Below are 144,179 nucleotides of genomic sequence, written 5' to 3' on the forward strand. Positions count from 1 at the left end.
TACAATCAAAATAATCCCAAAATGACGATACATGAGAGAAATCTCTTTTGGCATATACATCAAAATGACACGATTAAAATGGTGCTTGTTCTAGACCTGACTTGCCTTCCTTCCAGAGCTACGAATACATTGTACAGGAATAACCTAAAATGGATGCAAGCAAGTATATGAATACTGACTCAAACAATTGCTGAACTTGAACTAAAACTAAAGCCTCATAGAATAACATGCCCTATTTTTAGACATTCTTAGTATTCATTGTATAATGCTTTTCTATGTTGTTAGGGGATTGGGAAAAATTGATAATATTCATATTTTGTGACTGCAATCTAAAGACATGATTTTATCTATTATATTATAATGGCTAGTTTAACGTCTGTTGCAATCCATTTGTGCATACTGTGGTGGCTGATAGCAAGCTTTTTATGCCCTTTTTAGGTATATGTAGAATCAGTTTTGAGAACCACAAGTGTGTTTATAAGCATTTTATAAAGACTGTTTGTAATTGGCTTTTATTGTGTATATGTTTTAGGAGGCAATATATTGCAGTTTCAGATAATTTAAGCTATAATGAGGGAAAATGTGTGTTGGTATTATTGCAGCTGCTCTCACTCCCTTCCTCCTTCTCTCTGCAATTGGTAAGCATCTCTTTCATTAACTTTAGTTCACATAAACTGTTTATTTCATTGCACTGTTTTATCTTTTCAGAGGATTTAATTCTAGCTTTACCCTGACTGTAAAACCCAATAATCTATAAATGGGAACGCGGCCAGATTTCTTCATCAGTGTCAGCCAATTGCCATGCATAGGTCTGGGCTACAATGTTTTTTGTTTTTTAATCATAGTGATATCTGAATAACTCAGGACCCAGTCTTGTCCTATTCAGTCAGGGGGAGTTCTATTTTTTTCTTCAGTGGAAGCCATATAGGGCTTTCATAGAAGCAGACTATTTTCCCAGTTCTGAAACTTTTGCAGAATGATATTATCCTTCAGTTCAGCTAAGCCCTGGTATAAGCAGGTCATGTCAGGATATTTTCATGCTTGGAACCAGATGGGAAATGTCTTTTACAATCACTAAAGGGATTGCATTGTTGACATTTCAAAATATTTTTCTACAACTGTAACTAATTTGCTTTCTACAAACTTTAACGGTGCCCAAAAATGATTACAGATATTTTGCAATGTGATTGGTTTCATGGTTCACAGAATATGCAATGTCACAAAAATCCACTTTATACTAGCATGCTGAAAATCAACTTGAACTGAATCCTGGGAGTAGGGTAGCTTAGTTGATATATCATTTAGCTTCAATCTGGGAGTAATGTTATGGTTGGTTGCTATACTAATGAACTCATCTGCAAATCATAATCATTTAGTGATAGCTGGATTGCTTTCACTGAGTCTTCTCTTCTTCAGATGTACTTACCAGAGTTTAATCTGTGCATTTGAATGTGCATGGGGGTGTTGTGGAAATTTCACAATGTTTTGATCTCTAAAGTAACTCCTGTATTCTAGAGACACAACTACATCCGAGTTAAAATTCAACACATTTGCTACACATTCATTAATTTGTTGTAGTTACTGAGCATTTAGTTTAGTACTTCCTTAATGAAGTACTAACTGAATGTGCAGTAACTACATTTACTGCACAGTAGCACTGGTGCAGTTTTTTGTGATGGTTACCATGCGCTAGCCTAATAATACTGTGCAGTAGCTTATTAGCATAGTTTCAACTGGCACGCTACTGTGCAATGTTATTAAGCTACTGCACAATAAGCATCTCGTGTAGACGTGCCCACTGGGGAGTCTGAGTGATCTAGTGACTAGGACACTCAACTGGAAGTCAAGAAGTTTGGATTCTTTAGCCTTCCTGGAGAGCGACTTCCTCTGTGACACTGGCAAGTCACTGCACTTGTCTATGCCTTGGAAATTCTCTGCATCTTAATCTTTCTTGCCTGTTTAGATTGTAAAACCTCCAGAGAAGGGATTATTTTATCATTCGCCATCTTGAATGAAAATCTCTGCTTAGTATGAATAAAAGTACCTTCCAGAGGAAGCTTGAAGACTTTTGGCAAGATCTAGGAACACAACAGTTTGGATGTAGTGTATACAGTTCCTCCAGTATCAGTTAGATCAGTGGCCAGAAACTTTTACAAGCCATGGGCCAGAACAACCTGGCTGCACCTTGATATGGGATGGAGGACTTTGGCTGTATGCCAGTGGCAAGGGGTTTTTCCTGCACCTACACTGAGGCCAGGCAGCTGGGAGCTGTGTCTGCACCACCACTTCTTTCAGTCCCCCACACCAAATGTCTTGTCTGTGCAGCTCCCAGCCAGTGGGGAACTGAGCCAGGACCGGGCAGCTGGAAGTTGTGCTCCTGGTGAGGTGATGCTGCACCTCTGCCTGTACCTGGGAGGCTGCGGTGCAGGCAGAGCTGGACACTGCACTCTCCACTAGCTGGAAGCCAGGAAGAAGAGAGGAGGGGTTAAGAGAGGTGATGGTGGAGAAAGCACAGATGGAAGCTGCCCAGCCCTGGTGCAGGCAAAGCTCCACAGGATGGGTTGAGGCAAAGCTCCACAGGATGGGTTGACTGGCTCTGTAGGTTGGATGTTGCCAACCCCTGAATAAGATAAACAGATGTAGTCCTCTAAATGATCAGAAGGCAAGATCAATGTTGAATCATATAAATCTAATGAGATTTCTGGTGGAGAGCCCATCACCTTGGACTGGTAGAGACCAGGAAGAGGAAAAAAAAGAACCCACTCTATGTAATTTAGAAGATATCGTACACACTAATCCAAGGTTTGTGCACTTAATTCAAAGCAATTCAATGTAATATGCTGTTACTGAAGGTCGTGGGGTTGGGGTGGCATGGGTGCTAAGGCACATGGTTGACAGTCCAGAGGTCACCGGCTTGAGGCCGCAGCAGAAGCGCTTATAGCCTGGCCCTGTCATATTCCAAAAAATGTGTAAATTCTGCTAAATACCTTGTCACAAGGACATAGGAAAGGAAAGGCTAAAGACGATAACAATATCATACTCAAGTTGATTACTACTGATTTATTTTCCAGACACTGTGGAAGACAACACTGATGAGTTGTTTTCATTGGTTTTCATGATTTTTGTTCCTCAAGTAAAATTTTAACATAAATTAACAGTGGCTTCTCAAAACAGCTCAGTTTTATTGTAAAGGAAATATTCTTTGGAGCCTTACGTAGGAGGTCTTACAAAACTTTCCACCACCAGTGGTCTACATCAACATCATTCTTTTCACTATGCAACCTTTAATTTATGGCCTTAATATAAATTTTCAAATGACTAATCACATTTTTGTAGTTGGGTAATCAAGATTATCCATGTCATCTTCCTTTGTAAGCAGCTGCCCACTTAATAAAATATGAAGAATGCATGCTCTCAAGCACGTATTCAACATCTGGGTCATTACCAACATTTTTGCATTTTCAATTGGGGTTCTTCTTGATCAGCTATTTGTCCATGCTTGTGCCCTTGTTCTTTAACATTTGACTATGCAGACTATAGGAGTTTTTAACAAGCAATAAAAGAAAAAAAGGTAAATTCATGTTTAAGAAAAACATATATAACATTACTTCCTGCCTACATCCTAAGTCATAACCCAAACCCTGCTATCATAGTGAGGTTAAAACTGCTAGCCCACATTACAAGAGGGAATTGTATATTAACAGTATTTATTATGGCAAAGGATCATTATATATCAATTCCTTTTAACATTATGTAGTAATCACTAACAGCAGGTTCTAAAATCAAGGAATTCATGAAAGATTGTTCCCTAGTCTAAATCAACTCAGTGATAATACCAGTATTGATTGCTATCTTGGTTAGAAATCAATCATTGTAAGTCCTTTTTTAATTACTGCTACTCCTTTTGACAGCAGTATTTGTCACAAACAATAAATGGCCATAACAAGATAGCATACACAGCAGACAAATATTTTAGCTCATTGTTCCATTTCTATTAAACTTGAGGTATCTAAAATTGTTTGAGTAAATAAGACACCACATGAAGTTTTAAGATCTTGAACCCAGCCCATTATGAAAAATAAAAAAGTCCACTTGAGTTTTTTAAATTGTATATGCATGGAATACATATTCGACATACTCATACATAATAAGTGTGTTACTCTAACCATTTATTCTGCACACACACACACAAACTGTTCCTCTAAACAGTCTTCATTCTGCTTACAATGCAAATTGGGTATTTGCTTTATTTATTATATGGGTTAGATTGTGCACAATATCCTGAGCAAAGGAATAATAGCTAGTGACACCTTCCCAAATTCAGATGTTTCATGGACACTGGAGTAGCTGCAAGCTTGTGTGGCTGGTATTCACCATAAAGGACTGTTTTCTATACCTTATTGACATTTGAGCTTGTGCTATCTTACAGTCTCCAACAATTCTACATGTATGTGCTGATACTGCTGATTCCAAAGCTTGGTAAATAACACATTTGAATCAGGATTTCAAAGTCCCTAATTATAGAGTATTACTTTGAGGCTCTAATTTGTGTCCATTTCTACTCTAACGATGGAATTGTTCTGAAAAGGAGAATTATCAATATATCTTTTGTATTTGCTAATTACTACTAATATGAAATAGACTTCTTATTGGGTCTGGGCAATATTTTCACACTTATTTTACTTTTTATTTTTTTTCTTAAAAACACATAACACTAAATGTATAAAACACAAAAATACTAAAAATAATACTGCTATACATATAAGACTATATTTATACCACAATATTTATTTAAATTATACTAAAATAATACTTCATAAATATTAAATATTTAATACTAACATATATTAAAGAAATTCACATATATTAAAGAAAATTATTTGAAATGAATAACACCGTATTATTGCATTGTAAGACAGTTCTGAACTGTCTAGTCTCTACACAAGAGGGTATTAAATTGTGCATACCAACCATGCTTTTCATAATACAAACAAACACCCATGTGTTTAATCATTTGCTCTATGCATGTGGATTTAGGTTCATGTGTTGGACAAGACTGTTACTCATCTGTTGCACTTGTATGGGATGGCCCGGGGCACAACACACTTGCTGACTACCCTGAGTAGTCTATTTGGATTTAAAGTAATAGCACAGAGCAAAATCACCACTCTCCATCTCACATGGAGGGAAGGTGAGCACACAAGGGTTAGCAATAGGCAGAATGTTGCGTCCAATATATTCTTTCAAAATATGTTCAATGCTTCAATTGAACCATTGTAAAATAGTGTAATCTATACTTGGTAAAGGGCTGGCATAATTTTCTTTACCGTGGAAAAAAGGAGAGCCATGAAACAAGCTGTGATTTAATTTTTACTAGGTCTCTTTTGGGGAATCCACTCTATATCCTCCCTCAGGACAGACTAGGATGCTAGTATCTACTCTTTTAATAACTTGGCCCCAAATGCTGTTGTTAATTCTTATCTCAGGATAATATTAGCTCCAAAGTACCATATTTTTTCACATACAACATGCACCTTCTGTTTTTGAAAGATAATGAAGAAAAAAATAAATTTTTCTTCATAGTAAGTAACCGGGTGCATTTACATTTGCGCTTTACTGTGGAGGGGTGTGGTCATACAGTATATTGCACCATAAACATGTATGCAGCACCACCCAGTGGATATCCAGGGGTCAAAAAAACCCATAGGGAAAAAAAAGGGAGCTGGGGCCTCACTATTGTTCTCAGCCAGGCTACGTGTGGCAGGATCAGGGTGGCTGCAGCCCTCGAAGGCCCCCAGGATCTCAGGAAAGGCTGCTGGGGCCAGCATAGTGGGGCCAGCTTCCCCTACTGGCTCTGCGGTAACTTGCCATGTGCCAGAGAGCACTTGGCACAGGCATTCCTTGAGGACAAGCAGCTGCGGCACAAGGTGCGCCACTGCTACTTGTCCCTGGGGAACCAAAGGTCTGCACTCATCTGGATGCACCCGAGTTGAGCAATTTGCTCTGCAGTAAAGTGTCACTGGTTACACAAGTGCTGGTATTAGGGCTCAGTAAATTGCCTAACTATGCGATAAGTTAGTACTGTCAAGGATAGTATAATCTCATGGTAGAGTTATTAACTGCTGTGAAATGCACATGTAAACAGTGACCCAGGCATAAATTGTCAGCCAAGGCAATGGGGCCAGACCCCAGCCTCCTGCCTTGCCCTGCAGATCCACACTTTGGGTGCTCTCATGTCACAGCCAGCCCCTCTGCTACCTGGAGCCTGAGGCTGACCCCCAAGCCTGATGCCAGACTGGACCAGCTCCACCCCAACTTAGAGTGCTGCTGTCCTGGGTGCAAATATAGATGCTGAGCCCAGGAGCAGTTCACTCCAGTGTTAACTGCATTTTAGAAGAAAAGTACATGTTGTTTGAGAGAAAATATGGTATTATTTACTGAGTAGATATTTATTCTTTTAATTTCTTATGAAGCCTACACACATTTTAGCATTGCTCTTTGGATCTAATGGTTATTGTATTTTACTTACATTTACATGAAGGGATGTGGTGAAGGGAGGTTTCTTTTGAAAGATACCTTTATGAATTATTGGTATTTAATCGTGTTAATTTCCTACTTCTGAGATAAAAGGAACTGTGGAAATGGAAGATTATTTTCAGAGGTTAGTGAGATGATTAGTCTAAATCACTGTGTTATGTGTCAGCAGCATTGCAGTTTGCTTCCATCCTTGCTAGATATTTTGGAGTATTATGGACCAGAGGGAGCTGTTCCTTCTGTGAAAAGTGTCTGGATGGGCTTGGGAGTTAGTTGCACCAATGGAAACACAGCAATGAATGATTTATATTCTTTTTTTCCCCTTTAAACTCTGTTTATGCCCAAGGATGTTAATTCAGACTCCCCCACACATAGGACTCTATATAGCCCTGAAAAAAGACTATCTCCTATTTGAAATGTAATGGCATTATACAGCCTGTAAACAGGAGACTCATCTGAAGGAGAATGCCTCAAGTTATAAGGGATGGGTGGGCTTTTAGCTCTTTAATCAAGAGGAAAAACACCTCAGCTGTCCTCATAAATTTATTCTAAGAGAAAAAATGAACATATTTGTTTGCTGCAAAGACTACTAGATGGCTCCCTAGATAGCCTGTGAAATATTTATATATCAGGATGTTACTTTTTTGTGGTGATAAACTTTCTCCCTCTGTGTTAGCTAGTCTACCTGTAAATAAAACAGCTGATCTACAATATCTGAGGCAGCACTGTTTTCTCAACAAACTGTATCAGAAGAATGGATTGATTTGTTCAATGTTTCTTTCTTGTGACAGCCTTTATTAGGACTGAACAAATAATGGATTTTACTATTCACTGCCTAGATCAAAATATTGGAGAAAATGTTATTGTGGGTCAAACTGAATACAACCTATTTTACTGATGAAAAGAAAACAAAGATAATTCATTTTTATAACAAATAAAACACTTCATTGAACTCCAAGCAATGTTTTATCAAGAAGTTCCCTGACTATGGGTCATAATGCTTATTCTTAGATTAATAGATTCATAGATTGTAAGGCTGGAAGGGACCTTGGAAGATTATCAGGTCCAGTCCCCTGCACCAAGCTCAGGTGACCCCAGCAAGGTGACTACCTAATCTCTAGTCATAAAACTAGTCTCTAGTCTTATGAGTGGGTTGTGAGTCCCACAGACATTCAGTAATCCCAAAAGGCTTGGACTCTGAGTGGTATCATGTACTGCTGCAAACTGACCAGAAGTTCAGGGGAAAACCTATGTGGTTTGTTAATTAAATGAATCTAAATTTGGAAAGTAAACACAAATTTTAAAAACAAAAAGGTTTTAATATTTGTGTAAGTGTTGAAGTACTGAGATCTACATACCCATATCTTTTTTTTCCATTTAAAACTCCTTGCTAAATGAAACCTGTCTTTGTGATTATTTTTGGTCACCCTGAACTTTTCACCTGAAAAAAATTCTTCTAGCTCTAAACTATCATAAGTAAACTTCTAACAAGAGTTTTAGCAGGAAAAAAATACACATATTTTTTTAAAGAATCAATTTAGAACAATTTGAAAAAGAGGATTTAGTGAACTGAAAATAAATATTGAACAAACTCAGCTATCAGGGATTATTGACTTAGTATAAATACATTTTATACACCGTAGTGAAAAAGTATGGTCCTTGGTGATGTCACCTAAAGAAGGTACAGATATATTATTTTACTTTTATTTGCATTTACCTAAAAGGCAAGTATAGGGGGCATCTCATAGTTTAACTGGTTAATTAATTAGTTAATTAACTAAGCAGTCAGTCTATAAGGTACCTTCTGCTTGACCTTAGACTGACACGGCTAACTACTTCTCTCTGAATTTACCTAAACAAACTTGTATCACAGGTTAATGGAAAATGTATATGTGTTTTTGTGAAATACAATGCTATTTAATTTACTTATTTAAAAGCAAAGGATATGTTTATATAAAACTGTTCAGTTATTTTGTTCACAGAAAACTTTTTGGATCAGAAAACTGAACTCAGGTAATAGAAACTCAGGTTCAGCCTTTTACCCTATTCTGGCTTTTTGATGAAGGTTCATTTTTTAATATCAAGACTTTCACCTATAATAACTTAAGAAAATACAGGTGAGTCCGGAAAGGTTAACACTATCTATGATGGAAAAATATTGAAAAAAAAGTTAAACAACTTGTTTTCACCGATGAACTCCGGGTCTAACTACCTACTTGGTTTATGATTTTTAGATATGCTGGACAGACCTTGAAGTATCATGGCCTTCAAGTAAACTGCTTGAGGGAAGAAGAAGTGTAGGGAAAAAGAGATGAACTAAAATTGCTCTGCAGTCTGCCTCCATGTACTGGTGTCGCCTTCAAATAATGCTGGACCTTTTCCAAAAACAAAACAGTACAACAGCTGGTCCCAATTATCCTAACTACAGTGTGACTACATGCACAAATGGCCAGCTTTTCTATTTGGCTTTGTGGTTTAACGAATTAGTTATTTAATAATTTGACAGGAGTGCTTTTGTTGTGTTTAGCCATTTGCTTCTGTTTAATCTTTGGAATTGTATTCATACACTCTTGCAATGATCATTGAGTACTACTATAGTTTATTTACATGAGCAGAAAAAACACATTGAGGAAACAAAATTGCCTGCTATGCTTTGCCAAAGAGAAATAGAAACCTATATTTGGATAGATGGATTTTTTTCCCTAGCAACTTCATATTCACTGTACAATACTGTCAGTCAACAGGACAGTTTGACAATTTTTTTTACATACCAGAGATTAGATTCAAAAGGTTATTTTCTGAAAGACGTGCTTAACCCACTATGTACTCTTGAATACCTATTAACTTAAAGGGACACTTTTTCAGAGGAAAGGCCTGTGTTTGGCTGCATTAAAACTACCTCCACATGTTCAGAGAGGCACGTAATTATTGAAAGGAAGAGGGAGGTACAGTCAACACACTGGCACAAATATTTGTGTGTGTACAAACTGGTGTGAGTGCAAACATTGTACATTTGTAACCTGATGAATATTAGCCCCAATATCCTATAAAAGGAATCAGAATATTCACTACTTTCCCATCAGCACTTGGTGCCTAATAAATTACCAAGAGGATTTTGTTACCAAGCAACGAAGACCTGCTAATTTATTTTGCAAGGTTGTGAATTCCAGCTGACTGTTAAGGGTGAATAGCAGTCAAATGTCGCAGTTCTGAAAAATGGAAGGAATTGTGTTGCCATTAGATTTGTATGATTTGGACCCATATTATCCTGTAAAACAAAATTGTTTTATTTTAGTGTTCCAATCATTCTGAGCTACAAAGGCACTGCTATCGAACTGGAAAATGACTCTAACAAAAGGAGGTCTATATGTACTCCATGCAAACCACAAAACCAATACTGACATCCCTAACATTATACTTGCAAAAGATATTCTTATGTGTTGCCAAATACATTCAGGAAGCTGGCCAAACCTAGTTAAAGCATTTCTGGGCTAGTTCTAGGACACCTAAAGTGCTGTAACTAGCCTGAAAATCCAACATAGAGATGAAGAAGTTGCCTTCAATTAAATTATACTCTGTGGCCACATCCACACAAGTAGGGGCATGCATTTATAGCAGCACAAATAATAGTGGCACAAATAGTAGTGCTACTTTGTGCCCCACTGCCTATCCCTGCCCATGCACGATGCAGTGGGATGATTTGTCCTGCTGCTTCATGTGCTGCAGAGGGGACTGGCTGGGGCACAGGGTACCTCAGCACAAGACTAGCTGGCAAGCAGCCAGCTGGGGAGCAGCACGTGGCAACGGCAGAGGAGGTAACCCCGGTTTGGCTGTTCCTCTGTCTCCACATGCTTCAGTGCAGGGACTCTGCTTCAGAGCCCCCGTGCTGAGGCACCCTGTGCCTCAGCCACTGCTCCATGGCTGGCTGGGGCACGCTGTGCCTCAGTGCAGGGCTCCAAAGTGGATACCCTGTGCTGAGGCATGCAGAGACAGGGGAGCAGCCATCTGAGGGCTGCATGCTCCCCTGTCTTGAGGCACACAGTGCCCCAGCCAGTCAGGAAGCAGCTGGCTGGGGTGCAGGATGCATTAGCATGAGGGTTCCACAACTCATCCAGATGGGGGAGCAGGTAGCTCTGGGCTGTCTGCTCCCCCATCTCTGTGTTTGTCCTGGCTCACACCACTTTGGCATGCTTTAGGCTGCTTTTTACTTCAGGTTTATTTTTTGGTTTTTTGCTACCAGGAAATCCTGATAGCAAATTTTGTCCTGGTGCTGCAAATTAGCAGTGTCACACATGGTTTAATGTGCAACATGTGTGGTTTGTGGTGCCACAAAGAGGTTCGTGGCACCACAAACCACATTTGCCTGCACATCTGGATGTAGCCTGTGTCTAAAGAAATCCAGCTCTTCTGGTTTCACTGTAAATATGTTGTGTGGGCTTGGACCCATCTGAGTACAGTGTTGGGGGGAGGGGGAAGATTTAAAGGGAAATCAGGAATTCACTAAATGAACATTATATTTAATTATGTTACAGTACTGTGTAAACAGATTATTGTTTGAAGTCTATCTCCATAATTTAGTTGACCAGAATATAACATTTGACCAAACATCTTTGTTATTTCAGTATTGCATTCATTAGTACATTGTTTTCCATATATAGTATAATCAAGCATTCAGGTCAAAGAAGAACTAATCCAAATGGTAACAGTGGGAGGCCAGCATACTACTCAGAATACCGTTACAAGGCTCTAAAATCATTTGACAGCTTGGAGGAGGCACTTGCTATAAGAAGAAGCCTGGCCACTCAACAGGACAGCCAGGGAGGGACATGGGAACTGTTCCAGGTAGTTAAGTCTGGTGTGGTAGAAGATACTGGGTGCGTCTACATGTTCATTAATGTGGAGTAGTTACTGTGCATTTAATTTAGTACTTGTATAATCGAGGACTAAATAAATGCTCAGTAACCAGAGTTACTGCACAGTAGTGCCGGTGAACACCTTATTAGTGATGCTACTTTGCAGTAGCCTAATAATACTGTGCAATAACATTTTAGCACCGTCTGTGCAGTGATGTGCTACTAAACAGTGTTTATTAGGCTACTACACAGTTAGTGTCTTGTGTAGAAACACCCACCGAGAGGTAGAATCCTTAAAGCTGGGCTCGAGGGGTAGGGAGTGCAGGTAGTCTTTTCCTCTGTGCTCCCAGTTGCAAGCCAAGGACCTAGGAGGGAAGGATACATTGAAGAAGTGAACTGATGACTCAGGTTCAGCTGATGAGAGGGCTTTGGTTTCTTCGACCACAGTGCACACTTCAGGGAAACAGAACTCCTGGGAAGGGATGGTATTTACCTCACGCGGAGGGGTAAGTCCCTGTTCTCAGCCAGGATGGCTGATCTTCTAGATAGGTCTTTAAACTAAGATCACTGGAGGATGGGGAAACACTGAATGGAGCATGCCTAGGGACCGGCACACAAGTAAGCTCTGAAGTTGGAGACACTAAGAGAGTCACTCTTGTAAGATCTGAGGGAATAGTTCTCCCTCAGCATGACAGGAAATTGAGGGTCTCAATTGGGGGACTCAGGAGCATGTACACTAGTACACTAATGCCAGGAGCATAGGGTACAAGTAGGAGGAGATAGCCCTCCTACTCTCCAGTGGGCATTATGATCTAGTAGGGAATTACAGAGACATGGTGGTACTCCTCCCATGATTGGAATGTAGCCAAAGACGGCTACACCCTGAATAGAAGGGAGTGAGTAGGGAAGAAAGATGGAGGTGTAGCTCTCTATGTGAGGGAGCAGTATAGTTTCATGGTTTCTAGGGTTGGAAGGGACCTGAACAGATCATCAAGTCTGACTCCCTGCCCTGGACAGGAATGAGTGCTGTGATACCCCAGCCAGATATCTATCCAACCTCCTCTTGAAGACCCCCAAGGTAGGGGAGAGCACCACTTCTCTTGGGAGCCTATTCCAGAGCCTGGCAGCCCTAACTGTAAAGTAATTACTCCTAATATCAAGCCTGAACCTGCTCTCAATCAATTTGTGGTTGTTATTCCTTGTTATCCCAGGTGGTGCCTGGGGAAACAGTGCCTCACTTATTTTACACTGGTTCCCCCTAGTGAGTTTATAGACAGCCACCAGATCCCCTCTCAGTCTTCTCTTGTGGAGGCTGAATAGATTCAGGCCCTTTAGTCTAGCTTCATAGGGCCTGGCCTGCTGCCCCTGACCATGCTAGTGGCCCTCCTCTTAACCCACTCAAGGTTAGCCACATCCCTCTTGAAGTGCGATGCCCAGAACTGGATGCAGTACTCCAACTGCAGCCTGACCAGCGCCGCATATAGGGGAAGGATCACCTCTCTGGACCTGCTTGTGATGCATCTGTAGATGCATGACAAGGTGCAGTTAACCTTACTGACCACTTCCTCACATTGGCAACTCATGTCCATCAGCAATGACTCCAAGATCCCTTTCAGCCACTGTGTTGTTGAGAAGGGTGTTCCCCAGCCTATAGGTATGTTGCAGGTTCCTTCTCCCTAGAGACAGAACCTTGCACTTGTCTGCATTGAATTCCATTCTATTCTCATCCACCCACCTCTGTAACCTTTCTAGATCTAGTTGGATTCTGTCCCTCCCCTCCAGTGTGCCCACTTCTCCCCACATCTTTGTATCATCAGCAAATTTGGACAGTGTGCTCTCCATGCCCGCCTCCAAGTTGCTGATAAAGATGTTGAATAGCACAGGCCTGAGGACCAAGCCCTGGGGAACTCCAGTGCCCGCATCCCTCCAGGTCAAAAATGACCCATCCACCACCACTTTCTGGGTGCGATCATCGAGTCTATTTGCCACCCATCTGACTGTGTAGGCATCAATGCCTCAGTCACCTAGTTTTTTATGAGAATGGGGTGAGGAAGAATGTCAAAGGGGGGGCACAGTGAAAGAGACCTAACTGTAGGTGTATACTACAGACCACTAAACCGGGAGAGGAGCTCGATCTGGAGTTCTCTCGAGAACTGGCAGAAGCTGCACATGCACGGGACATGGTTGTCATTTATGAATTCAATTACCCAGACATTTCTTGGGTGGAACAGTGAGCTAAGTCAGATTGGTTGCATTGCTTCCTGACCTATATTGAAGAGTTGTAACTGACCCAGGAAGTTCATGGGCCAACCAGAGGTAATGCTCTCCTAGACTTGGTCTTGGCCAAAGGAGATGATCTGGTGAGCGACTTGAATATAGAGGGTAGCCTGGACGACAGCAACCATGAAACCATAACGTTCACGGTCCATTGCAAGGCAGGAAAATCAGCTAGCAGAGTTGAAGTTTTGGACTTCAAAAAAGTGAATTTCAATAGGCTCAAGGCAATAGTAGGGAAAGCACTGTGGGACCAGGGACCAAAGGTGAAAGGAGTTTATGAAGAGTGGTCATCTCTCAAGGACATGAACTTTGAAGCACAAAAGTCCATTCTGATGCAGAGGAAGGGTAGCAGAAGGGCTGGGAAGCCCTCTTGGCTTAATAGGAATATCATGGTCCTCTTGAAAAAAAAGAATAAAGAGGCATACAAACAATGGAAGTTTGGGACAATCCCCAAGGAGGACTATACAACAATGACCCACACATGTAGGGAGCAGATTAGAAAGGCTAAGGGGGCAACTAAATTTAAACTAGCAACAGAAATCAAGGACAATAAGAAGTCCATCTTCAGGTATATAGGGAACAGAAGGAAAACAAATGGAACTGTGGGGCCATTGCTTAACAACTCAGGACAGCTGGTTACCAACACTCAGGACACAACTGAACTCCTGAATGACTACTTTGCTTCAATATTGCACCAGACTATGGAAAAAATCATACTAGATATGGTTCAGAATGGGCTTGGTGGGAATGACTGTCTTTCTACTGTTGACACTCCCAGTTCAATTTCCCAGTTCCCGGTTTGATCCCCCAGCTTCCTGATCATTCCCCCCAGCTTCCTGCACCTTCTCCCAGGGAGAGGGAGCAGCCAGAGAAGCAGTTGGACAAGCCATGGCTTCTCCTGGGGCTGCTGGGTTAAGCCTGGGCTCATCCAGCTGCTCCCCCAGCTGATTCCATTGGCACTGCCCGCCAGTATAGCCTATGGCCGAATAAGATTCAGTGCCAAATATCTTCGGATTTGGATTTGAATCAGGACAGTGAATCAAATCACCGAATTGAATCACTGTCCCTCCAAATCGTTAAATCCAAATCCAAAGCAAATACCTTCCACTTTGCACAGGCCTAGTGCCTATGTAGTTCTTGGGCCAAATTTGGGTGAAATTACATATATGGCTGAGTTACAAATGAAAGTGTGAATCTAGCTTCTATTTCTACCAGAAGCAAATATGGCAAAATATTTGCCATATTTGCTTCTGGTAGAAATAGAATATAGTACAACATAGGAGTCTGACTGTACAGTAAGGAGAGGTAAACTATAAAGAAGAAGCATGGAAATCTCTGGAAAAGATGTAGTTACAGAGCTTACAACATAGCATTTCATTACAAAATAACTGAAAGTGTTTTTGGTGATGAGAAAACAAATGTTTTAATCAGGAAAAAAGCTTCTATTTCTCTAAAACTAAAGAAAATAATTCAGCACATTTCTCCTATCTATGCCAATAGTATATTCAAAGCTGTTTAGTCAGCTATAAAAAATGAGTAAGTGTTCTGATAACAAACTTTAGACAGGTTTTTGTATATTTCCAGCTTTAGCAATAAATGACATCTGTAAGCCAAATGTGCTTAATGTAAAAGTCACTTCACTTCCTTTATTGCTTGGCACAAAATATATACTGATCTTTTTGACCTGAGAACAAGTATAGCTCCAGTGTCTGGAAATTACATTCTTTTTCAGAATATTTATATATAAAGCAAAGTGAGTTTCTTTTTTCCTTCTGTGTTCCCAAGTAACTTTTGTTTGAAACTTCATGGCAGGATTGGCAATTGTCAACACTAGTTACACGAAGCACAAGAAATGCCAAGGGAAAACTACATTACTTTACTGATGACCTGTCAAAGATACCTAGTGTTACCATAGAAGCAGGGATCCTGGCAGGGTTAAAAAGGAATTACGGGTTGTAATGCAATCTCTTGAGCAACAAAAATAACTGCATTCTGCACATCAAGTTCCTCTTTACAGGTTGAAATGGATAATTTTTAAAATCAGAACTAAAGTTCTGCTTTAAGGAGGAAAAATGGTCAAATATTGCCCATATTGATTGTAGCAATTAATAGGTAACAGCAACTGAAAAGCATGTGGCAGTCACATAAATAGAGAGTTCCTGAGTTTATTTTTTATTACATAGAAAACTTATCAGGTATCCTTTTTGATTTCTTTATGAAATTACATCACTAGGAATACATGTAAACACTTTCTTTTTCACCATATCCACCATAATATTAATCTTCAAAGTTACCTTTGTGTGTAAAATTAATCTGATTTATATTTTATATATTTATTCATTTATATATTTTACATATACATATAATTTATCAAAATACTGCAAATAATATTAGGTCCAATTCTGTACACACTTTGTGTGTGATTATATAAACCACAGAGAAACTCAGAGAAAATGGGGATAGAGTTATACCAAATCAAAATAGTTGGCCTTAAATATGTGAAAAAAGCTGCAAAATAATAATAAACTCAGCTGTGTGCTTCTCACTGGGCAACACAGCAATGAATGCAATATCCTTCATGCAAGACTGCATGTAAAGCTCACTGAAGTCATTAGGAGTACTGCTGGTCAGAAATATTCTGAAAGAATATTTATTCTCTTTTGAAAAAGGACAAATTTATCCAAAGCTGAAGAGTTTCTTAAAATACATCACTTAGGTGAAAGTTTTCATTGGGGAGAAAAAGGGAATTATGGTTTAAACATTGTGTCAAAACATGATGTTTCAGAGAACTCATTTGAAATTTTTCCATTACAAAATATTTGAACCTTTTGTAAATGAATGGAATGAGATCTCTGAAAAATGTTTTTATTTGAAATATGATTTCATAGAAAAATGCAGAAAATTTGTTTTTGTCTTAGAGCTGAATAAGGGGAGAAAACGAACAGGTCATTTTCTCACAGAAATAGAAAATGTAGTTCCTGGTTTTGTTTTTTTTTTAAGTCAATGAAAAAAAGGTTTTGCTTTGTGAAGAATCTTGTTCACTATATATGCAAGGAAATTAATTGCTCATTTTTGTTAAATATTTTTTGTGTAAATCTATAATAACTATGAAGATTACTTTAGGTACAGCCATTCCTTACAAGTTTTCCTAACACTTGCTCCACCCCTTATGCATTTCCAATTTTATATTTTTAAGCAGATCAAAATTTAAAATAAGGCAATGGGCCCTAAGAAGGTGATTCAAAGGAATGAGGTTAGGCAGCTGGACTCATCAGAATAGGGAGCCATCTAAAGCTAGGCAACATGAACAACTAAGCCTATGAGTGTCTCTGAACTCCTGCCCCTCTCCAGAACTTGGCCACCTAACAGAAGTGGCACATTAGGCAGCTTCATTCAGTCAACATCCAGATCCTGAGAGCCTCGTCTGAGGGTAGATGCCTAAAGATGGAAGAGGTAGTGCTCATACTTCTGCCGATCTGTATCTTAGTGGTCGGGGTACTTGACCAGGAAATTGAAGAATTGTTTTTTAGGCCTTCTTAGCAAAAAGGGATTCAAAGCATACCTCTCATTTGCCAGGAGAGTTCCCTAGTCCCCAAACTATAGACTGCTCTGGGTGGATGTATCCTGCACCACTTCTGCTGAAGACAAACTACCACAGGCAATAGTAAAATAGCCCTAGGGGCAAAAGGGGAACAAGCAGGAGGAAGCCAGACTTAGTAAGTTACTGGACAGACCAGTAAGATATGCAAGCGGGTAGGAATGGCTTCTACTTAGTGTTGGTTCTTCTCTTCTATTGCTGTTCCTTTCTTTATGTGTATAAGACATAATATGTACAGACAATGCTGAAAGTCTTCTAAAGATCAGAAGTCAAAATAGGATGAATAACCTATTTTAGTCTTGGGCATTCAGGTATTTCTCTATTTGGTATTATCTCTTCAAATTATTTTGTTACATTGATGCTTTGGAAGCAAAAAACTGACTTGTTTAAGATCCTGAACTCCTATTTTGCTTTTCTATTATTTCTAATTTTTTTCTCTCTACCCATACTGGAGCTTCCCTGGAACAATGTGTCTGTTACTCAATAAAGAAAAGCACTTTATTACTTCCCTAAAGTAAACAAAAGTACTGAAAAGGTAAAGGGCCGGTAATATATTATATATACTCAGGACAGCTTATCTGAGATGCAACATCTTATTACAGTGACTTGTACCTTTCCTTCCAATTTTACAGATACTAACTGATGACTCAAACATCAGGGGAGTAACAGAATTGACCCAGGTCACTCAATGAAGCAATGTTTTCTGCTAGGATTGCAGTATTGGATAAAAAGTTCTAGGCACTTGCAAGTTTTGAATCAATTGTATTTTACAGGCAGAATTACTTTTTCTAAAACAAACTGTGTCACAGAAAATGTAAATGTTTGCTGCCCCTTCTCCTGACACCAGTGTCCTGTTCTGACATCAGCACTTCTCCACTGCTCATGGCTTTGCAGATTGACTTCCCAGCAATTCTATAGGGTGTGGGTAAATTTCAAGTGCTACTTGTTTTGTTTACTAATATACCAGGAGTCCAGGGAAGCATTAGTAAAAAAAAAAAAAAAAACAGCAGCCAATACCCTTCTTTTAGGAATTTCTGTCCAATACCAATATTTGGTTCCCAGGAAACAACTCTACCTTAAGAGCTACAGATACCAAGGCTGAGAAGACACTTTTCTGGGGCTCCCCAAAAACCCACTCCTAAATATCATGGCTTCTATGCAGAACCTTGCATAATATAATTGCACATATTCTGACTTGTCCCCATCATAAGCTATTTCTTGAAATCTGTGCTACAGTATTATCTGATGCTGCTTGACACAGGGGCATAAACTAAGCATTCATAGCAGTTACTGAAAGACAAAAAATGAGACATCTGTAAATATTCAATATTAGAATTATATTCATTTAAAAATCTCTGCATGTGAAAAGAAAAACTTTCAAGAACTCAGTCAAGGGTATAATTTGACCATTTCTCTAGCAAGCACTGTGTCTGTGGGGGAACGGCGATGCTGCATTCTGAAACAGATATTTGTTCTATGATACAGATAAGTGTTGGAATTTGTTTATTGGAATTTAAGGGTGGAAACACTTGGGAAGAAGTTTTCAACTTGTATCACATACTTTTTTTTTATGGAAGTATATCATGTCAAGTAAAACTACACAAGGAGAGACAACTTCTTAGTCTAGTTCAATTTTCAGGAATAGGTGACACATTAATTAGCTTTCTCCCTCCCATGAAGGATACCATCTTAATTTATAAGTAATTTATGATATGTTAGTACTTAGTAGTATATAGTACTTGAGAACCCCACAGTCTTCCTTCCTTCTTTGTACTTTGTCACTGTCTGGTGACTTGCATGATCTTGTATACTGGTGATCTTCCTCTAGGATTTACCCCACCTAATCCTCCTGGTGTCACTTGCAGTAGGCTTCCAGGGGAAGCAGTCTTCAGAAATGTTCCCCTTACCTTCCTTGCTGCTCAAATTCCCAGCAAAGAGGCAGATGATGACCTGTCAGTATGACTAAAGTGATTCTTCTGGACATATACAATATCTTCTCTCTATTTGTTGCTGCCATTGGTTTTACTTACTATATTCTTTGTCTGCCCCTAGTTTATAAAATATTCACTCTTTTTTTTCCTGTGAACTTCTAAAACACACATCCTACAACCCTATTCTGTTTACGAGATAGCTAAGCCAATGCAGCAGCTTGCCCATAAATTTGCATCTCAACTCAGGACAGTCTCTAGGTTTCACCTTGAGCTCTATGGGAACCTTAGGTCACTTCAAGTAACCAATAAGGTGCCCACAGGAAGCCCACAATAGAAAATGCTAGACACAGAAATATGTGTCAACTCCTGCCCCTCAGGAATCTGATCTGAGGCTGCACATTACAGGCCTCTATTATTTTGTGATCCAAATCTCCCAGAAGCAAGGCACTTAGGAGGGAAAGGAGGACCTTCTTATCTTATAAACAATACCCTATCTTTTGCTTAGGGCAATGGTGCTCAACCTTTTTGCCCTACAGACTGGATAGCTGGTGCCTAGTCCATCTGTGAGCCATATCCGGCTGGTGGGCCCTACCTGGCTGTGCAGGGGCAAGGAGGCATGGGTGGGGGGGCCATAATCCTACCCCAGTCTTATATATAGAGAGAAAGGATGTGGCCCAGCATTGATCCAACTGTGAGGAGCTGGGGGATTTGGCAGCAGCGGAAGGGTGGCAGTAATAATTGCCACCACTTCCCAACTGTCAAATTTCCCAACCTGTGGGGAGCTCTGTGGACCAGATGCTATGTCTCCTTGGGCTGGATTTGGATGAGCACCCCTGGTTTAGGGCATCTGTACAGTAACTTGGATATTTGGGTTCTCAGCCCTGCCTAGCAGAGGTTATATATATCTTATTTCCCAAGACAGTGAATTAAAAATACCCACTTATGGGCCAGTCAGGGCTACAGATATCTTCCATCCTTCTTTCCATTAGCTGACTGAAAATGAATGCAAAGTCAATGAGGCCAAATGGAAGTCAGTCAAGAAAGGCCAACCTCTATAGTCAACTTCTCTGTGAGAGGAGGAACATCTGGGTTTCTGTTCCCTATTAACAATGCTATTTATGTATCATGAATTAAATAGTTATTGGTTAAAATTTAAGTGCCCTAGTCATTAGACTATAAGTCAAAAGGTAGCTTCACTTCAATCCCATTCCTGCATTTGGTTTCTAAGGCCATGTGTATACAATAAACATAGTATCCTTGGAGTGGTGCTCTTAAGCTCACTGTGCTGTCTTAGGCTGCCTACTAAACCAGAAGTAATGTGACCTGGCCTGCATGGGTTTTTGGGCAGGATGTTTAGCACATCTGAGTTTCAATAAGCCAGGATACAGCTAAACTATTTCTTGTACAGGAGGCAGTTTATCTAGAGCAGCATGGAATACTTGAAGATGCTGCTCCTGGACTCAGTCAATTTATAATGCAAATATGCCTTAGGCACTTAAGACTAAGATAAAAGTATTTTAATAACTTTTCAATAGATCAAATAGGATCATATTCAGATACCTACATACCTTAACGATTCCTGTGTGACATAGAAATGCCCAAATTTGTATTGTTCTATTTTGACTTATACAATAAAGCTATCTAAGGTGATTAAAAATCCCCTTACTGTAGCATCCCAAGTATGTCACAATCTTGTAAAATGTATTCTTCCCACAATATACTGGTGAGGTAGTGCTTTTCCATTAAGCCCGTTCTACAGATAGGGAGCTAAGGCACAGGAAACTAAGGCTGGAGGGCTAGATCCATATTGTCTTTATATAGACATTTATGTAGATTCATAGATTCATAGATGTTAGGGTCGGAAGGGACCTCAATAGATCATCAAGTCCGACCCCCTGCATAAGCAGGAAAGAGTGCTGGGTCTAAATGACCCCAGCTAGATACTCGTCTAACCTCCTCTTGAAGACCCCCAGGGTAGGGGAGAGCACCACCTCCCTTGGGAGCCCGTTCCAGACCTTGGCCACTCGAACTGTGAAGAAGTTCTTCCTAATGTCCAGTCTAAATCTGCTCTCTGCTAGCTTGTGGCCATTGTTTCTTGTAACCCCCGGGGGCGCCTTGGTGAATAAATCCTCACCAATTCCCTTCTGTGCCCCCGTGATGAACTTATAGGCAGCCACAAGGTCGCCTCTCAACCTTCTCTTGCGGAGGCTGAAAAGGTCCAGTTTCTCTAGTCTCTCCTCGTAGGGCTTGGTCTGCAGGCCCTTGACCATACGAGTTGCCCTTCGCTGTACCCTCTCCAGGTTATCCGCATCCTTCTTGAAGTGTGGCGCCCAGAATTGCACGCAGTACTCCAACTGTGGTCTGACCAATGCCCTATAGAGGGGAAGTATCACCTCCCTGGACCGATTTGTCATGCATCTGCTGATGCACGATAAAGTGCCATTGGCTTTTCTGATGGCTTCGTCATGCTGCCGGCTCATGTTCAACTTGGAGTCCACTAGGACTCCAAGATCCCTTTCCACCTCTGTGCCACCCAGCAGGTCATTCCCTAGGCTGTAGGTGTGCTGGACATTTTTCCTCCCTAGGTGCAGCACTTTGCATTTCTCCTTGTTGAACTGCATCCTGTTGTTTTCTGCCCACTTGTCCAGCCTATCCAGGTCTGCCTGCAGCTGTTCCCTGCCCTCCGGCGTGTCCACTTCTCCCCATAGCTTTGTGTCATCTGCAAACTTGGACAGAGTACATTTCACTCCCACGTCCAAGTCGCTGATGAAGACATTAAAGAGTATCGGTCCAAGGACCGAACCCTGCGGGACCCCACTGCCCACACCCTTCCAGGTCGAGACCGACCCATCTACCACGACTCTTTGGGTGCGACCCTCTAGCCAATTCGCCACCCACCGGACTGTGCAGTCATCCACATCACAGCCTCTTAATTTGTTCACCAGTATGGGGTGGGATACCGTATCGAAGGCCTTCCTGAAGTCCAGGTATACGACATCCACCCCTCCTCCTGTGTCCAGGCGTTTCGTAACCTGGTCATAGAAAGAGACTAGGTTGGTCAGGCACGATCTGCCCGCCACAAACCCATGCTGGTTTCCCCTCAGCATAATTTGTCCTGCCGGGCTCTCACAAATGTGAGCCTTGACAATTTTTTCAAATACTTTACCAAGGATGGAGGTGAGACTGACCGGCCTATAGTTGCCCTAGTAGGACCTAGGTAGGATTTAGACACTTAGGGTGCCTATAAACATGCTCCTTCACATCCTAATTAGAATGTATTTTGCAGACTTGATTAATCGAGCCTGCTCCGTGTTCTAATTCGAATGCTCCAGTGTTGCTGCAGCGTCATGTATATTAAGCCCCTGCACATTTTGAAATGGCCGCGGGGCGCTTTATCTAAACTTTATCAAATGAGGTTAGATAAAGTGTCCTGTGGCCATTTTTATATGTGGGGGCTTAATACATGCAACACTGTGGCATTTTAATTAAAGTAGTTGCCTGGGAACCACTCTGATTAAAAGTGCCTCACCTCCAAGCACATGTATAGGCAGCCCTAAGTTCCAAAAAGAGACTGAGACTGGCCCACCACACAACCAACAAAAGTCAGTGAGTGCCAAAGTTCAGGTGACAACTCTATTTTGAACTGTAAAATTGTCTTGGTGCCTAGACTTTGGCTTTCGTACATGCTCAGAACTGATCCTGTTTGGCACCTAACTCCTACTGAGATCCAGACTGATATCCAGGAGACACCTAAATCCCTAGAAGGAACCAATTTTTTGGGCACACATTGAGAATTCCTAAATCACACCCACAGCACTGAGTTTAGCTTAAGGAATAGCAGTGATACTATGCAATTTTTTATAATAGCTTAGTCGGTGGTGGTGATCCCTCATGGTTGAGGTTGATCACTCCCATGGGTCCAGTAAAGGGTTGTAAATGAGCCTGTTGATGGCTAAGAAGCCAATCCTGCAGCTGTAGACTGTCTGGCAAAAGCCACAGGTGGTAATTAAAGGGAGAGTTGGTAGCTAAGTAGTGAAAGTGTGTATGCAGGCAGTGGGAGCACAATGGGTATTCAAACCTACATCTCCCATGCCCCCAGAATTTATCCTAACTATCAGGCTATAGAATAACCTGGATGGACCCAGTCCACTGATACTGAGCCACTGTGCAGGCATGAATAAAAGCCATGTGCCAGAGGAAGAACAAACAGGAAGAAACAGAGCTTATTAGCCTAGTGATGAGAGTACTTTTTTGGGAGGGGATGATCCTGGACCCTCATTCCCAGGACCTTTTATGTATTTTATGTTAGTTATTAATTAAAAAACAGAAATAATACTGGAAGCAGAATGAGCTCTCAAGTCTCTGCCCTCCAGAGGAGTATCCTAACCACTAGTTGCCTAGGCACATTCTTGCTTGCTCTCTTTCTGAAACACTCACTCCGCTGCACAATGGCTCAGCTTGTCTCTGATGAAGAAGGTAACTAAAGCCTGTTCTTTCACATCTCAAGCAAACACACTGATATTTCCTATGTGTGGTTTTTAGCACTGCAGGTCCCTGTCTTCACTGGCACTTAGATTTTGTGATATGATCATTTCATTCCAAAACAACAAAAACAGTAAGACTTAAGGAGGAAAATAATCTTCAGTTTGAATTCAAAGAACATATGCCTGAAGCCATTTTGATTTGTCCTAATTCATGTTCATAGAAATCTCATTTGAGGAACAAGGATGAGTACTCTAATTTAAGTTTACTACAAAGCTTAGTAGCCCTAAGCTCTGTACCAGACTCATCCTGAAATTTGAACAGTATGTGTTGTGAGCTTCTGGCTTGAGCGTAGCTATGATAACAGAGATTAAAAAAACAAACAAACAAAAAAACAGCTGGCAATGGGTCATCATTAATTTTTAAAATGTCTCATCTCCACCACCTACTTCTTACTGTTTACCTCATCAGCCTCCCAGATGCAGCACTGGCACCACATCTGTCTTTTTCTGCTGACATTTTCCCATTATATGCTATTCATACTCACCATTTAGTGGAAACCAGAGTGTGGTACCCTGTATGCAATATGTTGAAACAAGATGCAGATTTAATCATGTCCTTTGCGGAGCAACTGTATTGAAGAAAAGATGGTGGCAGAAATGAGAAGAGGTAATGATTCCTAAGGTGACAATATATTTTATCAGTTGCCTTCTTGTAGGTTTCTTCAAAGAGTGAAATAAAATGTATCTGTTCTATGTAGATCTATCATCAATTCCAGCTGAGTGTTCCTACATGGTAGAAAAGCATTTGCCTCTCAAAATAATTTCCAGGTAGAATTCTATTCTTCTGTGTGTGGAAAAATAAATTAGGTTCCGTCAGTATTCTAGCAGCATCCTGGGTTTTATGAAGATGATTAGTGTACTAGATTTAAAAAAATGCCACATGCACATTGCTGGGTTATTAGTGATAGTTGTGTCAGCAGCAGCATTGCTGCAGTCAACAGTGCTTCATTTCTCTCCACAAAATTGGACAAAAAAGATTGCACAGCATTTTCCTCTGTAATTCTTCTAAATGTGCAGGTGTGAGCATTGCCTGTTATTCTGCAAAATGTGCTCGACTCAAAACACAGCTTCATCTACTGAACAGTATGGGGCAGAAACTCAGCTGGTAAGAACTGTCATGTCTCCACTGACTTCAATGAAGCTATGCCAATTTACACCTGCTGGGCACCTGCCATCTCCCCTCTGTTTTTTTTTTTTTTTTTTTTTTTGCTTTCCTCTCTCTATATTTTTGCTTTACACAGCAACTCTGACAAGTATCAAGGCACTGAAATGGCCTGCCACATAGCCTGTTTTTTCCATTCACTAATATAAAATGTCAAGTCCTACTACTTTTAAAACTTCTTTTTCTCCATAATGTCTCGTGTACCACCTGGAACATATTAATGACATTTCTGAAATGTCTCCCTGTCTAGTTGTAGTGGGAATCATTCAAGAGTCTGACACTGCATAACCTTCCCATGCAGTACTTCTAGTTAAATATACACTATGTCAAGAACAATTGGAATTCTCTAGGCTCAAGCAACGAGTTCCTGTGATTTGGAGGAACAAAACTATCAAAGTGAATCTCAGGTTCTTTTTCAATGTTATTCTTTTTTATTTTTTTGCTTGCAAAGAATGCCTGGAAATCCAGATTAATATAAACTAGTAATTGATAGGAACAAGCTCTTTGACTCTTCTGTAACAGATATTTGAAGGAAAGAGATCTAAAAACCTACTACTGCCCAATTTGGAAGCAATTCTTAGATAAACAAGTCAAAATCATTTTTACAAGCCTTCTCTTCCTTCTTCCCTCCCCCTTAAAAATATTCTGTCTTCCTCTGTGCATATGTGTCTGATAAGTGTCAAAGGAACTGAGGCAGACAAGGTTCCTTGGGTGAATTTGATATCTTTTATTAGACCAACCCAAAGGAACTGAGTACATTTTAGTGGATGAGAGAATGGCAAAACATTGTTTCACCTAAAAATGCTAATACTTGTTGTGCATGATCTGAAGCTGGTAAGCTGTGTATTTGCAATAATTAGGAATAAACCTACATTTCTTTTTCATTGCCTGGACTAAGTTTGGGCATGCCTTGCTTATATATGCTTTCTATTTCAGGGCCAACTAAGTATATAGCCAAAAGATAGGGACTTGTGAGAGTTCTGCTTTACTTTAACTCTACTGTCAGAAGAATTTCAGTGTTCCTTCCCCTGGATGCATATGACAATCTTGTTCTTGGAAATTACATTGAAGAATTCATTGACTGTATCTATAAGGATCAATGGGCTTCTCTTTGGCTGACCGATCATCACTCAGTCAAAGAACTGTGTTAAAGGGACTGGCACCTAAATTTATTAAGCTGTTTCAGATAACCTGATACAGGAATTTTAGGAGCTATTGGGTGTGTTTACACAAGATGCTTTACTGTGCAGTGGATTAGTCTACTGCACAATAAAGCATCACCATCTACATGTGCTCACATTTACTGCACAGTAAATTAGTCTACTGCACAATTAGTTACTACCTATAGATACAGATAGTAAAGTAACTGTGCAGTAGATACTGTACAGTAAAACATGTATAATCACTGGCTGGGAGCAAATTTGCTCCTGATCAGCCTAGCCATCATGGGGCCACAAGGGACAGGGAGCTCTGGGCATCAGAGTCTACTGGAGCATAATTACCAGGCTCCAGCAGACTCGTGCCTCATGTGTCAGCATCTCCACGCTTAAAAATAGTGGCAGGGACACTTTAACTAAAGCTTGTTTGATAAGCTTTAGATAAATTTCCCCCATCACCATTTTTAAGCACAGAAAGGCCAGTACATGAGATGCTCTGGGCACTTTAATTAGAGTGGCTCTTTGAACCATTCTAATTAAAGCACCTCCCCGTGCCCCCACTCCCAGAGCACATGTATGATCACTTGTGAATGAGTAAAATTGTCTTCCAAGGATCTTAATAGCGAGTCTGCAGGTGGCTCCATAGCCCAATTCTAGATCCACATGTCTTGCTGCATTGAGGACAGGTGTTTCCAGGAGAGATGGGCACTGTGTCGGATGCTCTGATGTTCTTTTTGCCTGTCCCTCTTCTGCCTGTTGACGAGCTGTTTCAAAGCGTTGAGGTCCTTCCCAAAGAGCCTTCCTCCCTTTTGGTTAGTCCTGAGCAAGGGTCTCCCAAGTATTGATGTTATACCTCTTCATGTTTGCCTTCAGGGTGTCTTTGAAGAGCTTTCTTTGCCCTCCGCTACTTCACTGACCTTCTTTCAGCTATGAGAAAAAGATTATCTTTGAAAGGTGGGAATCAGTCATGTGAATAGCATGACCTGTCCAGCGAAGTTGGTTTTGGATGATCATGGTTCAACACTGTTGGAATTTGCTTCGGCCAAGACGCTGATGTTTCTGCATCTATCCTCCCAGCTAATCCAAAGGATATTGCGAAAGCACTGTTGGTGGTATTTTTCCAAGCTCTTGAGATGTTTTCTGTATGTAGTTCAAGTTTGTGAGCCATACAGCAGAGTTGGAATGACAATGGTTTGATAAACCGAGAGCTTCATTTCAGCAAGGAGGTCATGATTTAAGAAGACTCTCTTACTCAGAGTTACTCAGCACATGTATAAACACCCTCTCAGTCCATAGTCCTGACACTGCTCATCTCCCTGGCTCCACCCAGGAGCTGGGAGATGATCAGGGCCAGAGCTGGGGAGCTCTCTGCCTCCTGCCCCTGCCCCTTGCATAGAGCTGGCTGCTCTGAGGCACAAGCGAGGGCTAGAGTTCCAGCCCCCACTCACTCCCTAGAGCAGCCATCTCCATTCAGGGCAAAGCTGGCTGCTCTTAGGGACAGGCAAAGGCTGGATTCCCAGCCTTCCTCCCCGCTCCCCACACATATCTGGCTCCCTGCCAAGTAGGGCAGCTGCCAGCAAGCCCTGTGCCCCCACTCACCTGGCAGGAGGCTCACCTACAGCTGCCCCACACCCTGGACAGCTCCCAGCAACCCCCATGCCCAGCATGGAGCTTGCTGGCAGCTGTGTCCAGATGTGTATGGGTCCAGGACAGCTCAGCCCATGGCAGGGACAGCTCTCTCCTGGCCACAAAATCAGGTCCCCTTCCAATGTGTACAAGGCCAAGAGACAGCTGCCACTGCAGCTAACAGAGCTCTCCTGTCCCCATGTCCACTGGGGACCACCAAATGCCCTTTGCCAGTCCCTGGACTAGTAGGGGAGGGGGGCCTGGAACTCCCCCTGGCTGCTGCAGAGGGGCAGAGCAGGGCAGGAGCAACCCTGTACCAGGCTGCTCCCATTGGAAGCAAATCTGCTACCAAGAGGGAGCATGTGTATTCTTATTGCACAGTAAGTCTACTTCAAATTAATTGCATGTGTAGGCATGCCCACTGTACCTAGTGTTGTGAAGCAGCAAAATAATTTGATAAGATGATCCCCTTGCTCCACATCCAGATAATTATGCAACTGACTACAATTATTAAGCTGTTGTTTAGGGACTTGAATAACTAAGTGGACTTTCTAGGTTAGGTTCTCACGTAGCTAGGATTTGACAGAGACTGGTCTCTGAAGTGTGTTTTATTTAGAAAGTCACAGGTATATTGTGCTGGCTCACAGAGTTTTTCTACCCTATTCTATAGACCTAGGGTGACCATATGTCCCAGTTTAGCCAGGACAGTCCTGGATTTCAGAGGCTGGTCCAGCTGGCTGGTGAGAATTCAAATGAATGTCTCAGAAATGGAGTGGTGCAGGGTACATTCTGGTGAGGAGGTGCAATCCAGTGGGGAGGCAGAGTGGCACAGAGCAGCATGGTGCACCACACAGGTGGCAGGCAGGCATGCAACATACCAGCTTACACTTGTTTTTGCCTGCAGCAGCCCCAAAGACTTGGGAGAGCAGAGGTGTGGGGAGGCATTGTCCCAGATGTTTTGAATTTCTTTATGGTCAGACTATATATACCTCAATTGCTTCCTGTTACTTTGGATAGTCTCACATGCCTTCTCAATTTAAATGCCATTGCTATCCCATAAACCTTACTTTTAACGCATTCTAATATTCTAACACTAAGCATACTTCATTAATACATATTCATACATCTATAACAATACAAAATATCCATTGTTCAAACCTTTCTAATCAATCTGTATGAAAATATGTACCCCGGTGAATTTGGTTTTTAGGACTGTCGTAACGAATATTGATGGGAAATTCTGAAAGGGTTCAGATTTTGTTCAAAGGAACAGTTTACTCCTCCCAACAGAATATAATCCTTTGCCATTAAAAGAAAAAAAAAGAACTTGCCAATATCTGTGCACATTTTGAAACAAATTAGTTTTGGTCTTGTTCATGCCTGTTCCCCCTTACTACATTTTGTTTGCACTTTTGAATGAGCATTTAGGACTTTTTTGTGGCTCACATTGTAAGGTATAGCAATGTTGATTAGTTTAGTGCTAGCTGGGAGTTTGAAGCAGTCACATCTTAAGGCCAAAAACTTTCTCCGTCTCCTACCTGCACAGCTGAGACTTGCCATTAGTGGTCTGGTGACCAGGACTGGTGTTCCAGGACAGGCTTTTATCCCTGTTCTATGGGCAGGGATGCGAGAGATGGGTTGGGAGGAGGGGGAAGAGCAAGTAACTTAATGTTACTTGCCTCTCCTGGAGCCCAGCATGGGCACCAGCAGCATGCTGGTGGCTTGCTGCAATGAGACAGCACCTTCCCTTTTTCCTCCTGCTGCCCTGCCACTGCTGATGTTGGTGGGGCTGCTAAATGTTCCCACCATCCATGGCATGGTGCTACAGGAGGAAACCAGAAGGGCAGTGCAGTGTGGTGTAGTGGTCCCAGGTCAGGCAGTGATAGAGCCATCAGTGCATCACCAGGCTGGGGCAGCAGAGCCAGTGCTAGAACACCTCCCCCACACTCACAGTGCCATCCACATCCCTGTTGCTGCCCCAGGCGGTTTACTCTTTCTCTTGTGCTGGGCCACGCTCTGCCCACCCTGTAGCAGGATCCTGGAGCACTGGTTCTGGCTTTCCATTCCTTACCCTGCCCCTCATTCCCCATCAATCCTGACCCACCATAAGCTGTTGCCATCTTCATCTGCACATAGAAACACCATATGAAAGAAGGGCCACTGCATCCAGGAATACTGAAGGACTTCAACTGGGTCAGCACAGATGTGGGGAGTGGCCACAGCAGGAACAGGAACAAGGCAGAGATAATCCTGCCCTGGAGTGGCATAACTTTGAGCTGTATAGCAAGTGCTTTAAGCCACTTAAAGGTGTTTACATGCAGCCAATCCAGGGGGGCATTTGTACACATGCTTGCGCTGCAGTGCCAGGAACTTTTAAAAGCTCCTGATGCTGCGGCACATGCAGTTATATAAGCGGCAACATGCACATCAGCACTGGGAAAATGGTGGCGGCATGCTTTTGAACTATAACATTTTGGAGGTGTTTTAATACAAAGCACACTGCCACCATTAGCTGCATGCTGACACACATTTTCCCACTTATACAACTGCACACGGCACAGCATAGTGCGGGTCAGCTTGTGTGTAGACTCGATTAATTGAGTCTGCTCCAACCCACCAGATCTCCAGTACATCGTGGGAGAAAAAGGAATGTGTATAAATGCCCGGGTTTAAGAACTCTAGGAGCTACCTAAAATTACCATATAACAAAGACCTTACAAAGTTTTACTCACTCAAATATTCACAAAATGTAAGTTTTCATACTAAATGCTAGGATATTTACCCCTCCATATCTAGTATGTGTTACATGAGATGTGACACAGCCTAACAGCCCTCCAAAATGCTCATGCACAGAAAAAAAAAACTAAGCAACCCAGGCAAGGAAATGACATCATCTATATTATTATAAGTAAGACTGTGCACTCTCCCACAGTTATTTTGTGAGAATGTGATCGGAGAAAAGTAAATTTAAATTCCACACAGCCTGCTTTCTTTTTCTAGGAACAACTCATTTGGTGAGACCTGTATGGCAGAGTTTTAAAAGCCAAGTTGCTTCTTTAAACCTTCCTGAGATTATACATTTCTCAGCCAGTTAGGAAACAGAAACAAAAATCCAAGTAATTTAAATGACCAATGGACTCTAAAATATACAGTTCTGATATTAAATATTGACCAGTGAAGACTTTTTAATAACTATATAGATTAAAAACCACTTACAATTTCCTCAAATTCATTTATTTGAATGTAATTAGTGATTTAATTGTAAAGAGCATGTGAACATTCCACTAACAATATTTTCTTGCATTTGCTGAGATTTCCTATATAGCTACATTTTCATGGTACACTATTGGCTGTTCCCAGGCATAACAGACCTGCAAGTTGTGGATTTTGGTGACCCAAATCATCATGTAAATTATCTTTATCCATATTCTGTACAGTATGCATAAAACTTTTCAACTGTGTACACCCTGGTTTTAATTTATTGAGATACAGAATTCGTTTTATAAATATCAATGTTAATGAGAATGCCTTTTAATTAATTTGCCAAGATCCTCAGGTTTATTCTACTCTTTCTTCCTTTTGTTTGTCAGCTAAAGTTATGAGGAATAACCCCTTTCCTGCTCTGCTTAATATCAAAGCTGTTGTGGGGAAAAAGATGTTTATAACATTAACCACATTCTGTCACTGGGAGATGGCAATTAACACTGGCTCTGGAGTCAGAAAACTTCAAAATGTCTTTCATTATAACCTGTCTGGGTGGCAAAGAGGAAATGAAATGGAGTTTTCTATTCTTGTCACTTCAAGCTGGAGGATTTACCAGAACTGGACCTTGTTCCAGTTAGACGAAGTAAGATTATACCAAAAGCTGCTGATCTGTTTTCAGAAAAACTGTTACAATCCTTGAGAGAAATAGCTTGGAGTAATAGAATTTTAACAGAAATGAATCTGTTACTAGCCAAGAAAAAATTGCTACAGCTACACAGACCTGAGGTGCCATACTTGCAATTTTGACCGTGGTATATGAAATTATGACTAAGAAGAGGGGAAATATATATTGGAAGAAAGTTCCTTTAATCCAAAACTTAAACCCCCTGTGATTTGCCCCATTTCAGTCTTTTGCTGATAGTTCCCATCAAGCAGTTATTAGACCAGGCAATGAACCTCTCTTTCAAGTCACTTCACGCTAAGGCCTCACTCTAGCTCAGCTAATCCAAGCAATGAGAAGGAAGTTAGTTATTTCATGCTATTCTGCTACACTTTACAGAAAGCATTTTGCCCTCCATGACCAAACCTGGAGATTGAGGCGTTGTGGAGAATACAAAAGGACCCAAGCCATGTACCTGAATGGGATCTTTATTCCAAGTATTATCAGTTAATGTCAAGGTTGCTTGGTTCTTGACCTTAATACATTTTGTCTGTTTGGATTCACAGGAGATTACTTCTGTCCAAAACTTTCTGTTATAAAAAATAAAGTAGTTCTATGCTAGAAAGCATGACATGAATCCCTTCCCCTAAGCCCCATTTTTTTTTGCCAATTTTGAAAATATGTGGTTTACAGTAGAATATATCTGTACACACACACAGAGATGTGCACACAGACATGCATACAAATACACTGGTTTGACTCTGATCAATTGAGCTTTAGGTGTTAGATAAGAATACTTCTAAACCAAATTTTCAAAAGGATTTCACTGTTTGCAAACTCATAAGCTACAGTGACAGTGTGTTAGAAAGCATAAAGTGGGTCAATAGATTGTCTTGTAGTGATTTAGAAATGTCTCTTTAAAATAAAGTATTTTTTTGTGGTTTGTTTATGTGCACCTGATTTTTCAAATCCACGTTTTTGTATACACCATGAATTGTAGGTTATTCTGTTCACCAGAGTAGAGGGGAAAGCAAATTGTACTTTGCATGCTCTGGAAATGAGTTTCCCTCAAATGTGCTAGTTTCCTGGCCCATAGATTAATAAAATAGGCTTGCACCCAAGATATAGTAAATCCAGCAAAAGTCAGGTGTGGCTAAGGAGCAAAACAAGGCATGGCTACAAGTTAAGTTACAGGTGAGTTCACTATGATGGGTATAGAAATTCCAAGTCAGTGGCTTGTGGCAAAGGTGTAGCAAGTACATCTAGCACCCAGGATGGGGGGTGGGCAGGGTGGGCTGACCACTGTGGGTGGGAAGACACTGAGGGGGATGGAAGTCTTATTGAAGGTGGCTGCTATGGCTTGCAGTGCTGCTGTTGTAGCAGTGATGGATCAGAAAACGGCAACCCCGATGCCCCATTTACTCTCCCACCCTAGATATGCTATTAGGCACCAGGCTGCGCCTGATGTGACAAAAACTCTTTGGGGGCCACCATTCTGTTCTCTCCCTGCCCTCTTCCCACCCCCTGCAGATCTGCCCATTTCCTATGGCTGGTAGGCACAAGACTTCCAGGGATCTTTCTGGTGTCCCCAAATAGTCAATGCTTAGAGCTGGGCCCCGTTTTCTCTCTCCCCTCCCTTCCACACTCTCACCCTCCCCTCCACCAAACCAGTTATGCAACTGCTCTGTGGGTCATAGGTACAGAAAGGAGTTCATGCTGATTAAAAACAAGACATGAATAAAGTGCCAGAAGCTGAATTAGAAATATGGCCCAGTACTGTGCATTCAGGATCTCACATCCATACAGACTGGATAGAAATTCAGCTACTGACACAACAAAATAGACTTACAGAAGTGAAGACCATCCAGGATGGGCAGCACATTGTAACACAGCTTAAGAGGCTGCATATGACAAAAGCAGCACAACAGCAGAAATCAAGGGACAAGTCACAGCTGAGCAAGCTTTTGCCACATTTATGTAAAGAAGCACTGGTGGAGGGCACAGTATGAAACCAGGTCATGGTCATTACATGACAGGAAAGGGAATTTAATCCCACTATTCATGTGACAGAGATCATAAATCATATAGAGCTCTGACATACTTACACCCTATAGTCAAACAATGTCATATTGTCCAGGTTTCCCAATATATGCATCACACACGCAGTCTTGGTAGCCTCTGTTTAGGAGAGTCCCTGGACTGGATCTATAAAGATGTTACAGATTAAGACTGAAATAAATTGAGAAAGCACCTGGTTGCACTAGGTCAAATTCTGATTTTATTTGGGCTGCATAATCAAGAGTAACTCTACTGAAATACACTAAATTACTATACACTTATTCCATTTTCACCGAGATGGATTATGCACACATTGTAGAACTATTTAATAATTACCAGTCTTTGTTCAAGAGAAGCCAAGACAGCAGGGGGCTTTCAATTTTAGGACAGAAATTTACTAAAAAAATGGCAGAGCTCTTTTGAAATTTCTCTATATAATCTATCTTTCAGATAAATCTCTAAATAAAAAGGTATATATAGCAAAATAAAATGTCAAACCTCTTGGTTTTAAAGATTGTATAAAATGTACTAGAACAGTACCATAAATACATGCACACATATACACATACACACATATCTATCTAAGCATTTGACAAATAGACTGACTATAGCTTGACCTTAGAGTGACTATAAATTGATCTTCTAAAATAGTTTAAAGAGAAACTGTGCTGGATGCTATAGTTAAATAATCTCTGAATGTATTCATGATATGAATATGAAAGATAAAAAAGACAAAGGCTTCTGGACACCAAAGCTGCACTCCACTGCTTTGGACCTGATATAGTGTCCACACCCTGTTGAGTGGACATAGGCCATGTAAACAGATGTCCCTGAAGAGAAAGGGAAATGGTGAATAGCTGAATTGTTTTGTTGCAGCTCAGCTAAAATTAACAGTTGAAGGTTTAAAGAGTGGTTGCCATGACCAATAAGTACTGCCACTCTCAAAGCTCAGCTAAATCCAAAAGAAACATTGAGCTTTTCATTTTTGCCCTTGAGACTATTTGAATTCAATAGTTATGTTCCGAGTTCACAGGGTTTAGATACCACTGCAGGTACAGATGTTGACAGAACATTTGGTGTATGACAAACTGGAATGGATTCACATGCCTTTTGTATTTACTTTATTAAAGTTTATTATTGTTATTTTTTTAAATGGCATAGAACTTGTAAGAAATCTAACTGCCTTTAAAAATACAGCTTAACTGTTTCTTTGACTTCTACTGAACTAAACGTCAGCCTCCTTTTGAGATGCACCAAATAAAATGGCATGCTGCATAGTCATACAAACATTACCACACTTTTCTACATCTATAAAACTGTGTAATAAGATAAGATATTATCCTAAGGTTTGTAATATTTATATCTTGGTTTTCTTCCAAAATTAGGTAATGTTATAAATTAAAAATAGAAATTTATTTTTTCTTCTTTTTTTTCCCCCATTTTTGAGAATAGCACTTTGGAAAAACAGTATAACATATTGAAATCAAAAGCATTCTAGGTTTAAGCACTAAGAAATATGAAAAATCTGGTTGCAAGTAGCTCTTAAAGATACCACAGTGGAATATATTGCACAGGAGCAGTATCACACACTGCTGCAATAAACATAAGCGTTTTGGACCATTACTGTAGAATACTGGCATACCTTTTTTAACAAAGGGAAACCTAAGTAAATCTCTGATTCTGCGAAGCAATGATTACTATGGCGGTGTTTAAAAGCCATAAGATCCCCAGAGGGGAAAAGGATAATTGTTAAATTGCATTTCTTGCATGAATACTGAGGATATTACTAGCTTTTTTAAATTGTTGTGTTTGATCTGTTCATGGGTTAAGAATTAAGGAGATGAACTGGGACAGCTGAAAAACTGATTACAGTGTCTTACTGCCTATTTCTCTTTGCAGTTCACGTAGCCAAGCTGCTAAACCACAGCTGACAGTTTCTGTTGAAATACTTCAATCTCGTGATACACGTATCAAAAACGCATAGATAAGATGGTCGATCTTGTGCCTTTCTTGTTTTGCCACACGCTTTTACTTCCAACCACATGTCATTAATCAAGCTAATGGGATTTTGGCATGGAACCAAAGGGGAGGGAAGGAAGGGCGGGAGAGGAGGGTGAAGAAGGAGACGGACGGATGGGAGCGAGATGAACCACTGAGAGAACTGCTGCCTTTCTTTACTCTAAAGTGATGTCAAGTCTATCAGCCTTCTCTTTAGTCCTTCCTGACAGGGCTGGAGGCAGTTCTCTATACATGAATGTGTCTCATGCATTCATGAGCCTCTTTGACACTACTGCATCTTTTGTTAAGAGCTGAAAATGCAGATCATTGCCCTAGTCTTCTCTCAGCTGCCATATGGCATTGTGGAAAGGGGCCCACAAAGGAAGGAGAGGAGAAAAAAACCCCCTAGAAATCAAACTACCAGCAGATGAAATTGATTTATTTTCACCATTAGAGAGTGGGGGTGGAAGTCTTTTGGAACATAAAACCTCTCACAGAGCAGGCAAGCAGGCTGCTCATATGACAGCTCTGGTCTATGTTAAAACATAACATGGCAGAAAATAGAAGCACCATTGTTTTGCTTAACTACTATCAAATGTATCTGAAATGGAATGCTTTGTCTAAAGTGAACCAACAGCAGAGTTTGATTTTTTTTTTTCCATTTGCAAAGGTGAAAGCCATAAAACAAATTATCATAGGAGCAACAGTTTGGCTGAATATTTTTTCTAGCATTGCTACAACTGTATTTGGCTTATACATTATTTTTGCTAAGCGAAACATTTCCTAAATTAGACGAGAGTTAAAACACTTTACGCAATTGCTTTAAAAACAAAGCAAAAATATATCTGAGGAAATGAAGCTGGAAATGCCGTTTGTTTTGTTTGGTATGGTTTTCTTATAGCTGGTTTCAATATGAAACGTGAAATAAAAATCTTAAAAAGAAAAAGATCCTGCAAATTAAAAAGGGTATATTCTATATATTAGCATATATTCTATAAATTAGCATATTATATTATACCCCATGATGCACATTGCCAGAATCATATTCATTGCTCCCATAAGCAAATACAACTTTTTTGGGTTCAACATTCTTTTAAAAATCATTATAAAATTGAAAAAAAATGTGCATAAAATAGAAATATTTTAACAGACCTATGTTGAGGAGTATTCTCTTTCATTCCCCGTTCATTCTTCAATTTAACATGAAATTCAGCCCCCCCCCTCCTCCCCACAACTGCCCGAGTCCTAAGAGGAGATTATCTTAAAGTATATCTCCAGGACTGTTATTCAGGAAGATACTTAAGCACATACCTAATTTGCAGTGGATAGTTTGTTCCTTTGACTTTACTAGGGATCGGTCACAAATTTAATATGAGAAACATGCTTTATGAGGAATAAAGTGTATATTTGATATGGATCTTAAGGTGAGCTAGCTATCAGTGAACCCTATGAACACTAAACTTAAAAGCTGAACTAAACTCAGACTTTGTCTTCAAAAAATAGCTGAATTAATATTTATATTTTCTATATGTCATACTATTAAATTTTTTGGCCAAAATGTGACTGGGAAGTTGTTTCTCTAGCATTCCAAAACCTGAGGAAGTCAGGAAGTGCTGAAAGTGTTGCCTTTCAATCCAAAATCTGAACAGCATTTTAATTCAATATTTTGGTTTGTCTTTTATTTTACTTGGTAATTCTGACTGTTTTAGTGAACTGGATGTTGTTCTTATGAACACCTGAAGAAAACTTTTCCTTACATTAACTTATTTTTGTATACAAACTTGCGCATTCCTGTATGAACAGGAATGTTCATTATTCACTATTCAATATTTTCTAAGTTTAAAAATTGCAGCTGACCACTCAAAGAGCAGAAATAAACTCATTTAAACTAAGCGACTAACCACAAACTACAAGTAGTGGACACTTGAACTGAACGGTTGATGACCTTGCAATTCATATTGGTTTGCATAACCAGTTTATTGAACAATTATGTACAATGGAAGAAATGTACAGTATTTTGGAGACTGCTAGCTCAGTTTTGTGCGGGAAGATATACCCGTTTCTGAGACATGTGGGAAGTCTGGGATGAGGTTTGTTAAAACCTCATAGGCTTGACTTAAGTCTGGGTGAGTTTGAAAAGGGAAGTTGCTAGGGTACTAACCTAGGAAACTGGGGTTCAATTACAACCTATGCTACAGACATCTTTTGTGACTTAGACTTAGTCAGTCCATCTGTACTTGTTTCACATCTGTAAAATGGAATCAGTAGTACTTCTCAACCGTATCCTAAAGAGGTATTGGGAAGTTAAATATATGTAGCCTGGGTGTACCCAGGGTATGTACTCCTCTTTTGGATTGAAGGGAATTGGCAGCAGGCAGGGGTGCTGTGGGAGGGAACAGCAAGCTGAGCGCACAGTCTCCCCTTTCCCTACAGAGCCAGGCCAGGACAATATGAAACTATATACAAATTTATTACTATTTACAGAGAACCTTAAAAGATAACTGTTAATATAACAATGATACAAATATTTGCATATTATATAGGACTAATAACCTTATTCTCTACAATGGATAACCACCACTGGGGTTCAGGTAAGTTACAAACAAACACAGGTAAGTATTGGGAAAGGGTCTGTAACAGGAAGCCTTCATGGGACTGATTTGTCTTTGGCCCGCCTACCTGTTTCTGGGCCAACCACCTGCCTTCTCATCTGCCACGCCTTGTTGTTATCCAATTAATTATATTAATTAGGCAGGAGGCTGCCCATTTCTTGCCCCAATGCCAGGGGATGCAATCTGTGGCTCCATTTCTCCCCTACACTGCTGTCCAAGCCTCGCAGATGGCAGCCACTGATGTTAACCTCACCAGCCCCACACTGGGCTCCAGAATCCTCCAATCCAGACCCCTCCAAGATCCCTCTCCTCAGGCAGCCTACTCCACCTTCATACTGGGCTGCCTAACTCCCTGAGCTGTTCCCCCTTATGGGGGTGTTCCCCCCAGGACTTTTGGCTACACTGGCCCTGACCTCACCTCCAGGCCAGTTGGAACCCCAAGCCCTCAGCTCTGGGTGTCCCTTGTGGTGGGCCCTTGGCCCTTTGACCCTTCTGGTCCTGGCCCCAGCACTGACCAGTTGGGCAATTTCAAGACAGGTTTCTGAGTCTGTAGCCCCACTCTCACTCTGGGGTCCACCTTCCAGACCCTACAAGCAGGTAACTCACCCAGTTGTGGGAGCTAGGGTTATTAAGGTGTCCCAACCTGCCTTTCACCAGGATGGTAACTGGCCTGGTATTTCTTGGGGGCTCCCATACCACTGAGAGCCCCACCAGACCACCCACTCCCAGCAGGGTCCAGTTTTAGGTCATGCTCAGAAACTCTGGTGATGGGTATAGGTATTACAGACAGATAAGCTGTAGTACCTTTAAAGATTCAAGAGGAAGACATCTTTTCCCTTGTCTAAACATTTCATAGAAACATAGAAAATTACGGTTGGAAGAGACCTCAGGAGGTCAACTTGTCCAACCCCTTGCTCAAAGCAGGGCAATCCCCAAGTAGATCATCCCAGCCAAAGCTTTGTGTAGCCAGGTCTTAAGAACCTCCAAGGATGGAGATTACATAATCTCTCTGGGTAACCTGTTTCAGTGCTTTACTACCCCGCTAGTGAGAAACTTTTTCTTAATATCTAACCTAAATTTCCCTTGCAGCAACTTGAGACCATTGCTTCTTGTTCTGTTATCTGCCACCACTAAAGACAGTCTCGCTCCATCCTCTTTAGAACCACCCTTCAGGTAGCACCCTGAAGGCTGCTATTCCTACCACTTGTTCAGGTGCTGGTTCAGGGTGGTTGTATTTTTGAAGTATCTAATAATTTTGATGGAGAAAGGAGCCTTTCCAGATATCTGGTTAAGTGACTGGTCTCAAAGACAGGTTCACTTAACTTTTAATTGAGATGACAGCTGCAAGCATTATAACTACTGCTTAACGTCTCAGATAGAGATTGAATTGCTTTGAAGCATGCAGCCATATTATTCATAATTCACAAGGATTAATTCAGCTGCCAAATATTCATTAATATTTTCATTTATTGTAAAAGATCCATGGATCTCAGCACAAATGATTATTTGTTTAAAATTTCAGACCAGAAGTGGGTTATTCACTATTCATTATTCTCTCAGATTGCTTCAGCCATTCAATCAGAGATCCAAAACTGTACCACGTACCCAATAAAAATAGCTAATAGCCAAAATAAACACTATACAAATAATCCATAGCCTGGAAATTATTCATCCAAATTATTCAGAACTCCTTACAAATAAGGAAGTGATTCAAAGAAAATCAGAATCCATTCATGCATGAAGGGGCTAATTTGATTGCAAATATTATTCATAACAATAATAGGTCTATTGATAATAGGACTTACAAGTTTTCAAAGAGCAACCATAAACAGAAGATCATTAATTCTGTATGCACTCCTCATTTATTCATCATTTTCTTTGGCATTGCTCACATTTATATGGGAGGCACATGAAGGGTAAGATTTCAAATTCTGGGAAAGGGAAGACTAAATGGTCCCAGCACTCAAAAAACTACCGTGATCTCCACGATAAATCTTTTAGCAGGGGAAAAATAGAAATTCTGATGCCTTGGGTGATGCTGGGGTGTGTGGAGGGATGTGGAATGGAAAGTGAATGCTCACTTCCTCTCACAGAGGCTACCACAGTTGTGGTGGTGGCACAGGCCACAGTGGCGCTGCTGTTGTGCAGTGGCAGCAAGGGATACCTGAAGGCTGCCTTTCTGGATCTCCCTCTGAATCAGTGCTCAGGGCTGGTATCTTGCTGTAAGGCCCCTCTCCTCCCAAGTTACTATTATTCTCTGGACAGCTACTTTCTTCAGAAACTATGAAGCTCATAATCTGAAGGGTGAGATTCATGACTGTAAGATAAATTTCTTGGCACCTTGTTCAAGGTCACTGAACTCATTTCTAAAGGAAGCAAAAATGGCCACAGACCTCACTACTTTCACAACAGAGTGTGCAGCTCATGTCTTCAACTTTGCTTTCCCATGGACACAATAATACAATCGAAGTAGAAAACAGAAAAGGAGAAGTAGGAGAAAAATATTGCTTCTGGCCAGGGAGGGGAAGTAAGGAGACTCTAGACCCATCAATAGTGTGGTACTGATTGTATATTAATCAGTTTGAAAGAAATTAGGGTACTTAAGCCTCAAATCTTCCTTACTCACCTGCTGTGTGACCCTGGAGGCACTTAAACTTTGCAGTCATCTTAATTTTGACTTTAGCATCTTCAGAATGCAAAAACTGCCCTTTCATGCATACCCAGAAATGCCTCATTCTTAACAAGGCTTAGTCCCTAGATCACGTCTAGCCCCACTGCAAGCTGCAAATGAAGGATTACTCCACCTATCTCACAAGAGGTCTTGATCCTGCAGGCAAGCTGCTCAGGCCAGACTTACTGGATTGTATGCAACACAAAATGCAAGGAAGCTACCGATTTTCATAGATTCATAGATGTTAGGGTAGGAAGGGACCTCAATAGATCATCGAGTCCGACCCCCTGCATAGGCGGGAAAGAGTGCTGGGTCTAGATGATCCCAGCTAGATGCCTATCTAACCTCCTCTTGAAGACCCCCAGGGTAGGGGAGAGCACCACCTCCCTTGGGAGCCCGTTCCAGACCTTGGCCACTCGAACTGTGAAGAAGTTCTTCCTAATGTCCAATCTAAATCTGCTCTCTGCTAGCTTGTGGCCATTATTTCTTGTAACCCCTGGGGGTGCCTTGGTGAATAAATCCTCACCAATTCCCTTCTGTGCCCCCATGATGAACTTATAGGCAGCCACAAGGTCTCCTCTCAACCTTCTCTTGTGGAGGCTGAAAAGGTCCTGTTTCTCTAGTCTCTCCTCGTAGGGCTTGGTCTGCAAGCCCTTAACCATACGAGTGGCCCTTCTCTGGACCCTCCCCAGGTTATCCGCATCCCTCTTGAAGTGCAGTGCCCAGAATTGCACGCAGTATTCCAACTGCGGTCTGACCAGCACCCGATAGAGGGGAAGTATCACCTCCTTGGATCTATTCATCATGCATCTGCTGATGCACGATAAAGTGCCATTGGCTTTTCTGATGGCTTTCCTTTATATGCAGATTATGTTGGTACCACTTTCACCTGTTTTTTACATAATTTAGTGGTTAGAGCACTCCCACCAAGCAGGATATTGGCTATCCTGGGATGATAAAAAACAAACAAACAAAAAAACCCTCTTGACCCTTCAACAGCTGAAGCATGCATAAAGGAATTAAAGATTTATCAGGCCAGAGACTGCACACATAGAGAAATGAAGATGACCATCTAGCCTAGGGCTTACAACAATCTCCAAAGAGGGAGCGAGCACTATATTCCAGTTCCTACCCAAGGATTGTTCATATATTTTACATTAAACAATCAATGATAAAGTATATAACTATGCATTGAAAGAGGGATAGGAACCAAGGACACTCCTTTCTTCTAGATAAGGTCCTTATTCATTTGGGACTTCTCCATGTATGCAGGTAAAGATACAATGAGATCTAATGCATGAGCCACACAGTTGCACCTGGAACAGAGATAAAGCTCTGGTGTTCTTGCTCCTAGCCAGCTCCTGTTCACCAGCCCTTTCCCTTTATTTTACAAGCCGACATGCTGGTTAGTGGAGCATGCCAGCTTGTAAGATGCCGGTTAACAGAACTTTTACTATATTAACCTTTAACATATGACTGCTTGCAGCACATTTTAATTTTAACACTGCTTAACATTTGCCTGATTCAGTATGGTCTAGGTATAATGGGTAACTTCACCCAAGCTGAGGGCTATTGATTCAGCAGAGGGGCTAGGAATTTAAAAATTATGCATTGCTATGTGCTGCTTTGTGACACCTGAGTCCCTTTATTGAATCCAAGCCTTAGAAGCTTTTGTGATAAGTGAAGTATTCATATGTAGACAAAGAGGATGGAAAAAGGATGACTAGTATGAGGTGAAATGAAATCTGTGCTTTCAGTTTATCACCTGCTTCAGCCTGTGACACAATGAAACAGTCTCTGTTGTAAGACAGAGCCTTTCAAAGAGTCTATATGTTAACATATTGCAGGAAGTATTGATGGCATGGCAAAGCAGCTAAAAGGTATGGGCTGTACCCTACTGTCTGGCAATACTTGACACCATGCCGTATGTCAGAAGACATGCATTTGAATCTGTTGCCTGTGGCTTTTCCTTGTCAAAGACAATTACTCTGAAGAACAACTTGTTTATGCCTGGCTTTATTGAGTGAAGAATTGCAGTGCAAATGCAGCATGTTCTCGAATCAACCCATAGCCCCTAACTCAGGCTATGAACAGAAAACTTTGCAAATAAAACATGATTATTTAGGTCAATTCAAACTAAAAAAGGTCTGTAAGGAGCTTCCAAAGCAAAAGCAAGTCAATAGCATATTAGCTGCTGTATATACATTTGATATATGCACATTTGAAGGAATTATGTAAGAACTCATATGCATGTGAGTATTTAAGTAAATGAAAATCGGTGAAGAAAATGTGCATGGGTTGGCTTAAGGCATATGCTTATTCAGCATAAGGTAGAAGTCAACACATAGAAAAAAGTTGATATGAATAAAGATCGCTAGACAACAGCAGGGACGGGTTGATGATTTTATGAGGAATAGAAAAATGCACACCTGAGAAAGTGGTAGCTCCACTTACCTCAATATACAGGTTTTTTTCAGTAAGGGAAGGAAACAGAGTTGACTAGGAAGGAAGGAAGGAAAGACTTTTAAAACGTTTTAACTACTTTATTCAGGGGTTCGGGGATATAAAAAGGTTGGCCAATTACAAAGCAGAAACAAACAACTTATCATCAAACCAAAAACACCTTATCATTGCATCCATTACTTCACACCGTGACAGACACCTTCACCACATTCCACATCGTGTCTTACATACTATTATGTAGTCAGAACACTGGCCACACGATTGTATCTATAAATAAACAATTCCTACCCTGCTCTATCCAATCATACACACAACACCTTCAACTTCCCACACAAAAAAGAAAGCAAAAAAGAAGTCTGGTGAGGGCCCAGGGTGCGGCACAAGCTGGAAGTCATAAGTAGTATATGGCTCTCCGCCCTTCAATGCAAATGTGATAGGTGGGCGGGACCAGAAGTCCCGCCCCTTCGCTCCACCCCCTTTCCCCTTTTATGGTATGTGACGTCATCAGCCACACCCCCTGACCCCGGTCACGTGGTGCATGACATCAGCAACTCCGCCCCTGACCCCGGTCACGTGGTACATGACATCAGCAACTCCGCCCCTGACCCCGGTCACATGGTGCGTGACATCAGCAACTCTGCCCCTGACCCTGGTCACATGGTGCGTGACATCAGCAACTCCACCCCTGACCCCAATCACATGGTGCGTGACATCAGCAACTCTGCCCCTGACCCCAAACACATGGTGTGTGGCACCAACACCACATGGTTCATGACATCAGAAGGACAACCCAGGCAGACCCTCAAAGCCCAACCCCTCATGCTGCAAGATCCGCCCTAGATCACATGGTGCTGTTATGGCCTATCGGGTCCCTGACCACTAAACAGAAGTTGAGAATTTGGAAGATGGTGTCTTTGTGCTGTGGTTTAAATTTGTCCACAAGTGTTTGAATGCACCACACTGGTGTTAGCATGGGGGTAAGTGTAGGGGGGAACGGTTAACAGACATGTCTACACAGGAGGTTATGTTAAAGGAAGTTTATTACTCTCCTGGTGAAGCTGGTAGTTTTGGTGGGGTGAACGCGCTTTTTGAAGCTACCAAAAGGCAGAATAAGTTCCTGAACAGAAGTGGGGTGGCCGCCTGGCTTTCAGACCAGGATGCTTATACCCTGCACAAACTGGCAAGAAGACATTTTAAAAGAAACAAGACTGTTGTTTCAGATATTGATGCACAATGGCAGGCAGATTTGGTGGATATGCAGCAGTTTTCTAAACACAACAGAGGGGTTAATTTCATCTTAACAGCAATAGACATATTATCAAAGTATGCGTGGGCCGTGGGTCTAAAAGACAAGTCAGGTGGTGAAATAGCTCGAGCCTTTAAAACCATTTTTACAGAGGGCCGTGTACCTCAAAAATTACAGACTGATCGGGGAAAAGAATTTTTAAATAAGTCTTTAAGTAAGCTGTTAAAACAGTATAATGTTCACCATTTTGTGACAAATAGTGAAGTGAAAGCGGCGGTGGTAGAGAGGTTTAACAGAACATTAAAATCAAAGATGTGGAGGTATTTTACATCCCGCAACACCTTTCGCTACATTGATGTGTTACCAGAGTTTATAAAGAGCTACAACCACAGTTTTCACAGAACTATTCGCACCAGGCCTGTTGACGTGAACTTTTCAAACTCTCCACGGGTGTGGAAAGCCGTGTATGGGGACTATTTCAAAATAAAACCAGCAGCACCCGTGTTTAGAAAAGGAGACCACGTGAGGGTGTCTAGAGACAAAGGGCAGTTTGAAAAAGGTTATGAACAAACATTCACCGAAGAGATTTTCATAGTGGATGAAGTCCTTAGACGTGTGCAGACGCCTGTATACCGCCTAAAAGATTACGAAGATGAACCTATTGAGGGTTCTTTCTACCCTGAAGAACTACAAAAAGTGAATCCCAAACAGGACAGAGTTTACAGGGTTGAAAAAGTTCTAGCAAAAAAAGGAAAAGGAAGAAAGAAGCAGTTGTTGGTAAAATGGTTGGGGTGGCCATCTAAATTTAACAGTTGGGTGGAAGCCTCCCAAGTTTGTAACATATAGGGGTACCTCAGTCAAAAGGTCGAGATGTGTGATGGTGACTTTTACATTACTTTACCCAGCAACGCTTGCTCCAGCATTTTTCCGCAGAACACCAGCTCAAACTTTACCATACAACTGGTTAAACCTCTGGATCTGTTGGGGAACTGGGAGATAGGGTTAGCAGAAATACAATACCCACACAGCTGGAACAACATCAACGAAGACACCCCTTTCAAAATTATTTCTGGGACTAAAAAATGGGGGTACAGCCTGTCTCGGGGGTATTATACATCCATCACAGAGTTACTGGATCTTATAAACAATACAATCACCAACAACCCTACTCCGCCCGAATTAGTTATGCACTATGACCAAGCGTTCGGGAAAGTGAGACTTAAAGCCAAAGATAACTCTTATGGTTTTTATACTCATGGTGAGCTAGCCTATATTTTGGGAATGCTACCCGGAGTCTCTGTTAAAAAAACACCCTTCCCAGCTGATATTACCGGAGGATTCAATTCGCTGTATGTCTACACAGACATTGTGGAACATCAGCTTGTCGGGGAGTTTTCGGTACCTTTGCTACATTGTGTCCCGGTCCGTGGAAGCAACAATGAGTTTGTCACCATCACGTATGACAACCCGCATTATGTCCCCATCAGTCAACGTCACATCGACACAATCAGCATTGAAATAAAGACGGATCAGAACAAACACGTCTCATTTCGCTTTGGTAAGGTGATCGTTAAGCTTCACCTACGTCCCCGGAAGACTTTGAGATTTTAAAATAAGTAAAAGTACAATGGTAATGGTAAAAAACTATGGGGACCCTAATTTGTACAGAAATTATTATAAAGCCCAGGCTGGGTATGGCCTTCCTGGATATCATGGGGTACCCGTGATGTATGGGGCTGGTGTGGGAGGTATATTTCGCAGCCTCTTTAGAAAAGCCGTTCCACTTTTGAGAAGGGGTCTGGAGATTATTAAACCCCACGCTAAAAATGCGGCACAAAACATAGCCAAAGATGTGATCGGTCATGTCTCCCGAGCTGTCCTAGATAAAGTGGTCAAGCCGGCAAAGCAGAAGGGGTCTGGTCTCATGTATATTCAAAGAAAGAGCCTTAAAAGAAAGAGAGACGTACTGGACTCCAGACGTGCAGGACCTCCACAACCCCTTAAAAAGAAGAGGGTAAGTCGAAGGGGAAGCCAGACACAAAAAACCAAGAAGCAGCCTGGGAAAAAGAAGGGGCACTTTCCTGGAGGAAACAGAAATATATTTTAACCGCCATGGCCTTTGTTCACTGTGGGTCTGAAGAATGTGCCAAATCCGAACTGGATGTGTTTCAAATAGTCCCAACGCAGACCTGCATTGAGAAAAGCCTGTATGTTGAGATCCCCCCACTCTCGGCTATTACCGAGTCCAGCCCCCTTGACTTTTTCATAGCTGGGAATGGTGAAGATTACATGGATTTGAACAACACGCTGCTGTACCTTTGCTGCAAGATTGTAAAAGGTGATGGAACGGATCTTGATGCAGGGGCTGCATTGGGTCTGGTGAATTACCCACTAGCCTCTGTCTTCAGTCAGCTGGATGTCACTCTGGGAGACCGTCTCATAAGCCAGAGCAACAACTGTTACCCTTACCAAGCCTTCATCGAATCAGTTCTCAACTACAGCGATGACACCCTCGCCACCCAATTTTCTGCCAGCCTGTTTTACAAAGATACCCCCGGGCATCATGAATCGGTTGCAAGGGATGGCCATAATCAGGGGTTTCGAAGACAGGCAAATCTGACAGACCGGAGCAAAAAGATAGAGCTGCTTGGTCATCTTCATAGCGATTTGTTTTTTCAAGAAAAACTGTTGCTGAACGGCGTGGATGTGAAAATTAAGCTGACACATAGCAAAGATGCCTTCTGCTTGATGGGCAATGTAGCAGCTGGCCAATGTAAACTAAAAATAACATCTGCCTCACCTTTTGTGAAAAAAGTGAAGGTAGCTCTGGGTGTCCGATTGGGCCACGCGGAGGCCTTGCTTACGGCCAACGCTAAATACCCCGTAGACTGCGTGGGTATGAAAGTGTTTAGCATTCCTGCTGGCAGCTGAGTCAGCAACCAGGAGAATCTGTTTCTGGGACAGTTACCCAAACTCATCGTCATTGGGTTCGTGGATAACAATGCCTTTAGTGGGAATTATGCTAAGAACCCCTTTAATTTTAAACATTACAATATTAATTTTGTGGCCCTCTACGTTGATGGAGAACAAACCCCAACAAAACCCCTACAACCAGATTTTGAAAACGGTAACTGCGTGAGAGAATACATGCAGCTGATACAGACAGCCGGTAAACATACGAAAGACCGGGCCCTGATCATCAACCGTTTGTTTGAGTTTGTTCTGGGGTACACCTTATTTGCCTTTGACCTGTCTCCTGACCAGGAGTGTGCTGATCATTATTCACTGATTAAAACCGGGAACCTGAGAGCAGAAATACGCTTTGCTGCAGCTTTGCCCACCACGGTTAACATGATCGTGTATGGGGTCTTTGACAACGTCATAGAAATAAATCAGAGAAGAAACGTCCTGTTTGACTATATGTGAAGATGGACACTGAACAGATCATCAGGGTTTTATCCTCAGACCCTTATGCCAAATACACTTTCTTAGATGCTTTCCCCAGCGACTGGCTTCCTAAGATTCAGCAGTCTAAAAGGCCCCTGAGCTTAGTAGTCAACACGCACCCGCATAATCAACTCGGAGAACACTGGTTGGCTGTTTACTTGGAGGATCGGAACAGCGGAGAATTTTTCGACTCGTACGGTCACCCCCCAAACAGCGCTCTCTTTCCTCAAAGCATTATGTTGTTTTTAAACAAGAACGTCACCGGCACTGTTTTTCAAACGAAACAGTTACAAGACCCCCAGTCTGTCACCTGTGGATACCTCTGTGTGTTTTTCCTACACCACCGTAGCAAGGGGCTGTCGTTTGAACAGATTTTAAAATTGTATTATTCCGACGATTTAGCACAAAATGATAGGGTGGTGATGCATTTTGTAAAAAGTAAATATGAAAATTTTCGTGTGGCTGGGCCTGCTCAAAACATGTTTCAACATGCCCAGACATGTATTTCTTGCAATGACTTTCACGACTGCTTTGTCTAAATAAGACACTCAGCTGATGCTGTGTAAATAAAGCTGTTGTTGTTTAAATGTGTGTGTGTGTGTGCTTTCATTCAAAAAAATCCTCTATAGACAAAAATTTATAGCAGTAGAGAATAGTTTATTTCAAAGTGTAAAACTTTACAGGGAGAGCCAGGGGGTTTTAGAGACCATTTTTCGCTTCATAGGTGGCGTTGTTGGTGTTTCTTGGTCTGAGGCAGATGCTTTCAGACGTTCCAGATGATCACGATTCACAACGTTGCCCATAACAGAAGATGGTACGTTCAGCTCGGCCATGGCTTGCATAAAGATGTCCCAGCCTTTAGGCGGATGTTTAGTAGCCCCGGTGTGAGTCTGAAGGGTTCTCCGGACCAAGTCGAGCATGTTAGAACCCTTGACTAGCATCCCTTTGTAGACGAAACCCCCTTGATCATCCCAAGAAGAAATATCCTTGTGCTGGCTCAGCTTAGTGAGCAGTACTTTAGCATTTTTTCTGTATCGGGTATGCACGTTATCCAGTACTTCCTGAACGATTGTATCAGGGTTTGTGGGGGTTTCTAGGGGGTATCCAGCTTCTAGGGGTGTTTGTTCCGGCAGAAACAGGGTTAATTTCCCTCTGTCCAGATCACTCTGCTTTACATAGGTCAGGTATTTCTGAAGCACTGTGGCATACAGTTTAGCCTTATCATATTCTTCTACTCCCGGTCTTTGGAGAATATTCCTCATTTCAGCATCCAATAAGCGGGTTGCCTCAGTTCTGATATTTCCCTGAGGCGGTTGGGTAGCCCTTAATTGTTCCAGTTTGTGTTTGGGCACCAGGTACATTTTTTCTGCATGCTCCATCACCGGCTAGCCAAAAGCCCCGTAACCAAAGGAAGAGCAAAACTTAACAGAGGTCCGATAAATCCCCCAGACTATTTCACCAGCTGTTTCTTTTTTTTAAGAGGTAGTCTTTTGTTACTTAGGTTTTTTATGATCCCGCGTCTCTTTTTTAGCACGCGAATTTGATGCGGTGTCAAAGGGAAGTTTCCTTTTAAGGTGTTCAGAGCAATTTCTGAAATGGCTGCTATTAAATCATCAGAGGCGGAGCAAAGTATAGCTTTTCTCTGCTGTGGGGAGGATTGAAGAAGTAGTTTTAAGAGAGCCAGATTTCTTTTTACGCGGTTAGACATGTTTCCCTTCCACCGTCCCGAGATCTAAGAAGAGGCTGCCACTACATCATCTCTTTTTATTCCCACCTGCTGATTTTTTAAAAGTGTAAGCAGCTGGCTGGTCGGGAGGAAAAAGCCCGGTTCTTAATCTAAAAGCATCCGGGGTAGAAGCATTTAGATCAACCACCAGATACCCGTAAGGTGTTTTAGTGGCATCCTCAAAAGCTTCTAGAAAGAACTGGGTCTTACCCGGGTACATCTGCCGCGCCAGGGACACTATCTGTAGCTTATCCCTGGGGTTTTTAAACAAAACCATGTATTTTGTGTTAAGAGCAATGGTGCAGCTCCTTTTCCCTTGACAGAAAACATTTTGAACTATATACATAATGCTCAGATTCCGATGACGCACGTACTTGGTAAAGGCTTTCTCGATTTCGCCGCTGTCACAGGCAGAGTCCATCAAATCGTCTACCACAACCATATTTATTTTATTAGGAGGAAACAAACAGTTGTCATTAAGACTGTCCGGTAGACCCTCCACAAACTTGATAAAAGGATATTTACAAAGCAGTTCTTCATACAAAGGCTGCCAACAGCTATAGCACCACACGATATTCTCAGGCATAACAGACACCATTTTATCAGCGTGATCCAAAAGGTTTTTTATAAAGTAACTTTTACCACAGTTGCTAGGGCCTGCCAAAATCACAGAAAAGGGATGCTTCCAACGCATATCCATCTTTAAAAACCATAGGGGAGGCTGTTAAAGTTTTCTGTGAGGACTCTTTTGTCATAAATAACTTTCTGCATTTTTCTCAAGGTTTTGGTTTCTATCGTCCACTTGCTTTCGTTCCTGACGATAGAGTGCTGTTGTATCACAATTGTTTTAGGGGTGTCCCCAGTGGGGTTTGCCCCATAATCTAGAACAAGATATCTCAAGGTTTCAAAGTTGACTTTTTCACTGTTGGCCACATTCAGGGTAATCCCCTTCACCTTCAAGCAAACCTTTCCCCCAGACAGCTTGTACCCGTAGGTTTTTGGACCGGCCGACACAAACTCTGTGATGTGTTCATCTGAAAGGATTTTGCTGGTGAGCTCACCTAAATAATCACCTAGCGGGGGATTCCAATCTCCCTCGCGGCTCACATATATCACAGAATCTGTGTCGTGGTACAGACAACGTTCTTGCAAGCTGTCTAACAGCGAGTACAACTCTAAGCGTGCATAAGCGGTGGTGAAACAGGCTATAAAGATGTTTGTGTTACCAGAGACTGTGTAACGCTCTTTGGCGTGTTTCCAAGACATGCAGGCTGCCTCATCATCAATAAAATCGCAAGATGAAATTTCATAGGCGGGAGAAAAGAGGTAGCCAAAGAGTTCTTCGGGGTCTCTAACGATGCTGGTGTTGGCCAAGTTGGTTCTCTGACCGAATTTACCCCACAAAGAATTTAGAAACAATTTTGCTATTTGGCGCTTGGCAGGATTGGGTTTGATGTGCTCAGGGCGTAAGGTCACGCCTTCTTTTTGCAAGAAATTGGCCACGTATCTCTCTTGTTTTTCTAGGTCAGTACACCAGGCGGGGTAGCCCGAGGCTTCCTGCTTCTGACGGAGGTGCATTTTTATGTACTCTGAAAAAAGGGTGCTAGACTTCTCAGCAAAATGCCAAACTTCATAGATTTGAGCTACTCTGTACCCCTTAGCGATAGCTTTATTCAATTCTGGTGTGCACCATGTGCCCAGGAGGGCCCTCTCTTCATCTGTGTGGTCACACTTTTGCTGTTTTGTTTCCGCGCAGAGGCGGCACAGCGTGAACATAAGTTTCCCGTTCATCCTAGTGGGTAGCACAGGGAAAAAAAGACTTTGCGGTGGGTACAGTCTCACCCTGGCTATTCCAAAATAGCTCGACAGGGGTTGGAAATTGTCATGAATGATTTCAGGGTGTCCGATTGGGTATTCCTTCGTTTTGTTTATAAAGGGGTAAAGACTGGTAAAATCGTAATAGTGTATTTGTTCGCCAGGTTTAGTTTGGTAATATAGACAGATGGCATTAGTTCTGCCCCCAAAAAGAGCATCCCTAGGCACCAGTGGAGAAGGCAGCGGGGTTCTGCTTAAAAAATCTGCCAGCTCCCCATCCATTTCTAACAGAGCCCTCCACTCGTGCTCCCAAATGGTCCTAACGGTAAACCCTTCTCTCTTGAGATAATCGGTCTTGTGCAACGCCTGATAATTAAGAAACCTGAAGGTCGTCCCTGTCAAAGGGTTCTGGTCTTTCTCATTGTAGCAAGTGACACAGCCGTGGAAAAAGCATCCATTAAATTCAAACGCCGTAGGTTCCCCACCAATGTTGGCATAGCAGTCTAAAAAATAGGGACCTACATGCAATTCCCCACCCTGTAAGGCACGTTGAATTTGAATATTTTCTTTCTCCGATATGTACATTAGCCACTGAATAGATGGGGTTGAAAACCTCTTTTTCTGCCTGTGATAGTTGTCCAGGGGGAGAAGCGCTACGGTCTGTGGTTCCAAAAACATAAACCTGTACATGGCCATACAGACAGAGGCCAGCGTGATGTATTGAAAAGGATCTATGCAGCGTACTATATTTTGGAGTTCTACCATCTACTTTCACTCGGTCTACCCGCAGTGTCATTTTCATAATCTCATCCCTGTAGAGACAACAGGCCTCTTTCAAAATTTTTACATCTTGCTGGCAATAATAGGCCAGCTCCTTCTGCATGTCAAAGGTCTTATCGCGGTCATTCTGATACTATTCTAAAAACTGTCCTTTCTCACTGGACATCATATTTTCAACGCCGTAGTACTCCATCTTTGGGAGAGGTCCCACATAGTTTTGGTTTTCTGCCCTGTTAAAAAAATGTGGGAAATAACCTTTGCATCCTTCAAATCCCATCGCCTGTGGAAGTCTGCTAAGTTTCATAGGCAAAAAGTTTAAAGAATCTATGAAACGGATGCCTAGCCTGGTCACTTCAATGCACATGAGTTTACCGCCCTGAGTGATTAGTTTCACACCCATTTTTTCCTTCAATAACTGGCTGACAACGAAGTAACCGTCGTAGCCTTTGGCGTTGTGAGCTATGAAGGTGTAGTTCTTGAACTTTTTATCCATAAAAACCTTAATAAAATCAGACAGACACTCTTCACCCTTAAACTCCCAAGTGCTTTCTGGCTTTTTGGGCTTAGCTTTACAAACCCTTTTGGGGTTTTTGCCTGTGTCTTTCTGAGGTTTTTTTTCCCCCTGTCTTTAGCTCCATTGCAAAAATATAGTTGGGCACATGCATACCCGTCTCCTGCACACATTCAAAATCATAAAAAATGTACCCCTCACCTTCTTCAGGCTCTTTAATCTGGTGCATAAAGCACCAGTGTTTGTTTACATCCATGATTTTCCCATAACACTTTGCACTGTCGCCCTTTGCACTCGTGCTTTTTGTCCACATAAGATTTACACTCATCGCACAGAGTTTTAGTCAGACATTCAATCCTATTTTCAGAGGCCAGGGCCACGTGCTTTTCTAAGCACTCTTTGGAACGACAGAACAGTTTACAGTTAGGGCATCTCTGTGTCTTGCCCACATTTTCAGAGCAGTTTGGGCTCAGGCAAAGACGACATCGGAACCTGCACGTGTGGCTATGGCTGTACAACGTCTGACAAAGATCACAATAATTTCTCACGCCAAACACATTTCTCACATCTAAAACACCATAATAATGTTCACCACGTAGCAGAAGAAAACAGGTGTCGGGGTAACTGGGCGTGTCCTGTGTTTTAAATAAACTCCACCCAGTTTTTTCCTTATGCATCACTATGTGAATGTTAACCTGCTCAAGGTCTTCAAACAAAGGTACTTGATGGAGCATAACCTTTTGATATATAGACAGTCCTAATTTCCTATGCAGTTCTTTGGCACCATCTAGCAGTTCGACATCTCTGGCCCCTCTATGTTTTGTAACAGCCAAAAGACTGCCTGCAAAGCACAGGTTAGTATCATAGGTATTCAAGTCTATTAAATACTTCCTCTTTTTAGTAATGATCTGAGAATTGGGGATAGAGCTTATAACTCTACGGCTCCCACCTGCCCAGCCTTTCATAACAATCACAACCAGCCGAAATGTTGAATCGAGCAATATTTCTCTCTGGCTTTGTAACAGCTTACTGAGCCACTCTAAAAACAGCTCAGGGGTCAACTTGTTTAAATTAATAGCTCGAGAGTATAAGCAGTTTGACAAACTATCTGCCTGAATACGTAACTGGGCATAATCGTTGCCTGTGAATCTCTGGTGGAGTTCTGCTACAATTTCTTCCACCCCATGGGTTATAGCTTCGTATGCCACGTGTAACGGCACACGCTCCAGATTCACAAAACGGAACTCCTCAGTGTACCTCATGCCTCCAAACCTGGCTACAGACCACTCTTGCCTTCTCACCCGCACCATATGTACATCCGGTAAAACATCCTCTGATGACTCAGGAGACCGGGGGGCGCTTAAGGGGTCCTCTAAACTGTCTTCTACAACAGATTCGTTATTCCAACCCTCTGACCCCTCAGGTCTTGGTGATGGGGAAGGTCTGGGAACATTTGAGGGACCCTCTATGGGGCTTCCTAAACCATAGTCACCATCTCCCCTCTCTGGTTCTGTGGGTTCTGGTGAAAGGTCCGATCTGGGTGTCTGGGGTACATTTGAGGGACCCTCTAAAGGGGTTCCTAAACCATGTTCTCCATCCCCTCTCTCTGGCTCCGGGGGTTCTGGTGAAGGGTCAGGACTGATAGGAGGAGGTGTTTGAGGGATCTCTAGGGGATCTCTTTTTTTTTTTTTCCTCAAACGGTGTTTAGCCTTCCCCACGCTCTTCTTTAACCAAGCCCTTACTTTTTTCCCCGCAAGCCACTTGCTGGTTGGCCAACCATTTTTACCCCCACGTTTACCATGACTCCCCCTCTTATGCAGCAGACTACGCCTGCTGTCCGAATTGCACAGACTACCTCCTCTCTGAGTAAAATTTACCCTTTTGCGCTGGTAGTAATCATGAACTTTCAAAGCGCTCTGCACACTCTTTCTGAGATGTATACACCTGCGTGTACCACTCCAAATCCCCCTCTTTTTTTCACAATAATCATGATCTTTCAAAGGGCTCTGCGCACTCTTTCTGAGACGTATACGCCTGTGTGTACCACTCCAAACCCCCTTCTTTTTTTCACAATAATCATGATCTTTCAAGACAGGGTGTTTATACCCACCTCGAAAACCCACCCTCTTTTTTTTTTTTTTTCACAATAATTATGATCTTTCAAAAAAGGAGAAAGACTCACCTCTTTTTGTAAATTGTGCAAGCAATCAGTCCTGGGTTTCTTACTCACAGGGTTCAGATCACCTGTTTTGGGGGTGTGAATCCTAGTCTTTTTACATGTGAGTTTCTCAGAGGTATGTGGCTTGTTTTCCTCCGAGGAATCATACCCTTCTGTTCTGTCCCATCCGTCTTCTGATCCTTGGGTGTTATGATCTGCAGGCTGTGCTTTTAGAGGTCTCTGCCCAGGTCCCTGCTCTTCTTTGGGTGTGGTGCGTGTGATCACTTAGGAAATATAAAATTTATATCTCAGCATTGAGAATTCACTTTCCTCACACACTGTAAATTTAAAATTTGCTTAACCCCTACACACAGATTCTCCTCCCACAGGAAACACACAGTTTCAGAAAAATTACCTTTTACTACTGGGTAAAAACATGACTGTATGTGCTTGTTCTGCTTTTCTATTTTAGAAGAAGAGGTTCTGTTTGAAAACAAACAGTTGTTATAACTTAGTGTGATTATAGCAACACTGCCACAAATAACCCAATCCTTTTAAAATAATTTTTACCTTATTGTGGTAAAATGGCCTGGGGCTTCCCCACCTGATAAGCTCTCTGTAATATAAATGAAATGATACAATAAGTAAGTCCTCTGTATTAAAAATTAAATAATAGATTAAGGAAAATAGTGCATGTATAAAGTAAAATATAACTGTATTAGAATAGTCAGCACTAAAAGACAACCCACCCCCTTTAGTCTTAAAATGTGGTGATTTGGACACACCAGGCCTCTTTTTTATCTTTATAACACACACCCCAACACCCCTATACCATAACACAATCTGTCAGAATATATCTTTTTAAATTGTCTTTATTTCCCTTAAAAACTTTTATAATATTTTATTAGTTTATTTTGTTAATCCTTCTTCTAAGAAGTGTTTCTTATCATATCCAGTGACCATTATGCATTGTCGACCGGAAAATAGTGTATGCATAAAGTAAAATATAACTGTATTAAAATAGTCAGCACTAAAAGACACCTCCACTCCCTTTTAGTCTTAAAACATGTGGTGATCTGGACACACCAGGCCGCTTGTTTTTTTATCTTTATGATACACACCCCCGCCACCCCTATACCATACACAATCTGTGAGAATATATATTTTTAAATTCAGTCTTTATTTCCCTTAAAAACTTTTATAATATTTATTAGTTTATTTTGTTAAACTTTCTTCTAAGAAGTGTTTTTTATCATATCCAGTGACCATTATGCCTTGTCGGCCTTATCTTTACAGCAGGCCTTTTGGTAAGAGATAACTTATGGTCATCTTTTTTTTTTTTTTTGAGGTCTGTTTTATCTTTATAACAAGACCCCCACCCCACCCCACCCCAACCATACCATACAAAAGATGTGAGAATATATGTTTTTAAATTCAGTCTTTATTTCCATTAAAACTTTTACAATATTTTACTAGTTTATTTTGTTACCCCTTCTCCTAAGAAGGATTTTTATCATTTCTAATGACCATTAAGTCTCATTGTTTTATCTTTACAAAAAAACCCTATATGTATGTGATTAGATATCCAAGACACTAAAGCAAATGCTAAAATACATTAGATGTAGAAAACTGTTGTTGTGTTTTACAGCCTCACATTCCCCAGTCTCCCACCCAGAACAGCAACAGAGGTAGGCCCCAAACTCGTTTTGCTAATCCCTTCTCTTAAGCAGGGTTTTATAATCTCTAGCACCAATTAAGCGTTCAATATGGGGTATGAGTGTTTCATCTTCCTCAGTGATCAAATCATGAAGGGCAGCCTTAGGATCTTCTGCAGAATACACAGTATTTAAAAGCTGTCTAACCTGAATTAAGTGTTTCTCAGTAATTCTGAGACTGTTCCTGGCAAACCCTATGATTATAACAGCATTGAAAATGCTATCAAGACATATTTCCTGGCAAAGATCCTGAATTATTTTATTTATGTCTTCATCTAACCAAGTAATACATTCGTGGGCTTCTTGACCCCCTAAGTCAAATGTGCACCCCCAGCATAGGTCAAAAAGTCTTTGCCTCAAGCAGTATTTCATTATGCCATAAAAGGAAATGCGAACAAGAGACTTCATGAAAACTTTACGTTCACATGATGTAAGAGCTTGTGTAGATTCGATGCCGAGCTCACTTCTTAACTCTTCAGTCTCATCAGGTCTTTGTTCTCTGCAGAAGCATACACTTCCTTCTGGCGTACTGGTGAGGAGGTTTTCTGGTGTCATTAAAAAGGCTTCATCTAGCTGCAAAGGAATTCAAATAAAGGACTAAGTTAGCTACTTCCAAACACACATGTGCCATGAAGTGAACCCCACCACTACCGTCACAACCCAAAGACCCCCACATTCATGCTCCAAGTCTCTTACCGGTCTCTCCTCTGCAGTGACCTCTACTTCGCATGCAGGCTAGGGCACAAAGATACCATCTTCCAAAGTCTCAACGTCTGCTTCGAGGTCCTGGGTCTCCTCCAATTGCCTGTTCACAGGCTCTTCCCCAACAGGGTCAGGCGTCTCAAAGAGTCTTTGGGCAAGGAGTCGGGTCTCCTCTTCAAAACTATTTCTACGGTAACGCTTTCTATAAGGCCGTCTTGGTGGTGTAGTGAGTGGGCCTACAGGTGTTGTGAAAGAATCCATATCTGCCCTTGCTTGCCTTAGCACGGTCTCAGATAAACAGAGGAGTCATTTGGGAAAGCAGATAGACCTAGTGGGTTTGCCGCCTAAACCCCACCCCCCCACTGTACTCATTCCAATTGGTTCAGGATTGTTCTTGGGAGGTCTGAGGCCTCTGAAACCCCTGCCAATTGGTTGGGGGTGTTGGGGCGGGTTGTTAGAGGGGTCACATCACCACCCTACCACCCCATAGGCCACGCCTGTGCTCCGGTGTAGGGGGGTTAGAGTGGTCAGGGACCTGATAGGCCATAACAGCACCATGTGATCTAGGGCGGATCTTGCAGCATGAGGGGTTGGGCTTTGAGGGTCTGCCTGGGTTGTCCTTCTGATGTCATGAACCATGTGGTGTTGGTGTCACACACCACATGTTTGGGGTCAGGGGCAGAGTTGCTGATGTCACGCACCATGTGATTGGGGTCAGGGACGGAGTTGCTGATGTCACGCACCATGTGACCGGGGTCAGGGGCAGAGTTGCTGATGTCACGCACCATGTGACCGGGGTCAGGGGCGGAGTTGCTGATGTAATGCACCACGTGACCGGGGTCAGGGGGTGTGGCTGATGACGTCACACACCATAAAAGGGGGAAGGGGGTGGAGCGAAGGGGGTGGGACTTCCGGTCCTGCCCACCTGTCACATTTGCATTGAAGGGCGGAGAGCCATATACTACTGTCATAGTCCAACACTGAGCCTGCCTGGTTGCCCAGACTGGTCATGACATCAGAGCGCGTATTTGAGACGGCCGTCCTCCACATGGCACAGCGCTCCCTCAAGGGCCCAGCGTGTCTCAAAGGCGTCACAGTTCGCCGGAGCACAGTGTACTCAAACTCCAGTCAGAGACATGCCTGCATCAGGAGGCGGAAAAGCCACAAGGCATCATCTGAGCCAGTCCTGGCAAGCTGGTTTTGGCAGCTCTTGAGAACAGCCATCTTGGCCTAATCCAGTAAAAAACTGGCCAGGCAGAAGGAGCCCTTCTCAGCCACCCGGTATGGGTAGGAGTACATGTAGGTGGTCTCCAAGAGGCTCTTGCCCAGTGCTTGCAGCAGCGGCTCAAGGGTGACAAAGAGCAGCTGCAGGCAGGACAGTTGAGGAAGCCATGAAAGAGGATCTCCTCAATACCTGCCAGGGCAGAAGGGGCAGGCCGTCGAGGCAGCTGGGTCAAAGTGGGACACAAATGTGCCAGTGGCTAGGATGCCGTGCAGCAACCACCACTGCAGGTCACCAGTCTTCTTGGTGGTTGGCAGCTTATACAATGTGTGCCAGCCAGGTGGGTCAGTGGGGAATCTGGCAGCCCCAGGCACCATCGCCACCATGTATCAGGGCAGCCCACCAGCACCTGGGCATGGCGGACACGAACCACCAAGGCATATAGGCTTCTATGTGACAGAAAAGCAAAGGGGCAAACCGTGTCACTGTCAGGAGGCACAGGGAGCATCAGCAGGGTGCTGGTTCCATTGGCCAGCTCACTGGCCACAGCTGGGGTGACTGTCAGTGCGGGAAAATCCTTGCTCATGGTATCTGTGGTGCAGGGGACCTGGCTGGCCCAGAGATGGTCATCCAGGGTGGCTGCTGCCTCCAATGGGAGGGCAGCCTGACTGTCACACAGAAGATGGCCCACACTGTGGATGGAGTGCATGCCCAGCTGGGTGGTCAAGGCCATGGGCGAGAGCCAGGCTGACCAAGCAGGGTCAAGGAGATGGCTCAGGTGGAGGACACGCGCCTGGATGAGAACGGCCATGAGGCTAGCAGAGGCCAGGCTCAGCACAGGGTGCCTCAGAGCTGGGTGGTGCACCAGGGGTTCCCTCAGCAGCTTTTGGAACTGCAGGTGATGGGCCTGGGGCTGGAGGCAAAAGGTAGCCTGCCAGGCTCATACTACATGTCGGTAGAAAGCCAGAAGCACCACCCATTTCAGGAGTGTGAGGTCCAACAGGAAGAGCTCTCAGTCAAAGCCAAAGGCCCCCACCCTCTGCAGGAACTGGCATGCCAGTTGTTGCCAAGGTAGGTGCTCCTCACTGTACAGGAGTCGTTGAAGGGCCTGCAGGCAGAAGGCGACCACCTTGCTTGCAAGGTCAACCAAACTCTGTCCCCCCTCAGCTACAGGTAGGTAAAGGACAGCTCATGGCAGCCACTGATGTCCATCCCAGAAAAAAATCAACCAGGAGGCACTGGAGTCTATCGAGTAGATCCTGTGGTGGATTGAGTATGGTGCACCGGTGCTACAAGGTTGCCGCCACCAGGTTGTTTGTGATAAAGACATGTCCACAGTAGGAAGGGCTGGGTAGGTGCCAGTGCCACCATTGTACGTGGGCCTCTACCCCTTCCTCAAGGCCGTCCCAGTTGTGCACCATGAAGGTTGATGTCCCTAGGAACATGCCCAGGACCTTAAGGCCCTTGCGGCACCAGGTGAGCCCCCCTGACAAATCTGGGGAGGTTGTGCTTATCCATTCGCCAAGCAGCAGGGTATCTCTCTTGGCCCAGGTGATACAGACTGAGGAGGCATGTTCATAGGCTCTCTAGCAGCCTGTTAGGGCATCCATGTCTTCCTGAGTGTTAAGGAAGATGGTCACTTTGTCTGCATGTATTGATAGCTGGAGCAGAGGGGCAATGGACAGGTCTGTGACTGATGGCAAGGTCACACCACTCAGGTGGTGCCACAGTGCATGCAGCACTGGCTCAATGGTCAGGGCATGGAGCATGCCCAACACGGGCCAGCCCTGACAGATGCCTCTGAGTGTGGGGAATGGGGTACAGAGCACCCCATTCACCTTGAGCAGACTGGAAGTGTCTTGATACAAGACCCAGAGGGCCCCAGTGAAGAGGGGCCTGAAGCCAAAGGCCTCAAGGGTTTGGAAGAGGTAGGCTTGGCCCACCCAGTTGAAGGCTTTCTCCTGATCCAGAGAGATGAGGCCAATGTCTAGGCTGAAGAGTTCACTGGCTGTAAGTAGGTCACACAGCAGAAACAGATTGTCTTGAATGTTTCTACCTGGCATGCAGTAACTCTGCTCAGGCCCAGTGACAGAGGCCGTGACGGTGTGGAGGCAGGTTGCCAGCACTTTGGCCAGAATCTTGTAGTCCGCACACAGCAGGGAGACTGGCCACCAGTTCTTAATGCAGCCAAGGTCTCCTTTCTTGGGCAGCAGTGTGAGCACTGCACAGTGGCATCTGATCGGCAGGACCTTGTTGGCAAGGCTCTCCTGGAAAACACACAGGAGACAGGGGCCAAGGAGAGGCCACAAAGTCTTCTAAAACTCAGCAGGTAACCTGTCAAGGCCTGGGGCTTTGCTGGAGGTGAGGCCATCTGTGGCAGTTGCCAGCTCCACCAGAGACAATTCCTGCTCAAGCTCGCTGGCCTCCAGGGCACAAAGGTGTGGCAGGCCCACATGGAGTTGTGTGGCCTCAGGGCAGGACAACTCAGCCACAAACAGGTCATGATAGAAGGCGACAGCATGCTTACGTACTTCACCCAGGTCAGTGACTACCTGGCCCTCTGGGGTCTTGAGGTGATCTAAGACTTTGCTCACTTCCTATCATCACTCCAGGTTGAAGAAGAAGTGGGTTGGGGCATCTGTTTTGGCCAGCTCTTGGCAGTGGGCATGGATCCTTACCAGGGAGTCATGCAGCAACTGCCACTGCAGGTCACCAGTCTTCTGGTGGTTTGCAGCTTATACAATGTGCACCAAGCTGGGTGGGCTGGTGGGGACTCTGGTAGCTCCAGACACCATTGCTATGGTGCATTTGGGAGGCCTGCCAGCACCTAGGTATGGTGGATGTGAACCACCCTTAGGCTTCTATGGTATATAGGCTTCTACAGAACAGAAAAGGAAAGGGGCAACCCATGTCACTGTCAGGAGGCACAGGGAGCATCAGCAGGGTGCTAGGCCCACCAGCCAACTTGCTGGCCATGGCCGGGGCGACTGGCAGTGCAGGGAAAGCCTGGTTCAGGGCATCTGTGGTACAGGGGACCTGGCGTGCCCAGAGATAGTCATTCAGGGTGGCTGCTGCATCCGGTGGGAGGGCATGCAGGAGATGGCTCACACTGCAGATGGAGTGCATGCCTAGCTGGGTGGTTAGGGCCTCAGGCGAGAGCTAGCCTGACCGAACAGGATCAAGGAGATCATTCAGGTGGAGGACACGTGCCTGGATGAGGGTGGCCATGAAACTGGAAGAGGCCAGGCTCAGCATGGGGAGCCTCAGGGCTGGGTTGTGCACCAGGGGCTACCTCAGCAGCTGTGGAAACTGCAGGTGCCGGGCCCGGGGCTGGAGGTGGAAGGTGGCCTGCCAGGCTCATACCATGCCATGATAGAAAGCCAGAAGCACCACCCAGTTCAGGAACATGAGGTCCAGCAGGAAGAGCTCCCAGTTGAAGCCAAGGGCTCCCACCCTATGCAGAAACTGGCACACCACTTGTTGCCAGGGTAGGTGCTCCTCACCTTAGAGGAGTTGCTGAAGGGCTTGCAGGCGGAAGGCGGCCACCTTTCTCAAGAGGTCAACCAGGCTCTGGCCTCTCTTAGCAACAGGTAGGTAAAGGACAACTAGTGGCTTCCATCCCAGAAAAAAAACAAACTACCAGGGGGTTCTGGGGTCTCTTGATTAGGTCCTGTAGCAGGTTGGGTACAGTGCACTGGTGCCACACCATAGCTGCCACCCAGTTGTTTGTGATGAGGACACATCCGTGGTGGGAGAGACTGGCTAGGTGCCAGTGCCACCATTGTAGGCAGGTCTCCACCACTTCCTCAAGGCTGTCCCAGTTGCGTGTCATGAAGGTTGGTGGCCCCAGGAACACACCCAGGACCTTGAGGCCCTCGTGGTGCCAGGTGAGGCCCCTTGGCAAGTCCAGGGGGGGTCACGCTGATCCCCATGCCAAGCAGCAGGTTATCACTCTTGCCCCAGTTGATATGGGCTGAGGAGGCACATTCATAGGCTCACTGGCAATCCATCAGGGCCCACACATCTTCCTGGGTGTTAAGGAAGATGATCACATCATCCACATATGCTGACAGCTGGAGCTGAGGGGAAATGGATAGGCCTGTGGCTGGTAGCAAGGCCTCACCACTCAAGTGGCACTGCAGCACCTGCAGCAGCACTTCTTCTTCAATCTGGAGTGGTGGCAGGCAGCGAGCAAAATCTTAGATCACCTCAAGACCCCCAAGGGCCAGGTAATCACAGACCCAGGCAAAGTACATGAGCACGCCATCACCTTCTATCGTGACCTGTTTGCAGCTGAGTCATCCTGCCCCAAGGCTACGCGGGAACTCCACAAGAGCCTGCCACATCTCTGTGCCCTGGAGGCCAGTGAGCTTGAACAGGAATTGTCTCTGGAGGAGCTGCCAGCTGCTGCAGCTGGCCTCACCTCTGGCAAAGCCCCAGGCCTAGATGGGTTACCTGCCAAGATCTATAAGACCTTCTGGCCTCTCCTCAGCCCCTGCCTCCTGCGCATTTTCCAGAAGAGCCTTGCTGACAAGGTCCTGCCTATCAACTGCTGCCGAATGGTTCTCACACTGCTGCCCAAGAAAGGAGACCTTGGCTGCATTAAGAATTGGCAGCTAGTTTCCCTGCTCTGTGTGGACTACAAGATTCTGGGAAAGCACTGGCAACTCGCCTCCTCACCATCATGGCTTCCGTCACTGGGCCTGAGCAGAGTACTTCATGCCAGGCATGACCATACAAGACAACCTGTTCCTGCTGCACAACCTACTCACAGCCAGTGAACTCTAGATATCAGCCTCATCTCTCTGGATCAGAAAAAGGCCTTCAACCGGGTAGGCCATGCCTACCTCTTCCAGACCCTGGAGGCCTTTGGCTTGGGGCCTTTCTTCACTGGGTCCCTCTGGGTCTTGTACCAAGACACCTCTAGCCTGCTCAAGATGAATGGCATGTTCTGCACCCCATTCCCCACACACTGGGGCATCCATCAGGGCTTCCCCCTGTGAGGCATGCTCTATACCCTGGCCATTGGGGTGTTGGTTTCTACCAGCTCTTGGCAGGGGGCACAGATCCTCACTCTGTGGGCTGTGCTCTCTGCCAAGTCATGCAGGCATTTCCTGCGGAACTGGAGACTTGCACAGCACTGCATCACTGCTGGAAGCCAGCAGGGTGGCCTCAAGCTCTGCCACATCTTCCTCCAGCTCTCAGATATGGTGGCACAGTTCATTTGTAGCCAGCTGGGTGTACTGCTTGCAAACAGCAAGGGTCTATACCATAGCTTCCAGGAGGAGTAGCTCAGTCTCATGGCCTCCCAGCCATGAGACTGCCCCGCCAAAATGAGCGAAGCAGTCCCATAAGTAGAAGTCTTGAAGCAGACTGACATTGAAGCACCAATAGGGCACCCACATGCAGGATCTCCCTGGTAGGCTCAGTCCACATCAGGCCAGGCCGTGATCTGAAAGGCCCAAGGGAATGTTGTGGTCGCTGCCTAGGAGTGGCAGACGGTGCCTGATGACATAAAGGCAGTCAAGGCAGGCCACAGTGAGACCACTGGTAGGCCTGTGTGAGTTGGCAGTAATCCGGTCTGGCTTTGGATCCAGCTGATTCAGATGCCAGAGAGCTGATCCGGCGCTCTGGACTAGGTTTCTGCTTTGATCCGGCCGAAGCGGCTCCAAAACTTCAGAGCTGCCTTAGAGATCCGGCCATAGGGTATAATGGGGAATCAATGAAATATACCTTTGATGTTTTTTGTCTGATTTGGATGAAATTTGTAGGGGTGGTAGCTCCTGCTCAGCGCATGAAGCTTGCCAAGTTTCAAGAAGTTCAGTGCAGGGGTTTGGGAGGAACTTCACCTCAAGCTGCAGACAAGCAAAACTCATAACATGGGTGACAGTGTGTGTGTTAAGGCACAGCAGGGTGAAAGCTGCTGGAATGGTAGCCCCTGCTGCAGCCATGAAGCCTGTCAGCTGTTAAAGCGATTGGTGCAGGGGGGTTCTGGGGCCCTGCACCACTAGCTGCTGACAGACAAAATTCATGACATGGGTGCTTGTAGGACTGATTGTTTCTGTCTTGGGGCAGTTTATAGTCTGTATTGATTATTTCCTCTCCTTAGTCTCTGCTTTTGTAGGTGTTAATTAATGGTAATTAACTGGCTACATTAGCTAGGTACTGTGTACTGAGCTGGTCCCTGAGTGAATCATGATTGATTGGTAACTGGTAACACAGTAGCTTAGCAGCCAGGCTTGCAGTAGTGTCTCCCACGCCCAAGACAGAGACATTCAGTTGCACAATCACTCATGGCATGAGTTTTGCCTGTTAGCAGCAGGCAGCTGGGGACGACCTCCCATGCCACAACCATATCATGCTGTAGTTGTGGTGATAGGAGAATCGTGACCCCAGTGCTAAGGTTGGTGCTATGGCACAGGAACAAGCAGCCTTACCAGGCAGCTTGCCAAGCCACCTGGTTCAGCTCATCAGAATATGTCTCCTGGAGGAAAGTGACAGCCAGGCACTTCTGGCACAGAAGCTCCAGGACAGCCTCCTGTTTCACCAGATCTTGACAGCCATTGATGTCAAAAGTGCCACTGGTCATGGCTGCCATGGATGTGAGTATGGGAGAGAAAGAGCAAGGTAAGGTGTAGGTGGAAGAGCGAGTACCCAAGGGCAGAGCAAAAAAGTAGAGACAGGTTGGGAAGGCCCATCATGCCCTACTCCAGGAACTACCCCCAGGCCCCACACATCTCTAACCCACTGTGTGAGCTTCTCCAGATGGTAAGCCATCTGCTGTGTACCTAGATCCTGTTGCATAAGTTTGCCTGCAGCTCTGGCAGCACTGACAAAAAGTTTAGGATCTGTTCACCACTGGGTAATGTGCCCCACTACATTCTTCTGTCCTTTGTTCTGTTTCAAAAAGGCCAGGAGACCCCCATAGTTGGGGTGACCCAGGCAGGGTCTGCCAATATGGGCTGGATATTTCTGACAGAAGCATGGCGAGGCTGCACCCCAGGTGGGAGCTCACCCACAAACAGTGTCCAAACCCTCAAAGTCTAGATACATAAGCCTCCTCTCATCGTCCAGGTCAAGGACTGGCTCCAGGAAAGTGATCCCTGCCTTCCTGAGGGGAGAGAGGTCATCCTGCTCTTGAGGTCACTTGCAACAGTCAGAAAGCTGGAACTCATTCACACTAGCTTCCTCATCCAATTCAGTAGGCTGGGATATGACCAAGAGGTCAGCAGAATCCTCTGCTGCCCCCTGGGTTGGGCCTTCAGAAGAGAGGCATTTGGAATCACTTTTACTGCCACCCTACTCTGGAAGCTGGGAGACAGGTGAGGGGTTGGTGACCCCCACCTTTGCCTCTCCCACCTCCAAGCCATCCCAGTCCATGGTCAACAGAGTTGCCAGCATGACAGCCAGAGCGGGGTTAGGCTCTCCAGCAGGGGCCCCCTGGCGCCAGCCAAGGAGGGTCCCAGCAGGGATGGGGTGTCCTGAGAGGCCCCCTTCACCTTCCTCTCTTTGTTCTTCTTCTTCCAAGTGTCAGGTGGCCCACTGTTTGTAGGGCATGGGCTGGACTGCTCCCAGCCCACCTTTCCAGGGCCAGCCACTTCAGATAAGGCGGCACTGGAGGGAAGCCAGGAAGAGGCCTGGGCCTCATCATCCAACAGGGCCTTGGCATTACAGTAACCAGTCACCCCAGCCACCTTGGCCAGGGTGGTAAGGGCAGGCAGAGGGCAAGTGGAGGCATCAGCCCCTCCACCTGGTGGGGCATCTGCACCAGGGTGCGTGGACACCGTAGGTGGAATGGGCAAGAGAATGGGCTGGGAAGTAGTCCCAGCCCCTCCACTGGATGGTGCTCTCATGACAGAGACCCTAGCCCCCTCAGATGGAACAGGGGTGAAAGGAGGTCATGTAGAGTTCCTGGCCTCACTGGGTGGGGCCTCTGTCTCAGAAGTGGATACACCATCCATGGGTGCCACTGCAGTTGCTGATGTTCCGGCTGCTTTCCCCCATGGGTACTAGGCTGCTCGGTGGGAAAAGCTACCACACTGGAAACACGTGGTCTCCCTCAAGGAAAAATAAATCATAAACCTCCACCCATGAAATGTGAGGTTCAAGGAGCAAGGCAGAGACCACTAGCCCTCCCTGAGGAGCATGAAAACCTGCCTTCAAAAAGACAGGACATGCTTCAGCTTCAGGTCTTTGCTTCCAAACATCAGTCGGTGAAAGGGACTCATAGGAACCCCATAGGGCTTGAGTTCTTTGGCCAGCTCCCGGTTGGTCACATGTGGGGGCACGTTGGAAATCACCACCCTCACTGCCTTGGTGTCTAGGGGTGTAACAAGATAGTGTATGCCCACAATTTCCAGGCCCTCCGTGCACACCCTGTTGACCAGGGTGGAAGCGCTCAGGTAAATCACTGGGAACATGTTAACATGACCTGTGTAATGTATGTTACACTGTCCCAGGAGACTAGCTAGGACACCTACACAGACCTCAACCCTGACATAGGGATAGGTGTGAACCCTCAAGTTATGGATAAGGGGGAGGTCTTGAGAGGCATCCCCATGCCAGCTGCTGGGTGTAGGAGCAGCCAGTTATGCTAGGACAGGGTTAATTTCAAAAGCCAAAGTTAAGGGAATGAAGAAAAAGGTGTGTATATTAACTACAAAAATAAGCGTCTGGGAATGTGGCCAAAGAAGACAAAAATAAAAATTTAAGTGTCCAGAGGGGAGGGGGAGGGAGGGGAAAAATGAAAGAATCAGGGAGGGGCTTATGGCAGTTAGGAATAAAGCAGAAACAGAAAAAAAGAAAAGGGGAGGGGATTCAGAGCACCCCTGAAAAGGCAAGATATAGAAAAAGATAACTCCCCACAGCACACAAGAAGAAAAGAAAGAAAGAAAGAAAGAAAGACTTTTGACTTTTAAGAGACCTTTATTCCCGGGAGGGTGATAACTCGGAGCCAGTAAAGAGCATGTACAAGGACGCCCGAAGCTCTGGGCCTCATGGACAAGGCCTGAGCTCATGGCCTGCAAGGCCTGCCTGTACACTCTAGAGAGAAAAAAAAAACACAACGAACATAAGGACTATTTACAGTATTTACAGTTCTGCCAGCGGGGACACCCATGGAGGCCTCCGGGGTCGACCCGCATGAACAAAAGTCCAGGGCCTCGATCTGCTTGACGCATCTCTGCGGCTTGAGCAGCCGGTGGCATCACAGAACGAGGATCAGGTGTCCCGCCTCGACCCGGCACAGCACCCCCTCGAGGGCCCAGCGCTCCTCAAAGGTGGGCACCGTCTGCCGGAGGACAGCGTGCTCAAACTCGAGCGAGAGGCGGGCCCGCACCAGGAGGCGGAAGAGCTGCAGGGCGTCGACCATCCCGGTGCCGGTGAGCCGGTTTCGCCGGCTCTTCAGGGTGGCCATCTTGGACTGGCCCAGCAGGAAGTTGGCCAGGCTGACCGTGGCCCGCTCGGCGGCCGGTACGGAAAGGAGTGGACGTAGGCATCTTCGGAGAAGTCCCGGCCCAGCACCCGAAGCAGTGCGCCCAGGGCGGCAAAGAGAGGCTGCAGCCGGGGGCAGTCGAGGAACGCGTGGAAGATGTCCTCGTCCAGCACCCCCGGGCAGAAGGGGCAGGCCGCCGAGGCCGCTGGGTCCAGGTGATGCACAAAGGTGCTGGTGGCCAGGATGCCATGCACGAGCCGCCACTGCAGGTCGCCGGTCTTCTTGGCGATGAGCACCTTATACAGCGTGCGCCATGCCGGGGTCCCGGGCCGCGCCAGGCGCCGCCGCCACGCGGTGTCAGGGCGGCCGGCCAGCACCTGGGCGTGCCGGGTGCGCACCACCCACATGTAGAGGCCCTTGCGGGGCAGGGTGCCAAAAGGGCAGCCCGTATTGCTGCTGGGGGGCACCGGGAGCCTGAGCAGCGTGTTGGGCCGCTCGGCCAGCTCGCCAGGTACCGCTGGGATGACGGGTAGCGGTGGGAAGGCGTCTTCTGCGGCGTCTGCGGCGGGGAGGGGCCGGCGAGTCTGGAGATGGGCTTCCAGGGCGGTCGCTGCCTCCGCCGGGAGGGCGGCCCTAACGGCCCGCAGAAGCCGCCCCGTGGTGCGGACGGAGCGCATGGCCAGCCGGGCAGCCAGGGCCTCGGGTGACAGCCAGTCCGACCGAGCGGGGTCCAGGAGGTGCTCCAGGCGGGTGGAGCGCGCCTCGACGAAAGCTGCCGTGAGGCTGGCGGAGGCCAGGCTCGGCACGACACGGTGCAGGGCCGGGTTGTGGACCAAGGGCTCTCGAAGGAGCTGCGGGAACCGCAGGTGCCTGGCCTGGGGACAGAGATGGAAGGCCGCCCGCCAGGCCCGCACCACGCTGCGGTAGAACGGGGGAAGGACCGCCCCGTTCAGGAAGGTGAGGTCCAGTTGAAACAGCTCCCGGTCAAAGCCGAGGCCCCCCACTCGCCGCAGGAATCGGCACGCCAGCTGTCGCCACGGGAGGTGGCCCTCGGTGTACAGGAGCCGCTGGAGGGCCTGCAGCCGATAGGCGGCCACCCTGCTGGCCAGATCGATCAGGCCCTGGCCCCCCTCGCCGGTGGGCAGGTAGAGGGCAGCTCGTGGGAGCCAGTGGCGTCCGTCCCACAGGAAATCGACCAGGAGCCGCTGCAGTCGCTCCAGTAGCTCCGGCGGAGGGTCCAGCACCGCGCAGCGGTGCCACAGGGTCGCCGCCGCCAGGTTATTGATGACGAGGACGCGCCCCCGGTAGGAAAGGCTGGGCAGGCGCCAGCGCCACCGCTGCAGGCGGGCCTCCACTCCCTCCTCGAGGCCGTCCCAGTTGCGCGCCATGAAGGTCGTCGGCCCCAGGAACACGCCCAAGACCTTGAGGCCCTCGCGGCGCCAGGCGAGGCCCCCCGGCAAGTCCGGCGGAGGCCTGCCAGTCCATGCGCCAAGCAGCAGAGTGTCACTCTTGCCCCAGTTGATGCGGGCGGAGGAGGCGCGCTCGTAGGCCCGCTGGCAATCTGCCAGAGCCCGCACGTCTTCCCGGGTGGCGAGGAAGACGGTGACGTCGTCCGCGTAGGCCGACAGCCGGAGACGAGGGCCAGCGGACGGGCCCGTGGCCGATGGCAGGGCCACCCCACTCAGGCGGCAGCGCAGCGCGTGTAACAGCGGCTCGATGGCCAGGGCGTAGAGCATGCCCGACAGCGGACAGCCCTGGCGAATGCCCCTGCGCGCGGGGAACGGAGCGCAAAGCACCCCGTTCACCTTGAGCAGGCTGGAAATGTCCCGGTACAAGACCCGGAGGGCCCCGGTGAAGAGGGGCCCAAAGCCAAAGGCCTCCAGCGTGCGGAAGAGGTAGGCGTGGCCCACGCGGTCAAAGGCCTTCTCCTGGTCGAGAGAGAGGAGGCCGACGTCGAGGCCAAAGAGCTCGCCAGCCGTGAGCAGGTCCCGCAGCAGGAACAGGTTGTCTTGTATTGTCCTGCCCGGCACGCAGTAGCTCTGCTCGGGCCCCGTGAGAGAGGCCATGACCGCGCGGAGGCGGGTGGCCAGCGCTTTGGCCAGAATCTTGTAGTCCGCGCACAGCAGGGAGACCGGCCGCCAGTTCTTCATGTAGCCCAGGTCTCCCTTCTTGGGCAGCAGGGTCAGCACCGCTCGGCGGCAGCTGATCGGCAAGACCTTGTCGGCGAGGCTCTCCTGGAAAACGCGCAGGAGGCTGGGGCCGAGGAGAGGCCAGAAGGTCTTGTAGAACTCGGCAGGCAGCCCGTCGAGGCCCGGGGCTTTGCCGGAGGCGAGGCCGGCCGTGGCGGCCGCCAGCTCTTCCAGGGACAAGTCCCGCTCCAGCTTGCCGGCCTCCAGGGCATCGAGACGCGGTAGGCCCTCGTGGAGTTCCCGCGTGGCCTCGGGGCACGACGGCTCGGCCGCGAACAGGTCGCGATAGAAGGCGACGGCACGTTCGCGGACTTCGCCCGGCTCTGTAATGACCCGGCCCTCAGGAGTCTTGAGATGGTCCAAGGCTTTGCTCGCTGCCCGCCGCCGCTCCAGGTCGAAAAAGAAGCGGGTCGGGGCGTCGGTTTCCACCAGCTCCTGGCAGCGGGCGCGGATCCTCGCGCCGCGGGCCGCGCTCTCCGCCAAGTCGCGCAGGCATTTCCTGCGGAGCCGGAGGCTCTCGCTCAGTGCCGCGTCGCTGCCGGCGGCCAGCAGAGCAGCCTCGAGCTCCGCCACGTCCTCCTCCAACTCCCGGATACGGCGGCGCGTCTCGTTTGTGGCCAGCTGGGTGTACTGCTGGCAGAAGGCTCGGGTCTGGACCTTGCCCACGTCCCACCACAGCTTCCAGGAGGAGTGGCTCGGTCTCGCAGCCTCCCACCTCCGCCAAAAGTGGGCAAAGCAGTCCCGGAAATAAGAGTCCTGGAGCAGACTAATGTTCAAACACCAATACGGTGCCCGTGCACAGGCTCTCCCCGGCAGGCTCAGTTCGCTGAAGGCCAGGCCATGATCTGATAGACCCGAGGGAGCGATGCGGCTGCTGCGCAGGAGTGGCAGGTGGTGCCTGGTGATATAAAGGCGGTCGAGGCGAGCCATGGTGAGACCGCCGGCACTCGTCTTGGCCCAGGTGTACTGGCGCGCATCGGGATGCAGGGCTCGCCAGACGTCCACGAGGTCTGCCCCCTCCAGGGCAGCTTGCAGCTTGCGAGCGGAGGGCAGGTGGGGCTCAGGCCCTGTGCGGTCGAGGCGCGGGGCAGTGGTGCAATTGAAATCGCCCCCGAGGAGGAGCAGGTCATCATCCTCGCTAGCGTCGCGCAGGAGGGCAGCCAAGCTCTCAAAGAAAGCGACCCTCTCCTGGCCATCGGAGGGCGCGTAGATGTTGACGAGCAGCAGACGGTGTTGCGCGAGGGTGACGCGGACGGTCAGCAGGCGGCCGGGGACGACCTCCCGCGGCACCGCCGCGTCAAGCTGCAGCTGCGGCGATAAGAGTGTCGCGACCCCCGCGCGGAGGTTGGTGCCGTGGCTCAGGAACACCTGTCCTCGCCAGGCAGCCCGCCAGGCCGCCTGGTTGAACCTGTCAGAGTGGGTCTCTTGTAGGAAGGCGATGGCCAGCCTCTTCTGCCGCAGGAGCTCCAGGACGGCCTCGCGCTTCACCGCGTCTCGACAGCCGTTGACGTTGAAGGTGCCAATGGTTGTGGCTGCCATGGGGGTGGGTGTGGGAGAGGAGGAGCAAAGCAGAGTGCGGGTGGAAGAGCGAGCACCCAAGAGCAGAGCAAGGCAATACAGACAGGTCAGGGAAGGCCTACCGTGCCCTACTCTAGTCGAGGGACCCGCCCAGGCCCCACTCCACTCTCACCCTCTGGGCAAGCTTGTCCAGACGGTAGGCCATCTGACGTGTGCCCCGATCTTGCTTCATGAGCTTGACTGCCGCCCTGGCAGCCTTGACAAACACTTTGGGGTCCGCACACCACTGGGTGATGTGCCCCGCTACATTTTTCTGCCCCTTGGTTAGCTTCAGCAAGGACAGGAGTCCCCCATAGTCAGGAGAGACCCAGGGGGGCTCCGCCAGCTTGGGGTGGATGTTGCCCACGGAAGAGCGGCGAGGCCGCACCCCCGGCGGGAGCTCGCCCGCAACTGCAGCGTCGACCCCCTCGATGTCCAGGCACATCAGCCGCCTCTCGTCGTCCGAGTCGAGGACCGGCTCCGCGAGGACATTCCCTGTCTTCTTGGGGGGGGAGGGGCCATCCCGCTCACGACGTCTCTTGCGAGACTCCGAGAGCTGGATCTCCATCTCGCTAACGTCCCCATCTGCTCCGGTAGGCTGGGGCGTGACCAAAGGGGCAGCGGGCTCTCCCGCCACCCCCGGGGCCAGGCCACCGGAAGAGAGACATTCGCCACTATCCCTGCTGCCGCCTGACTCCGGAGGCTGGGGGACAGGCGAGGGGAGGGGGACCCCTGAAGGCCCCTCCCCCCCACCCGCTAAGTCTGCCTCGTCGGTGGCTACATCCGACGGGGCGGGTGGTGTGGCAGCCGGAACGGGGTCCGGTTCTGTAGTGGGGGGGTCCTCGGCACTGGCCGAGGAGGGGTCTGTCAGGGATGGGGTGTCCTGAGAGGCCCCCCTCATCTCCCTCTCTTTTTCGGGTGGTAGGGAGGACGCCCGAGCCCCATCATCCGATGAGGCTCCAGCACCGCAGTCCCCGGCCACCCCAGCCACTTCGGCCGGGGCAGGCAGGGGGCAAGGGGAGGCGTCCGCCTCTCCACCCGGTGGGGCTGCTGCACCGAGGGCAGGGGGCGCCACAGACGGGGGAGGGGGCGGCGGGGCCATGGTAGCAGCACCAGCCCCTCGGCTGGACGATGGCTTCCCGCTGGAGACCCCGGTCCCCTGAGATGGAACGGAGGGGGAAGGAGGTCGGGAGGAAGAGCTCCCAGCCTCCCTGGGCCTGCCGCGTGCCCCAGAGGTCGACGCGCCGTCTCTCGGCGCTGCCGCAGGCGGCGATGGTCCGGCCGCCTTGCCCCGAGGGCACTGCGCGGCCAGGTGGGAGGAGCCCCCGCACTTGAAGCACGTGGTCTCTCCCACAGACAGATAGATAATAAACCGCCGCCCCTCGAGCGTGAGGCTCAGGGAGCGAGGCAGCGACTGGGGGCCCTCCTTGAGGAGCATGAAGACCTGCCTCCGAAAGGACAGGACGTGCTTGCCCTGAGGGTTCTTGTTTCCCATCGGCAGGCGGCGAAAAGGACTCGCAGGAAGCCCATAGGCCTCGAGTCCCCTGGCCAGCTCCCGATTGGAAATGTGCGGTGGGACGTTGGAAATCACCACCCTCACTGCCTGAGTCTCTAGGGGCGTGACGGGGTAGTGGACGCCCGCAATGTCCAGGCCCTCCGCACACACCCTGTCAACCAAGGCGGGCTTGCTCAAATAGATCATCGGGACCGTGTTCACGCGCCCCGCGTAGCGGATGGTACGCCATCCCAGGAGGGCGGCCAGAGCCTCCACGCAAGCCTCGAGCCCCACATGGAGAGGGGCATGAACCCTCAGGCCATGAGACAGTGGGAGGTCCTGAGAGACATCCTCATGCCAGCTGCCAGGCGTAGGAGCCGCCATTCCTCGCCAGGACAGGGTTAAACTGCGAAGCGCAGCAAAAAAAAAAAGCCTCAGGCTGACACGGGGGACTGGGACTGGGAGGGGGCTGGAAACGCCCCAAAATCGGCCTGAGGGGGGCAGAGCAACCCCGCAGGGGCTCAGGGCAAGCCCCAAGGCAGGGGCAGATGGCAGGGACCAAGGGAAGGGGCCCTGGGGGAGGGAGGCAGCAGAAATCAAAGGGACAACTCAGGCGGGGGTGGGGGAGGGGCAGAGGCAAACGAGGCTGCCAGAGCCCAGGGGAAAAAGGCTCAGAAAGTGGGGGGAAGGGGCAGGGAGGGGGTCCCCAGGGACAGGGTGGGGAGAGGCAAGGGTTTTTTGGGGGGGGGACAGGAAAAGGGGGGCAGGGAGTGCGAGGCAACGACCTGAAAGCACCTGAGCTGGAGGAGCTTAGAAGGGCTTCAGCTGTCGGCGGCCATCTTGAAAGAAAGAAAGAAAGAAAGATTTGGCTCGCTATGGTTTTTAGTCTAGAGTGTACGGGCAGGCCTTGCAGGCCGTGAGCCCAGAACCATGTCCGTGAGGCCCAGGTGTTCGGGCCAACCTGTACATACTCTTTACTGGCCCCGATTTGTCACCCTCCCTGGAATAAACGCCTCTTAAAAGTCAAAAAAAAAAAAAGAAAGAAAGAAAGAAAGAAAGAAAGAAAGAAAGAAAGAAAGAATTCACGAATTTGTGTGTCAAGAAAGACTTTGACTTTTAAGAGACCTTTATTCCCCGGAGGGTGATGACTCGGAGCCAGTCAAAAGCATGTACAAGGATGCCCGAAGCTCTGGGCCTCATGGACAAGGCCTGGGCTCATGGCCTGCAAGGCCTGCCCGTACACTCTAGTCAAAAAAAAACCAACCAACACAAAGAAACATAAGGACTATTGACAGTATTTACAGTTCTGCCAGCAGGGACACCCATGGAGGCCTCCGGGGTCGACCCGCACGAGCAAAAGTCCAGGGCCTCGGCCCGCTTGACGCGTCTCTGCGGCTTGAGCAGCCGGTGGCATCACAGAACGAGGATCAGGCGTCCCGCCTCGACTCGGCACAGCACCCCCTCGAGGGCCCAGCGCTCCTCAAAGGCGGGCACCGTCCGCCGGAGGACAGCGTGCTCAAACTCGAGCGAGAGGCGGGCCCGCACCAGCAGGCGGAAGAGCTGCAGGGCGTCGACCATCCCGGTGCCGCTGAGCTGGTTTCGCCGGCTCTTCAGGGTGGCCATCTTGGCCTGGCCCAGCAGGAAGTTGGCCAGGCTGACCGTGGCCCGCTCGGCCGCCCGGTATGGAAAGGAGTGGACGTAGGCGTCTTCGGAGAGGTCACGGCCCAGTACCCGAAGCAGTGCGCCCAGGGCGGCAAAGAGAGGCTGCAGCCGGGGGCAGTCGAGGAAGGCGTGGAAAATGTCCTCGTCCAGCACCCCCGGGCAGAAGGGGCAGGCCGCCGAGGCCGCTGGGTCCAAGTGACGCACAAAGGTGCCGGTGGCCAGGATGCCGTGCACGAGCCGCCACTGCAGGTCGCCGGTCTTCTTGGCGATGGGCGCCTTATACAGCGTGCGCCACGCCGGGGTCCCGGGCCGCGCCAGGCGCCGCCGCCACGCGGTGTCAGGGCGGCCGGCGAGCACCTGGGCGTGCCGGGTGCGCACCACCCACATGTAGAGGCCCTTGCGGGGCAGGGTGCCAAAAGGGCAGCCCGTATTGCTGCTGGGGGGCACCGGGAGCCTGAGCAGCGTGTTGGGCCGCTCGGCCAGCTCGCCGGGTACCGCTGGGATGACGGGTAGCGGTGGGAAGGCGTCTTCTGCGGCGTCTGCGGCGGGGAGGGGCCGGCGAGTCTGGAGATGGGCTTCCAGGGCGGTCGCTGCCTCCGTCGGGAGGGCGGCCCTAACGGCCCGCAGAAGCCGCCCCGCGGTGCGGACGGAGCGCATGGCCAGCCGGGCAGCCAGGGCCTCGGGTGACAGCCAGTCCGACCGAGCGGGGTCCAGGAGGTGCTCCAGGCGGGTGGAGCGCGCCTCGACGAGAGCTGCCGTGAGGCTGGCGGAGGCCAGGCTCGGCACGACACGGTGCAGGGCCGGGTTGTGGACCAAGGGCTCTCGAAGGAGCTGCGGGAACCGCAGGTGCCTGGCCTGGGGACAGAGATGGAAGGCCGCCCGCCAGGCCCGCACCACGCTGCGGTAGAACGGGGGAAGGACCGCCCCGTTCAGGAAGGTGAGGTCCAGTTGAAACAGCTCCCGGTCAAAGCCGAGGCCCCCCACTCGCCGCAGGAATCGGCACGCCAGCTGTCGCCACGGGAGGTGGCCCTCGGTGTACAGGAGCCGCTGGAGGGCCTGCAGCCGATAGGCGGCCACCCTGCTGGCCAGATCGATCAGGCCCTGGCCCCCCTCGCCGGTGGGCAGGTAGAGGGCAGCTCGTGGGAGCCAGTGGCGTCCGTCCCACAGGAAATCGACCAGGAGCCGCTGCAGTCGCTCCAGTAGCTCCGGCGGAGGGTCCAGCACCGCGCAGCGGTGCCACAGGGTGGCCGCCGCCAGGTTATTGATGACGAGGACGCGCCCCCGGTAGGAAAGGCTGGGCAGGCGCCAGCGCCACCGCTGCAGGCGGGCCTCCACTCCCTCCTCGAGGCCGTCCCAGTTGCGCGCCATGAAGGTCGTCGGCCCCAGGAACACGCCCAAGACCTTGAGGCCCTCGCGGCGCCAGGCGAGGCCCCCCGGCAAGTCCGGCGGAGGCCTGCCAGTCCATGCGCCAAGCAGCAGAGTGTCACTCTTGCCCCAGTTGATGCGGGCGGAGGAGGCGCGCTCGTAGGCCCGCTGGCAATCTGCCAGAGCCCGCACGTCTTCCCGGGTGGCGAGGAAGACGGTGACGTCGTCCGCATAGGCCGACAGCCGGAGACGAGGGCCAGCGGACGGGCCCGTGGCCGATGGCAGGGCCACCCCACTCAGGCGGCGGCGCAGCGCGTGTAACAGCGGCTCGATGGCCAGGGCGTAGAGCATGCCCGACAGCGGACAGCCCTGGCGAATGCCCCTGCGCGCGGGGAACGGAGCGCAAAGCACCCCGTTCACCTTGAGCAGGCTGGAAATGTCCCGGTACAAGACCCGGAGGGCCCCGGTGAAGAGGGGCCCAAAGCCAAAGGCCTCCAGCGTGCGGAAGAGGTAGGCGTGGCCCACGCGGTCAAAGGCCTTCTCCTGGTCGAGAGAGAGGAGGCCGACGTCGAGGCCAAAGAGCTCGCTGGCCGTGAGCAGGTCCCGCAGCAGGAACAGGTTGTCTTGTATGGTCCTGCCCGGCACGCAGTAGCTCTGCTCGGGCCCCGTGAGAGAGGCCATGACCGCGCGGAGGCGGGTGGCCAGCGCTTTGGCCAGAATCTTGTAGTCCGCGCACAGCAGGGAGACCGGCCGCCAGTTCTTCATGTAGCCCAGGTCTCCCTTCTTGGGCAGCAGGGTCAGCACCGCTCGGCGGCAGCTGATGGGCAAGACCTTGTCGGCGAGGCTCTCCTGGAAAACGCGCAGGAGGCTGGGGCCGAGGAGAGGCCAGAAGGTCTTGTAGAACTCGGCAGGCAGCCCGTCGAGGCCCGGGGCTTTGCCGGAGGCGAGGCCGGCCGTGGCGGCCGCCAGCTCTTCCAGGGACAAGTCCCGCTCCAGCTTGCCGGCCTCCAGGGCATCGAGACGCGGTAGGCCCTCGTGGAGTTCCCGCGTGGCCTCGGGGCACGACGGCTCGGCCGCGAACAGGTCGCGATAGAAGGCGACGGCACGTTCGCGGACTTCGCCCGGCTCTGTAATGACCCGGCCCTCAGGAGTCTTGAGATGGTCCAAGGCTTTGCTCGCTGCCCGCCGCCGCTCCAGGTCGAAAAAGAAGCGGGTCGGGGCGTCGGTTTCCACCAGCTCCTGGCAGCGGGCGCGGATCCTCGCGCCGCGGGCCGCGCTCTCCGCCAAGTCGCGCAGGCATTTCCTGCGGAGCCGGAGGCTCTCGCTCAGTGCCGCGTCGCTGCCGGCGGCCAGCAGAGCAGCCTCGAGCTCCGCCACGTCCTCCTCCAACTCCCGGATACGGCGGCGCGTCTCGTTTGTGGCCAGCTGGGTGTACTGCTGGCAGAAGGCTCGGGTCTGGACCTTGCCCACGTCCCACCACAGCTTCCAGGAGGAGTGGCTCGGTCTCGCAGCCTCCCACCTCCGCCAAAAGTGGGCAAAGCAGTCCCGGAAATAAGAGTCCTGGAGCAGACTAATGTTCAAACACCAATACGGTGCCCGTGCACAGGCTCTCCCCGGCAGGCTCAGTTCGCTGAAGGCCAGGCCATGATCTGATAGACCCGAGGGAGCGATGCGGCTGCTGCGCAGGAGTGGCAGGTGGTGCCTGGTGATATAAAGGCGGTCGAGGCGAGCCATGGTGAGACCGCCGGCACTCGTCTTGGCCCAGGTGTACTGGCGCGCATCGGGATGCAGGGCTCGCCAGACGTCCACGAGGTCTGCCCCCTCCAGGGCAGCTTGCAGCTTGCGAGCGGAGGGCAGGTGGGGCTCAGGCCCTGTGCGGTCGAGGCGCGGGGCAGTGGTGCAATTGAAATCGCCCCCGAGGAGGAGCAGGTCATCATCCTCGCTAGCGTCGCGCAGGAGGGCAGCCAAGCTCTCAAAGAAAGCGACCCTCTCCTGGCCATCGGAGGGCGCGTAGATGTTGACGAGCAGCAGACGGTGTTGCGCGAGGGTGACGCGGACGGTCAGCAGGCGGCCGGGGACGACCTCCCGCGGCACCGCCGCGTCAAGCTGCAGCTGCGGCGATAAGAGTGTCGCGACCCCCGCGCGGAGGTTGGTGCCGTGGCTCAGGAACACCTGTCCTCGCCAGGCAGCCCGCCAGGCCGCCTGGTTGAACCTGTCAGAGTGGGTCTCTTGTAGGAAGGCGATGGCCAGCCTCTTCTGCCGCAGGAGCTCCAGGACGGCCTCGCGCTTCACCGCGTCTCGACAGCCGTTGACGTTGAAGGTGCCAATGGTTGTGGCTGCCATGGGGGTGGGTGTGGGAGAGGAGGAGCAAAGCAGAGTGCGGGTGGAAGAGCGAGCACCCAAGAGCAGAGCAAGGCAATACAGACAGGTCAGGGAAGGCCTACCGTGCCCTACTCTAGTCGAGGGACCCGCCCAGGCCCCACTCCACTCTCACCCTCTGGGCAAGCTTGTCCAGACGGTAGGCCATCTGACGTGTGCCCCGATCTTGCTTCATGAGCTTGACTGCCGCCCTGGCAGCCTTGACAAACACTTTGGGGTCCGCACACCACTGGGTGATGTGCCCCGCTACATTTTTCTGCCCCTTGGTTAGCTTCAGCAAGGACAGGAGTCCCCCATAGTCAGGAGAGACCCAGGGGGGCTCCGCCAGCTTGGGGTGGATGTTGCCCACGGAAGAGCGGCGAGGCCGCACCCCCGGCGGGAGCTCGCCCGCAACTGCAGCGTCGACCCCCTCGATGTCCAGGCACATCAGCCGCCTCTCGTCGTCCGAGTCGAGGACCGGCTCCGCGAGGACATTCCCTGTCTTCTTGGGGGGGGAGGGGCCATCCCGCTCACGACGTCTCTTGCGAGACTCCGAGAGCTGGATCTCCATCTCGCTAACGTCCCCATCTGCTCCGGTAGGCTGGGGCGTGACCAAAGGGGCAGCGGGCTCTCCCGCCACCCCCGGGGCCAGGCCACCGGAAGAGAGACATTCGCCACTATCCCTGCTGCCGCCTGACTCCGGAGGCTGGGGGACAGGCGAGGGGAGGGGGACCCCTGAAGGCCCCTCCCCCCCACCCGCTAAGTCTGCCTCGTCGGTGGCTACATCCGACGGGGCGGGTGGTGTGGCAGCCGGAACGGGGTCCGGTTCTGTAGTGGGGGGGTCCTCGGCACTGGCCGAGGAGGGGTCTGTCAGGGATGGGGTGTCCTGAGAGGCCCCCCTCATCTCCCTCTCTTTTTCGGGTGGTAGGGAGGACGCCCGAGCCCCATCATCCGATGAGGCTCCAGCACCGCAGTCCCCGGCCACCCCAGCCACTTCGGCCGGGGCAGGCAGGGGGCAAGGGGAGGCGTCCGCCTCTCCACCCGGTGGGGCTGCTGCACCGAGGGCAGGGGGCGCCACAGACGGGGGAGGGGGCGGCGGGGCCATGGTAGCAGCACCAGCCCCTCGGCTGGACGATGGCTTCCCGCTGGAGACCCCGGTCCCCTGAGATGGAACGGAGGGGGAAGGAGGTCGGGAGGAAGAGCTCCCAGCCTCCCTGGGCCTGCCGCGTGCCCCAGAGGTCGACGCGCCGTCTCTCGGCGCTGCCGCAGGCGGCGATGGTCCGGCCGCCTTGCCCCGAGGGCACTGCGCGGCCAGGTGGGAGGAGCCCCCGCACTTGAAGCACGTGGTCTCTCCCACAGACAGATAGATAATAAACCGCCGCCCCTCGAGCGTGAGGCTCAGGGAGCGAGGCAGCGACTGGGGGCCCTCCTTGAGGAGCATGAAGACCTGCCTCCGAAAGGACAGGACGTGCTTGCCCTGAGGGTTCTTGTTTCCCATCGGCAGGCGGCGAAAAGGACTCGCAGGAAGCCCATAGGCCTCGAGTCCCCTGGCCAGCTCCCGATTGGAAATGTGCGGTGGGACGTTGGAAATCACCACCCTCACTGCCTGAGTCTCTAGGGGCGTGACGGGGTAGTGGACGCCCGCAATGTCCAGGCCCTCCGCACACACCCTGTCAACCAAGGCGGGCTTGCTCAAATAGATCATCGGGACCGTGTTCACGCGCCCCGCGTAGCGGATGGTACGCCATCCCAGGAGGGCGGCCAGAGCCTCCACGCAAGCCTCGAGCCCCACATGGAGAGGGGCATGAACCCTCAGGCCATGAGACAGTGGGAGGTCCTGAGAGACATCCTCATGCCAGCTGCCAGGCGTAGGAGCCGCCATTCCTCGCCAGGACAGGGTTAAACTGCGAAGCGCAGCAAAAAAAAAAAGCCTCAGGCTGACACGGGGGACTGGGACTGGGAGGGGGCTGGAAACGCCCCAAAATCGGCCTGAGGGGGGCAGAGCAACCCCGCAGGGGCTCAGGGCAAGCCCCAAGGCAGGGGCAGATGGCAGGGACCAAGGGAAGGGGCCCTGGGGGAGGGAGGCAGCAGAAATCAAAGGGACAACTCAGGCGGGGGTGGGGGAGGGGCAGAGGCAAACGAGGCTGCCAGAGCCCAGGGGAAAAAGGCTCAGAAAGTGGGGGGAAGGGGCAGGGAGGGGGTCCCCAGGGACAGGGTGGGGAGAGGCAAGGGTTTTTTGGGGGGGGGACAGGAAAAGGGGGGCAGGGAGTGCGAGGCAACGACCTGAAAGCACCTGAGCTGGAGGAGCTTAGAAGGGCTTCAGCTGTCGGCGGCCATCTTGAAAGAAAGAAAGAAAGAAAGATTTGGCTCGCTATGGTTTTTAGTCTAGAGTGTACGGGCAGGCCTTGCAGGCCGTGAGCCCAGAACCATGTCCGTGAGGCCCAGGTGTTCGGGCCAACCTGTACATACTCTTTACTGGCCCCGATTTGTCACCCTCCCTGGAATAAACGCCTCTTAAAAGTCAAAAAAAAAAAAAGAAAGAAAGAAAGAAAGAAAGAAAGAAAGAAAGAAAGAAAGAATTCACGAATTTGTGTGTCAAGAAAGAAAGAAAGAGAAAAATTGAGTAAGCTGAGATGAAATCAATGGAATTCCTCCATAATAATTCTGTAGAACAAAGAAATACTTACAATGGACAAACAGAAGAAAAAACAGTGAAAATGCAAGAAAAGAATCAGAAAGGGAGATAAACAGAAGCAAGAGACCTTTAAACAGCTGGGAGTCAGAAAAGGAAAGAGATAGGAAGCCAGGGAGTCTTATGCTCATGATCATCCCATGCAGCTCCAAGTGAGCCTGGTCTGAAATGTCTGAAGCAGAGGGAGGAAGGAAGGAAGGAAGGAAACGGGTACTGTGTTTCTAAATTTGTGGGCCTTGTTTGGATGTAGGATGGTTTGGCGACTCAGCTTTTCTGTTTTTCCTCTTGAATAATGGCACAAAAACAATGTTTATAATGAGGAGACTGGATAAAGAGCTTCGGGGGGTGGGGAGGGAAGGTTCACAAGCATTTTTTATGCAGAATTCCTCCCTTCTCCCCTCAACATTTTTAATACATTTTACGCACAAGTGCTGGATATGCACTGAGATTCCTGTACAGGTTGTTCGGTACCTGCTGTGTTATGCACATGTGTGAAGGCACAATTTCAGTTTCACAGAGACCAGTGTCCCAAGTCACTCAGAAAAGCCTTATTGTATTTGAAGCCACTAGGGTTTCCTATGGCAGGCTGATGTTAAGTCCCTGTAAAATACACACAAACTCAAGTTGAAAGAAGAAATACATAGCATGGAGGAGGATTTGTCATGAGGAAGCTAAGACAAGGGTCAAAATATTGACTCTTCTTCAAAACTAATTTCCCCATATGTGGTTAATACTTTTTACTCTGAATGAATTTTGTTTGCATCTGTTTCAATAAAACAAAAAAAAAAACCCCAACCCCCCCCCCAAAACCTTCCTAAGCTCAAGGTTGGAGACCAGGGGTTACCTGAGCAACTGATACATATGGACAGCTGAAAGATTGCCTATTAACACAAAAACGTGATTTGTCCTTCATGTCTGATGCAACTGTCAAATAAAAAGATTAACTATAAATGGACTAGTCATTCTAAACATGTTTTTGAATTAGCCATGAATTTATCCCCCATCTTTTAACTTCAGTGAAAAGGGGATTTGTGGTCATAACTGAAACCTGCTTTAAGAGTTTTGGCTTTTAATCTTTTGAGAGTTCTGAAGTTTAATGGACCTGGAAAAATTGACTCAATGGAAGAGGATAATAGATCCCATACTGACTAAACCTTTCAGAGGTATTAGAGTTCTTAATACTTCCATTGCTTTCTGATCTTTCTCACTTGCCTTGTGTGTTCTGAGAATGTCCTGGAGAGGAAAGTATTGAAAATACCAGGAAGTGACAAAGAGACAATAAAATATATGATAAAAGTGTAGACAGTTTTAGTAAATGGAAAAGTCACACAAGGAAGTTTAAAGAACTCCTCACCCTCTGGGTTAAGAAAGTTTGTACCATTAAGCACCTTAAGATTTAAAAGCTTAGAGTTCTACCATTTGAAATAAAGGAATAACACCAATAACTGAAAGCTATAGTCAGCTGATTTGTTCTCTTATACATACAACACAGTGAACCAGTGGTTTTTGCTAGGCATCCATGAGAAGCCTAATATTTTTAATTTATTATCTATACTCCAATTAGAAAATGCCTTGCCTGATTCTTTTGTCATACTATTGACTATTAACTATATTATGCAGTTGTTGGGACACTTGCACTATTAAGATTGTTTATAGGACATCTGTTATTGATGCTATACCTTATGTCTAGTAGTTTATCACAGATATCATTCCAATAGTACTAAAATATTTCCAGCAATTCCAACAGTATAGGAGGAATAAGATGAAACTTTATCAAACAAGTCCTCAAACTCTTGACTTACCTTCTGGTATTTTATATGTAAATTTGAAACAGGCCTCATGTCTTTTTTGCTCATGCCACTTCAGTAGGTTTATTATGTTGTTCAGTAGATGACATAAGTCATATGCCAGCACATTTACAATTTCCCTATGGCCTAAAAATGTATGTAGGGAGACATGTTGCATTCAAAGTGAGGAGCTGTTTTGAATTTCAGAGGATCTATTACTTTAGAACGGTCTAAAAAGAGTAACATATACCATCATTTTTTAAACTGATATAATTCTATATATTAAAGTAGTATACACATACTCCCCCTTTAATAGTTTCATGCCATATCAGAAACTACATAAGCATCTTATTGTTGATGGAAATAAACCATTGCCAACAGGGCACATTTTAAGAGTGGATGTCCTACATACCAATAAAAACAAATCTGTAATTGCATACCTACATTTCTATTTACAATTGCACTAGCAGTTTCTACACTTGTTTACTAAATGGATAGTTGGGCTCATTTGAAAGTGCAGTAGCATGATTGAAAATGCATTGGCACAGTACCTGAATACTTCTCTAGCCACACTAGCTCTCAAAAGTGAAAAATATAAGAACACCTAAAAACCCCTCAGGAAGTGTTTTTTATGTTTTACTAGAGATAATAGTCCTCTTTTTGAGTTTATACCAAACTACTGCTCCAACAATGGCATTATGTTCTTTGATGGACTGTCTTTTGAATGTGCTTGCCATCTATTGCTCTTCCAAATACGATGTATTTGGTCTGATTTCTCTATCCTACCCCTAGCCCAGCTTTAAGCTATGGGTATTTATGTGTTAGCATGATTTTGTAGCAAAAAGAGAACAAAGTAAGGCACACAACATTATAAGTTCAAGATTTATGCAGCCTGAAAAAAAAAAAATCCAGTAGTCTAAAGAACTTCGCTTTTAAAATTAACCGTGCTGATGTATGTTAATAGTGGTATTATTGTGAGCCTGTTGCAAGGTCTTGTGAGAAATCATGTGGGATAATGCAACAGCCATGAAATTAAAATGGACTACTTCTGTATAGCAGACCATTATTAGGGTGTCTTATTTCTCAGAGGGCCCATTATCTCTTCATCATCAGTGCAAAGGCTGATTTTTGTGTCAAGAAGTACCACAGACTGAGCCAGGGACAAGAACAGCTAAAGAAAATGCTGTAGGAGGAGAATGTACTGGTGTCACATCGCTGTAGTTTATTTAGTGACCAGAATTTTGAAATTCAGTGATGATTTTTAATCACTTCATCCATAATTGCCAGACATGATAGAAGATGTAAGGATTACACCTGTTTACATTTAAATACAAGCTCTGGATGTATTTTGCTTTTCAGCTCAGTTCATTTAAATCCTTCAATGGTAATGATTCATTTGGAAAAAAATATGACTAAAAATAGGTAAGTGCTGCTTTCTGAGAGTCTGGCCCAGCATGACACAGCCCTCACACCTGAAATGTTTAATGACAATTTGGTGGGTATACATTTTTTTTCTTAAGAGAAGAACTACATATAGGCAAAAAAGTACTAACTCTTTTGTTCCTTATTCCTGGTTATACTTATGATTTCAACAGTTTATTTTCAACTCTAAAATCTTTCCAGACCACTATAGCATTACTTAATAGTAGTGAGTAGGGCTGTGTGAAGCTTTGGTCCCTTATTTGATTAATGGAGATTTGGCCTGATTTGGCAGCCAAATCTCCAAATCCGAAACAAGTCAGGAGACGCTTTAATCTCTGAATCGAATTGGAACCTTCTGAATCAATTTGAAGAGATTCGGGAAGATTCAGTGATTCAGACATAAACACCGCTTTAAATGTTTTTTCTACATATCTCAAGGTACCAGGTGACTCGTCAATGCTGCGATGCTGGGGCAGATTGAGCATCCCACAGGAGCGTAGGGCACTCCCCAGCATGCTTGGCAGCAGACCCAGAAGTGGACCAGAAGCACTTCTGGTCTACTTCCAGGTCCACCAGGAAGCATGCAGGGGGCCCCCCCACACTCCCCCAGCTAGGCAACTGGTGCCTCCTGGGTCTCAGGTGGCACTTGGGGTCCCCTTGCAATTGATTGCTGAGCAGAGGGGGTGCAGGGGGTCCCCCAGTGGACCCAGAAGTGGACCAGAAGTAGTTCTGGTCCACTTCCAGGTTCACCACCAGGCACATGGGGGGGTGCACTTTTGTAAGATGATCCATCTGTCCCAGCATCACAGTATTCATGAGCTGTACCTGGTACTTTGAGGTATGAAGAAAAAACATTTAAAGCTGAACTTGGCTGAATCGAATCAGGGATAAAGATTTGAATCAACAAATGGAATCACTGTCCCCAATTCAGGCTGAATCTGAATTGAATACAGCCCGTTTCGCATATACTGTTACACATCTTCATCAATGATGTGGACATTGGTGTCAGAAGAGGACTGGCCAAGTTCACTGATGACACCAAACTCTGGGGTAAAGCATCCGCACCTAAGGACAGAAGGGTGATCCAGGCAGATCTTGACAGGCTCATGAAATGGGCGGATGAGGACCTGTTGGTGTTCAACACTGAAAAATGCAAGGTTCTCCACCTTGGGAGGAAAAACCTGCAGCATACTTATAGGCTCTGCAGTACTATGCTGGTTAGCACTATGGATGAAAGGGACTTGGGGGTCATGATTGACCATAAGATGAACATGAGCCTTCAATGTGATGCTGTGGCTAGTAAAGTGAGCAAAATGCTGGCTTGCATCCATAGATGCCTCTCAAGCAAATCTCGGGACATCACTCTCCCATTGTACTCGGTCTTGGTGAGGCTGCAGCTGGAGTACTGCATCCAGTTTTGGGCTCTGCAATTCAAAAAGGATGTGGAGAAGCTTGATTGCAGAGTAAAGCCATGCACATGATCAGAGTTCAGGAAAACAGACCTTACAATGAAAGGCTGAGAGCCATGGGACTCTTCAGCCTAGAAAAACGCAGGCTCAGGGGTGATCTGGTGGCCACCTATAAATTTATCAGGGGTGCTCATCAGGATCTGGGGGAACATCTGTTCACCAGAGCACCCCAAGGGATGACAAGATCAAATGGTCACAAACTCTGCCATGGCCAATTCAGGCTGGACATAAGGAAAAACTTATTTACTGTCCGACCCCCAAGGTTTGGAATAGACTGCCACCAGAGGCGATTCAAGCACCCACTTTGAATGCCTTCAAGACACATTTGGATGCTTATCTTGCTGGGATATTATGATCCCTGCTGACTTCCTGCCCCTGGGGCAGGGGGCTGGACTCGATGATCCTCTGGGGTCCCTTCCAGCCCAAATGTCTATGAAATCTATGAAATATGGTACTAAGTTTCCCATTAACCCTTTTAGTGGTTCTACAGAATTCACACACTTCATCAAGCATCCTTTTCCTCATGGCTGTGCCTCATATTGCATTTATGTTTTCCATCCCAGAGCTGCACCACCTGTGCACACAAGTTGCTGAGATTTTCATTCTGCTCCTCATGAGGCAGAGATGGTCCCTGTCCTCCAAAGCTTCTTGGCAAGCATCCCAATAACTTCTTTTCAAGTCAACATACTTGTAAAGTCTGTTCTGAAGTTGCCAGCTTCTCATCACCACTGACACTGAAACCCCAACATCAATCTAAATTGTCTTTGGGTTCTCTTTGCAAGGAGCTTTGCCTTTTTCACTTGGCACATGATTCAGCACATGTGTACAGGCCCCTGATTATATTAGAGATAGTGTATGAAGCTACAGGAACGTGTCTCACTGAGCTAGCTTCTGCTCAGAAAAGGAAGGGCCAGGATCCTGGCCCCTGTCCCTCCAGGGTAGCACCCATCTCACAAAACCATCCCTGTTCTGGTTTGCTCTTCTCTGGGCCCCATACATCTTCCTGTTCTGATTGGCACTGAACCAACCTTAAGATAAGGGCTACAGCCATGATTCTCAACTGTTTTTGTACCAGGACCCATTTGTAAACATCAATGGCCATTCCTGACTCAGAAAATAATTTAAGTAGAAAACACTTAAGTATTTCAGCCCCTAACTACTTATTACTTGCTACAAGTTAAAGCAGCTCAACAGTCTTAATTTTAAAGACAGAAATGAACATCAATAGGAAAACATCAATATCAACATGTGGCCTTCCATTACTCCCAAGTGACAGTCATCATTGTGCAATTTGCACAATGCAAACTGCCAGTTCCCCTCATTCCTGACTCTCAGCCCCCTGAGCATACCAGTGCCCTGCAGTCCCAACCCTCAGCCCCCAACCCTTCTAGCCCTGATGGTGCCTCTCAGTCCAGCCCCCAGCCCCCTAATGTGGGGGGCAGGGGGTGAGAGGATGGGGCAGGGTGTGAACCCACAGTAGGCATGGGGCTACAGCCTGGCCATACTGGTATGGGCAGAGGCACCTCCATGGCCCAGCAGTCAGGACCCAGAGCAGGGCATCAAGACTTGTTGTTGCTGCCACCTCCAGGACACCCACATCTGCCACACCACCAGGAGCACAAGGAGTACCAGATGGGAGGTGGGGAGGAGAACACACTGCCCTCAACTCATCCCACTAACAGCTGCTTGTGCACTGGGCCATAGCTCTACCCACCACCATGGCCTGGCCACTTCCCTCAGGCTACCCACACTACCTGCTAGTCCACCTCTCCTCTGGGGTAAAGCCATGGCCTAAGGGATGTGGTGGTGATGGGAGGAGGCGAGGGAAGTGTGCCCCTCCCATCCTTTACTCCTCATGTAGTCTTACTGACCTGCTCTGCCCTCCTGTGCTGGGTTCTGCCCAGTGGGCTGCAGAGGCAGCTCCTGCTTGTGTCGGTCCTGTCAGGATGCAGACCCATGCCTGCTGTGGGCACACAAAACTTGGGAGGCATGTGCCCCCTGACATGTGGCATCACCTATGTCCCCCACACCATAGATTTACCTGTAGGGACCTATGAGAGCTGCTCTCTACGCTGCCTGGCTGCCACATGCATGCGGGCATGTGCACATGCATGAGGTGCCCCCTGCTGATCACCTTCCTCCCACTTACCCCATTCCCAAGAAGCCCGTGCAAGGGGAAACCCATGTTTCCCACATTTTTCTCCTTTAAAGAAGAAAATCCATGGTTTTCCATATTTTTCTGAGATTGTTCCCTTTCATATACTCTTGTGACCCACTTTTGCCCCTATTAAGGTGCAGTAACTGCTTTAGGATAGTACTTTCTGGGACAAATACTATACTATGGTGCAGTTATTTAGTGTAGAAAGATGCACATGAAGATGGTGACTAGGGTTGGCTGCAATATAAAGTTGCTACAATGCAGGGCTGCCTGCTGGCTAGCCCTGTACTGTAGCGCCCTTGTGCCCAGCCAGCTCCTGTGTAGCATGTTAAGCCAGAATGGAGCAGCCTGGGCTGGCAGGCTGATTCCCCAGGCCTCCTTTCAGCTGGGGCTGCTCAAACCTGGCTCAGTATTCTGTGGTCCTGGGTGCACCTGGGAGCAATAAACTCTGGCATGAACTGTACTGGAGTTTATTGCTATGTGCTAATTACAAGTGTAGGTTCACCTTTTGAGTAAGTGTCTCTATCATTAGACTATTGAGCTACAGGTGGGAAGGCCCTTCTTCTCCAGTGCCAAACATTTGATAGTCCTGTCATATATGGGTAATTCTATTCTGCTCTAATATCACTTTCTGGGTATAGTCAGAAAAAAAGTGCAAGGTGAATGCAAATAGAATCCAAAGTGGAAAAGTGACACAGCGCACGTCTAGCCACAAAACACCACAAAGCTTCATGGAGAGGGTGTGTGCTTCTGCATAGATTTCAGATACCATTAGTTTTCCACCCCTTCCTGGGACTACAAATCCATTGAACACATGATGCCTGCACATCTCCCACCAAAAGTGGTCTCACCAGTAGCATTACCTGGAGATAGGGTGTACATGGAGAAAAAAAATGTAAGATGTTTTATCTTTCCAATACAGTCCATGCTGAAGTGATGAAGGAAAACATGTTAATGGTTTGAGGATAGAAGAGTCCAGAGAAGACCAATACAAATGTTGAGACTCTATAAGTTAAGGAAAGGTTGGAAGAACTGGGATTCTTTAGTTTAGAGACAAGAAGATTGTAAGGGAACTTGATAATAGTTTTTGAAATACAAAAAGGGGCTTATAAAGGGGATAGCAGTACAAGGATGGAAGCAGTTCTCTTGGGATAGGACAAGATGTAATAGGCTGACATTAGAAAATGTTAACTATGAAGGTGATAGCACTCAAAGGGCACATCTACACATATCCCTATGATGCCTTTGTTACCGCGCCGTCATTTAGCACTTCCTTTTGTAAGTACTAAATGAAGGCACAATAACAGCCCATACTGTGCCATGCATGTTGTGCACGGTTATTTTTAGTTTTCATATTGCCACAGCAATGCACTATAAGGAGAGAGTGCATAGCTATGGTGATGTGACTGTGGCATCGTGGTTTGTGACTGTCGATGCTATGGCGCTGTAGTGCATTGCTATGGTGACATAGTGTCATGTGTAGACGCACCCAAATAGATTACCTAGAGAGGTCGTGGGTTCTCCCTTACTGGAAGGCTAGGTATTAGGAAAAACTTTATCACTAGGAGGATAATAAAACACTGGAACAGGTTACCCAGAGATGTTATGTAATCTCCATCCTTGGAGGTTTTTAACACCTGGGTACACAGAGGTTTGGCTGGGATGATCTAATTAGGGATGGTCCTGCTTTGAGCAGGGGGTCAAACTAGATGACCTCCAAAGATGCAAAACCCTAATTTTCTATGATTTTATGATTCTAATGCTGTATTTCCCAGAACAGAGACTAGACTCCAGGCTTAAAATACTGCTGGCAGCATAAGCAGTGTTGTCAACTCCCCAAATCCAAAATTAATGAATCTGAGCTCAACGACTATCAGATTGACCCCAACTCATGATGTTTCTTGAAGATAATAATGCATTTTATATCTCCTTTTTCCCTTTTGCATTTACCTTCCAATTCTTGGGTGTGTATTTATATGTATGATAATTAATTTTTCCAAAGGTTCAGAGTAAAGCAAAGGTTCAGTTACTTGATAAGATGGAGGTTCTATTGTTTCCCCAAATGAGAACAGTCAAATTAACTGTTTCTGTGTTCTCCAAACCACACATCAGCTTGTTTTTCCATCCCAACTGCTCATTCCTAGGCTCCATGGGCTCATTCTTAGGCCTGAGGGACTAGCTAAAGTTGAACCCTCTTGAGCAGAGTGGAAGCTGTGCGAGTGACCCAGGGGTTCTCCAGACTTGTTCTCTTCTCAGGCCTGGCATAGCAGAAATGGAAGAGGTAAAGGGTAGGACCAGAAAACAGGTTAATTTGATTTTTCACAGAAAGGAGAGGGAAGAAGGGAGTGGGACCGCTCTAAAATGCCTGCTTGTTTTTTCTTTGCTACCTTGTGTCCACCCAACCTATAAAAATGCTGTCAGCTATTGTCCAACCTTTACCCAGTAACTCCTGTTGGTTCCTATAAGGAAAGGGAAAATTCTCTTGATCTAAAAGCAGTCCTTATTAGGCGCTCTTTCCTGAGAAGCTCGGTAGTGTGGAAGGCATCCAGCTAAACATGGTTTTCTCTTGCATTGCCTTAAAATTATTGGAGCTTCTCAAATCATGGCTCCGGTCTCAGCCAAAATTACCTAAATTTTGAGGAAATAATAGAACTGGCAGTGCTGGCTAAGATGGCAATGCTGACTTGTACTGGAGCCAGCAGGAGCTAGAAGTGTTCTTATTTAAGAGATGAGATGATAAGAGATCAGAGAGAGGCAGAGCTGATGGCAGGTGGAAGAAAGAGGAAGAGAAGCGGGAGATAAGCATAAATGGATCTACTCCATCACCTTAGGATTTTAATGAGTTCATTTTTCCTAAGAAAAGTAAAGGTCAACATTTGTTACAGGCTGAAATAGCGATCTCATCAAGAGAAAAAAATTGTGTTGTTTTTTTTTTTTTTAAATTACAAAAACCCAAAGCAGAACCAAGTAGGCAAAGAGAAAAAAATTTGGCTCCTGCAGTTTAAAATCTGTGATTAGCTACAGGTTTATTAGAACTCTGTCTTTGTTACCTCTGAAAAGGCAACAAAGGTCTTTCTGGACAAGAGCCAAGGATTGTACCCATTATGTAATACCTAAAGGATAGCCACATCTTTTAAAATTTGCAATCTCTTTCCCCCAACATTTGCAATAAGGGTATTGTCTTCTAGAACTACAAAAGCTACCTGTAAAAGTAGCAGAGTACAACACAGTAATGTCTATAGGACAGATAATTTAAAAATGAAGGAAAAAGAACTAAACAAACATGTCATTTCTGAGAAGATAAAAACTGCTACAGAACCCTTTTAGAGTTACTCCCCTCCTACTCCTGTCAGACTTACTCTTGTCTGTATCGCCTCTGCTTTTCTTTATAAGCTAAGAAGTGAGATCATTGATGGTTATTTTTGCTTTGTTTGAACTACACGGGTTTGCTTCATAAGGATACGTTGCCACTCAGTTCTCATGATTTTTTTCCCCACACTTCAGAATGGACCAAAAAAGCCTTCCTACATAATGGAATTAAGTCTCCTCAGAAGTGGATCTATATAGACACATGACCAAGAGATTAGATACCACAAGAAAACTAGAATTGATAGTAATTTGTGAAATGTGGATTGTGTATCACTGAAATCAAAACGGTCACAGACCCAAACATACCTTTTGTCACACCTTCATCTGTGGCAAAATGATTGTACTGCAAAATAGCTAGACAGAATAGATCTGGGAGAAGAGTTTCAGACATAGCTGTCTAAATAGCACCTATACTATCTGAAAGGAACCACTGAGTGTGTAAAACCACATTTTCACTCAAATAAGAAATAGATGTACACATATGGATGACTGACCACACAAAATTACCCCATTGTAAATCTAGAGTCACATATGTGATTGGCTATTGGTAGACCATTAAATCAGTGTTTGAATTAATTGGACAGATTTTTTATTTACCTGTATATCATCAGTATTTACAAGATTTTCTGTTGCAATATGCTTGTGGACAACAGCTTGCAGAAATCACTGTCTTTAAGAGTGAAAGCAAAACGTTTTGTTGGCTTTGGACATATGTTCATTAAATGCTATTGTTCTGAAGCACTTCGAAGACAATCTCCTTCAATCTGGTTGAGCTGTGCTTGAAGCCAGGTGAGAGGAAATGGAGGAAAGTGGCTTTAACATTGCTTTGTAACTGTATTAAGTGTCTATCAAAGTTGAATGCGAACTACTTTAACTTAGCCTCCCTACCATCTCCAGTGAGAATCACCAGTGTGTAGGCACATGTGTCTTGTCTTAGAGTGAGTCAGAAGAGGAGTATGACTGTTATTATACTACCTGAGGAATCCCCTTACTACAGAGGGAATCCTTAAAGGGTGAGTTAATCTGGAATTAGGGATGCTTTGCATTACTGACGGGGGTTGCAGAGCTATCCCTAAGGCTATGCCCTGTGATCACAGGACTCTTTCAAGTTAACGTTTAAAGTTATAGCAGCAAAACCATTTTTTAAAAATGATTAACATAAAAAACTGCTGTTTCTAGGTATCTTTGCCTCTCTTTCACCCAAAATTGTATTTTTGGAATAATTTATTGACCAAAGATACAGAGATGGTTGTGTCCATTCTTTTGAATATTTATAACCAATAGCTGCATGTACAACTGTTTAATAAATACAGTTGCACAGCATAATAAAACTGTCCTAACATTATTACCTAGAGAGCAAAAGCCTGACATTTTGTGCCTCTGGCAAAAGAATATCCTGATAAATATATTCTATGTGCATATTAAAGGATCAGAGTCTCCTGTTCTGCTAAGTGAACTGCCTTATATCATCTGCATACCCCTCAGCTTCTTGCCTCATGTTTGCTTTCTATTTTCATATCTATGGGAATGGAATTTGCTCTTCAGTATTCAGCCAATATCCCTCCTGCTGCTGCTGATGCCTTTGACTTAGGCCTGAGTTACCATGACTTTTTTTAATGATGCTGAACCACAGTGAATGCACTGGGCAATCTTGAAATTCCAGCTTGGTTTCCTCTAAAGTGGAACACAGATTACATTGCTCCTAATTTTCATTCATTCCCACTGAATACTGCTGGATTTTCAAATCCATGTAGGACAATTATAATCTGTTTACAGTGGTATGAATCAAGGATAAGTCTACCCAGTGGAATAACTCTGCAGTGAAGTTATACTGATACAAATACATATATAGTGAGAGTAAATACTAGCTAAATGGTATGTTTTGTTATCCCTTTAACTGCTGAAACTACTGTGCCTCTGTGACATCTCCTAAGTAATAACTCTTGTTACTAATCAGGTAATAACCCTATTTTACCCTTTTTTATTCAAGGATAGAAATTATTTTTGTTTATTCCCAGTCCTGTCAAAGAAAAAGTGCCAAGTAACTATCTGCTGTGTTCCTGATGTGCTCTTCTTTCTTATATTGTCACTAAGAACTAAATTTTGTGCACTGAAGTTCAGAACAGTCCTGGGAAGCACTGTTAGTCTTTGTTAATGTCAAGAAGGAGAAATGATTACTCTGTTTTAGATATATTTGAGGAAAATTATAGCTTTGGAACTGCTGTCTCCAGCTGTCTTCCATTTATAGTTTTTGTTCTTTACTATCTGTATGTTCTGAATGTTTTGCTCTCTTGCTTTAACTTTTAAACATGGTGCAGACAGTTTACAGCATAATTTTAGTTGCAGGGCTTTAAACTGACAAACTTGTTCTTTTTATATCTTTCCCAAGCATTTAATTTGATTTCATGTTTTACTTGACAAATATTTGTGATTGTCTTAAAGAGATCAGTGAGAAAAGTATTCCAGCAAAATGAGACCAGTAAATTTGTTGGTGCATGATTCATTCTTAGTTTAGTCACTAAGTATTTCCCAAGAAAAAGCCAGAAAGTTTTCCTGCAGTTTGTTCATGGCATAAGCTTAGGAAGAAAACAAGGAGTATTAACATTATAAAGCCTGGTGCTGACCAAAGTCAATGAAGAAATCCGATTTCAAACACCAGTCAGGGAAAAAGGTCAGGGGGATGATAGAGGACAGAAGATTAAAACCATCAGTGCAATAGCTGGTAGCAATTAGTGAAGCAAACAGAGTCAGATGATTCAAAGATCAGTATGGCACTTGTTATATGTCTGGCAAGGCCACCCAAGTACTTTGCTTACTAGGCCTGGCTCTAGTGAAGACAGAGTTGAGCAAAATTCTGGCTCCAAACCTTTATTAACACTGGGAATATTTGGATCCAAATCTGGACCCAAGTCTGCACCCAATTTTATTAAGTATCCTCCTTGAAGTGCAATGGTGAAAAAATATGCGATACTCCATGAATTATGTTGGGTTCACGGGTATTCATCACATAATGGGAGATGGTACTAAATCAGGAAAAAGTTGCGGAATATGGAGGTATGTGCAAAGGTTTAGAAAACTAGATTTATGAGCTAGATTCTTCAGTTCAACAAGTTGGATTTGCCCTGCTTAGGTAGTACAAAATGAAATCAAGGCATATAGAGAGTAACGTTACAAAATTTCTTCTGTTTAACAAAGCTATTGCAAAACTGGCAGAGCTGGTTCTGTCCTATTTTGTGCAAGAATTTCCTGCAGTGTTGGGGGGGTGAGGAAATAGGTACAGTAGAGCATGCATGCTGTGAAGCATGTAGCTTTCATTTGTGCTGGGTCCCAGTAATTGAAGATCAAGGAGTTTTCTTGTTTCCCTACCATCCCTCATGACCTTAAGGAGGGGCTAGCTTTGCATTTAGGGGAAAGAAAAATCAAGGACTGGAACTGTAGCAATCTGTTGTTACAAAATCAGATAAATCACGAAATCTGTTGCTTGTGGGTTTGGTTTCAATTGCAACCCCAGATCCATGGCCAAACTTTTTTAATAAATTCAGGCTGAAGTAAGGTTTCATATCAAAGCCACGCAAATGTTTCACATAGGTCTGAAGTGAATATGGATGGAACACTAGAGCTTTGATGATTTTCAAATATTCTGTTCATTCAGTCACCAAAGCATGAAGTCAAGTAATTCAAATCTAAAAAGGGGCACACAAACCACAGTTCAACCCAGTTCTAATAGGGGACAGACATAATTTTGAACTGCATAGGGAAAGTAGGTTCTGTAATACTACGAGAAAAGTATCCAGCTAATAAAACTGGACACTTAAAATCTCTTGTTCCTTTAATCCTGGTGTAAAAAGGCTGCTTGAAATTCTCACAGGGTCAGTATAACACAGTTCAGGATTGCGGAAAGTAAATAAAGGGACAAATTCACTGAGATATGGGAGAAGGGAAAAGATATGAAGTGCAGATGCTGTATGAAAATGGTAGCTGGAAAGACAGACCATTTGAATAGTTATACCAGCAAACAGCAAATCAATCATTCACTCAATCACAATCAGCCACCTATGGTCTGCAGAGTGTCTTTGGCTTATCTCATAGGTAGCCACACTGGGATACATAAATGTCATGTATCGTCCAACAGGAGGTTTAACTAAACTTACTTTGTACTTGCAAACCAAGACAAGAAGCCTGTTCATCAGCTCAAGTGCACTCATCTTATTAGGAAGAACAAATTAACACACAGAACTCCCAGAAACCTAGACATAAAGCACCTAAATTAAGGTACCCAAAAGATTTTAGTTACAGAGGTCCTCAAGCTACGTTACCTATGGTTACTTTACGGTGCCTTTACTGCAGACACCTGAGTTTTAAAAATGTTGAATTACAATAAAACCAAAGTAAGAGTCAACTAGAAAAAATAAACAAAACCCCCAAAGACCCTCCAAAACAAACAAACCAAAAGGAAGGAAGGACTTTGACTTTTAACTACCTTATTCAGGGGTTTGGCATACAAAAAGTTGGTCCCTCTGGGGCCTAGGTCTGATATACAAAGACAAACAAATTACCATCAAACCAAGAGTGCTATTACATCCATAACATCACACTGTGACAGACACTTTCACTATATTACACGTCGTGCCTAACATACAGTTATGCGGTCGGGACACCGGCCACACAGTCATATAGACCAAAGCCCTCTATAAACAAATGATTCCTACCCAGCTCTATCCAATATTCCATGTGAAACACCTTCAACACAAAGAGAAAAGCAAAAAGCAGCCTGGTGAGGGCCCAGGGCGTGGCATGAGCTGGGAGTCACAGTCCAACACCGAGCCTGCCTAGTCGCCCAGGCCGGTTATGACTTCAGGGTGTGTATTGAAGATGGCCATCCTCCATGTGGCACAGCACTCCCTCAAGGGCCTACCATGCCTCAAAGTTGGGCACCGCCCCCCCAGAGCACGGCATGTGCAAACTCCAGTGAGACATGCGCCTGCACCAGGAGGTTGAAAAGCCACAGGGCATTGTCTGAGCCGGTTGTGGTGGCTCTTGTGGATGGCCATCTTGGCCTGACCCACTAGAAAGTTGGCCAGCACCCACAACAGCAGCTCGCGGGTGACAAAAGGCAGCTGCAGGCAGGGACAGTCGAGGAAGTTGTGAAAGAGGTTCTCCTCAATGCCCCTGGGGCAGAAGGGACTGGCTGTTGAGGTGCTTGGTCAATTGGGACGCAAACATGCCAGTGGCCAGGATGTCACGCAGTAACCGCCATTGCAGCTCGCCAGTCTTCTTGGCAGTTGGTGACTAATGCAATGTGCACCAAACTGGGTAGGCTGGTGGGGAATCTGGCAGCCCCAGGCATCATCACCATGGTGTATCAGGGCAGCTCACCAGGACCTCGGCATGTCAGATGTGAACCACCCAGGCATATAGGCTTGTACATGCCAGAAAAGCAAAAAGACAACCTATGTCACTGTCAGGAGGCACAGGGAGCATCAGCAGGGTGCCAGGCCCACTGGCCAGCTCACTAGCCATGGCCAGGGTGACTGGCAGTGTGGGAAAAGCCTTGCTAGGGGCCTCTGTGGCATAGGGGACCTGGCATGCCTGGAGATGGTCATCCAGGGTGGCTGCTGCCTCCGGTGGAGGGCAGCCTGGATGTCATGCAGGAGATGGCCCATGCTGCAGACAGAGCACATGCCTAGCTGGGTGGTCAGGGCCTCAGGCAAGAGCCAGGCCAATGGAGCGGGGTCAAGGAGATGGCTCAGGTGGAGGACACGCGCCTGGATGATGTCTAGCCTCCGTCAGCCTCATGGCTGCCTCAGCACAGGGTGCCTCAGGGCTGGGTTGTGCACCAGGGGCTTTCTAAGCAGCTGCGGCAACTGCAGGTGCCAGACCTGGGGCTGGAGATGGAGGTATAAGGTGGCCTGCAGGCTTGTACCATGCTGCAGTGGAAAGTCAGAGGCACTGCCCAGTTCAGAAGCATGGGGTCCAGCAGGAAGAGCTCCCAGTCAAAGCCAAGGGCCCCTATCCTCTGCAGGAACCAGAACACCAGTTGTTGCCTGGGTAGGTGCTCCTTGCCATAGAGGAGTCACTGAAAGGCTTGCAGGTGGAAGGAAGCCGCCTTGCTTGCAAGGCCAACCAGGCTCTGGCCCCCATCAGTGACAGATAGGTAAAGGATAGCTTGTGGGAGCCAGTGGTGCCCATCCCAGAAAAAAATCTATCAGGAGGCACTGGAGCCTCTCGAGTAGGTTCTGTGGAAGGTCGAGTATGGCCCACTGGTGCCACAAGCTCACCGCCACCAGATTGTTTGTGATGAGGCTATGTCCACAGTAGGAGAGGCTGGTGGAGCAGTCCCTGGGCTGCAGGAGGGGCTGGTACTTCCCTCCACAGCAGTTAAGCCCCCCCTCCTCCCAGGTGGCACCTGCCTGCTGGTACCTGGCTTTGGTGGTCCCAGGCAGCACTGCAGCCATGGAGGGAAGCACCAGGCTCTCATGCAGGCAGGCAGGCCCTGGGGGGAGGAGAAATAAAGAAATAAAGATCAGGCTCACCACTTTTCTTGGGTAGAGCCTGCTTTCCTGGGGTGCTGCCAGGCTCTCTGCAGAGCTTTCTGCAGAGCTGTGGAGCTGCACAGAGCCTGGTGCTTCACTCCATGGCTGTAAGGGCAGCAAACTAAAACTTGAAGGAATTTTAGTTTGCTGTGCCCCAAGTTATTTAAGGAGCATTATGCCACCAAATTTGCTACAGCAGCTGGAATTAATGCACAATATGCCATCAAGGCATGCAAACACCAGCACCTTTAAAGCAGTGCAAAAACATTTAGCTCACTTTAAAGTGCCATGCACACACCCCTCTTGTTTTGTCTACACACAGCCTAGGTGGTTCAAAACAGAGGAAGCTGTTGCAAAGTGAGTCACACTGTTCACATGCTCTCCCACTATAATCTCCTTTTAAGAGAATAAAAAAACCAAAAACCTTCCTTAATATGAAACAAAGTGTTCTGGACAATCTCTAAGTTTTAGATGTTATAAATGGAAAATAAAATAGGTGCACCTTTTCCACCCAAGTGAACCATCCTCCAGGACAGTTCGTGGGAGCCAGTGGTGCCTATCCCAGAAAAAAATCTACCAGGAGGTTCTGGAGCCTCTCGAGTAGGGCCTATGGTGGGTCGAGTACAGTTCACCACTGCCACAGGGTTGCCACCACCAGGTTGTTTGCAATGAGGACACGTCCACGGTAGGAGAGGCTGGGTAGGTGCTAGTGCCACCATTGTAGGCGTACCTCCACCACTTCCTCAAGGCCATCCCAGTTGTGCACCATGAAGGTTAGTGGCCCCAGGAACATGCACAGGACCTTGAAGCCCTCATGGCGCCAGGTGAGGCCCCCTGGCAAATCCAGGGGGTAGGAAGGAAGGATATGAGAGTAGAGTCCATTTCTTTTATAATTTTCATAGCACTACTGCTTTTAGGTTCTTTCTGTGCCAGAATGTGCATAACTATAGTACTGCTGGTATCAAGAAAGGTAGTATGAAAGGATTTCTAATTTTTTAACCTTTTTGAGTGGTAAATAGATAATTATTCACACCTTCCTCCAACACAGAATTTTGTGGAGAGATATAAAACTTAAGTCCTGCTTGTGTATATTTACTGTAAGTGGTTAAGTTTGTTCTTGGTGAGCTTTTTTGATTTATAGAAGAATCACAAGAGTCCATTTTCTAAAATGTTTAACCTATATTTTGTGAAGAAAGTTGCAGATTTTTATGCATGGATGTAGGTTTAGAGGCCAGGACTATAAGCAGACAGGATGAATATCTGTTTACAGATAAATAGGACCAGCTGGTGCTATTGCCTAGTATTTTTTTTTATTTATTTTTTTTTACTTTTTCTTTGGGGCGGTGATTTGGAAGTGGGGGGAGAAGCTAAGTATAGAAGATGAGAAACAGAAGTTGTGACTAGAAAAAGACTTAGAACTGGCTATAGCAGCAGTCCACCAGCTGCCATCACAATGTGCATTGTGTACATTTGCACGGTGTAGACTCTAATTTAGTTTTACAGTCAAAAAAGAATAGGAGGCAATCACTACAGCATCCATCACCAAACATCATGATAAATAACCTGTTGTTTGGATCATGTATTTAACCCAGTCAAAAGATTTGGACTGGAAGGAACTGAAAGAAGAGCCAGGACCAAAATTTAAAAAAAAATGTCTTATGTAATGAAAAAGCACAAAAGAAAATACTTTTCCTTCTCTTCTAGATCAGCAGCATTGACTCTGTATGTCACATATTTCTTTTGGTTTTTTATTTACTTTTGCTGTCAGTGAAGCTGCATCACCGTGGCTTTAATCCCTGCAAAGAAGGAAAAAGATGCCCATTTTGTGGGGAAGGTTGACATATTTACTGAAATGTCCCTAATGCTTGGAATATTACAATAATTCAGTTATTTTCAGTTATTTGACTACAATAATTAATTTAGGATAAAAATGCAAAGTGTCTAAGTGACTTAAGGGTCAGATCCAAATGGACTTTGCAGGCATCTAAATGGGACATCAAAACAGATGGCTAAGTCACAGGATAAGATGAACATCATTCTTGTATGTACATAAAGCCATACAAGTGTCACCTAACACCTTCATTTTAAACTAGAATGATTCCTCGGCATCTGGTCTGAAGAGTCTGTATATATTCAGAAACTATCCAGAGTAATCACATAAGCACCTATCTCATGCCATCTCGTGTGTTGGGAGGTGCCTAAAATCTGCCTAGGGCTCCAGGTGTGGGGACTAGCAGGTCTAACAACTCTAAGCAAGTGTGCAATTCAATAAAAAAACAAAACAAAAACACACAGCTGGTGATGGTACTCCTGCCCATCTTTTGTCCAATAAAGAACCCAACCTGGGGTGTAGGAAACATGGCTCCTCAAACTTTCTTGGCCTAGTGGATCTCAAACTCACATCATCCACTTCACAAGAGAGTGCACTCACCACAAGGCTACAGCCTCATCTCTACCCTTGAAGTTGGGTGATGGGCAGCCAAATGTACATGATTCTTGGGGCCTGAAGGACAGCAAGCATGAGTTTGTCTCTATAGCAAAATGCAGGGGGGGAGGGTCCTAGATTCTAGCCCCTGCTGCCTTGACCCTGCAATGTGATTTGTGCATCAGAAGCGAAGCTTTAAATGGAGTCATTAGGATTCTGTCTGGGTGCCTTTCTACATAACATGCTTCAGGATCTGGAACTCCATTTGTAATTTTAAGTCATTCACCTTGTAATCCCTGCAAACATGAGTCAGTGTGTACTTTGTTTGCAAGCAGTGCATTAACATCTAAAAATTCAAGCTGCATAATTGTGGTGCAGTCATGTTTATTAATTTAAATGTTGTTCCCTGTAAACATCACTTATTTTGCTGTTTTACTGAGTTTTCCTGCTATTTAATGTGTTAATTAGTCATCTCACAAAAATCAGATTTTAAAGAGTTGCAAGCCCACTTGATGAAAATATAAGTGATGACGCTACGTGGAGAATATTCTGAAGTATGAGCCCAGTTCCAGTTTTTCCAGACACCAGTTAATAGCTGCTGTGCCAGACAAGGGAATTTTTCAGATTTAGTAATAGCCACTCATGGATACTGCAATCAAGGTACAAGAAAACTTTTGCTATTACAGAATAGATACAAACCTATCTGAGTATACTGCATTGATATACAAAAATGGACACCAAGGTTTTTTTCCCCTCCCTTTCCCATTTCTTGTTTCTAGGAATTGATCATTTTGAAAAGGTTTAACATTACAACCTGTCTCAATTAAATTGACTCTTGTAATTTTATTTTCTTTCAAGAACAAGGCCTAGGACTATGGGTATTTTTATATTGCTCGACTGAAGTATGCATGGCACAATAAGACCTGACTGGTGTATATGTGCATGTGTGTAAAACAAGTTGATGTAATCACTGCATGGGTGTAAGAGAGACATCTACTGGCTAAACTTAGAGATAGACCTTGAAGAAATGTATCCTTTGCTGGCACTGAGGCCCTGTTTTCAGACATGTATCTGTCTGAAGTATTACAGACAGGAAGAGGAATAGTGAAATGTAGTTTATGAAGCCTATTTGATCCTCTTATGCTACTAATTTGCAAGAGGCAAGGTGCCTTCAGTCTGACTTCAGACTAACATGGCTGACTACCTCTTTCTAATAATTTGCAAAGTAACTGAAGTGCCTATGAAATAAACAATAATAGAAACAAACAACACTTTTCACCACCTGGTGGTAACATGAATGACTGAATTTGCTTGTATCACAGTTGTTGAAGACATCTCTCTCCAGGTATTTGCACAACCCCCCCACCCCGGGTCTACAATATCACTCACATAAATATTATAGTATATAAACATACACTATAAAAATGTGAACATTCAAATCAAATGTAGCAGGAAAACACAGATCAAATATATATTAAAATAATGAGTTGAATAGCAAATGAGGATTCTATTAAAAAATTAAAACAACTGAAACCAAAACGTAACTAGCAGTCAGTATTAGGTGAAAAAAATAACTAGAGAAAGTAAACAAAGAAATAAATGCATAATAAATAAAATGGGGATTCCTACTCTGCAGAAAATTCTGTTATTTCAAAAACATTGAGACAAATACCTGAATTGTCAAGAAGAGCCATTGAATTAAAATTCTGAAAAATACATACATAAATAATGCACAATTATAATGTCTCATTTTTATAAATGTGAAACATTATGATAAATAATATTTGAGGTATATGTATAATAAAAGCTCACAGTAAGTAAATATTATCAAGTTGAGACAAATATTTCTACATTCTAAAAATGAAATAAGAATGTCTAATGATTCCTTTTCTTATAAAAACCTTCCTGAAAATTCATACTTCCTTTGAAAAGTGTTTTTCAACCTAACTTTGTTTCACAGTGGAAAACTCTTTCATCAGCAATTTTAACCAATTCTATATATAAGATTTGAGAATTACATGTGAACTCTCTCTTTCCCTACTCCTGTGATTGGAGTGTACTCTTGACCCTATAATGAAGGGTAGAGGAGAGCTTGCTCTTTGTGGGAAGGGTGGGTCTTCTGTATGCTCTAATCAGAACAAACTATAGCCCAATTATGGGTATGGAAAATGAATATTTATCATAATGAATTCAACAGTGCTTTGAAGTGTGACCTGTGCATTTTTCTTGTGAAGAAAACATGTCTATGTAACTACCTATAATCAGTATAGCACAATTGCTGTTAGAAATATCAGAGATATCACATAGCTGGTTGGATGTTTTCAATGAATGCATAATTGGAAAAATATTGATTTTTAATCACATACCTAACTTTTATATCTAGTATGTTTTTGCTGTATTTAGTCATCTTTACAGCTGATTGGGTCATATTAATTGTTCCAGTTATTAACTCATACTAATAAATAGATATATGGACAGAAAAAGAAACTAGATAATACATCTCAAAGGTCTATTTCAAAAGATTCTACATCATTGCTTTATACTTTATAACTATTGTTTTTGATAGCAGGCTGGGGAATATGCAAATACAATAGAAAGTATGCATCCCCCCTACAAAAAAAAATATAGATTATTATATGTTGGAATGATAATAAATTAGTAGAACTTAAAATACCATGTATAATATTCTGTCTAAAACTATTATAACTCTCCACACATTGCACTTATTTGTCATTGAAAGTTACAGTAACACAATGAGAATGGTTTAAGTTGTTCTCTTTGTAGTTTGAGGGAAAACATCCTGATATACACAAATAAAATAGTTTGAAAATAAGTTCTGACGTTTAAGAGGTTTTGAATGTTCATAGGCTGCCCTTTAAAAAATAAACAGCTACATCACTTTTATTATTTATAGGGAGGTTTATGCTCTTGACCAAATTCCTACAAGATAAAAGTGTCTGGCTAAATCTCACAGAACAAAGTTCTCATAGTTCAAACCAGTGGCTTATCTGCCTGTTTGATCTGTTTCTCTCCCCTATTGGCTCTGTGGCTGTCTCACAGCTCTCTTTATCCCTTTCCTTGAGGGATGGGGAACTACATCAATGGCCTTTCTTTTTCAGACTCCTGTAGTTCAGCCTTTTTGCCTATGTGATGAAAGGGAAAATAAGGAGTCATCACTGTAAACTAAAACATATCAACTATGAGCATATATAGACCTTATTCTAATTCAATTTACTGTTATGAAATATCACCAAATCTTAGTTTGACTATTAAATCCAGATGTAGGTTCCTAAATAAAAGTTGCTTCTTTTTCAGGGCAGTCACTTAAAATGGTAATTACACATGTTCATAATCCTGAAATGAGGCCACTTATTTTTTAAGGCCCTCACTACCATGTGGGTTTAAGACCCTAACATTACATATCTAGACCTGAGATTTTTAGTTTGCTATAAGCCTAATATATTGAACCACCAACCTTTAAAACCTAAGATCTTCTCATGAAAATACAGATGACTTTATGCTCTTTCATTTATGCATTTTATGTGACTAGTTGGAATCAACCATTAATTATCTGACGAGCTATTTCTATACACAAATGTCCAGTGTACATGGAAGTATGGTAAGTTAGAAGCCTGATTTGCAAGTTGTAAGATTTTCTGCATGCAAATATCTGGTCTTGAGTTTTGAAAATGTGTTCTAAGTTTGTTCTTCATTTTAAAAGTAAGTTATACTAGGGTGGTCTGGTCCTTTAAGAGGAGGCAGACAGCCGTGTTGTAGAAGCCAGGCTGTTGGTGGTTAGATAATCAGAGAGTATCAGCTAAAAGCCCCAGGGAGGAGAGCAGAGAGTGGTGAGTTAGGGGAGGAAGTAGTTTGTGGCCAAAAGGCAGACTGGAACACAGGTAAATTTACTACCTGGAATGAGCCAGAGCTAAAAGGCCTCTCCCATGGCAAGGGCAAGAGCTAAAGGTGGTGTTTTGCCCATTTATGTATTAGGCACAAAGACTATTGGTCTGTGTTAAAAGCAACTGTGTAACTACTGGTAGGTGAGAGGGACAGCTACCTTGAGTGCCAAGTTAGGAATGCCAGATCGGTCTCTATTTGTGAAGAAATGGCCATTTAGTGAATCCCTCCCCTTTGGAATCTGCATCCTGGCACAAACTTGAAACAGCCTTGGCTGCTGTTTCTTTAAGAGCAACAGAGCCAGGGTGGGCAGAGTCTTTGTCAGCAGCAGCTTAGTGGGCCTATGCAAAGCAGCTAGTATTCGCTTGGGATTCGGCTGATTTGGGGGACAGTGATTTGAATCGGTGTCCTGAATTGATTCAGCCAAATCTGATTTGGAGATTCGGCCACTGTTGAATTGGCCGAATCTCCAGATGAAAACAGTACCCATCCCCCATCTGCTTCCCCAGCCCCATCAATGGCTGCTCCACCTGGCCCCTGTGTTCCAACTCTTTAAAAAGAAAAGCAATGCACTCGTTGGCTGCTGCCAGGTGTGGGGGGATCCCCTGCCCCCCACTGTCTCACACTGCATGTGGGGCTCTGCCACGAGCTCCCATCCCCCATCCACTCTCCAAGCCCCGCCATGGCTGCCCCACCTGGCCCCAGCATCTCAGCTCTTAAACAAACAACCTGAAGCCGTGCACTCACTGGCTGCTGCCAGGCGGGGGGGGGGGGAGCGATCCCCAATACCCCCCTGCCCCATGCTGCATGTGGGGACTCTGCCATGAGCCCCCAGAGGCTCCAATGGCCACTGCAGCACCCAGTGAATGCAAGGTTGGTTTTTTTTCTGTTTTTTAAATGCTGGGATGCTGGGGCTGGGTGGGACACCCATTAATGGTGCTGGGAGAGCGGGCAGGGATGGGGGCTCATGGCAGAGCCCTGCCATGCAGCATGGGGCTATGGGGATTGTCCTTCCATCTGGCAGGAGTTGGTGAATGCAGGGCTTTTAAAAAAAGAAAAAAGAAAAAAAAAAGAGCTGGGATGCTGAGGCTGGGTGGGGCAGCCATTCATGTAGCTGGGGGAGTGGGCAGGGGTCAGGAGGCACTCAGGGGAACAGGCAGGGGATAGGGCCTGGCAGGGGTCCCCCATGGTCCCCTCCCCGCTCCTCCAGCCCCTTCCCCCCACCCCCTATTTACCAGCACAGAGTCCAGGTCCAGATCCCTGAAGTGGCGAGTGGGGACTGCCCAAATTGCCTAATCTCCAAATCGATTCAGAGGCTTCAGATTGATTCAGACCTTTTTATTGGTGGCCTTTTTATTGGCCACCAAATCAGGCCGAAACTCCTCCAAATTGAATTAGCAACCAAAGCTTCACACAGCCCTACAGCTCAGTTGGGACTACCTAGTTCCTCATGGGTAAGGCTCCCCCCCACCCCAACCCCTGCTCTTGGAACCAACATGCCTGCCCCCTCCTCCCTACTCTCCTTCAGGGTTTGCCTGGCGTTGCCACTCCTATTAACCAGGGACATAATCTAAGGGGCTTCCAAGGGACCAAAGCCAACCTGCAAAGGAGCAAGCACAGCATCCTGCTTGCATTTATATATATATTACACACACATATACACACACACACACACACACACACACACCTGAATTTGTTTTTATATGAAATAGAGACAAAGGCTTGCATGCAAGTGTGCATGGTAAAAAAAAAATAATTGGCAGGTGTGAGAATACAAAAGAAGTAGACTCAGGACAAATAAAAATACTGGTGCTTCTTTTTTGATTGTTAATAGAAATAGAGGTCAAAGAATGGATAATACCTCAACTACATGTCAGAGATCACATGACATGTACATTTTCCATTGCTAGCAAAGCCCATATCTCTCAAGAGGGAGGACATAGTTGAGAGATTTTCATGGTATGAAGACATATCTACTCTTTATCCTTTCCCATATTCATACAAAGGATTGGCTCTTATTTGTGTTACCTGTAGTGATGTAACAATTGGTTTGATTGGTAGGTCCTCAAAATCATGAGATAAACTCCAAATAAAATGATACTGGGGACATGTACACACGCAATTAGAGTGAACCAGTAAACTCTGGATTCTATTCTGGCGTTTATTGCTCCTGGGTGTGATGTTTGAATATGTGCCCAGGAACACTAAACTCCAGAGCAATAAACCCCAGAGTTTCTTGCCATTTGCATGTGTGCCCAAGACCAAAGCACATTAAGCTGGATCAGAGCAGCCCCAGCTGGCAGGGGCTCCAGGGGCATCTACAAAGTCTGTTAGCATAACTGTGGTGTCTAAGTCCTTTTGTGAAAATAAGTGACTTAGCTAAGTTTATACAGAAAGTCTATGGGAGAACAAATGCTTGGACATGGGTCTCCCAAGTCCCAGGCTAACACCCTAACTGTCCAAAGAGTCATTTCTCAAGGGTGTAAAAATAGTGTCAGTATAATTTAATATGAAATGCAGTCATTTCCTCATGACTGCTTGAAAATAGAAACTTACAGTCATGCCTTGTGCCCAATTAACCATATTTGAATTATATAATCCTTTAATAAATTATATAGAGTTGTATATCCTCTGTGTCCTCTTTTCTCAGACTATAATACCAGTGTGAAAAAAAAATCAGCTTTTCTATTTAGTGTCTTCTGAGATGGGAAAGTATCTTCAAAGAATTGAGTGGATCCATTTTGCCTGAAGCACAAGAGGCCTCACTGTTATAAGTGTTACACCATATTTTAAAGAGGCCTTTGATGATTGTCATTTTTTCCCTTTACAAAAAAAAGTAGTCATTGGGATATTATACTTTTCAGTATGCACATTTAAAATTAAGATGAACAACATCTTATTCCTATGGTTTTATAAGAAAGAAAGGTGATTTTGTAGATGCACTCTTAGTCATCCCCTTGTTCCTCCTTAAATCCAGCAATTTAAAGCTATGCTGGTATCACTGACCTAATAAGCAATCCCATTCTCCCTATGGCATATAGATGGGAGATCCATGGCCCCATAACACAACACTTTTGTACTCCTAATGATACTTGGCACTCAGAATGATGCCCGAGGTATGGGTGTTACTTAGATCAGCTTTTCTTCTCTATGACTGCAGTCAGTGAAATTAGTATGGAAAACAAGGAATAGGGAACATTCAAGAGTTGCTTTCTCTTACGTAGGGCTCAGGTCTATTCCTGCACAGACTATTCAGAATCTGTTTGGGCCAGACATAACCTGCAGAATGATTCGGTAATTGCTTATTCTTTCCCTGACTCAGCCTTCTGGTAACAAGCTAATTGTGAAGAAAATTGACAGGTGATGCAGTTAAGATGAGACAAGGGTCACAGATTTGGCCTAAGCACAAAGTGCTTTTCTACCCATCTTACATTTACAGACTTCTGAAGATTTTCTGGGCCACATATGGTTTAATTTATTAATGCAATCATTATTTATCAAAATCAGCAACTTTCACATTAAATGGACGCAATAAATACATCATACTCTGTATCATCAACAATTTAAAAGTATTTTTACTGGTAAATAATTGTGTTTTGATTTGGAAAATAAATTACACACTACACATTTATCAGTGCTAATGGAACCTTTTAAAATCTGTTAAAACACATTTTGGCCCATTAATAATGCAAAGAAATGCAGAAGTGGGAAACAGCTATGTGATGGGTGAATCACCCGGTCATCCAAGCTATGAAGTAAATACAGTTTATTATATTTTTTGCCTGTCCCTTTGCTGGTTAGCAAGTGCACCTATACATGCAATTAATATGTCTGAATAAACTCCGGTTCATTGTTCCTGGGTGCAGCTTTTACATGTGTGCCTGGAAATTAAGGGTTCAGCCTGCTAGCCTGAAGCTGCTCTTCCTGGCTCAACATGCTGTGGAGGGGCTGGCTAGGGCATGAGGGTGCTAAAATGCTAGCCAGCAAGAAGTCCTGCACTGTAGCACCCTTGTGCCTCAGCCAGCCCTGGTCACCATCTACATGTGCGTTGTGGCACACTAACTCTGGCATGGGATAGTATTTGTGTCAGGCAATATAGCATAATGAATTAGTTGACTGTGTCCTAATAGCACCAGATATGTAGATGCTAATGCTTTACTAAGTAGCTAATGAGTCAACACCGCAGTAAAACGCACATATAGGATGCTCTCAGTGGGCACATCTACATGTGTTTATTAATGCACATCAATAAGCTCTGGCAATAAGCAATATGTTTATCATTCCAGAGCTTATTGTTGCCAGGCACTCATCTGCATGTGCACTGGGGATCGCAGCATGTTGAGCCACGGTGGAGTAGCCCAAGCTGGCAGGGGCCCTAGAGGTCAGACTGGCAGCCTAGGGCTGCTCCCTCCAGTTCAACCTGCTGCAGAGGGATTGGCTGGGGCATGAGGGTAATTCAGCACAGGGCTAGCAGGCAGACAGCCCCCACACTGAAGCATCCTTGTGCTCCAGCCAGCACCTCCAGAGCCTACACATATGCTGCTATAGTTTTTTACTTGTAAGTACAACTATTGTCCTGCTACAAACTAAAGTTTACTTCAGCCTAATATGGTGCATGTATATGCACCAAGATGTTTACTGTGCAGCTAATTAGTCAACTGCTCAGTAAATGTCTCATGAAGATGCGCCTAGTAAGTTCTAATGTCTCAGAAAAAAGTACACAGTAGTTGGTATGGAAGTCCATGTAAGGGGTAGCTAAAGAAAGCATAACTTGTCTAAGTAAAGTGTCCCTATTTTCAGTTACTCCTTACTTCCCAGCACCTTACCATTTAGAATGAGATTTTTTCTCTGCTTGGACTGTGTCTAAAGTTGTTTCTGCTCCCAATTTAAAGAAAGTGGTTCCACCACAAGTAGGGGCAAGGGGAAACATTCCCCATTATCAGGGCAGGATCTAGATAGGGTGTAGCAGCACTCCCTTTGGTTGTGTTGAATGCAAGTTCTCAGAACAGTCTACTCGAGTTCCTGCTGCAGAATCAAGAGATGGAGTGCTGCTACTACCACTTGTCCCCTCCTTTCCACTGCTGCTAAAAAAATCAGTGGAGAGAGGGAGGGAGGGAGGGGGAAATTGAAAAGCAGCAGCATTCACCCTTTGGGCTCCAGAGCCACATGAAAGCAAGGGTTCCAGAGGGATACTGTTCTAATCAACTGATGATCTCAGAGGCCACTATTCAAATGAAGCCTGCACTGCTAACTGATCAGATGGGGTCATGAACTAAGAGCCTTGGGTAGAGTGAGGAAGGGGAGGGCTGCAACCCCTTGCCCTATTTCTGGATACAATTACTTCCCATTAACAATAGCATCTTTACTGACAAATGGTCAACAGCAGCAATTTGGCAGAGAAATAGCTTTTGTCTGGATATGCTAGCTAATATTGCATTTAATGATGCAGATATATGACCCTTCTGAAAATAGTATAAGCATCACAAAGATTAAGCATACACTTAAGTAGCTTGTTGAAGAAGGGCTATATGGGAGAGATTTTTTGAAGGTGTGAAACTAGGTGCCTAACTCTCACTGGCTTCCAATGGGAGCTTGATGAAACTTGCATACAGTCACATACAGTTAAGCATGTAGATAAATATTTGCACATCTGGGGACTTGTGGGAGCTGTGTCCTGAAAAGCAGGTAGTAGCTGCCCAGGGCCTGAAGCAAGGGTATTAAAATAAGTCACTCTTACTCAGGCACACATTTTCCTCTATGTAAGATGCTCCCAAAATATGTACTATAATATGCTACATAATATGTACCCAGTCTTTACATATTTTTTCTATCCCCTGTTCCTTTCCCTTCTCTCATTTAGAAAAGTCCTTATCTATTTAAGAAGTAGAGAAGTTTAAGACATGCAGACAGAGTATTGGTCTATTAATAAAGTACTCATATTCTTTTGTTGCTTTTATGACCTCCATTCCTTGCCTCCACAGCCTTCTGATGTGGCTGCGAGTTGCTCCACTCATTAAGAGGGTAAAATTCAACTTAAGATCAAAAAATGCAATAAGCAGAATATGAGCTTTCACCGTCATAGTCTTTTCATTGCTACGTAATTGACTTTTAACCTAACAAAGAGTCAACACATTTGAGTGTTAGATATTTCAGCATTAGTTAATTAGCTAGAACCATTTCTCCAGCATTTTCCTCAGTCCTTGGTTTCAGGAACTTTAAAAAAAACTCATGTGGGGGAAGTTCCATCCTGTATCTTGGGTGACAGGCTCATAGAGGTTTCTGTTTAGATTTTTCTCTGATATTGAACATAATCTGTTGATTTATGACTGTGGGTTAATAGATAATCATATAATAGTATGACTGAAAGGGTCATTTAGTCCAGCACCCTGTTTAAGTCAGGATCATCCTTCTCTAAACTGTTGTATACAAGAATTTGGGTGGCTCTCTTGCAGCACAGGGGCTACAAATAACATGGACAGCCCCTGTGTGTGGCACATGGGTAACTGGGGAGGGGACAGGCAGCACAGTGTTAAATAGAGTAGTGAGCAAAAAACAGAGCAACAGAACAGCCAGGGGAAAGAGTACTTGGGGTGGCACTCAGCGAGTATGTGGGGCCAATTTGTGGCATGCCTACCAAAAGAGGCTGGCTCCCATTGGTCTAACCTATTCTTAAAATGGCATGAACAACCTTCTTGTACAACTACCAGGCACACTGTTCTAAAATACCAACTACACCCTAAGTTGCCACAGGTAACACAGGGGGACAAGAGCACTGCCAATAACCTGCCCCTGCAAAGAAGGAAATATTTTATACACTTAAACAATACCAAGAGTGGACTATGCCCCCAAACCCTTCCACAGAGGAAGGCAAAACCCACCATGATCCATGCTAATCCAACCATGGAGTAAAATTCCTTCCCAATCCCATATGTTATTAGTCTGCCCTGAGTGGAGGAGCAGAACTCTTACCAGGCACCTCTGAATTTTTTTTTTTGTACCAACAGAAGCATTGTTATACCTCAGCCTTGGCTATGGCCAAGATCTATTGTCTTTAGTGAAGGTAAAAAAAAAATCCTGACATCTGTAGCAACAGGAAGGAGAAAAAATTATTTTCCAACTTCATGGGAAACCTGAACATCCTGTGCTCTGCACTGCAACCTGGGGACAACAAATACAATTCCAGGTGTTACACATCCTGGCAGGACAGCCAGAACTCTTCTTTCTGACATCCTATCCCCTCCACAAACTTCTCATCTCCTTCAATATTATTTTATAACCAAACAATGTATACAGGTCTACTTTATTCTCCTTCTGCTGTGCATGGTCCTCTCAAATATACACCTTCTTTGTACTTCAGAGCTCTTCCTATGATCTCCAAGAAATGTGTGTGGGGTGGGGGTGGGGGTGGGGAGGAAGGAAGAGGGGAGGGCGGCTTGGGCGTCTAACTATTTCTCCTCCATGTATACTCCAAGTATGGCTACTCTTAGATCATCCACAACCACTTCTTATCCAACCCCTTCTTTTCCAGGGAAAAGCTGAAAAACTCCCCTTAACCTAGATATGTGCAATTCTTGAAGTGAAACTTCCAGTTAGATAATTTTTATATCTTGTGTATATATAGTGCCTATGATATAGACCAAGTAGAGACCAAACCTATTCACTGATAAGGGCATGATAATATTAAATAGATATTTATATTGTAAATAAAATGAGTGTGTTGCATTACACAAAAACATACAGCATAATAGCTAAGCATAAGACAAGAAAGTGGTGGAGACAGGAAAGGGAAGGCAAGGAAACACTGATATAGTATTCATCAACATATAGGCAGTAGTCACTGCCTACATTTTGTTTTCTTTAGATTTTTTCTTCTTTAGATGTCACGGGACGGGGTCCCCAAGAACGGCCATGGGACCCCTAGGGCCCCTTGACCATGCCAATTCAGCCCAATGAGCACCCTCTTTCTCGCCCACAATGTCTTGTTGGTAATAATTATGAATAGGGAGGCTGCCCTCAAGTTTACATGGGCACGATCCTGCTGGACCCCACTGGACCCTGTGGGTTCTTGGACCCCTTTTGGGTCCTGCACAAAAATGGTTGCCTTTCAGGGCACCTTCAGCCTTATGAGCTAGATGTATGGCTCCAAACCACCCCTTTACTATGCCCCAAGCCTCACAGATGGCATTCAGTGTCCCTCCAAGGCTTTAGTTTGACTTTCTGGTCATCACTGGGCTCTCTGCACCCCTGTCTCTTTCTCTCTGTGCCCCTCGGCCCTGGGGTCCGTGCACCCTGGATAATTTGCCCATGCTGGTGCTGGGGTCCGTGCACCCTGGATAATGCACCCATACTGGTGCTGGGGTCCCCGCACTGTAGTGGGCCCCCAATGAGGCCTCCTCCTTCCCCAATAGCCTCAACCTGATCCTCCGGTTTACAAACAGAAATCAAAATACAAGCCCCTGGACTATAACATAATGCAAGCAGCTCAGGGTGTGCTCTGCCTTTTTAAATGAATCACCCTTCCCCCAGCACAACATGCCTTGTAGGCCAGGGTCTGGTGAGCTCCTGAAGTCCCTTAACCTTGCCAGAAGCAGGAGATGGGCTGTCAAGCCTCTTCACTTAGTTTCCTCTAGGACAGCTCCTTCCCCCTTAGCTGCTAGCAGAAAACTGTCTGGTCCCAGCCCTGGGGTTTATATATGCCCCCAGGCTCTGGCTCCTCCAGTCAGCTGACTGCCTGCAGGTGCAGGCTAATGCCCTCCTTCCTGCTGCCATGATAACTTGCAGCTGAGGGGTTCCTGACTGATTGCTAGAGCTCTCCCACTAGCAGTTTCAGCCCTTAAAGGAGCAGGCATCTTAGTGCCCTGCAACAGTAGACATCATGCCAAAGTTGAATTTTGAAGAGGATGAGTAGGCAGATGATCAAGTAACTCTGTAGATATTTAAAAGGAACTTCTCCCAAGCATGAAATAGAACATGAAAGTAAGTATGGAGAAAAAATGCAAAAAATGGCCAGTGGAGGCTGACATCCTTGACTACTACCTAAACTTGACTAACATCCTGGTAGTGGACTGGGAGATGATCCATGAAGGTAAAAACATGGAAGGTTTGTCTGATCCAGCTGAGGAAGGGAAACCAATAGAGATAAACATAGAAGGAGGCTGCCATGTTCAAAGTGGCTGATTAGGACTAACCACTGCATCAGCATTTTGGATGCAGAAGAGAAAATTTGTCAAAGCCAGAAGAAAGGATAATAGAGATTTAAAATAAAGAATAATAGACAAGAATTTTAGCTGTGTAGATGAATAAAAAAAATCTATCTATCTATCTATGCAATGCTTTACAGAACATTTCCATTTTCATTGTACCTATGAAGACTGAATGCTCTCCCACCTTGGATTGATTTCCTTATTAATTAGGACTTAATTTTTTTACTATTTCTAGCATATTAGGGGCATTCAATAAGAATACAGAATAGTGACAGATGTTGCAATAATTCTGTCCCAAATGGAGATTTTGTAATCTTTAGTTGTATGCCTTTGGGGAAACGGCCAGTTTGCTGTGCATGTATGAAGAGTAATTAGCTGTATGAAACCAAGAAACAATATTTTTGCACTTTTATTGGTTATATGATCCCATGACAGGCTCAGCAAAGTGGCAATGAGTAAGAAAAAACAGAAAATAAGAGAACCTGGTTGTTATATAACACAGCATTCCACCACTCTTACTTTTAAATGGCACATGAGAACTTTATTTGCTTTGAAATGGGAGAACAAATCTCTGCTTTGCATATAGCAGAACTTTATCCATGCATCAACACTCTTCACTTCATGAAAGCCCACATCATACAATTGGAGCAAGAAACTAGAGTTAAATTTTTAATCAGTTTTATTCTATGCAGACAAGTTAATGTATTCTGTCAAGCAAGCATACCATTTCATACCACAGGGGGGAAAAAGACATTCAGTTTGATAAATTGCTGCATAAGCTCCCTATAAATTAGACTGTACCTTCAAGATGTCCTGTTTGATTGTCTAGGTGCCTAAACCCCTGAAGATATTTGGAGAATGTTTTTTAAAATGTTGCCCAATCTTAAAAATTAAAGGATCAGTACAATTTTACATTCTTCACCTTGTGAAGTGCACAGAAACCCCAAACCTGGTCACCACCTAGTGGTACTGATAATCAGGGATCGTGGTTTTCTTTGATAAAAAAATATAAATTCTCTGATGAAAAATTGCAAATTCTCTAATAAAAAAATTTAATAGTGGCACAATTAAAATGAAATGCCACTATATAAGTATCAATTGAACACAATGTTTTCTAGCTATATTTACAACTTTAAAGCAATTTGGAAGCCTAGTGTCTCAATCACTGTAATAAAATAAATTCTAAATACCTATACATTTTGGTATTTGTTTTTTAGTTTTTTATCATGGAAAATCAGAGCTCCCCCTGCTCCCTTAGCTCACGGAATGCAGGTCCAGGCCACTCCCTTCTCCCCCAGTCCTGCTGGTGCCCCTCACTCCCCCCCCCCATAGCTCTCCCAGCCTGCTGATGCCCCTCACTCCCCGTCACAACCCCCAGCCCTACCAATGCCCCTCACCCCTGCCATAGCCCCCTAATCCCCCCAGCCCTGCTAGAGGGGACCCCCAGCTGCCAGGACTATGAAGCCAGGGACCCAGGTCTACAGACCCCTGTCCCCTGCAGCAACACCCAAGTCCAAGCTTCCTCCCACAGAAGGTGGTGGCTCCTGCAGCGTAGCAGAGCATGGAGCCTAGCAGCCCCTTTTCCACAAGCAGCATGGCCAGAATGGAGCCTATGGCAGGAGCCATGTGCAGGCTGCCTACTTTCAGCTTGGTCAGGGTGGGGCTGGCTCTCTCTACTGCTGCGTGCACTTGCTTTCAGCTTGGGCAGGGTGGGGCTGGCTCTCCGCTGCTGTGGGAACCCTTGCACCCCAGATCTATGTCCAGTGTTGGGGAGGGGTGGGGGCGGGCTGCCCACTGAAGCCTTGGGTTCCCCTCCCTGCTGCCCTCCTAGATCCTGCCTCTGCAGCCCAGCAGGTAGGATCTGGTGTGGCAGAGCAGAGGTGGGCTTGGTGGTGAAGCTCGTTGCCACTGCAAGCCCTGCTCTGCTTTGGTGAAGTGTTCCCTGCCTGCCCCAGAGCAGGGTGAGGAACAATCCCACTCTGCTACCCCTGATGGTACTGGATGGGCAGGGGATGCATCACTAAAGCAGCATGCGGCTCACAGTTGTAACAAGCTTCCCCACCTGGCTCTGCTCTGCCCTGCCATGCTGGGTGATGCCCACTGGGCTGCAGATGCTCCGGTGGATGGCAGCAGGGTGGGGAACCTGAGCCTTCAGTGGGCAGCCCACCCCTGACCCATCCACAGATCTGGGGGGCATGGGTTCCCCTGCTTCACTGGGAGTTCATAGAGCAGTGGGGAGCTGGCATCATCCCCCCTCACTCCCCAGGTAAGCCACTTACAGCTCTGTACCTTTCCCTACAGGGGCCCAGTGCCTGTGCATTCTTGCCCCGGGCCCCAGGCCCCAAGCCCCATGCACTGTCTAGTTGGGCAGCAGCATCAGCCCCAGCCCCAACCCCAGCCCTGCCCAACTCACTCCCTCCCTATCAATCCCTCTCCCCCTGACTTACTTGTGGGAACTGCTTTCCAGGCTGCCTGGAAAGCACCCCTGCATCCCTGCCTGACCGTCCTTGTCCTGCTCCCTCCAGCCCTTTGCAGGATGGAACTCTGCCAGCCTGCAGACAGGTCTTTGCAAAAGTGCAAAATCCATGCATTTCTCTGTAAAAATGAGAAATCTACATTTTTCTCAGGTGAAAGGAGAAATCTGCATTTATCTCCATTTTTGGTGGGAAATGGAAAACTTGGATCATGCTGATAATACTACCGGTAGTGGTATTTCCTATTCTAAATAGGAATTGCATGCAGTGACATGATTCCATGTAATGACTGAACAAAGAGTAACATTTCATTTGAACCTATTGTTTATGTATGCAAGCAGGCTAAAAATTTACCAGAAGAGTGTGGCAGAGAAGAAGAGCCTGCCACATTGAGGGACTTACTGCAAACACTGGAACTATGAGCTGACTGGCCACTGGCAGCAGAAGAAGGGAAGGAGAGAGCATCTACCTCCAGTGTAGGCACTTCTTGTAAGTGTGTGCTGGCACTGATTCGTGGGGTGGAACACAGGTACCAGTTTAAAACCTGCTATAGTCAGAGTCAAAAGGGAACCAGAATTGAATTTCCTGCCTCAGTTGGAACCATGCAAGAAGGCGGAATGTTGATTGCTAGAGGCCTATTTGCTGATCACCAAAGCAGACTCAGAAGAGTTAGTATACTTACTGGAGCAGCGTCCATGGGAGGCAAATACCAGCAACCAGAGTTGGATTGACAGCAAACCTGAAAGACAAAAAAGAAAAGGAGAGTAACAAAACCATGAATGAGAAGGCATGTACCATGTTTAAGCGTGTCCAAGCCCAACATTCCCTGTATATGGAAAAGATGTGGGAAGGAGTAGAAATAGATATAGTTATTGCGGACATTGCCACTTCTAGCCCATGCTACTATTATTGAGGCAGATACTCTTGTAACCAAGCAAGGCAAGACAAATATACATCAGACTTGACATTGCACCATCAGGGTGGTGTTAGGTGGGGTGTAGGGGAGGCAGAGCCCCAGGCCCAAGCTACAGCATGTGTAGGTGTAAAGTCACTGAAGGGAGAGAGGTCAATCTCATCCTCCTCAAGATTATTTTACATCCAAGATGTGGCAGGTGAGAACCCTCAGCAACTTTAATAAATCTACACTGCCGGCCAAACTGTCGCCTCATAAAGTAGCGGACAGTGTGGGCCAGGTAGAAAAATCTAAGTGCCAAAGCCCGGCACTGAATATTACACAGAGAAAACGATATGCAAGTACATCATTTTACTTTTGTTTTTGGTGGGAAATAAGGAAGTAGTATAATGGGTTACAATATTAAATTATGAAACAACATGATCCTGACTTCCAGTAAAGTATTCCAGTGAAAAGTGTAACTTCCTAGAAATCAACTCAACTTTACAGTGCACAACTGTTGTCAAGTGTATCCTGTTAAGGCTTAGGGTACCTTTTGCCTAAGGTAAATCTCTTCAGCAACAGTCCAATGCATCTTTTTCATTTCATAGGGTTGATCTAACTACTGACTTCTAAATTCTGAATTGTCTTCTTTCTGTCACAACATTTTTCTCAGGCTAATTCTCACACAGCACAAAAGAACTATTAAATGATTATTCCTCAAGTCTGTTCTTTTTTTAAAAATTGGCATTGCAAATGCTGACAGAATTTATTGAAGTGATGAAATTTCCCAGTGGAAATTTTTGATCTGATGTAAGATGCCAGTTTGTTGGAACAGATCATTTTAACAATCACGTATAAAACAAACAGAATGCAGCATTTCAAAAGGCCTATAATCCAAGAGGTTGAGATCAATGGTGAGTGTAAGGGCAGGGTTCTTGGAGCTAAGATACATATTCTGATTAGAATTCTTCTTTGTGGAGTTCAATCATGCAACATGCTTTGGACTGGAGATAGATCAGCTTTTCTGAACACAGCTCCATGGTAAGAAACCACCCCGATCCAAAGAGAGAGTCATGCAGCAAGTCTACTGAATTACTAGGTAGGGGAGGTGGGGTGGAGAGGAAAGGTGAAGGAGAGGATAGAAAGAAGAGTAGAAAGAGATGCATCAGGACTCAGAAGAGATCTAAAGCCATTACAGAGGACTTATTCGTGACAGCCACCCTCTTCAGGGATTCTGCTAAATCTCAGATAATCTGTGGGACAAGATGTATGTGCTACAGTCTTTTCTAGCGGACAAGTTAAGGGACAGGATAACATAGGAACATTACATGGCAGGGATGTCCTGATTGGTGACTTCTCCCGAGACTGCTTCTGTAGGCTTTCCGGTAGGAGAAAATTACCTTATTTACATAAGGGTATACTGAAGAATATATATATAAGGGTATATTGAAGGGTATATTCTAATATGTCTGAATCTCAGACTCCTCATTTCCTTTTCAGTTTGATCTTTAAAGACATAATAACTTATATTTGTAGTAATATTTTAAAATTGCAAGAATAGACAGTGTGCAAAATCTTCAATTGCTTCAACAGAGCCAGAATTTCACCTTTTTTCATAATCTTTTTTTGGTTCAGTTCTTAATAGAGCATCTCACTACCACAGATCTGACCCTTAAGGCAGTTAGTCATAACGAGTACTTAAAACTGCTGAATCAGTTTAATAAAGTACACTAAAATCATGACAAGTGCCAGTGTCACTGGCAGCAATGCTTGTAAGAAATGAAGTATCAGATAAGACTAATATGGCTTCTTAATGTTACAAGTCCTGGTATCTTATTTTTGAAGACTTTGAAAGTGTAAAACCTAGGGTTTAGGGGAAAAAAAAGCTTTTATAAACATTGAGTACAGTTCTTGCAATTCATTGCTTATTTGTAAAGCTTACACACACGTATTTTACAAAATGATCCTGCTTCAGCTTTTAGGTGTGTTCCTCAAAAAAAAAAAAAAGTATGGTATGGTACTTTGCACATAAGTAGTTTACTTATCTTCTTAAATATAGCCATATACTTTGTAGTGTATAAAATATACCAGTAGTTAGCAAATTTTAATATGTTAGATCTATCAGAGAGTATAAATACAGATACTTATGATATCAGACATATGTTAAACAAACCAAACAGTAGTAGGACCTTATTGCACCTTATATTGTGAATTGCAAAATGTTGATCAGCATTAGTGCTAGCTCGAGTTTGGAGCAGTCACACTGTAGGCTAGCAGTGTCTTGGAAGACTGAAAGGTAACGCCCCCACTCCTTCCCCTACTCCCATTCCAGGCTTCCCTCATGCTCCCTGCCCTCTCTCCCCAGGGCCCAGCCCAAGGGCTTGTCCACTCCCCCTGCTCCCTCCACCCCCCTTTACTTGTGGCTGCCTGTGGTGTCTGTCCCAGGAAGCAGGTCGGAAGGATTAATCTGCCTGCCCAGCTACTGCTACTGCTGCTGCTACTTCCACCATCAGGCTGTTGCTTTTCTCCAGGCTAAGCCTGGCCTGGGGAGCACCCATGGTGGCCTGCTCCCTAGGAAAGACTTTGTGGGTAGGAACAAGTAAACAAGGGAGGACAGCAAATGGGGATCTGGGGTGTTGCGGAGGGTGGAGGAAGCAGTGGCCCCAATCTGAGCCAGCAGGGCAAGGGGCTGTTGAGGTGGGATATTTACACTAAGGTGTATCTTAGGGTGGCTAAACCTAGTGTAACATGAGCTAGGTAACATGGATCAGAGACAATCCTGCCCTAGAGTGGCATAACTCTGAGCTGCATAACAAGTACTTAAAATTAGTTTCAGGTGTTAATGTGCAGACATCCCAGGTATTAAGAGCTCCAGCAGCCACCCAGAATTTCTGTGTAAAAAGGATGTTAGACATAACTGGGGACATCTACATGAGACGCTTACTGTGGAGTTGCCTAAATAGCTCTGCAGTAAAGTGTCTCTATCTCCATGTGAGGGACTATTAGGCCGGAGTAAACTAATTAACTCCACCATAGCATAGTACTGCCAGACACAGGTACTATTCTATGGTGTAGTTATTTACTCCACTGCAACGCACATGTAGACAGTGACGGGGGTGGCTGGCTGGGGCATGAAGGTGCTACAATGGGGCCTGTCTGCTGACCATACTGTAGCGCCCTCATCCCCCAGCCAGTCCCTCCACACCATGTTGAGCCAGGCAACTGTTGTGCCAATGTTTGCTATGGATTTCAGATAGTCTTGTAGCCATATGAAATGTTGGCATCATAATCAATCCTGTAAATCACTCATAAATAATGTAAGGTTTAACTGCACTAATCCCAGAAGATCCTTGTTTGTCTTTAGTGAAAGAAGTCTGCAATTTGTATGCTGGTGAAAAATGTTTATCATTATGGCAACCTTCAACACCTAAAACTTAAGCTTTAATAACTGAAATATCCAAAATAGAGCTGAGTCAATGAAAATGACAGATTTAAATAATTATGCCTTAAATTAACAACATTTGACAAGCTCTTCTCCTGAAATTATCTTTCAAGTGAAAGGTAGAACCTGTACTTTTGATGTTGTTAGGAGAGGTGAAATGTCCAGATGACAAATGTGACTTTAAAATGATTTTTATTATATTTGGCCTACTAGGTCGAGAGCTATAAATAACTGTAATGGTAAAAAAATCTAACTAATAAGTATAATCCTGCACATTTATCTAAGCTAGTAAGCAAGCATTTTTGCTTGATGTGGTCCAGATCAGTTTTACTTCATAAAATTAAGCAAACATTTATCAACCAAGTAGACAATTTGACCTAATTAGGTTTTTAATAGAGAACAGAAAATAAGTTACAGAGTGAACTTTCAATTACTCTTTGTGCAAATTAAGGGTGCTTTATTTTAAAATTAATTAAAGTTATTTTTCTTCTGGTAACTGAGAGATAGTACAATGGACTTCTCCAGGTCTCTACACTAATGGAGTGATTTGGGAAAGATGTGGCACATAGTGATAAATAAAGAGCATTATGAAATCGCTTTACATCAACTACCTAAACAGAGAAATAGATCTTCCATATAATACAGAGGAGACAAATGCAAGAAATATATCAATGTAACACTGTTACAATGCCTTTTTAGTAAAAATCTATAAAGAGAGTTATTAATTTTCCATGAATATTCTATATATTGCTGTGATTTTTTACATTTTTTTTCCAGGGGAGATCCAGGATATTCTGGATTCCAGAATATTCTAGATACCCTTATTCTAAATTTTTCAAAAGAAATGGTTGTGATTTCACAATTGCTTTTAGTAAATTTGTGAAAGTAATAATGCTTGTTTTAAACAAAGTTGAATTCTTTATAGAAACTGGAAATCTGAACACTGAAATTTGTATGCAAACATGCGGAATTTGGCAACCTTAAGCAAATCTGAATATAAAACTATTTTTTATGCGTAGTTTATATTATTAGTACAGCTGTTTGTATTTTTACATTCAGCAGTGAAATTCAAATAAATGGCACTCACAAAAACTGCTTTTGGATCAATCTAAAATAATATTAATTTCAGTGCAATCCAAAACCTTTATTTAATTTAACACTTAAGACTTGATATCATTTTTTTCAATTATTTAATCCCCTTTAAAAAAAAGGTCAATATGAAATAATCATTTCAGAATGAAAGGTGTATAATTTAAAAGTTCCAAGGCCTAATATTTTGAATTTTCTTGTTGTTTTTCTCTTCTTTGGCCATATTTGACCAAAACAGTTCTCCCATTTTTTTCAGCCAATGTAGTGTTCAGTTAGTGCATGTACATACACCCCTCACTGCAAAGGTGGTACTGTGTAGTCATTTAGCACTTGCTTTAGCATCTTGGGCATACAAGGGTGAAGTCAGGAAGGCCAAAGCTCAATTGGAGCTGCAGCTAGCAAGGAATGTAAAGGGTAACAAGAAAGGTTTCTACAAGTATGTTGGTAGCAAAAAGAGGATCAGGGAAAAAGTGTGGGTCCCTTACTGAATTTGGGAGGCAACCTTGTGACAGAGGACACAGAAAAGGCTGAAGTGCTCAATGCCTTCTTCACCCAAGTCTTCACAGGCAAGGTCAGCTCCCAGACTGCTGCACCAAGCAGCACAATTTGGGGAGGAGGTGAGCACCCAAGAGTAAAAGAACAGTTAGGGACTATTTAGAAAATCTGGACATATACAAGTCCATGGGGCTGGATGGGATGCACCCAAGGGTGTTGAGGGTGTTGGCTGATAAGATTTCATAGATTTTCATAGATTTCATAGACATTAGGGCTGGAAGGGACCTCGGAAGATCATCGAGTCCAGCCCCCCGCCCAAAGGGCAGGACGTCAGCTGGGGTCATAGGATCCCAGCAAGATAAGCATCCAGTTTCATCTTGAAGGTGTTCAATGAAGGCGCTTGAACAACCTCCAGCGGCAGGCTGTTCCAGACCTTGGGGGCTCGGACACTAAAGAAATTCTTCCTTATGTCCAGCCTGAAACGATCTTCTAGTAGTTTGTGACCATTCGTCCTCGTCATCCCTTGGGGCGCTCTGGTGAACAAACGTTCCCCTAGATACTGGTGATCACCCCTGATAAACTTGTAGGTGGCCATCAGATCACCCCTGAGCCTGCGCTTTTCCGGGCTAAAGAGCCCCAGGGCTCTCAGCCTGTCATCGTAGGGTCTGCTTCCCTGACCCCTGATCATGCGCGTGGCTCTTCTCTGGACTCTCTCAAGCTTCTCCACATCCTTTTTGAATTGTGGAGCCCAAAACTGGACACAGTACTCCAGCTGCGGCCTCACTAAGGCCGAGTACAGGGGGAGAATGACGTCCCGGGATTTGCTTGAGAAGCATCTATGGATGCAAGCCAGCGTTTTGGTCGCTTTACTAGCCGCAGCATCACATTGCAGGCTCATGTTCATCTTGTGGTCAATGATGACCCCCAAGTCTCTTTCTTCCATAGTGCTAACCAACATAGCACTGCCGAGCCTATAAGGATGCTGCGGGTTTTTCTTTCCAAGGTGGAGAACCTTGCATTTATCGGCGTTGAACACCATCAGATTCTCTTCCGCCCACTTGCTGAGCCTGTCCAGGTCAGCCTGGATCACCCGCCTGTCTTCTGGCGTGGATGCTTTGCCCCAAAGTTTGGTGTCATCGGCGAACTTGGCCAGTCCGCTTCTGACTCCAGTGTCCACATCGTTAATGAAGATGTTGAACAGTATGGGTCCAAGGACAGAGCCCTGGGGGACCCCACTGGTCACAGGACACCACGATGAGTGACTTCCATCAATTACTACCCTCCGGGTCCGACCCCAGAGCCAATTTTCCAGCCAGTGGATCGTGGGGGACCCAAGGCGACAATTGGCCAGTTTCTCCAAGAGATGATCATGGGACACCAGATCGAAGGCTTTTTTGAAGTCAAGATATATGACATCAATCTCATCTCCCTTGTCCAGGTGATAGGTCACCTGGTCGTAGAAGGAAATGAGATTGGTCAAGCAAGACCTACTCGCAACAAACCCGTGCTGGCTATCCCTTAAGATGTTGGCGTCGGCCAGGCCATTAAGGATGGCCTCCTTAATAAACTTTTCTAAGATCTTCCCCGGGATAGAAGTCAGGCTGATGAGCCTATAGTTAGCCGGATCCACTTTCCTCCCTTTCTTGAAGATAGGCACCACGTTGGCCTTCTTCCAGTCTTCGGGCACTACACCAGAGCGCCAAGAGTTTTCAAAGATCCGCGCTAGAGGCTGGGCTATGATGCTCGCCAGCTCCTTGAGTACCCTGGGGTGAAGATTGTCAGGGCCGGCTGACTTGAAGGTATCCAGCTTCTCAAGATGTTCTTTCACAAAGTCAGCATTAATGGAGGGCAGGGAATCACCCTCACCCGGACTTCCCGGCCCTGTAGCAGGCACAGGCGTCCCATGGGGCTGATGAAAGACCGACGCAAAGTACCTATTTAATAGGTTGGCTTTTTCCTGGGCGTCAGTTGTCAGTTGCCCCATCTGGTTCAGCAGGGGTCCAACATTGCCCCTGCTTTTCCTCCGGCTCCCCACATATCTGAAAAAGGACTTTTTATTGTCCTTGATGCTCAAAGCTAGCTGGAGTTTAGTTGCAGCCTTGGCTTTCCTGGTCTGCTCCCTACAGGACCGGACCAGTGCAGAATAATCCTCCTTGGAGGTGACTCCCATCCTCCATCCTTTGTAGGCCTTTCTTTTTAGCCTCAGGAGGTCTGCTAGGTCCCTGGAGAGCCAGGGGGGCTGCTGTGCCCTCTTGCTGCCTTTCCTCCGAGATGGAATAGACTTAGTTTGTGCATTGAGGATCGCTCCCTTGAGGAGCAACCACTCTTCTTGAACTCCCCTCTCCCTGCGGTCACAGTCCCTTAGGGCCTCACTGACAAGCCTCCTGAGCTTGTCAAAGTCGGCTTTCCTGAAGTCAAGGACTTGCGTGTTGCTGACCGACTTGCCAGCTTTTCGGCGGATGGTGAAGGTGATCAGCTGGTGGTCGCTGTCACCCAGCTTCCCATCGATCACTAGGTCGCCGACTAGGTCCTCCCCAGTAGCCAGCACCAGGTCGAGCAGCGCTTTGCCTCTCGTTGGCCCATAGACTTCTTGAGTCAGGTAGAGGTCATCCACGCACGAGAGGAAGCTCTGCGACCGCTCAGATTTTGCTGAGCGGTCCTCCCACGAGATGTCTGGGTAATTGAAGTCACCCATGACAACCATGGTCCTGGAGCAAGCTGCCTCAGCCAGTTCCTGGGCAAACTCCTGGTCTAGCTCAGGACTTTGGGTGGGAGGTCTGTAATAGACTCCCACCATTGTGTCCCCTGTGCCGTGTTCCCCACGGATTTTAACCCAGAGGGTCTCCAGCTGTCCACCCTGGTCGCCAATATCGGCTTGCAGGGACGCGTAGCTTTCCTTAACATAGAGAGCTACACCCCCGCCCCTTTTCTCTACACGATCCCTCCTGTACAGGGTATAGCCATCTATCCCCGTGGTCCAGTCATGGGTGGAGTCCCACCAGGTCTCTGTGATCCCTATGACATCGTAATTGTTTGCACTGAGCAGGAGGATGAGCTCCTCCTGCTTATTCCCCAAGCTCCTGGCATTTGTGTACAGGCAGGCAAGTGCCCCCTGGGGGGCTCCTTCCTTGCCCACAGATTTTACCAGGGCTGGGGCTGGGGCGGGCTCCCTTAAGTGCCATGATCTGCTGGCTTTGCAAGGATTGTTCAGCTGGCCAGCAGTGGCGGTCGTCCCCCCGTCCCCCAGCGGGCTTAGTTTAAAGTCCGGTGGAGCAGGTCAGCCAGTCTGGCTGAGAAGAGCCTCCTCCCTAGGGGAGAGAGGTGGAGACCATCTCTTCCCAGCAGCTCGCTGCCTCTCTCGCCAAAAAGCGGGCTGTGGTCATGAAAGCCAAAGCCTTCCTGACGACACCAGCGCCGCAGTCTTTGGTTGACCACATAGATCCTCCTGTCCCTTCTCAGCCCATAGCCTGAGACTGGGAGGATCGACGAGAACACCACCTGTGCCCCCAGACCCTTAAGCCCTGCTCCCAAATCCCTGTAGCGCCTCATGACCTGGCTGGGAGTGCTCCGAGCCGTGTCATTGGTGCCCACATGAATAAGGAGCATGGGATAGCGGTCTGTGGGTTTGAGGAGCTTGGGATTGCAGAGCCATTGACCATTGTCTTTGAAAACTCATTGCTATCAGGAGAGGTCCTGGGTGATTGGAAAAGGGTAAACATAGTGCCCATATTTAAGAAAGGGAAAAAGGAGGATCCAGGATCCATAGACCAGTGAGCCACACCTCAGTCCTTGGAAAAATCATGGAGCAGATCATCAAGGTATCCATTTCTAAGCACTTGGTGGAGAGGAAGGTGATTAGGAACAGTCAGCATGGATTCACCAAGGACAAGTCATGGCTGCTTTCTATGATGAGATGATTGGCTCTGTGGACATGGGGAGACCAGTGGATGTGGTATACCTTATTTTTAACAAAGCTTTTGATACTGTCTCCCATAACATTCTCGCAGACAACCTAAGGAATTATGGGCCAGATGAATGGACTGTAACATAGATAGAAAACTGGCTGGAATATCAGGCTCAGAGGGTAGTAATCAAAGGCTCAATGTCTAGTTGGCAGCCAGTATCAAGTGGAGTGCCCCAGGGATCAGTCCTGGTGTCGGTTTTGTTCAATGTCTTCATCAGTGACTTGGAAAATGTAATTGAGTGCACCCACAGCAAGTTTGCAGATGACACCAAGTTACAGGGAGTAGTAGATATGCTGAAGGGTAGGGCTAAGATTCAGAGTGACCTAGAGAATTTGGAGGATTAGGCCAAAAGAAATTCCATGAGGTTCAACTAAGACAAGTGCAAAGTCCTGCATTTAGGACAGAGCAATCCCATGCACCAGTACAGGCTGTGGTCTGACTGGCTGGGCAGGTGCTGTGCAGACAAGGACCTGGGGGTTACAGTGGACAATAAACTGAATATAAGCCAACAGTGTGCCCTTGTTGCAAAGAAGGCTAATGGCATACTGGGTTGCATTGGTAGTGGTGTTGCCAGCATGTCAAGGGAAGTGATTGTTCCCCTGGTGTATTGTGTTCAGTGTTGGACCCCCCATTACAGAAAGAATGAGAGAGAGTCCAGCAGAGGGCAACAAAAATGGTTCAGGAGCTGGCACACATGACTTATAAAGAAAGACAGGGGGAACTGGGCTTATTTAGTTTGGAGAAGAGAAGACTGAGAGGGGATTTAATAGCAGCTTTCAGCTACTTGAAGGGTGGTTACAAAGAGGATGGGGCTAGATTCTTCTCAGTGGAAGCAGATGACAGAACAAGAAGCAATGATATCAAGTTGCAGCAAAAGGAGTTTAGGTTAGTGTGGCATCTCTAGTGGGTGCTGTGAGTACTGTACTGCCTCTTTAACCAGAGTGTCCCTCAACTCTCCTGTCATGACTTGTTCTTACTAGATGAAACAAGGGGTTCAGTGGTGTTCCTCTTCTCAGGTGACGTGGTGATGGAGGTACTCACCTTCGTGCCATGGTGTTCCTTGCGGCTCTGCCTCCCCTACACCCCATCCACTCACCAACCATTCGGAAGTGACCATCCGGTTGCTCCATTGATCTCCATGAGCCCCCTTTGTTACAGGGGTCTGGCATCTGCTCCAGGCAACCGGCCGGTCGCCTAGGTGTTATCATTGCTGGAGCCACAGCCCCTGATCCCAAAGGACTGTGCTGCTTGGTTTCTTGGTGTCCTTCCTCCCCCTCCTCGGGAGAGGGACACTCTCTATTCTAAGGTAGCTGGGATGGGGAAAGTCTGTCCCCAGGCTAATACCTGACACTGCCCCCCTGTTTTTGCAGTGGAGCAGTGTCTGTCAGGCTGCTACTACCAGCCTCCGGAGCCACCGGTGCTGCCAGTCAGGTGTGCTCTCAGTTAACTTGCTTTCTCTCTCTCTCTCTCCACCCCTTCCAGCTTCCAGCAGGGCTTTTAAACAGTGGTGTCCTCAGCTGCTGCAATTAGCCCACCACTGCCCTGCCTCTGGAGCAGCTGTTTAAAGAGCTGGCATAATGCCGGCTCATGTGGCTCTGCCTCCGGACATGCTCCCAGAGGTAAGTCCTCTGATGTGTGGGGAGTTTGTTTGTTTATGGTGGGGATGCTTGGGATTACCTCCAGCCCCCTTGGTGCTTGTGGGGGCTTCTTGCTGCCACAGTTAAATATTAAGAAGAATTTTCTCACTAGGAGGGTAGTAAAGCAATGGAACCAGTTACCCAGAGAGGTTGTAGAATCTCTGTCCTTGGAGGTTTTCAAGACCCAGCTAGACAAAGCTTTTGCTGAGAGGATTTAGTAGGGGATGGTCCTGCTCTGAGCAGGGGGTTTGACTAAATGACCTCCAGAGGTCCCTTCCAACCCTAATTTTATATGATTCTGTGACATCACAGTACCCACCAGTACTGTGCAGTCCCAGCAGTGCACAGGTCTTTTCTGACCCTACGTTGCTGTAGAGATGAGCTACTGTGCAGTAGGGGTGTGCAAAATGGGCTGTATTCAATTTGGATGTGGATTAGGCCAGAATTGGGGACAGTGATTCGATTTGTTGATTTGGATCACTGTCCCCAGTTTGATTTGGCCAAATCTGAAGATTCGATGCTGATTCAGAGAATCAGTGATTCAGCCATAGACACAGCTTTAAATGTTTTTTCTACATACCTCAAGGTACCAGGCATAGCTCATGAATGCTGTGATGGTGGGGCAGCTGGAGTGTCCCACAGGAGCACACCCCTCCCTTTCCCCCCCACGTGCTCAATGGCAAACCCAGAAGTGGACCAGAAGTACTACGAGCTGCCTGGTACCTTGAGGTATGACATTTAAAAAAACATTTAAAGCTGTGTCTATGTCCAAATCACTGAATCTTTCCAAATCTGTCTGAATCTATTCGGAGGGTTCCAATTCAATTCGGAGAGATTAAAGGGTCTCCTGATTTGATTTGGATTTGCAGATTTGGCCACTGAATCAGGCCAAATCTCTGCCAAATCAAATAAGGGACTGAAGCTTCACACAGCCCTACTATGCAGTAGCTTGTTGTTACAGTGACAGCAGTGGCATCATGGTTAGTGCTCGCTGATGCTATGTCACTGTAGTGATGAGCTACATCACCGTAGCTCATTGCTACGGTGATGTCAATTCTTGTGTAGATGCGCCCACTGGGTTATTTTTATCCATCTCTCAATATTAGTCAGTATTATGCAATGAGAGAAGAATTGCAAAGCACCCAAAGTATGTAGCTTCCTTGGTGCTGCATCAGGATGTAGGAGGTCTGTGAGCAAAGCCAATGAAAAAATCTAGCCAGAGACACTTTGGCTTTGGATACAAATCATTTGACAACTGTGTGTATATATATATATATATGTATAGATATATCTATCTATCTATAGATATAGATATATATTGGTTGTATAGCTTTATGCTAAATTTTCACTGGTATTTATCAACTCTCTGAGCAAAATGGGTGGTTATATTTCATCCTCAAAGCTATCTTCTGTCTCAATAACTAAGACAAAATGTAACACTCTATTTTATACATTAAAAGAGGTTCCAAGTTTGTATCTTTAGTGTCAAAAAGAGTTTCCATTAGCTGTTTGATACCTTGCATCAATTGTCTGTCATCTGCCATTCTTAGTATCATAAATGAAAGCACTTTAAAATATCAACATTTAACATACACGTGTACCAAGCGCTCATGAGCTTACCTAACAGCACCCAGGACTATAGTAGCAATGGAGCAGTCTAGTAGACATATTGTACAACATGACAGGTATGTTCTTTACTGAACAAGACTGGATCAACAATCCAAGCTACCTTAATAAGTAACTTTTCTTTCCATTTCAAATTTGCATACTTAAATTTACATTTATCTTCATAACTGTGTTATCACTAATACTAAAACTGTCTCCCTGCAGCTCTTCAACATTGTCTTCCATCTCCCACCCACAAGAATTCCTTTTGTTCTTTTACTTGACTTGCAGCTTTTTACACTAATATTTGTAGGACAGAATCAGTATTAATTAGCCTATGATATTCTATTCAGGTGGTGAATTTCTTTATAGTGCTTTGCAATTTCAAGCAGATAAAGAGAGAGAGAATTAAGCCTACCCTCATCTTCTTTCTCACTTGCTCTTTTTGTTAAAAACCAAGAACAGATTTCCTACTTCTTATTTCATGTTTTTTTTTTTTCCTTTGGAAGCAAAGAATAAAATGGATGAATTCTACTAACCTTCACTAGAGCCAGGGCCCCTCATTAATACTGTAGTTAATTCACACAGGAATGAGATTATCATTCCAAGAGACTTCTTGGATATTATACTTAAGCTATTATTGTCTAGTGGTCCTTTGCCTACTTTTGGGCATTATAATTAATAGATGCTTTAAGTGAAGAAGCCCAAAACACGGGGCAAGAAAGTTGCAAGATTAAACAAAGAAGCTTCCTATTTCCAGGCACTGGTGGGGCCTTGAAGATTGTCTTTCATCCAGCCTATAATTATCCTATCAGAAAACACCCTGGGAAGACTGTAATTACAGAGTGTTTTCAGTCCCTTGCAGACATCAGGCACAGCAAACAACTTAGGAGCTGGGTCTGTACTTACCAAAATTCAGGGATATAGCAATCCAGGGGTTCTGGCTATTCAACAACAATATTTTATTTCTGTTTAATTTCTACTAGCAACAAGTGAACATGATAAAAACCAAGTAGAAAGACTGTAACAGAATTCAAACAAAATTGTTTTGGAAAATGGGCAAAAACGGGCATAAGTGGCTAGGGTTGGAGGCTCAAGAGCTGCAGTGCTATATTTCAGAGTTCCCATGTCCAGTTTAAACTTAATGCAGATTTAATTCCCCCCAATTTACTAATCTCATTCCACAGCTTTTTAGTTTTGTTCTGCAAGGAAATGGCCTCTATTTGTACAGTATATTTAAGAGATTAAGCACAGTGTTGATTATAAAAATCAAGAAATATCTCACTAGTACTGAGAAATAATGCTGCATCAGAACACTTCATTTTCTATCATTCCAATAATTTTTCCCAATGTTTTTAATCTGGTGCTGAAACAAACATTTAGAGCTTCCCTGAAGCAGCCAATGCAGATTTTAACTTTTGCATGTTCACTGTCACAACTCTCATTCCATTTTGCACTAATAGAGAAACACACATTTACTAGAAAGTGCCAGCTGAAGCATCATTTTCACAATACTGAATTATGCAAATTAGGAAGCTTTAATCATAAGCAGTACTTTGACACACACAAAAAGTTGTAGCTTTTTCAAGAAGAAACATCTCCAAGACATCATGCAAGATATGGAGATAACTCCAATACTTACAAGAGCTTGAGGCAAAAATTGGCTTTGCTTTGTTTCACTTCCCTTTCTTAATGATCGCGTGACAAGTATTTATATTTATGTCTAAAATCAAAAAGCAGATGGGATTTGGAATGAAACTAGATTTTCCTTTGCTAAAAAGAGATGCATCACATATAAACTAATATATGCGCTGCTCCAGAATATTTCTGAAGTCAATCATTTTATTACATCTACTTTTCATCAGACTTTCTCTTTTTTCCTTGTTTAAGGTCTGAAACCTTTGCTAACACTGTTATTTGAAACCTGAAAGATGCTGCAATCATGCTTCCATGTGTTGCTTTGATTATCTAGCTTCAGGTAATGATGGACGAGCAGAAGATCATGCCAAAGGGAAAGATTAACGTCTGCCAACTTTGTAATGTGACCCAATTATTTAAAAAAATCTTTGCTACTATAGATGAAAGTGAGTAGCACACCAGCAAGTAATATATGGTGTCTGAGGGGATTGGCAAGGCAAATAACAATGAATTCTATCACATTTTTATTACACCACAGCAATTACAGACTTCTCATTTATCCATAATAAGAGCTTTCCTATGCTAATGTCCTCACACTGTAGCAGATGCCAGCTAGTGACTTTTTCAGAATGCTTGATAAAACTATACAGCATCTCTAGTTAGCTCACTCTCACTGTGTCTTTCTGTGTCCGTCTTTCCTGCAGTTTCATGGCAAAGAAACTAACCCCAATGTTTAACACAAATAGCTATGACTTAAACAAAGCCAATGAAATTAGACATTATATCAATATGGACATTTGTTGTTGTTAAATTTTGCAAGACATTTCTTTATCATTAAAGTTTTAAGAGAAGGAAAAAGAAAGTCATACTAATTCTACCCACAATGAACTAGCTACTGTTTTATATGTATGGTACTCACAGAGAGACTGACATACAGAAGAAAATGAAGCATAAATAAAGCAGGCTGCTGCTTTTTGGTTTTTTTTAACTACTTTTGTCAATCTTTTCAGTCCATCTTTCTAGATTACATTATAATGGCTGATGGATTCCAATTTAGCCCAACAAAAAGTTCATGATGATAATTATTACTATTAGATATATAAAAATAACACAATGGAGAGACTCACCCAGGCAAATATGTCCCTTTTCCATGAATTGCAAAGTAAAAAATGAATTTCCTAAGGTCAGGTCACTTTCTTACATAACCTGGGTGGTACACGGCTGGTACCCACTCTTCAATTGAAAGGATAACAGTGGGTGCATGTATACTGTGGGAGTGTGACTGCCTAGCTGCAGGCCAGCCCACCTCCTTTCCCTTAGAGGAGAGTAGAGCTGAGATCTGGGACACCCAGTGATACTTTACAATTTACAGGTTTAATTGTACAATATTATATTACATTACATTACCTACCTTCCTACCTAATATTTACAAATATAGGTTTACAAAGATAATAATTCTTATTAATCCTGAACTCAGGCAATTTGAACTGGATATGGCAGACAAAAACACTATGTTAGCACAGGCCTTGATCCCTTTTGGCCTTCTGGTTAGTGTGCACTGCAGTCCCTGCCAGGCAGCAGGCAAGGGAACACTCAATGATAAAACACAGCATAAACACCAAATCAACAAATGAGACTCTGGCAGTAATGGGACAATGACTGAAAATACACAAATGAGATTGCATCAAATGGGATACAATGTATAAAGATAACCAACACAATGAAGAAAGCAACTTACAATTTTCTGATAATATAACATAGGGAAAAAAATTTACAGTGAAAATTCCAACAGTACAAGGAACCAGAACACAACAATGGCAGGGTAGTCAACCTGTCTGATTGCTGCTTGCTGCAGAAAGGCCCAAGCAGCGTTGTGCAGCCATTGGGCCTGTCTGCTCTCTCTCAGCCCCGTGCACTGCCCTGTGCACTGAAGGGGTGCCTCCCTCATTCAGGAATGGGGACCCATGATGCTGCATGCAGCCGCAGTGTCGCATTGGCTCCGCTCAGCTTCCTTATTCAGTGCACTGCCCTGTGCACTGAAGAGGCACCTGCCTCATGAAGGGATGGGGATGCATTAGAATTGATATGGAAAAGCCAAAATTGCTGCTTTAACTGCTGAGTAATGGGAAGATTTGTAATGTTGCTTTCCTACTAAAAGTTTCTGAATAGTAAAAAAATGGAATGCTTCCTGCTTATGGTGTGATATTGAACCTCACTTATGGAATTATTTTGATGAGATAAAGGCTGTTTTGGCATGTAAAACTGTCACAGGTCTGATTAACAGTACAGCATTTATTTGCCTAATACAATAAGACAATTAAAAATGTAGAGCCACATATCCTTGCCTATGTTTTAATGACATACAGGCCAAATTTCTATTCTGACCATTAGAAACCTCAGTGTACTTAGCATTCTTAAGTGTGAAGGCTAAGAGTAGGGATAGATATGACATTTCTAGCAGGAAAAATTATTTTCTCTCACTAGAAACTGGGAGCGTGCAAGCATTCCTTCAATTTCTCCTGAAGAAAATGTGCCAGTTCCAGGATAAATCGAAAGATCTTGCTTGTCTGGGAGTTTTTCATACAGAAGCATGGAGGGCAGGAACTGCTGCTCCACTCTTACGGGGGACTGGGAGGAGTTAAGTAGTGGGAAAAGGCTTCCCACAGCCTTTCTGAACTGGGGTAAGCCTGGTTTGGGGAATACATGAGGAGCACAGGCTGCTCAACTCATGTCAGGGCAGCGGCTCTCCTGCATTTATGAGTTTGGGGTCACCCCAGTGTGGGAATGTGTGAGAAATGGGGACAAGGGGGAAGCTACAGGCTTTACTAGGCTTTCTAGCACTACAAATTTCCCAGAAACTTGGAACATCTGCCCATGGCCTAAGTCACACATAGCAACAAGCAGAAGGAAGACATTAATTGTTTGTCAGGGACTTAAGCAGTATGGATTAAGATCATATATAGGTAAATCAGTCAATTTAGGTGACTACCAGTTGTGATAGGATTTGGCCCACAATCTGGGCAGCTGATTGGAAACATTTCAACAAATAATCATTTTTCAGATTTTGCTATATCACTGAAAACAGGCCATGTCATGGCAATGATATGTGTTTACTGTAAAAATGATAGATTTTGATGGGATTCAACTGGAACACCCTTGCCAAGCAGATTTCTATTGGAAACCTGCCAGATTTCATGCTCACCTGCCTGCCTCCATCTGGTAGCTCAAGCTTCCAGAGGATATGGCAATGTGTGTGAAATACAGACTGAGTCAGGGTTGGAAGCCCCTGACCTTTCACTGTCTGAGGCTTCAGAACACCCAGACATGGAGACTGCCTAAAAACTGGAGAGAGAGAAGCTTCAAACACCCCCAGATTCAGAACAGCCAACCATGGAGATGGCCCCTGGGCTCTGTTCCCTTCCTTTCATTGAAGATTTAAGTTCTACTCAATTCTGTGAGCTACTGAAGACTAACTGAAAATGCTTATCTGTTATCTAGAATTAATCTGTGACCAGACCCAGGAAAGCAGGAATTTTAGTTACCAGTGCAGCAAAATCCAGAGCATTTACACACTGCCTGGGGAAGAGGTCTTGACTAGTTGTCTTAATAGCATATTTCTTTCTGAGCATGGAAAAACTTGGTGAAGTTGATATCTGTCAAAGACAGTAGTAGTATCCTCTTGTTGGTTATTGCACCTGTTTATAGAGCGGTGAATTATAGCATTGTTTAAAATTTTCTTTACATTCAGCCTAAAGTTCTGCATAGTCTCATTGTTATCTGAACTTTTCATTTTGCTGGTGTTTCCAGTATCAACTGGCCTTGTTTCCTGCAAGCAGCTTATAGCCTTGAGTTTGCTCGCATGATGTTTCTTTCCTTTTTTCTATCACTGAGAGTTTTCTAACACAACATAGTAATAGTTTTGCTACTAGCTCAAATTAACTGAACTTGGCTGAATCAGAGGGATGAAACGATTGGATATGTTAATGAAAGATGATAAAGGAGACCAATAGACCATGCTTAAAGTAAGACACCGGAAAAAGGCCAAGTTTAAGAGGTGTGCTCGTAATGCGGCTGTTGAACAAAGGAATATGCTGACAGGTTAAAATATGAACAATATGCTGACTGCAGAGAGACCAATCCAAAAGCAAGGAGTCATCAAAGGAGTCAAGTTAAAGAAGCATAAAAGGGGGAAGCAAGAATTAAGTGTGGCATCGTCGTTATCATCATCATCATCATCATTTACATCATGCATCCAGCTTTCAATACCTGTCTGGATCATCTCAGCCAATGACACACCCTTTGCTTCAGGGACTGAGTGGCCATCTTTTTTCTGTGAGGCAAGTTAACATCTGCAATTGGGTGAGATTATTGTATTAAGTGTGGGGGAGGGGAGTTTGTTTCCCCCACCCCTTCTCTGAATATAGAAACTACTGAGATGATACTTGGTGTATTAATAAAGTTAGACTTTGATTTTAGAACACAGATTTGTCTGTGTCCATATTTCACATTCCATTTAAGGGTTAATTGTGCTTTAACAATCCCTAAGAGCTATCTGCTGATCAGTGGTGTGAAGAGGGTCCACCAGGACTATGACTACATATCAACTTGAGGGCAGCCTCTCTATCTACCATCGATTATCTTAACCATCAACACATGGCAGGAAAGAATAGAAGACACCCATAGGGCAAAGCTGGCAAGGTCACAGGGCCCTAGGGGCATCACAGTCATCCCCAGGGATCCCACCCCGTGACAACATCTAATACTTCTTAAAATGTATTATTTCTAAAACTTTCCAGGCATCTTAAGATGTTAATGTTTTAATAGAGATGAGTTCAATATACAATTTCATTATGGTTCCAGAAGAAAAAAGGGAGAGAAATACATTTTATTACTAAGACCAAAATCGATCCCCTTCCTTCTCCCCTCCAACAAGGATCAGTTTTCATCCTGAGGAGAAAGAAATTCCAGATATTCAATAAATTCCTCCCAGGACTTCACTATATTTATTGGAAAGTTACATGGTGATGGATTGAGGTATAAAATGCAAGATACCCAAATGTAAAGCTTATTTATTTATTTATTTATTTATTTTAAATGTTGGAGTAAGGGTCCAAGTTTGCTTTTCCAAACAGTGGGAAAGAACAGATAACTTGTAATCAGCCAGAAATAACCTGAAATCATTCCACTTAGAATCATTAATATTATATTCACCAATTCCCTTCTAGTTTTGTTCTGCTACTTTCCTAATTGTCCTTCAGAGTCTTACTTTTACTGCAAAATAAATACATCTTCTTTTCATTGGAGTGTGTTTTCAAATAGATGCTCTAGGTCTCTCTTCATGCTGAAAAACATTCAAAAAGAGCCCCATGTCCTGGCTGCTAGGCTGAACCCTGCAGGAGTGAACTGTATGAATGGTAATGAGAGTAAGCAAGCAGCAGATGCTCGCGTGCCTTTACAATTTCAGTCCCACCAATACATTCCTCCCACAGAAAATTTGAGGAATGTCTGGCACCCTGGAGATGGTGATAGACCCAGTCTCTACCACATGCCACCTGCTAGAGCCATTGTGAAACAAACCAAAACAATTTTGCAGTACAATACAAAAGTTGTTTACTGTCACTCACAATGAGACAGTGTCTCAATTCAGTGTCTGATCATTGTCCTTTACAAGGTCTTTTTGTGGCACCAGTTATACTATGCAGTAAAAATATTGAATTCATTATGAAAAGAAAAAAAAATCTGATTAATTAAAAACAACATTTGTATCAAGTGCTGCTTGTAACACCCTCTGCACAGGATGTGTGGCCTTCACTATGCTAAATACACCACTGGCACCTCTGACTCTTAATCTTATTTTCCTCTGTCACCCTTTTATAATTATACTCTTGTTGTCTCACCCTTGTAACTTTACAGTCACAACATCTGTTTCCCCGAAGGCTTTGCAATGACCTGTTCTTCTGCTTTAATGTATTATCATGTTTTACGTGACAATGTTGGAAATGTATTCCGTAAAATGTGCGAAAGCCTGAATGATCATATTGAGAAACTTGTAAAAGAATGATCCCTCATCATAACAGGGATACATGCATAACATTAATTAGAAGGAAAGATTTGTGTCATACATATCTGCAGTTTCCTGAGTGTTATGAGCCAGTTTTCAATAGTGCTCAGATCCCTGGTTCAAGAAAGGAACTTCCATTTAAGAATCCATTATCAGTGGCCAGATTCTCAAAAACATCTTAGTATATTGGCTGATGCACACTTTTGAAAAGAATGGCTTTTATTTCAGTGTTTGAATGATGAAGACACATTGAGGTTCTAGCAAATACACATTCATTAGTAGACTCATTACAACAGCTCTTGTAGTACTCTTGTGTGTGTGTGTGTGTGTATATATATGTAACACTTGTATCACCATTATTTCCAGGTCAAATACACACCTATGCCTTTTTGAAACCATATTTCATTGTGCTTTTTAGGCTCTGCATAAGAATATATAATAAAGTTAAAAACTAACCATGTTCTGTAAAAATTGTGCCTAAAATGAATATTCATGGCAGGTACTTGATATGAAAATTGGTCTGGTGGTGAAATCACATATATATGATTGCCAGTTCCACCCCCCCATCAAATGTCATGGGTTCAAGGTCCTACATCCTGGTTTCTGGAGCTATCATACAGTATCTGGGCTATGCATTTTTATAGATCTTTAGCCCTTGCAGTACAGCATTCATATAATTAAAAGGTCTGATAACTATATGAACATATCTACTAGGTAGAGTCATCATCTCCTCTTAGGTTTAGGCAGATTATGTGTGCATATGTGCTCCAAAAACCTCTTGGGTAGAAGAGGGAAAACTTCAGTATAGACTCATTATAGAAGCTCTTTGTACTTTTGCAGATATATATCATTCATAGCTCCTTTGAAGTTCTACTTTCTAGTCATTTCAAAATGTTGACATAAAAACAATGGAAAGGCTCATTCAGTTGTGAGTTTGGAAAGTGGAAAAATTCCAAATATAAATAATTTTTCAAATACTAAAACATTATATTATAACAATATTTTTCTATTCTAGCAACCAGGGAGCCACTGAACAGAGAGAAGTAGGCAGAAAACTTTGCTTGGAACTTGTACATATTGAGGAAGAAGCAGTCCCTGTTCTTTGATAAGTGAACTTTGGTTCTTTGTTACTTGGTAGTTGGCTTGGTTGCAGTGTGTAGCTTGCAGAATCTGTCTGAGGTCTGTGTTGTGAGTAGGCTGGAGGCATCACAGCTGAGGACATGAAGTCACTCCTACTTTTGTTCTCAGCTGACAGATGCTTAACTGTTGAGCCTAACTAAGGGGACAGAGATGATTTAAGCAAGAAGCTATAAAGCTAAACAGCCAACAGCCAAAGAGACCTTGAACAAACAGAAGTAAGTAGAGTTTATTTTAAGTAGTGACAGGGAAGAGAAAATAATGATGGGAACTGAAACAGCAATGGAGGAGCTCCAAAGAACTGCAGAGATAATGAAGAGGATGAGATGTAGAAGCTGTGGGCTGCATGTTATCCTTAGTTAGCTCCCTGGAAGAAATGTTTCCTGATAGAAATCATAGAAGAAAAGATATGAGAACAAAGAATGGAGGTAGGGACAATGGTGGAATATATATATGAGGATCTGAAGATATGGGGCAGAAGGGGAGGATAGGCTGCACAGGCAATTCAAACACTTGCTAAAATGAGAACATCAAGGGGACAAGGTTCTTTGGGTGAATCTGTTATCTTTTATTAGACCAACTTAAATAGTTGGAAAACAATTATTAAGCAAGCTTTTGGGTTCAAAAACCTGAAAGCTTGCTTAATAATTGTTTTCCAACTATTAAATTGGTCTAATAAAAGATATCAGATTCACCCAAAGAACCTTGTCTGCCTATGTCCTTAGACCAACACGGCTACAACCTACACCCCTGTAACATGAAGGGGAGACATTTAGATGAGTAAGCTGACTCATGGAAATGCATATCCAGGAGTTCAATAAGAGAAAGAGACAAGCTACTAGAAAAGAACCTTTCCAATTCATATTAGCTCACAGTCACCCTGCATCCCAGGATGCTTTGTAGCCCTGGGCTGTGCTGTCTGCTCCAACAAAGCAAGGCTGGTTTCACCCCAAGTTGTCACAGAGCTGAGACACTGAAGCCTCAGCTCCCCAGCCTGCTTCCTGCCTGGGCCTGTCTGCCCAGTGGGACAGGGCAGGGGAACAAGTGCCCAGCCCCCTTAGCCCCAGACTGTACAAGGGGAAGAAAAGCCCCTCTGGTGGGTGCTTTTTTCTTCCCACCCTTGCAGCCCAGTGAGCTGGGCATGGATTGGCTCAGCCCCCCAGCCTTTCCCCAGCTTCCACCTGCTAGAGGGGGGGAATGTACATCTCCATGCCCCCACCTGGCACTTGCTCCTCCAGCCAGGGTCTGGGGGAGAAGGAGAAGCCCCCACCCAGGAGCTTCTTGCCTGCTCCCTTGCAGCTCAAGCCAGGCTGGAATTACCCCAGCTTTCTGCCTCTGAGAGAGGGGGAAGCAGGTAAGAATGCACTCCCCTGGCCTGGCAGTGCCCACACCCCCCAGCCAGGGTCTGCCTGGCACTGAGGAAAGCACCCACCTGGGAAATTTTCTTCTCCCAGCAGCTGGGAGCTGGGCTGGGATAATCTCAGCCCCACCCCCTTCTCAGACATCTGGCCTAGCTCTGAGCTGTGGGGAGATGAAAAGCCCCCACATGAGTACTTTCCTCCTGTGGCAGGCAGATCCCAGATGGGGCGGGGGGGAAGTGGTGTTGGACCAGGGGGATGTGTTTCCACCCCTTGTCCCACCCCTCTGGAGGTGATAGCTGGGAAAGGGGCAGAACAGGAGGATCCCAGCCAGGCTCCAGCCATGGGGGCATGGGGGTGGGGGGATGTGAAAAGCCCCCCACATTAGGTGCTTTCCTGTCTGTGCCAGGCAGACACTGACTGGGGGGTGCTGTTGGGTTGAGGGTTTCTATCCCTTGCCCTTCTCCAAGGCAGAGGGCCGGAGAAAGGGTGGGTCTGGGATGATCCCAGCTTGATCACGCTACAAGGGGGTGAAAAGCCACATCCTCCCCTGCCCCCCCAGTGGGTTCTTTTTCCCTGCATGGAGCAGAACCCATGGGGGGAGGCAGGGCAGTGAGGGATTGGTACCTTCCTCACTTTCACCCCCTCCTCTCAGAGGCCGACACCTGGGGAAGGGGCAGGACTGAGACAAGCCCAGCCTGGCTGGAAGCGGGGGTGGAAGAAGACCCCTCATGGGTGATTCCTCTCCTCCCCTCCCAGACCTCAGCTGGCAATCAGGCCTGGGCTGCTGATTCAGTAACCCTAGGCAGTTTGGCCATGAGGGGTGGTGCACATGAGCACCACCCTAGGCTCCTGGCCACACAAACACTGAACTCAGTTTGTTACCGGTTAAACCTAGGCAATTTAGGAAAAAACAAAAAACAAAAAAAACTGTGAAGATTGAATCAATTTTGCCTTGGGTTTTTTTGAACCTCTATACTAAGCCAGAGAGTTTCATAGTAGCTAGGGTCAGGAGGGACCTGAACAGACCATCTAGCCTGACCCCCTGCCACAGGCAGGAATGAATGTTGGGTTCACAAGATCCCAGACAGGTGATCATCCAACCTCCTCTTGAATTTGCCCAAGGTAGGGGCAAGGACCATTTCCCTGGAAGTTGGTTCCAGATTTTGGCCACCCTAACAGTAAAATATTGCCTTCTGATCTCCAACCTAAACCTATTCTCCATCAGCTTATGACCATTGTTCCTTGTCACCCCAGGTGGTGCTGGGGAGAAAAGGGCTCTACCTATTTGCTGCTGTTCTTCCCTGATGAGCTTGTAGGCAGCCACTAGGTCTCCCCTCAGCCTCCTCTTGCTGAGGCTGAACAGGTTCAGGTCCTTCAGTCTCTCCTCGTAGGGTCTATCCTATTGCCCTCTCACCAAGCAAGTTCAAGCATGTGCTTGCTGTACTGGACAACAAAGAGGAAATAGAAGAGAGGATATCAAGGAAGAAGAGTAGAGGAGCCGAGGCAAACAACCACAGAGGAATGAGGAGGAATGAGGACAACATACAACCAACCAAGGAGGAATGAAGACAACATACAGGAGAGCTCTTGATCTCGTTTCACATTGTAATGTACGATACTTGAAAATTCCTAATAGCACAAATCAGAGATTACTTATGCCAGCCTCGAAAGGATGTGGAGGCTCGGGCAATTTTCAGTGGAATTATTCCAGTTAGCTGAAAATCACCAGAACCAACCTGGAATAAGAGCAGAGAAAGGCTCTTAGTACAATCAAACAAATGAAGAAGGACCTCACCTTATGAACTTCTTTTATGAGAGGAGATGGAAATAGCTTGGCTTGTTTAGGATAGAAAAATGAAGATGAATAATATGAAGACTTTTTTAAATGAACTGTGCTTTTTTAGTTGTAGTCTGAATAGATGCTACATTTGGACAAAAATTATTGGCGGGGTGGGGGAGGAGAAGATTTATCATAGGTTTAAGAAAGGCTGTGAGTGAACTAATGGAAGTGAATGATCTTTGAATCATCTCCTTGAATGGCCACTCATTTCCTTCCTCGGTTTCTTCATATTTGCAAAGAGCTTCACTGAGGAGGCTGAATTGATAATATTATGGACTTGGATTGTTACAGCGATATAACAGATTGCTGCAGGTTTTTAAAGCCCCAGTCACTCATGTCAGCTTTTCTGCTTTGCATTTTGGATTGTAGGATCAGGAATTGAAAAGTGCTGGAAGCATTATTATTGCTAGCACAAGAGTCTTTATCCATATGAAGCAACACTGCTGTTAACTACAGGAAATTCTCCTCTCCACAGAGTTGATACTGTACATAGCTCTGTCCTCTGAAGGGATTTATAGTTCAAAGGGCTTTCTTTAAAATGTATAAAGATGTATTTACTTCACTTAAGTCTTTTACCAATGCCAATTCATAATCTGTATTATAACCTTGTAACGATTGAATCATCTAAAGTTTATGAACCAACAGCTGACTCTAGTATTTCATTGTTGACTCTAGTATAGCATTTGCTACACTTGTCACAACATATCTCAGCAGTGACAGACACTTCATGCAACTTTTCTGCACAGTGAATGTCTGTGGTAAACTGCCTACCAGTGGATTCAGCATGCTACCACACAGCACATAAAAGAGCAGAGAACTCAGTTTGCCACCAGATTATGTATCATATATAGTAATCTATAAAATATTACCTAAAAAAGATCTATTAAACCAACAGTAAATGTTTTCATATAGATCACAGCAAAGAACTATAGATATGATATAAAATGATTTTGTGGGTGAGCAGTATGAATTGCAATATCAGAGAGAGCTACAGATTTAACCCTCATTGAGACATTTGAACACTAACCATACTATATAGAGTCACTTTCCAGAGTTTATATCTTTTACTAGACCAAACACATTTTTTTCTTCTCCTTCATAAAGCCTTTCTTTTCAAACTGAAGCTTCCTTTTATACCCATCCCCACTGAGAGCATGTCCAGATGAATGCACGCATACGATATGTGGCACTGCAGAACACACGTTCTGCACATGCAAGTGTTTGCCACGCTGCTAATTTGCCAAACCTATAAAAAAACCAAAACCTGTGCCTGAAAAAAAGCAGGGTAGAGCATGTGGCAGCAGCAGTCTGGTACCTTCAGAAAGTGAATTACCTACTACGTAATTGCTCACAAACTGAAAATAATTTATTTAATCCTGAATATGGAATTCCCTTTTCATGCTGTATCAGTTGTGGGCTTTCTTTAAGTGGAACTTAATAGGCTGTGCTGGCCATCTCTGGTTTAATTCCATACTATTGGTCACAGGTATAACTAACAGATTTTGCACTCAGGGAAAACTTCTCCTGCTCCCTGGGAGGTGATGCAGAGCACTAGAGACAGGTGAGAGGAGGAAGAGGAAAGTGGATAGTCTTACCTGCCATGCAGACAGAAAGACTGCTGCTGTCACTGATGATCTCTGTCCACCACTTAAGTGACAGTGCAGGGCTGCTTGTGCCTAGCTCCTGTGTCCATGTGGTGGGGGCTGCTCTTGCTGTGACAAAGACTCAGGGTGGGGGTGCTAAAATGGCACCCCTCCCTAAGGCAGCACCCCCTCCCGCACCTTCCCCTGACCCCAGTTATACTATTGTTAATGCCCTGAAGTACTGCAACAAGACACATACTTCAGTAGGAGTACACATTCTTGTAAGAGCACTTCAGTACAGCTGAAGAACAGCAAAATATCCCATGAAGCCTACAAATTTTAAGCTGCTTTTCTGGATTCTTACTGATGGAAAAAGAGGAATCACACATTTTTTTCCCCCCCATCATCTAAGTTAAGATGGGATTTACAGAAAATGGAATACCTGGGTTGTAGGCCTCGCTTGCCCACACTCTAGCTTCTCAGGCAGAGCAGAAGGTATTTTCAATATCATCTGTTAAACCAGGTTCTCTGGATGGAGAGAAATGCAAGAATCATGGGGTCAGAAGGAAAGCATGTGAGAGGGAATATAATTCTATAATGTAGCAAAGGGGGCACAGGGATGGATGGAGCTATGGGTCCAACCCCCTTCTCTGTGATTTTTCAGCTAAATAGGTGATTTCTTCCTTAGAAATAGCTAAATTTCTTCCTTCTTCCACCAGTAGGAAGAAAGAGGTACAGGGATGTAGGTGAATTCCCCTCCCCGTACATGTCAGATTCAAGTCTTTATATTATGCAACTCCGTCATCTTCAGATCCAAGTATCTAAAAAAGAAAGTGTTTAGGAGGAGGAAGATGACCAGGATTGCCTAGAGAGATCTGGGCTTCAGGTTAGCGTGGACAGGACAATGAGAAAAGATGCTATTTCATATTAGAATACTTTCTAGCTAAAGATCTTATACAATCAAGCTTACATCCTCAACAGAGATGTAAGTAAGGTTTTTTTGCCAAAAATGTATTTTTTTTTTCCATAAGAGTGCTGGATCTCAAAGCATTGGTCTAAATAAATTAAATAAATTAAGTTCCCACCTATGCTTTTATAGAACTGTTTACATAACTGCTTTCCTTGCTGGTCCTTCATCCAACAAATCTAGTCCATGGTTCTTTCACTTTGTCTGACATTTTTTTTGTTAGATATTTAAAAACAAAACAAAAACAAAACCAAACAAACACTTTTAAAATATTTGCCCCTTTACTTGCTCTGCCCAAAACC

This window comes from Alligator mississippiensis, chromosome 2 (genome assembly GCF_030867095.1).
Source record: "Alligator mississippiensis isolate rAllMis1 chromosome 2, rAllMis1, whole genome shotgun sequence".
In the NCBI taxonomy this organism is placed as follows: Eukaryota; Metazoa; Chordata; order Crocodylia; family Alligatoridae; genus Alligator; species Alligator mississippiensis.